The sequence below is a fragment of the Lissotriton helveticus genome, chromosome 8 (genome assembly GCF_964261635.1).
Source record: "Lissotriton helveticus chromosome 8, aLisHel1.1, whole genome shotgun sequence".
Lineage (NCBI taxonomy): Eukaryota > Metazoa > Chordata > Amphibia > Caudata > Salamandridae > Lissotriton > Lissotriton helveticus.
The window spans coordinates 1,697,671,105-1,697,815,283 of NC_136069.1; the positions used below are offsets into that span (position 1 = coordinate 1,697,671,105).

Genomic DNA, 144,179 nt, shown 5'->3' on the forward strand with positions numbered 1-144,179 from the left:
GTGTGAGTGGCGTTGCGCGTGTGAGTGGCGTTGCGCGTGTCAGTGGCGTTGCGCGTGTGAGTGGCATTGTGTGTGTGACTGGCGTTGCGTGTGTGACTGGCGTTGCGTGTGTGAGTGGCGTTGCGTGTGTGAGTGGCGTTGCGTGTGTGAGTGGCGTTGCGCGTGTGAGTGGCGTTGCGTGTGTGAGTGGCGTTGCGCGTGTGAGTGGCGTTGCGCGTGTGAGTGGCGTTGTGCGTGTGAGTGGCGTTGCGCGTGTGAGTCGCGTTGTGTGTGTGATTCGCGTTGGGTGTGTGAGAGGCGTTACGTGCGTGAGTGGCGTTGCGTGCGTGAGTGGCGTTGCGTGCGTGAGTGGCGTTGCGTGTGTGAGTGGCGTTGCGCGTGTGAGTGGCGTTGCGTGTGTGAGTGGCATTGCGTGTGTGAGTGGCGTTGCGCGTGTGAGTGGCGTTCGCGTGTGAGTGGCGTTGCGCGTGTGAGTGGCGTTGCGCGTGTGAGTGGCGTTGTGCGTGTGAGTGGCGTTGCGCGTGTGAGTGGCGTTGCGAGTGTGAGTGGCGTTGCACGTGTGATTGGCGTTGCGCGTGTGAGTGGCGTTGCGCGTGTGAGTGGCATTGCGCGTGTGAGTGGCATTGCGTGTGTGAGTGGCGTTGCGTGTGTGAGTGGCGTTGCGTGGGTGAGTGGCGTTGCGTGGGTGAGTGGCGTTGCGTGTGTGAGTGGCGTTGCGTGAGTGAGTGGCGTTGCGTGGGTGAGTGGCGTTGCGTGGGTGAGTGGCGTTGCGTGGGTGAGTGGTGTTGCATGGGTGAGTGGTGTTGCATGTGTGAGTGGCGTTGCGTGGATGAGTGGCGTTGCGTGGATGAGTGGCGTTGCGTGGAGGAGTGGGGTTGCGTGGGTGAGTGGTGTTGCGTGGGTGAGTGGTGTTGCGTGGGTGAGTGGTGTTGCGTGGGTGAGTGGCGTTGCGTGGATGAGTGGCGTTGCGTGGATGAGTGGGGTTGCTTAGATGAGTGGTGTTGCGTGGATGAGTGGGGTTGCGTGGATGAGTGGGGTTGCGTGTGTGAGTGGTGTTGCTTGGGTGAGTGGCGTTGCGTGGGTGAGTGTGGTGTTGCGTGGATGATAGTGGGCTTGCGTGGGTGTGAGTGGCGTTGCGTGTCTGTAAGTGTTGCTGTGTGGGTGAAAGTGGCAGAGCCTTTGATGTGGCCTGGCGCAGGAGAAATGCTGCTGCTGCTAATTAAATACAAGAGCGGCCGGGAAGCGGCCAGGAAACACAAGTACGGCCGGCCACATAATTAGGGGAGGAGAAGCTGCACAGCACACGCTGGGAGAAGCCCTTTGATGTGCTGTGCGGCCGCGATGCGCGCTCTGTGCTGGGGGAGGGCCATTAGCCTGAACTCGCGGCAAGATCAAACGAAGGGTGGGAGGGACATTGAGGAACAGGAACAGATGGCCATGAAAGTGTATGGGCCAAAAGCGCGTGCCTGCACGTGCACTCGAAGAAAACGCCACGAAAAAAAGCGGTGGTTTGACAATCAGTTTGAGCACTTGAATTCTCGGCCATTTCCCATTCCTTCGGAATGGTAAAGGACGAGACCTAAAAAGTGGCTACGCCCATTATGGAGAAGTCCGGGCACTCGTTCAGCATCTGCAGCCTGTAGAATTCTAAAATCTGATCTATCGCCCTTGATAGTAATAGGGGTTGCAAAGTACCTTGTTTGGGCTTGGATTCTAAGCTTGAGGTTGATTAACTCGCATCAAGGTCCCAGTTAAATAATCTACAAGGTCCAAGTTAGATTGTGATATCCTGTAATAACTGTTTTTTATTATGTATAACTTTTTAAATCTGCAAATGAAGTTGTGTATAAATGATTTAATTCTGTCTTAGTCCATGTTTTTAATTTCATTCTAAATTATTTTTTAACAAGTATGCTTGCACTTTGGAAATTGAGACATAATGTTGGATGTGTAGCATGTCTTTTAAGATGAACAATTAAATAAAGACTTCTTTTGACTTGACTTGACTTGACTTAACACTATTCTCTCCAGAAGTAGACACCTGTGCCTCGGAAGGAATGATCAATCCTTTATCGAAGTTGTGGTCCAGCTACAGGTGGGCCACTCGACCCCCAAGCTGTCCAGGCTACGAATCACTACATACTGCCAGTTTATGCTGCCTGTAGTGGCCAGGGCGCACTTGTGTACTGGAGATCTCTGGCACTGCAGAGGGGGCTTCACCAGTAGGAGGCACCCGCAGCGCTGCCCGTGGTCAAGGTAAGTGATGGTGCCTTAATTTTTAGGAAGAGGATGTGTGCATGAGCAGTGACTTATTTCTGATACTTTTGAGCGAAGGAGATAGCATTTGCCGTGGGTACTTAGGCAGGAGGGTTTTACGTTTGTGTAGGAGTTTTGTGTGGTGTTACATACAGGGGGCAGATTTACCATGAAAGTGACTCAGTGCATTCCGCAAGCCATTTGGCTGCACCACACTGTGTCACTTTCAAAGCACAGGGATGCAACATATATACAACAATATGTTGCATAGCTCTGCTTCCCTCTGCGCTGGCGCACAAACTGCAGCCATGCGCAGGAGTAGGCACCCTTTGCACCATGGTGCAAGGATGCTTGCGTCGTGGGGAGATTTGTTTTGTGCAGGAAGGGACACCTTCCTGCACAAAAACAACCACTACAGACATTTTCCTCTTTCAATGCGTGTGTGTAGTTGTCCCTGTATAGCTCGGACGCCGGCTGGAGTGGGACACCTAGTGCCGAAGTGCGGTACTGCACGCTGGTATCCTGTGGGAGCCTTTTACCTCACTTCTCTTGTGCAAAGCATCACAGAATCTATACTGTTTCTTAATGCAGCCCGACCACTGACCTCAAGATAAAATCACAGACAAAATATTGTATCACTCACAGGTACTTTAAAAAATGAGGGCCTCATTTATGAAAAGTGATGCATCGCTACGAGAAAACAAATATTTTGACATCTATTCTATCACCACACGAAAAACCTCTGACATAAAAAACAAGCATTTGCAATGCAATAGACCTCACATTCGCAAGTGTTTGAAATATTGGCGTTGAAAATGACAGTGGGGCAGATTTACAAGCACCTTGCGCCACTTTTGCGTCACTTTTCGTATGATAAAAATGACGCAAAAGTGGCGCAAGAGACTTGTAAATAAGCCCCTTTGTAATCCTTGCTTACGAGAAGCAAGGCTGGCAGTAAAAGAGGCGCAGTTACTGCCAGCCTTGCTTCTCATAAGCAACGACTATAAGTAAAAAGGAGCATATTTAAAAGGGAAGTGGCGGAGTGAGTAAATGTAAATGTAAATGTATAGGCATTTATATAGCGCACTACTTACCCGTAGGGTCCCAAGGCGCTTCGACCGCTGCGAAACCCTTCCTGGCTTCCCTGAGAGATGGTCCCTTAATGGGTATCTCCAGGGTGAGACCAGGCATCCCCGGCGGTCTGGTGGGGCCGTTAGTGAAGATGAGGCAAGCTAATGCCCAGAGTTGCCGAGTGTGATCGCTGATCAGAGTGGGCACCGAGGCGAGAGAATTATCGAGTCCGCTGACCCTGGTCCAGAAACCTGCCGCGCCGGGAATCGAACCCTGGTCCCGGGCCGTCCTCTGCTCTCGGGTCTGCCGCCTCTAACCAGTGAGCCACACTACTTCAATGAGGCGTTAGCCTTCCTGACTTAACGCCTCACTCCGCCACTGCAGATACGCAGGGCTGCAACATATTTACACCAATATGGAGCAGCCCTGCATTTCCCACCACACTATTGCTACACTTAGTAGCCTAGCGCCAACACAGGCACCCTTGCACCATAGTGCATAGCTGCCAAGGTTTCAGATTGCTATTTGTGACATTTTCAGAATTTCAGTGTAGTTATGAGTAACATTTCAACGAGTATGAGTGACACTTTCTCTAATGCGAAATCAAGCAATGAAGATGAGGTAAACATACAAATATTAGAACTTACGCCCATTTGAGCAACGGAGAACTCTAAGAACATCTTAAAACTGCTGCAAAGCACCAGAAATGGAAGAGCTTGACATTGGAGTTTTAAGTGGAGTGAAAAAAAGTGGGGTCTCTAAAAGGGGCATGCATAACCTATGTGATTAAGCATATGGCTTAAACACAAACTACATTTCTCCACTAGCAGTACTTTTCTGGAAGAATTACTTCTAAAACAATTTTATTGCCAGCTGATATCGCACTCCACACCTGGGGCAGAAATATGCATGGTGCAATCACAACAGAAAGCTCCGTCTTCAAGCAATGCCTACAAATTCCTGCAGTGCTACGTTGATAGAAAGATTCCCTCTTAACTACTTTGGCCGGAAACTCTTCCCACTAAAATGAAAGAATGAATGAACATGTCAAGTTCACAGGGCTTTAACCCCTTGGACGCTCATGACAAGCGGTGCTCATGACGAGCTGAGCTCGTCATGACCGTTAGAACGCTCACACACGGGGCTAATTCCCCTGCTGTGCGAGCGTTCTACAGGAACGGGTGTGGTCATGACGAGCTGAGCTCGTCATGAGTACACGACCACCTTTGCTCATGATGACCTGAGCTCGTCATGAGCACGGGGGCGCTGTGCGTGCCCCCCCTCCCCCCAGCACAGCGGGGGAATGAGCCCCGCATGCAAGGGGTTAAAGACACTCCTATTCACCATTGAACTCAGCTGGGACATGTACGGATGCCATCAACTGGAAACGATGGTTGTTAGATTTGGGGGTCTCTAGATGGCACAGGTAGGAACTTGTGACAAGTAGGGACCCTCTCCTCTAGTCAGGAAAAGGGGGCTTACACACCCAAAAGAACCCCTGCTCTCCCTCTAGGCTGCGTGGCGTGAGCAGTCAAGGCTTATTTCGGAGGCGTTGTAAGTTAAGCAGTTGTGACCCCATACAGTAACCCAGTGACAACACTACAAATGGACACCACAAAGGTTTTATATAAAAAATACTTATAGAGTTACCACAAGACAAAATACACACTATGATTACTTTAAGATGGTAGATTTAAGCTTAGTTCAGTTCAGTTCTTAGATGCAACACTCTGAGTCATTGTACCTTAAGTTGCACTGCCCTTCCACGACAAGCAATGTTGCAGCGATGGGAAATGCGGCGAAGTTCAGGTGCAAAGAAATAAAGACGTGAAGATCTTCCAGATGCGGCATGCTTCTCGGGGATGCGAGAAGCTTTCGGTTCGATGCGTGGACTGCAGTGGCGACACCCTTACGATGCGACGGCAATAGCTCCAGCGGCGACGCTCTTCTCCACGATGCGTGAAGCTTCCGCCCGATGGGACAACTACAGCGGCGATATCCAAGATGCGATGGCAGCAGCTCCGACGGTGGCGTGCTTCTCGGGGATGCGAGATGCTCTTGGTCGATGTGGTGCAGTGCAGCAGTTCCAGCGGCGACACCCTCCTTTCTCCGGAGTTGCGACAGCGACACGCTCTGACCTCATTGCGAGATTCTTCTACTGATGCGGTGCAGTGCGACAGCTCCAGCGGCGACACCCTCCTTCTTCGGAGTTGCGACGGTAGCAGCAGCGATGGCGACACGCTTCCTCTTCGTTGCGGCACGCTTCTCTCCGATGCTGTGGAGTGCGACAGTTCCATCGGCGACACCCTCCATTCTCCGGAGTTGCGACGGCAGGCACAGCGACAACAACATGCTTCTTCTTGTTGAGTCGTGCTTCCAGCTCCTTGCAACACGCAGTTCCTCAGAAGGCCCAAAATAGCAGCAGGCACTTCCACAAGAACTCTGGGGAGCTGGGGGGGGGGTGACGTTTGTTGTCCCTGAGACTTCAGCAGGATGCAAGCTCTTTTCCAAGCCCTTGGAGATCCTTTACAAGTTGAAAGCAAAAATACTCAAAACTTTTGTTCCTTTCTCCTTACTTTGGCAGTAAGGCAGCCACTGCAGGCCAATCCCCCAAGCAGCACTTCAGCTTGGGAATAGTCTCTCCTCAGTTTCTTCAGGTTCCTCTCCTTAGTCAAGGTTTCTTCTTGTTGTTCAGAGTGATCTAATTTCATGGGAGCAGGGTCCCAATATTTATACCCAGAAATCCTTTGTTCTTGGAGGGAGAGGGGCCTTTGCCAAGTCAAAACCAGTTCATAGGCACTTTGTTTTCCAGACTTCTCCTCTCCTTTCACAGTGCAAGGCAGCAACATCAGATGCCCCACTGGAGGTGGAGCCAGCATTTCGGAAGGCAAGTACAGTCCTGGAGTACTCTGTTGACAGTCTTCCTTCTCTCCTTTCAGTGTGCAGGGCAGATACATCAGCCGCTCCCCAGGAGGTGGAGCCAGCATTGTGGAAGGCAGGCACAGCCCTATTCAGAGTTCAGGTGCACTCCTCCCTCCCATCAATATGCAGAACTCTCTATTCACCATTGGGTGACTCAGCCTGTCTCCTGGAATTCCCCAGCCCTGTCACTCACAGAAACCAGACATAGGAATACACAACCTAGCAGAGGCAGGTTTGAATGGTTAGACAAGCAAATACCTACTTTCTAAAAGTGGTATTTGCAAACACAGAATATTAAAATACACTTTACTAAAAGATGTATTTTATTATTCTGAGTCCAGGCATACTAAACTCGAATTTCTACCATGTTCTCTGAGTCTGTTAGGTTTATAACATGTAACAATTCTAACAGCCCAGTCTGGCCTATGGAGGACAGGTAGCCTTGCAATAGTGAAAAGCGAAAATGGCTGTAATTCACTATTAGGATATGCCACACACATCAGGGCTTGTCCTAACTTATACTTACAATGCACCCTGCCATTGGGCCTACCATAGCGGTGACTAATATGAAGAAAAGGGAAGGTTTAGGGACTGGCAAGTGGGTGCACTTGTCCAGTCAACATGACAGTACCAGACTGAACGCAGGCTTTGCAATGGCAGACCTTAGACACACTTTACAAGGCCGCTTCTGTGGGAGGCACAACCAGTGCTGCAGGCCCACCAGCGGCATTTGGATTTACACGCCCTGGCACACTCAGTGCATTAGACTAGGGTCTGACAAGTAAACCAAATAGCCAAACATGGAATCACCAATCAATACATTCATTTACAGTAGGGAGCACTGTGGCACTGGGTAGCAGTGGCACAGTGCCCAAAGCATGTAACATCAGCAAAAATAAATGAGGCAACAGCAAAAATAGAAGGGAGACCTATGCCAATGGTGCCATGTCTAACAATAGTGCTCTAGCAAATCTCCTTGACATAGCAGAACAATATACTTCCAAGACCGAAAACTGTGGGGGGGTAATAAAATGGGGAAAACAGACTTTGTTTTAGGTATTTGTAAAAGGCAATTGGGCTCAGTCTATTAAAATACTAGCCAAACAAATGTTACCAATCACTAGAGTCAAGTACCATTTATTTCATTTCCTCGAGGTGTTTAAAATATGTGCTAATATAGAGGTGCTGAATTGAAACAATAAAACTGTGGGGTATTTTCTCAAGAATGGGTGTTAATAATCACTAGTTTTACTTAGTTTTACTTATCGCAACTTTGCATATCGCACTTTATCTCGGGAAAATAACGCTTTGTTAACGTACAATTCACAACACTGCGGGACCATGCGATAGTCCCATGATAAAGCGTAAAATGTCTGCGTAAAAGTCACCAGGAAGGCGATAAAAAAACAATGACATCATTTTTATTTGGGAAGTGGAGGTCACCATTTTGGAAGAGTTTCTGGAATGGTTGAATCTCGGTAACTCCAACCTTAAGTTCACAGCAGTATATGATAACCATGCTGTCCATTCTTTGGACATAACTATTAAAGATGTTGAGGGAACATTGGAAGTAGAACTTTTTACTAAGTCTACTGATAAGAATACTCTCTTACATTATAAGAGTTATCACCCCCGATCACAACGTGAAAATACACCGTTTGGGCAGTTCCTCCGGTTGAAAAGGAACTGCACAAATATTGAGGATTATTACAAACATGGGGAGTGCCTAAATAGCAAGTTGAGGGATAGGGGTTACACCAAACAAATTATCAAACATGCTTTTAAACATGAATGTTTCTACAACCGTGAGAGTATGCAGAACCCTGACCCCAATGCCAGGAAACAAAGGAAAGAAACTGAATAAAAACGTGTTTGTGAGTCAATTTTAGAATATCAGTAATAGACTGAAGAACGTCATCAATTCCAATTGGACTATTCTGAATGAGGGCAATGAGATAAAAATTCCAAAACCAATCTTTGCCTTCAAACGTAATGACAATTTACGTAAAAATCTAGCGCATACCTATCGAGAAGTGGGCCAGCAAGACCAAAGTACCTCAACAGGAGACAGGGCAATGGGAAACCACAAATGTGGAAATTGTGTCAATATGTGAAAACTGCCTGTAACCAAGACACTGATCTATAATGATTTCATCATGACAGTTAGGAGCCTCAACAATTGTAGGAGTTGCAATTTAATATATTTGCTACTATGTCCCTGCGGTCTCGCATATGTGGGGGAGACAGGAAGGGATCTTAGGCTGAGACCACTGGAACATAGGTCAGCTCTGATGACCAGGAAGGTTAATGCCCCCCTGGTTGATCATTATGTGAGGATGAACCACAAACACATGGGGGCAGATTTATGAGGCACTTGCGCCACGTTTACGCCGCTGTTGCGTCACGCAAGGCGGCGTAAACGTGGCGCATCCCTACGAACGATTTACAACGTGACGCATCTAGGCAGATGCGTCACGTTGTAAAGCCCTGCGCCGCTTGTGGGCGTTCCGGCGCAGGGTGGGCGTTCCGGGGCAGGTGCGCCTCGCAAAAGTGGCTGAGTGAAATCTATAAGATTTCACTCAGTCACTTTCAGGCCAATGCTGCGTCAAAAGCCTGCGCCTGCTTGAAGCAGGCGTAGGTCTTGACGCAGCATTGTGGAGATGGGGCACCCCCGAGCCTTGCTGGAGCTGCGTCGCGCTTGCGACACAACTCCAGCAATGCGTCACCTTTACGGCACAGATGCGTCACGCATCTGTGCCGTTTTTGCCCCATGGTGCGCCGCATCATAAATGCGGCGCACCATGGGTGGCGGAGCTGTGGCGCACTGTGGCGCATGTTAACTGGCGCATCCCTGGGGATGCGCCAGTTAACATAAATCTGCCCCATGGAATTTACTTGGTTCATCATTGAAAAAATCATGGGGCATATTACCAACAACTAGCGATACTTTTTGTCTCTAACTTGTTTAGAGACAAAAATTATCGCCGCACATCGGCGATTTTTATCGCAGATAAACCTTGCTGTTAGCAAGGTTTATCGCAAATGCGATAAAAAACGGCCGCAATGCATGAATATCGCTGAAAAGTCAGCGATATTCATGCATTATCGAGCAAATGCTCTTAGCCATGTTATCCACCTCCCATTGGATAACATGGTGAAGAACTGCTCAGGGCAGGTGTTAGCTTTTGGAGATATTCGCGCTTAGCGCGAATATCTCCAAAAGTTGGTAATAGGAGATAGCGATGTCGCTAACATCTTGGCAAGCCCACTTTGCATGTCATTAGTGATAAATATCACTGACATGCAAAGCGGGGCCCAAGATGGTCGCTATCTCCTATTAGCTGTCACTAACTGGTGTTAGCGACAGCTTGGTAATAGGGAGATAATTTTATCTCCGCTTTCTTGGCTTTTAAAGCCAAAAAAGCGGAGATAAACCCCCTTGATAATATGCCCCCATGTGCCCAAGAAGAGGGGGCAATGTGGAAACGAAGAGAAAGAACAGAGAGCAGTGGTATATTTCAACCATGGATACCGTCACCAAGTGGTTAAATACTAAAGAAGACTGGATAAGAATTGTACTATAATAGGCTCTATATGATTTATATCTTAGTTAGAGTATGGGAATTATCCTTTTTAGACTTTACTTCACGTGATAGATGTAGGTGCTGAAAAAAACTGTGACAAGAGATAGTGGCCTGATTCCCATCAGGGGGCGTTAGTGCTAAGTATTGAACTTCACATTTATTTTGTAAACAAAGTCACCTGTAAGACAGGACGTCGTAGATAGTGGGGCACTTTCCTTTTTTTTTTTTTAAATAACCCCTGGATATTAATCCCCTTTTCTTCTTGCGTTAGACACGGTGTTGTGCATATATTGTATTATTGGGGGCGGACAATGTTGTAGATGCCCTCGCAGTACCGTTGTGAGCAGCAATAGGTGGCTTTTATACAAACTTTTGTAATAAGGCTCTCTTATAAAGGGTTAGAGATGGTTTCAATAAAGGTTTTTGTAGAGCCATAGGTGTCGCGTAAATTTAACAGTAATGCGGGCTGAGAATACTGCAGATGCCCCGCAGTACTGCTTTGAGCTACCATACGCGGCCTTTATACAAACTATGGTACCGCGGCTCTCGTATAAGTGGTTGAATGTGCTTTCGATAAAGTTTTGGGAGAGTTACAGGCACACTTGACTGGGCACGTTGACGTTCCCGACGCAGCTCAGACACGCAATAAAACAGGGACACCTGTGGCGGGCGATCAATTAATTGCTTGCACCGTGCTTACAAGACGCGAGGGAGACAAGAGCGGGGGAAGCCGGTCGTCGGATTCAAAATGTGAGCGTAATCAGATGTGTATTAAGGGGGATGACCGGGGATTATCAGGGTCGTATTCCAGGAGAGAGAGGCTAAGAAATATAACGGAGCCTCATACAACCATTGTGATGTCTAAATGGAGTTCAGTGACTACCGCCATGGACTCTGGCAAAGCCGTGAGAAGCGGGAGACCGAAAGTCGGTTTTACACTAGGCCGGATAGAAACACTGTGAAAGTGGGGGTGCTACAGCGCGGCTCCAAAAATTATTTCTAATCATCACTCACCATTTCCCTGAAACCTTTAAACACTCAAAACATGCACCAGTGGGGCCCATAAGACTGCGCGTTTACCCTGTTCACTTACACTCGGCTTCAAGGCTTCTGGTGAATCGCAATGGAGAAATGCTGTAACATTTGGTGGAGCGTCTAAAACCTATTTAAAATTTACACTAAGGGGCAGATTTATGAAGGCCTTGCGCCGCCGGTGCGTCATTTTTAACGTGGGAAAAAGTGACGCACCAGCGTCGCAAGGCCTTCATAAATCTGCCCCTAAAAGTTCAAAAACAGTTTACCATGGTTTCATATTAAACATTTATATTCAGACACACCTGGATCTGCTAGAACGAAAATTAATTTAAAAAAAGGGGTGGTGATGGACAGAGTATCTGAGTTAATCAGAACACTCCTACCCAGTCAACAGATCAGGGTTTGATCCATCACCGGTTTTTAGCTCACTGCACAATCCCAGTTCAGAACCTGGCTATATGCAAATTAGTTTGTGCCTGGCCCAGTGCATCATGGGAACAGGGCAGACCAAACCACCAAGCCAATTCTTCACTGGAAAGGAAACAAGCATCCGGGGACCAGTTTATGGCATTACAGCCGTCTTCGGCCCGGTTTGCTTGAATCCTGATGGTGCAGTGAGCAAGGGACTCATGTCTGAGCATACCCTTCCACCCTTATGGTGGCCAAAATAATTTCAAAAAGGGGGTGGTGATGGACAGAGTATCTGAGTTAATCAGAACACTCCTACCCAGTCAACAGATCAGGGCTTGATCCATCACCGTTTTTTAGCTCACTGCACCATCCCAGTTCAGAACCTGGCTATATGCAAATTAGTCTGTCCCTGGCCCAGTGCATCATGGGAACAGGGCAGACGAAACAAACGAAAATAAGGCGCAGGAAGAAACAAAGACCAGCTTTTAATTCTTCATTTATCTAATTTGTATTCAAAGCAAACTTTTAGTATGTCCGACATTATGCATTTATTTATTCTTTATTCAATAACTCTTAAACTTTATTTCAAAAACATGATCATTTTATTAAGAGCTCAGAAAAATCGCTTTATTATAGAATTCAGTAAAGTTTAGCAAAGAACAGATAGTTCCAAATTCAATCTCTCCTAACATATCACCCTCATCTTATCCTAACAGTCCTGCAAAGCAAACAAATAAGAAAAAACATAAGAGTTCTTACATCCATGAATCGGTCAGCAAACGGGCAGCATCTCCGATAGAAATGGCCCCAACCTTACAAGTCCAGGGGTTTTTATACCTTATTTCTCAACTTAATCTATCTAGAAAAGTAACTAACATCACCATCTTGTGTTCTGATTGGACAAATTCGGGTGGATGTGCACTTCCTCACCATTACAGCATTTGTTATTCACATGATTCAGCTAATATTATAAAAGTCTATTGTTTAGGCAGTCCGTGGCCTAGGCACATTGCATTTCAGCAACATTGCCCTTCTTTCCCATGGCTCGGATATTCAATCATTCATGCTTGGCTCCCATCCTAGGTTCCGGGTGAGGCAACCTTGAACTTCTCCCTCAAGCACAGTCAGCTCACTTGCGCTGGCAGAAATCTTTCACACACCTGCGCAGACCAATACCCACTCGCAGTAGCTCAGAGCGGCCATTTTCTCACTAGGCCTCACAGGCCACATTCGGAACTATCATAGAAACAAACAAAAATCCATGTTAATTATAGTAATGAAACCCATTCTGTTTACCTCCTCCATGCTAATGTTTCCCATTAGTCGTTACCTAGCAATATGCCACACAAATGCGTTTTATACTTACATAATCGACCCTCTCTTTTCACAAAACATGTACAAAAGCACATTTAAATAGCATTTTGTTTATATTGAGGCTATGCATTAATTCACAACACAACAGCAATACATATTAGCTAGCATTATTGCGACATATAAGCAGAATTAGTATTCCCCGTGAGTAATTTAAAAATAAAAAATTAAAATAATGTGTGCATCTTACTCTATGGTTGATTATTTTAAAAAAACATGCAATTAGTAAACATTATTGTTATGGGACCATGACTTCATGAGGGGTGCACAAAATGTTATGTTTGCCACCTCGCTCCATCAGGGGCACGATGTAGATGAGCTCACGACGGTATGACCACTGAGGCCGAGCTCATTGGATCTTGCTTAATTTAGTATAAGTGAGCTGCAATGCACTGTTATTTGGTTAAGCGTAGTCCACGTAGAATTATTTTCCTTCCCACTCGAGACTAGACCGAGAGTGAATGGCGGTCTCGGGGGAAGGTTTTTGGACTATGTGGCATCTGAGGTATAATCTATACGGCTTAAATACATAGGCATCAGATAGCCTTCGAGAGTAACTACTCCCCTTTCTTTCTTCCTTTTCCCGTATATATGGCACTACGGATGCAGCCACGACTAAACAATACCCCGTGATCCAAGAAAAAAACCCATATATAAGCGCATGGTGATATTAACACGGTGAGGAATCTTAAAGTAGTTGTGAACTTTTAAAAGACCAACTACTTTATTAGACTGGAGATTTGAGCATGGAAATAATACTGAACCCTTTTCAATAGGTGGTTTTAATTAGAAGAAACTTGATAAGAAGTCTTACGCCCAATGGGGAACAGAACAAAATGAATTGCAGTGTCATGATGATAAAATGTTCTCCAGGTTAAAAATATTTCCTGGTAATGGCCCTCATGTGGGGGCTTATTTATGAGCCCTTTTGTCACTTTTGCGCCGCCGGTGCATCACTTTTTGTGACGCACCTGCGGCGTAAAAAATGAGCCTTGTTGCACCATATTTACAAAGTGATGCATTTAGGTAGATGTGTCACTTTGTAAACAGCTGCGCTACATTACACCTGCGTCAGGTATAATGTATGCAGAGTGGGCGTTTCCATGTAAGTAAGCATCGTAGAAGTGACGCAGTGAAATCTACGAGATTTCAGTGCGCCACTTCTGGGGTGAAAATGCGCCAATATCTTTCGACTGCCTCACTGCAGGCGTAAGAATGACGCAGGTCCTTTCACATGGGGCTTGCCCCACGTGAAAGGACACATTGCTGGAGTTGCGTCACTTTTGTGACACACTCCAGCAATGCGTCACTTCTGCACCTACAGATACGTCAGGAATACTAGACCACCTCCCAGACAGGCTGAAAGGGCCTGCGTCAGTCTTACGCCTGCTGTGAGGCAGGTGCAAGATTTTGACGCAACGGCGTCCTAAAATTGACACAGTGAAATCTCATAGATTACACTGCGTCACTTCTACGACCCTTCCTTGCGTAATATGCCCCCCTTGCATACATTATACCTGGCGCAGGTATAATGTGGCGCAGGGGTTTACAAAGTGACGCATCTACCTAGATGCGTCACTTTGTAAATATGGCACAACAAGGCGCATTTTTTACGCCACTGGTGCGTCACAAAAAGTGATGCACCGGCGGCGTAAAAGTGAAGCACAGCCTCATGAATGAGGGCCTTAGCGTTTTTCATCCTAATGTCTCACAGTGCCGTGAAGCCCCATTGTGCCCTGCCGCGTTGTTTTATTTAATTATTACCCATTGACATGCTCTAGTTTCAGGCCTGGGGACAGGTGTGAAATCAGCAGGGATAATAGCTGCTATGATGTGCAAACGAACCGCACAGTCATCCTGAACACTTTCACTCACACTAAAGAGTCTGCCGGCTTCAATCACAAGGTACCTAGGAATAGCAAAAAGTGATATGACAGAAACGCTTTGCAAAGGATTTCCTTTTCCCAAAAAAGTTTGTGAAAATGTGTTTATAATTAGCATATAGATTTACTATGGCCTATGTGATTAAGCGTATTCATTAAACACAAACTACATTTCTCCACTAGCAGCACTTTGCTGGAAGAATTACTTCTAAAACAATTTTATTGCCAGCTTATATCACACTCTACACCTGGGGCAGAAATATGCATGGTGCAATCACAACAGAAAGCCCCATCTTCAAGCAATGCTTACAAATTCCTGCAGTGTCACGGTGGTAAAAAGATTCCCTCTTAACTACTATGGCCTGAAACTCTTCCCACACAATAAAAGAATGAATGAACATGTCAAGTTCACAGGGCTTTAAAGACACTCCTATTCACCATTGAACTCAGCTGGGACACGTACGGATGCCACCAACTGGAAACGATAGTGCTCTAGCAAATCCCCTTTACATAGAAGAACAATTTACAGCCAAGACTGAAAACCGCGGGGAGGGTAATAAATGGGGGAAATCAGACTTTTTGTTACTTATTTGTAAATGTCAATAGGGCTCAGTCTAATAGAATACCAGCCAACCAAAAGTTACTAATCACTGGAGTCAAGTGGCATTTATCTCTCTTGCTCGAGGTGTTTAAAATATGTGCTAATGTAGAGGTGCCGAATTGAAACAATAAAACTGTGGGGTATAGTCTCAAGAACGTGTGTTAATAATCACAATTTTTACTTATCGCAACTTTGCATATCGCGGGGAAATAATGCTGTGTTGACTTACAATTCACAATACGGCAGGGCCATGCGATAGGCCCACGATAACGCGTAAAATGTCTTGCTGGAGTCCTGACTCGGAGGCAAGAACAACAGTCTAGTCTGAGTGGCTCCAGCGATGTCTCCCGGTAGTTGGGACACATGCGGAGGTTGATGGAGAACATAGAGCGGACGCAGGCGGAAAGAGCGTCAGCCACGGCCGCACACCAGCGAGAAGTAACTGGGTTCCACAATGACATGAAGACCCTCCTCATGGCATTGCTAGAACAAGTCCTGGCGCTGATGACTGCTGCTGCTACCACCACATCCACATCTCTGCCCCCTGAGGCGTCACTGCCACTGAGTGCTGGAGACAGAACACCAACGCCCACACGTGAGGCACCTGAAACAGCAGAGGATGAAGGTGCGGAATAATATGACCTCCTGGTAAGAAAAAACAAGTAGCAATTGTAGGAAGGTGGAATCTGACTGCATGGTTACCCCCACTTTCTGCCTGGTGTTTTGCTGGTTTTCGACTTAGTTTGACTGGAATCCTGCTAATCAGGACCCCAATCTATCTGCTTTCTCCCTAAATTGATTGCATGTACCTTAGGTACACCACAGATTGGATTCTGGGGTACTCTTATAAGTCCCTAGTATATGGTATACCATGTACCTAGGGCATAGGTACCTCTCGGGGGCTGCAGCATGGATTATGCCACCACTGGGAGACCATTCAAAATGACACAACAGGTCTGCTACAGAAGCCTGTGTACGGTGGTGTATGCACCCCTTACTTAGATAAAGGTTACCTATATCTATCCGTATCACTGCACATGTGCAAACCTATCAATCACCCCTATGGCAGGCCTTGACAATCCTGAAGGCAGGGTACTGGGTTACATGTGAGATGGTGCCCATGCATGAGCAGAGCCCCTCTGCAGCTTTCAGAATCTTTTTCCTGGGGTTGTTTGTGATGCCGCCAACCATATACTTTTAAGTGCATTATAACTTGGGCTCCCGGTTTAATGGTATTTATTTTTTTAACATTTCCGTCTGTATTTATCCATATTTATTTTTTGTTCATTTTTCCTGTATTTATCCATATTTATTTTGTCGGGAGCAAAAAAAAAGACGCTGTAGCCAGTATTTATTCACATTTATTTAAAAAGGCAATGCGCGCTTGGTAGTTTTAGGTTCAGATAGATTCATGCAGATGGGTAAATGGGTTACTGCTTTTAACAAAGAGATCCTTTTGTTACTTGCTGTTAATAAATTGCAAACCTTCTGATATAAGACAGTGAGCTATGAAGGGCCTTGTCAGCCTCGCTGTCTTATGTAAAGCATCCTATGCATTGATTTACACATGATTTATTGTATTGTATTGTAATTGCATTTATATAGCGCTTACTACCCTTGACGAGGCATTGCAGCGCTTTTTTATCCAGTAGCACGCTACTCCGGAAATAACTGAAAAAATCAGGGATTGCGAATAGCATGACTTTCCGTGGCGGTCACATATTAGTCAGGAAAATAATATTATTTGAGTAGAGGTGAAAGAATTATGTTTTAGACTGGATAAAATCATTCTTTGCCATCGGTACGCATGCATATTGTCTTGTCACTGACCTAGCAGTGCTAAAATAAATGCCTCCTCAGACTGAAAATGCTGTGGTACTCTGCAGTAAATACAGTGCTGTGCAGAGCTCCCTGTGAAAGTCACGCTACACACCGGAGTGAGCCGAGGGAGAGATATGATGCTAGGAGAACCTGACCCGAAGCACCATGTGAAATCATATTGTATTCCAGCCATAGTCCCAGCAAGCCAGACAGGCATATTCAGAAGCCTGAATAAGAATCCCTGAGAGCATTTCATCTTTTTCGTGAAACAGAAACCATTCACCCTTGTGGCAGACCACCTTTCTCTGCTTTTAATCTGCAGAAATCCTAAAATGAAACTTCCCCTCACAATAGAAAGGCGTGCCTCTGTCTATAGGACTAGAAATACTTCACAGGTTCCACTTGGCAAATGACTACACCGCACTCTCAGTGGCTGAAATTTGCTGAAAAATACCCGAGCTATGTGGTCAAGCCGGTCAAACCATTAAGGGGGTTTATCTCCGCTTTTGTGGCTTTAAAAGCCAAGAAAGCAGAGATAAAATTATCTCCCTATTACCTAGCTGTCGCTAACACCAGTTAGCGACAGCTAGTAGGAGATAGCGACCATCTTGGGCCCCGCTTTGCATGTCAGTGATATTTATCACTAATGACATGCAAAGTGGGCGTGCCAAGATGTTAGCGACTGGAAACAGTCGCTAACATCGCTATCTCCTATTACCAACTTTTGGAGATATTCGCACTAAGCGCGAATATCTCCAAAAGCTAACACCTGCCCTGAGCAGTTCTTAGCCATGTTATTCAATGGGAGGTGGATAACATGGCTAAGTGCATTAGCTCGGTAATGCATGAATATCGCTGACTTTTCAGCGATATTCATGCATTGCGGACGTTTTTTATCGCATTTGCGATAAACCTTGGTAATACCAAGGTTTATTTGCGATAAAAATCGCCGCAGCTTTGCGGTAAATTTTTATCTCTAACCAAGCAATAGCGATAATTATCGCTATTGCTTGGTAATATGCCCCTCTGTCTCTAACCAAGCAATAGCGATAATTATCGCTATTGCATGGCAATATGCGACAAAGCTACCAGGAGCCCTGATAATCGTCTACTTAAAACTCAACGGGGCATATTACCAAGCAATAGCGATAATTATCGGTATTGCTTGGTTAGAGACAAAAAGTTACCGCAGAGCTGCTGCGATTTTTATCGCAGATAAACCTTGGTATTACCAAGGTTTATCGCAAATGCGATAAAAATCGGCCGCAATGCATGAATATCGCTGAAAAGTCACCGATATTCATGCATTACCGAGCTAATGCTCTTAGCCATGTTATCCACCTCTCATTGGATAACATGGCTAAGAACTGCTCAGGGGCAGGTGTTAGCTTTTGGAGATATTCGCACTTAGCGCGAATATCTCCAAAAGTTGGTAATAGGAGATAGCGATGTTAGCGACTGTTTCCAGTCGCTAACATCTTGGCACGCCCACTTTGCATGTCATTAGTGATAAATATCACTGACATGCAAAGCGGGGCCCAAGATGGTCGCTATCTCCTACTAGCTGTCGCTAACTGGTGTTAGCGACAGCTAGGTAATAGGGAGATATTTTTATCTCCGCTTTCTTGGCTTTTAAAGCCAAAAAAGCGGAGATAAACCCCCTTGATAATATGCCCCCCTGGTCTTTAAAATGGAAAAATAAAGAAGGGGATGATGCTGAGTGGAGCGACAGCAGTGACTCAGAAGAATGTGCTCATTCGGATATCCAGGGACCTGTTAAATCTATGGCAGACATGGATAAGACCTTCATTCAAGTAAAAAAGAAAAAGATTGAAAAGAAAATAGACTCATAAGATCTGACAATGTATATAGAGGCAGATTTACAAGCCCCTTGCGCCTCTTTTACGCCGCCGTTGCGTGACTTTTGTGACGCAGCGGCGGTGCAAATCCAGCGCCATGCTGCAGGGTATTTACAACGTGAGGCATCTGGAAGATGCATCACGTTGTAAAGCCCTGCACCACATGTGGGCGTTCAGTCGCATGGAGGGGGGGAGAGGGGGGGGGGGAACCGTTCCGGCCCGGGAACGCCTCCAAGTGGCTCAGTCACTCATTCAGTCACTTTTACGCCCATGCTGCGTAAAAACCCTGCACCTGCTTGAAGCAGGCATAAGGATTGACGCAGCATGTTAGGGATGGGGCACCCCCCAGCCTTGCTGGATCCACGCCGCACTTGTAAATGTGGCGCATCAGTGGTGGCGCACGGGTGGGCAGATGCATCAGAACTCTTTTGGCGCATCCCTGCTGATTAACAGAGATGCGCTAGAAGTTGTAAATTTGTCCCTAACTCTGCAGGCACCAGGCACACCTCTACAGATGGGATTAGTAAAAGTATTTTTGACTTCTATAGGGACTTGTAAGCTAGGAACTCCTGTGATGAGGCTACAGCCAACTTTTTCCTCCAACATTTACAGCCTTCCCTTTCTGATGAAGATAAAGCAGACATGGAAAGTGATATTCTCTTGGATGACATTGAGAGGACTATGTGTAGTCTGCCGAAGGGGAGAGCACCAGGAGCTGATGCTCTCCCTGTTGAGTTTTATGCAACTTTTTGGGATATTATTGGCCCAGACCTTCTGCATGTATATTTGGACTCTTTGGAACTCATTTATGAGGCCGTTCGTCACTTTTACGCTGCTGGTACGTCACTTTTTGTGACGCAGCAGTGGCGTAAAAAATGTGCCTTGTTGCGCCATATTTATAAAGTGGCGCATCTAGGTAGATGCGTCACTTTGTAAAGCCCTGCGCCACATTGTAATGTAAACCACCCATGCGACCAATAATCTCTACGATAGTCTCAAGCACTGAGACACTGTCAAAATATGTGGATACATTTTTATGTCCCTTGACACAGAAATATGAGTCTTTCATCCGTGATACGGGTGATATGATTACTAAGACGGAGGGCATTGCGTTCAACTCAGCTACAGATACTCTAGTAACGCTTGACATTGAGGCGCTGTGCACCAACATTCCTCAGTGTTGAGCGTTACATGCAGTAGCTTCCTTTCTGCAAAGGTACCCTAACAACAGGCCTGACGTGTTCATATTGCAATGTTTGGAGATTGTTATCCTCAATAACTTCTTCGACTATGATGGATCCCTTTTTAAATAGATAAAAGGTACGAGTATGGGGGCTTCTTGCGCCCCCAGTGTAGCGAATACATACATGGGCGAATGGGGACTGAAGAACGTGTACAATGCAGCCGCCCCTTTTTTTGAGAATGTTTTTTTATGGCGTAGATTTATTGATGATATATTTTTTTTATGGCGAGGTGATGTGACACATTTGGAAGACTTCATTATGTCGTTAAATTCAAGTGATCCGAATCTGTGATTCACTTCAAATTACAACACTGAGAAAGTTGAATTTCTTGATATTGAAATGAATGGAAAGAGTGTTTTTTTGGAAGTAAGTTTATTTAGAAAGCCAACAGCCAAAAATACTGTCTTACAATTTGGAAACTTCCACCCGCATTGCCAGAAAGACTCTGGGGCATATTATGAAGGGTGGCGATAGGGAATTATCGCTGCTTTAGCGGCCGTTTTCGGCCGCTAAGCGGCGATAATTCTATCGCCCTTTTAGCAAGCTGTCGCTAACAGCAGTTAGCGACAGCTTTTAGGTGATAGCGAGCGTTTTGGGGCCCGCTTTGCATGTCAGCGATATTGATCGCTAATGACATGCAAAGTGGGCGTTCCCAAACTGTTAGCGACTGAAAACAGTCGCTAACATCGCTATCGCCTATTACCAAGGCAGGCGTAGCGATGGAAATGTTCGCGCTAAGCACGAATATCTCCAAATACTAACACCTGCCCAGACCAGTTCTTAGCCATGTTATCCAATGGGAGGTGGATAACATGGCTAAGAGCATTTCATCGCTAATGCATGAATATTGCTGTATTCTCAGCGATATTCATGTATTTCACCGCTATCGCCTGGAAATTTATCGCTTTGGAGATAAACGTTGCTAATAGCACGTTATCTCAGCAATAAATTCCGGCGATGCTTAGCGATATAAAAATTGTCTCTAACCCTACTTAGAGATAAATATCGCTATTTGTTGATAATATGCCCATCAATTCCCTTTGGAGAATTCCTTAGGATACGCCGTAATTGTACAACACTGCCTTGATAACAACCCCAATGAATCGGACCTGAAATAGTGCATACTAGAAAAAGTACAGCACAAAATGGGGCAACTAATGGAAAGCACACGTAAAAAACAAGAGAGTTTTGAGATTTTCCATCTAGACAGTGTCCGTAAAGGACTCAATGAAAATATAGCATGGTATGTTACCAAGAATATATGATAAATCTATGATCCATGTTTTTCCTCGCTAACTGCTTGCCCTTGGTGAAACCCTACCCTCTTGATGAGTGTGATGCAGCAATCGTTGGTGATGTAACAAATAGATTTCAATCGAGTCTAGTCAATACAACATACCTTTACAACTATCTATGGGATTAAAACAGTAGTATGGCCCATCAATTTGAGTATTGCCACCAGGTCAGCCATTATTGTATTATCCAAGCACTAGTAACACCATGATCCAATAATTATGCTAAGAAAATATTTTTCTCCATGTAGAAGATATAGATCCCCTCGGCCACTTCAAGATGGCACTCGTTTTTCTGAGAAAGTGGTTCTTCCACTATTTTCATGGCCTGTGGCTCGATGTTTTACAATACATCTACATTGGTATATATAACCTAGAATATACACAGTTACTCCATTAAATTTCACTACCCCGAATATCAGTCTTTTAAGAAGTAGATATTCAGTTTTTTTCCGTATGATTATCGACAACTTCCCTTTTTGGCCTTAATAAGCAAATAGTTTCAGTGCGAAATACATTGGCAACTAGAGTCTTCTGTTTATGCAAACATCTCTTATACATGATCTAAGTTTGAAAAATCTTACATGTACTGTCAAAATTATCGTAACCCGTTACAAGATGGCGCCCGGACTTCTGATAGGAAATCCGTTCTGTTTACATCAAGCCACTTCCGGGTCAGACCACTTGCGAGGCAGCAATTTCGCGCCATCAGTGGGATTTAAATTGGCCCGCCGGCAAGCAACACATATTACGGCGGTCCTTGTACAGGAACGAGCGGGGCGCGTTAGATGTGAGACTCTGACAAGAACGAAGAGGTAAGTGTGACCTTGCGGGGGGTATAGCATGCGTTGTGGTAGCCGCAATATGCATCGCTGAGTCTGTGAGGTATGACCCACACACATTGGAGATCAGGGCATTTCATTGGCTAATAGATGAGGAGAATAGTTGTAACGAGCTCCCTAAATAACGTAGAACTACAATACTTGTTTGTCACCGGCTAGTGCAGTTTGAGTAATTCGTGGAACTATCGTAGAGCTCTGTCCTATTTATAGCACGCATCGGAAAACACCTGTTTTATTTTATTTATTTTATTTTAAGAGTTTTATATAGCGCTGGGTAGACCCAGAGGTATCAGAGTGCTTTACACGAGGTTCCACAAAATTACAAGATTACATCAGTTCCAATTTACATCAATTGCTAGACAAACAATTACAAGAGCATAGAAAACTAGTTAAGTGAAGGGTAGAGGGAAAGGGGGTAAGGGTAAAGGGGTGGGAGGGAGATACGGCAGAAAGACAAAGGAAAGTCTGCCCAAAGTCTGGCTGGGTAGGTGACGGTCGAGGTGGAAGTCCCAAAACCCATCTCCTCAATGGCTGTCAGGTAGCTCCATCGGGCTTTGGCCAAATAGCTAGGTCTCAATAGGAAACATTCAAAGAACATGGAGGGCAAAGTAAATGGAGCGTAGAGGGGAGGGGACGGGGAAGGTGAGAAAGGGAGGATAGGGGAAGAGACGAAATGAAGTCTGTCTAAAGGCCGACTGGGTAGGTGACGACCAAGGAGGGAGTCCACGGCCCATCTCCCCTATAGCTAAACCAAGTAGCTCCATCGGACATCAGACAAAATAGTTCAGTCTCAATACATTGAGAGAGGAGAGAAGGAGGGACATAAATAGAGGGAGGATGCGGGACGAGATGACAGGAGAGACGAAAGGAAGTCTGGCTAAAGACCGACTGGGTAGGTGACGTCCAAGTATTTATTTATTTATTTATTGCAATTTATAGAGCGCACAAATACCCGAAGGTGTCTCGGCGCTATGGACTGCTGCAAAAATGTTTAAGGTGACAGCTTACTGGTCAAAGAGCCATGTCTTCAACTTCGTTCTGAATGCAAGCAATGACTGACAAGATCTAATATTCAGAGGGACAGTGTTCCAGAGTTTAGCCGTAGTAACCAGGACTCTACTATCACCCCAAGAAGCGGTCTTGGTGCGAGGGACCGTTAATTGGAGTGTGTTGCAGAGCGTAATGACCTGGAAGGTGTATAAGGCTTTAAATTCTTAATCAAAAACTCAGGTCCACTGTTACTCAAAGTTTTAAAAGCAGTACATAGAATTTTGAATTTAATCCTGTTTTGCACTGATAGGCAGTGGAGCTTTTTAACAACCTGGGAGATGGGTTTGAATTTAGGCGTTCCTGATAGGATTCTTTCGGCGGCATTCTGGACTGTTTGCAGCTTTTGCACAACTTGCTTTTGTGCATTTGCAAACAATCTATTGCAGTAATCAACAGAGGACATTACCAATGTACTAACTAAGGTTTTACCTGCGTCTTGTGGGAGAAATGGGAGCAGTTTTTTGATCATGCGCAATTTGTAGAAAGATGTAGATACTACTGAATTGGCATGGGCGAGGAAATTCAATTTGTTGTCAAAAATGACACCCAAATTCCTAACCTTAGTTACTGGATTGGGCGGGGGGCCCATTGCTGAGGGCCACCAATTATGTGACCAACTGGGGTTAAGTTTGCCAAAAATCATAACCTCGGTCTTATCCGAATTTAACTTAAGGCAGTTACCACTCATCCAGTTGCTGATGGAAATCATACATTTTTGAAAGTTAGCTGCAACTTGTTCCCCGTTGTTATGTAAATGTAGGTGTACTTATATAGCGCAACCTGTCACCCAAAGGGCATCCTGGCGCTTGCTTAGGGAACCCGTCCTGGTATTCCCCTGTGAGAAGCCCCGGCAGGGTGTCCACAGGGTGAAAGCCAGGCATCCCGCCGCGAGGGGCCGTAGTGGAGATTAAGCAAGCTATTGCCCAGAGTTGCAGAGTGAGACCCCGTGAGTCGAGTAGGCACCGGAGTGAGAATTGTCGAGACCGTGGAATTTGTGAGCCCGAGACCCGCTGAGGCGGGGAATCGAACCCTGGTCCACGGTCGATCTCAGCTTCCGGGTCTGCCGCCTCTAACCACTGAGCCACACTTCTCCATGTATGTATTGCCAGCACCAGTTGTGTGTTGTCCGCATAGGATGTAAGGCCCATCCCAAATGCCTTGATGACCCTGGCTAGGTCTGACACATAGATATTAAAAAGGGTCGGACTCAGGGATGAGCCTTGGGGGACTCCACAAGGTAAAGCCAATTGGGCTGAGTGAAAGCTGCCCATATTGACTGACTGAGTGCGGCCAGAGAGAAAAGAGTGCAGTAAATCTTTGGCTTTATGTTGGATTCCCATACTCCCGACACGGTCGATCAGAATGGTATGATCGACCGTGTCGAAGGCAGCAGAGAGGTCTAGCAGTACTAGTACTGCCGTTCCTCCACCATCCAGAATGACTCTTATGTCCTCAGAGGCCTTAATTAAGGCTGTTTCTGTACCATGGCCTTTACGGAATCCGAACTGGGTACCGTCTAAAAATTGATGATCCTCCAGATATTTTGAAAGTTGAATGTTTATAACCTTTTCTACTATTTTAGCTGGAAGAGGTAGGCTAGCGCTAGGCCTATAATTCTTAGTCTCCGTAGGGTCCAAATTACTTTTATTCAAAAGAGGTTTTAAAATAGTTTTTTTCCAGCTAGTAGGATACATTCCAGAAACAAACATTGTGTTAAAAACATTTGTTAGAACCTCTGCTACCTGTTCTGCCACTGGGAACAGTGCTTTAGCTGGGCATGGGTCGTTTGCTGATCCTGCTTTTATAGATGATAATATTTTAAGTATTTCTTCTGAATTAGTGTCCTCGAATTGCATCAGACAATGATCTGGATTATCATTTCAAGTGCACGGTTCAGATATCTTTGCTTGGGATTCCAATTCTAAATAGATGTCATTGACTTTGTTGAAGAAAAAGTCAGCTGGAGAATTGCATAGTGTCTGGGTAGGAGTTATTACGTTTTTTGGGGTTTGGCCTGATAAGTTTGTGACTACCTGATAGAGTTTTTTATTAGAATTATTTGCCTGATTAATTTGAGAAGTAAAATATTCACTTTTGGCCTGGACAATGAGGCGCTTATATTCTGCCAATTCTTCCTTGTAGGTCGCTTTGGCTTCATTAGAATATCGAACACGCCATCGCCTTTCAAGGTTTCTGCAGGGCTGAAGGAGAGGAATGATTTTTTGATAGGGCTTTAACCGGTGTTAAAAGACTAAAAGCCTCCTGCAACCAATTGGTATAATTCATTGTAGCTGTGTTTGGGTCTACAAGGGTGGTAGCCTGTAGCTGAGACCTGAGACACTGATTATCTATTTTAGACCATGCAATAACTGTTTCAGGTTTATTAGACTGTGTTGTTAGCTGAGGTCCATTCTTTAGGATGATATTAAAGAGAATTGCATGATGATCAGTCCATACTTGGGGAAGTATTTTTTGCACTGTGAGGTTCTCCTGATTAGTGAAGATACCATCAAGTGTGTGACCCGCAGTGTGTGTGGCTGTGCGAACTATTTGTGTCAGGCCTACTGCTTCTAAGGCAGCTAATAGGGTCGTAGTATCCCTATCATGTATATTTTCTAAATGAAAATTAAAATCGCCTAGTATAGAAAAAGTATCTTCAGCTACCATCGATTCTAGGATATTACCTATCCCTGAGGGAAATTTGGCTCTTGGTCCAGGAGGACGGTACAGCAAAATCCCCTTAAAAGTGTGAGAAGGTGCAAGCAGGATAGAAAAATAAACTGCTTCGTGTGTCAGTGATGAGATCGGGTCTATTTTCGTTGTTAAATGATCTTTGTGGATTATAACCAGTCCTCCACCTTTTTTATGTATTCTGTCACAACTTAATGCGGAGTAGACCTCTGGCGTGGCGGCTACTAAATCTGGGCCTGATGCCGAGTACGTCCATGATTCTGTAATAAAAAGAACATCCACCTTATTATTGGAAATCCGCTCTGCTACTTCCATCCTTTACAACGCAACTTTTACCACGCAAACCATTACAACGCACTGCGCTGGGGGGCGCTCTAGGATAGGGAATAGATTTAATTTACTATCCAACACCTTCCCTACTATCCATGTGGACTGGAGTTGGAATAGTAAATTAAACTATTCACTATCCAGCACCCCTTAACACTATGCGTTGTAAAGGCATGCGTTGTATAACTTGCGATGGAAAAGCATGCGTGGTAAAAGCATGCGTTGTAATGTCATACATCCTGTGTTTGCCCAAAGATCGGGCATTTATTAAAACCATGGTGATTACTATGTTTTTTCTTTCTTAGGGGAAGAACCCTCCGTGATAACTGAAATGGGCCTCGGTGAGCAATGTGAGCAGGGCCTGAAAAAAGATTCATGACCTATTTCCTGATTGAGTGTGGAACAGGCGCTTGCATGGAATGCTCTCAGCTTTGTGATTTCTAGTATCCCCGGCCGGTCTCCCCATAGCTAAACCAGGTAGCTCCATCGGGCACCAGACAAAATAGCTAGATCTCAAATGACGAGGGAAAAGTCACAGGAAAACAGGGTGGGTACTAGGGCCAGGAACAGGAGGGCAGAGGTCAGAAACAGGAAAGTGGAGAGGAGCAGAGCGGGGAGGGGTAGGGGGTAGGTAGTTCGGTAAAAGTTACATGGTTACAAACAGTTACTGGAGCATGCTGATGCATATTCAAACAAGACAAGCAATGTTGCAATGTTACTAGTGCATAAATGATAATATGTGGAAATTAGGTTTCAGTGTATATTTGTAATTTGCACATCACCAAGTAAAGTGTTGGGATTTGTTTTGATCCTATTGAAATCTTTGTTTCCATCACACTTCAGAATTACAAGAAAAAGCTCCATTTGTGTTAGAAACAATGACACCCTACAGCCTTTCCTTTCTCACCATTTAGACAGTCTTTCTTTTCAAATTCAGAGAAAGAAAAGTAAACATCAATTTCCATGAGTTTTTGGAGTATAACGGAGTTCAGAGTCTTAGACAGTTGCAGTGAACACACCCAGCAGTGTCCTGCTCCGTCGGATGACTTTTCGCGCTTTTAATCGTGATGGGGACTCCTCCCTCCTGGGAGGCAGATGGCTTGTAAGGGTGGGAGTTTCACACCTTTTGCACACAGCACACTGGGCCTCAGTCACTGACCCTGCTCCGTACTGAGTGTGGGATGGCGGCTCACTTTCATTCATCAACACTTTAGCTCATTAAACAGTTTTTCCTCTCAGCATTGTCCGCCATGTTTGAACTGCTTTGCCGCTAAACGCTCCTCAGCAGTTGAAAGGCCTGATCCGCACAAGTCCGGCCCTCCTGTGTTTTCCACTGCGCCATCTTTGAGGTATTAGGGGCCTCATTTATGAGAAATGACGCATCGCTGCGTGAAAGCAGCGATGCGTCACTTCTCAGTGCGCACTCCTTGCGACATTCCTGATACGTTATATTTGATGTATGACGCATCATGTCGCAAGGAGTTACACATACGTCAGTATTTCTGACGTATCTGTAAGCGCAAAAGCGACGCATTGCTGGAGTGTGTCACAAAAGTGACGCAACTCCAGCAATGCGTCCTTTCACATGGGGCACGCCCCATGTGAAAGGGCCTGCCTCAGTCTTACGCCTGCTGTAAGGCAGGCGCAAGATTTTGACGCAACAGCATCCTAAAAGTGACACAGTGAAATCTCATAGATTTCATGGCGTCACTTCTACGACCCTTCCTTGCGTCAATACGCCCCCGTTGCATACATTACACCTGGCGTAGGTATAATGTGGCGCAGGGATTTACAAAGTGACGCATCTACCTAGATGCGTCACTTTGTAAATCTGGCGCAACAAGGCGCATTTTTTACGCCACTGGTGCGTCACAAAAAGTGACGCACCGGCGGTGTAAAAATGACGTACAGCCTCATAAATATGGCCCTAGCAGCGCAGGGCGATAAGGGGATTGGAAGGCCCGGCTTCAGCCCCCTCTGCTCTGTGTTCCTCTGACACCACATAGTTCCAGTTGCTCAACTGGAAATGTCGAGCTGGGGCGCTTTAAAGGGAGATTATAACACTTGTGCTGCCATAGATGCTCTCACTTTCGCCCTCCCCTATGTATAGCATGCATCGGCAAACAACTGTGTAACCGCTTTCAAATGAAAGCATCCCCTGGAAGCTGTTGTCAGGCTGCCTTCCTTAAGCACTAACCGCCTGATTCATGAAGGTAAATTGCGCCCGCAATCGCTGCGAAAATGCAATTGCGGGCGCAATATCCGTAATCGGGATTCAACAAGAAAATAGCGACTTCGCAAACCCATAATTGCGAATTCGCAATTAAATTCGCGGAATCCCGGTAGGAGAGCATTAGCGAATCGGAAAATGCGACAATCCACGAATTCTGCGAAATAAATTGCGAATTCGCAATACTATCGCAATCGGCATTCATGAAAAATCGCTAATTGCGAAAAACCCAAAAATCGCAGTTTGCGCGGCGCAAATTAAGGACAACTCAAAGCAGGTGGTAACCATAAAAGCCATCAAAAATTTCCATTTAAAAAACCGTTGGCCAATCAGTAAGAGGTGCAGGCCTGACCAATCACACATAAGGACAATCAGCAGCAGCATTAGGAGTTCCACAATGCCAGGAATGTACATGGTGGTGAGGCGTCGAAGGCTACAGCGAGCAGCACGGAGGAGACGCAGGATCCAGGACAGGATTTTCCACCAGTGGGTCACCTTGCTGGGCCAAACCAGAGAGCAGATATATGCAAAATACAGGCTGAATGGGGAAATGATAATGCAGCTAATACAGGACCTTGACCCCCTGATGCAGCACCCAACAAGGCGTACCAATGCGGTGCCTACACATGTGCAGGTATTGTGTAGCCTGCACCTCCTGGCCTCCGGGAGCTTCCAGGGGATAGTAGCGGCTGCTGGGGGGATATCCCAGCCCACCATGTCATGCTGCCTCCAGACTTTTGTTGCCGCCATGCTCACCCAGCTACACCGTCACATCACATTTCCCACCAGCCAACAGGATTTGGACTTGACCAAGCTACAATTCTACAATGTAGCCCATTTTCCACATGTACTCGGATGCATAGACTGTACCCACATCGCCATCTGCCCACCAGCTGCCACGGAGTATATGTTCCGCAATCGCAAGTCCTACCACTCCCTCAACATACAGATGGTCTGCAATGCTAAGACATACATCACTGACATTGTGGCCCAGTACCCAGGGAGTAGCCATGACTCCTTCATATTCCGGCACAGCGGCCTCCACACACGACTGGTCAGGGGAGACTTCGGGGAAAGACACCTACTTGGTAAGTACACTTTGTCGACAATGTCACATTGCAATTAGGTAGCAGCGCAGCACAGGCAATCACCCTCTGCTCCTCTCATTCAGGTGACAGTGGCTACGCCCTCCGTGAATACCTCCTCACCCCATACCTCAACCCTGCTACACCCCAGCAACGGCGCTACAATATTGCACACATACGGACAAGGAATTGCATAGAAAGGACATTTGGCCTGCTAAAGAGCAGGTTCCGCATACTGCACAAGACAGGTGGGGCCATTTATTACAGTACTGCAGTGTGCTGCCGCATTGTGGCTGTCTGCGCAATACTACATAACATTGCAACCAAGCGCCGGATACCTGTCGACATCTCTGGCAGTGAATCTGAAGGGGACAACCGGCCACCTGCACATGCGCGCCATGCACGCGGGGAGAACCCAGCTGAAGGCCACAGACGTCGCAACCACATCACAGTGAACAGTTTCTAGTGCACCCTCTTCCCTCACCCCACAAATCACTAATGCATGCAAAATGTAATAATGACACAACGCTAATGTGTGCTGCAAAATAAATATATTTGTTTCAATCACAAAAATGGTACCAGTTCAACTATCTTCTACTAACAGTATTACTGCATACTGCTGTGTCAAAGGACAGGGCAGGCTTATAGTCAGCCTGTGCCTGTAATTGTCAAATGTAGTCAATTGCGCCTCCTGCGCGTTCCACCCAAGCGCCTCTGAGGCTCATCCTCTTCCGGGGCACCTGTACCTGCCGTGGGCCTGGTGCTGCGCCTGAGTGGCGGGACTTGTGAGGCAGAGTGGCTGCTGATGCTGGATGCCCCCTCACTGACATCATCACCCCCAACAGTGGCAGGTAGAGCAGGAGGGTGTAGTGCTGTAACCGCCGTGGTCAGGTGCTCCAGGACCCTGGTCATATCCTCACAGCACTGGATGAGTTGGTGCTGCTGTGCTAGGGACCGCCACGACAACTGTGAAGTTGCATTGGCTGCAACATAATTGGACCTGCTGTAGGCGGCCAGCCGGCTCATGAGCTGATGGTGGCGCCCGCGTGCTGCACTGCGCTGAGTAGTCATCGCTGCAGTGTTGGCCTCCATGGCTGCAGTCATGCGGGCCATTCCCTCCCCTACACCTGCCATGGCTGCAGTCATGTTGTCCATGCGGTCCCCCACACCTGCCATGGCCGCCGTCATGCGGTCCATGCGGTCACCCACTCTGGCCACATTGCGCCCAATCGTGTGGAGCTAGAGCTGAATGGCACCTTGCTGCCGTGCCTGGCGCTGATGGATACGCAACATGCGTCTTTCGACGCTCATACGCGCCAGCCCCTGTCCATTGCCCCTCCTGCTGATTGCTGCAGTGGTGTGCTGGCGAGACCTGCCACGCCTGCTCTGCTGGCCTGACACTGTGGCTGGCCGCTGTGTTGCCGCTGTCGCGGGCCCGGATGTTGTAGTACCTGCTGCTGGTGGTGTCACAGCAGGCGTTGCTGGTGCGGCAGGGACTGGAGGCACACTAGTCGCGGGCCTGGCTGCGGCTGTAGGTGGTGCGCCAGACGCAGGGGGCACAATAGTCGCGGGCCTGGCTGTGGCTGTAGGTGGTGCGCCAGACGCAGGGGGCACACTAGTCGCGGGCCTGGCTGCGGCTGTAGGTGGTGCGCCAGACGCAGGGGGCACAATAGTCGCGGGCCTGGCTGTGGCTGTAGGTGGTGCGCCAGACGCAGGGGGCACACTGCTGGTGGACCTGGCTGCTAGTGTTGTTGCAGCGGCAGGGGCTGGTGCCTGTGTTTGTGGTGGCACCTCCTCCTCCTGGGCCTCCTCATCAATTAGCAGCCTTTCGCAGTCGCTGCTTTCAGCGCCACCTGTGAGGGTAAGTGGACGATCATTAGTTGCATGTATCTGTCAGACGTGCAGTTGCTACATGCATGCTGGGTGACATTCCCTGAATGGCTGTGGCTTTGCGTACTTTGGAACCTGTCTGGCTGCATTGTGGTACTACTACATTGTGGCCACACTACATCTCCCACAATGCTTCAGGGCATTTCCTGATGTGCAACAATGGCATGACTATGGGACATTATGGGAGCCTATTTGGTCATGGACATTCATAGGGGACAGGGTCGCAGTCGCATGCCACTTACCTTGGGTGTCTTGGGTGGGGCGGGATGAGTCCAGACGTGTGAAGCCAATGCACGCCTCCCTCTCAAGGGTGTCTTCCACCTGGTCCTCCAAGGCTGTGTTAGGAGGGACTGTAGGTCCGCCACCTCCAGTGCCCGATGCCTCTCCAAGGCGCTCCGCCACCTTCTCTTTGGCACGACCTCGGATGTCGTACCATCTTTTTTTAAGTTCGTCTAGTGACCTATCGGCCACACCCATGGAGTTGACGGTGGAGGCTATTTCCTGCCAGATCCTCCTTTTTTCCAGCTCCGGGACCCTCCTGGAGTCTTTGCCAAACAGTTTGGCGTGGTTGGCCACCACCCCTTCAATCAAATGTTCGAGCTCCTGCTCTGAAAATTTGAGCTTCCTCTTCCGCCCTGTGGTGTTGCTGGGGCCAGGAACAGGTTCCTCTGACATGGCAGCAATGTTGTTGCAGAGTACAAATCACCAGTAGAATAGCAGCAGCTCTCCCACTTGCTCCCTCGAGGTCTGCCTCACTGTGGTGAATGGGGGTGGGAACTGGCTGCTTCCTGGTTGTGATGTCATCACTGTGCTCGAAATGCGACTTCCCGTTTTCCCGATCTCGCGATTTTGCGATCTCGCAATTAGCGATATCGCTAATAGCGATATCGCTATTTGCGAGATCGCAATCCCGACGCGGGTAGCCGGAAATAGCGATTTTTCTGCGATTATCGTTATTCGCTAACGGAATTTGCGCCCGCGTGCGAATCGCATTTTTTTATCGCTAATCTTCATGAATTCAGATTTGCGAGTTCTCAATAGCGAATCGCAATTTTTCGCTATTTGAGAATCGCAAATCCCATTTTTCATGAATCAGGCTGTAAGAGGCACGGTTTATAAATGATTACCAACAGGCCGATAGTGTAGCTCACTAAATAATTACTCACTCTTTAATCTTCCACCCTAGGTCGTCTTGTAAACTATTTGCATTGGAATAAAGAACAAAAGATAAATACATAACGGAAGAAATTGGAAAATTAGGGGCATATTACCAAGGGCATTATCGCCGCATTAGTGGGACTTTTTCCCGCTAATGCAGCGATAATTTTATCGCCCTATTACTAAGCTGTCGCTAACACCAGTTAGCGACAGCTGGCAGGCGATAGCGGGCATTTAGGGGCCCACTTTGCATGTCAGCGATAATTATCGCTAATGACATGCAAAGTGGGCGTGCCAAGATGTTAGCGACTGAAAACAGTCGCTAACATCTCTAACTCCTATTAACAACTTTTGGAAATATTCGCGCTAAGCGCGAATATCTCCAAAAGCTAACGCCTGCTAAAAGCAGTTCTTAGCCATGTTATCCAATGGAAGGTGGATAACATGGCTAAGAGCATTGTCACGATAATGCATGAATAGCGCTGATTTTTCAGCGATATTCATGCATTTCGCAGGATTTTTACCGCTTTTGAGATAAACCTTGATAATATCAAGGTATCTCAGCGGTAAAAATCCTCGGTGCTCAGCGATATTTTTTTACCGCTAACCAAGCAATAGCGATAATTATCGGTATTGCTTGGTAATATGCCCCTTAGATCTGCAGGGGCCAGTCCCCAGACTGAAATAAGGTCAGTTCAGATATACTTTTAGTTAACTAAGGGTTTAAGGCTAGTGGTTACCTCATGATAGAGAGACTTTGGGGCATATTACCAAGCAATAGCGATAATTATCGCTATTGCTTGGTTAGAGACAAAAATTTACAGCTGAGCTGCGGCGATTTTTACCGCAAATAAACATTGGTATTACCAAGGTTTATCGCAAATGCGATAAAAATCGCCGCAAAGCATGAATATCGCTGAAAAGTCAGCGATATTCATGCATTACCGAGCTAATGCTCTAAGCCATGTTATCCACCTCCCATTGGATAACATGGCTAAGAACTGCTATGGGGCAGGTGTTAGCTTTTGGAGATATTCGCGCTTAGCGCGAATATCTCCAAAAGTTGGTAATAGGAGATAGCCATGTTAGCAACTGTTTTCAGTCGCTAACATCTTGGCACGCCCACTTTGCATGTCATTAGTGATAAATATCACTGACATGCAAAGTGGGGCCCAAGATGGTCGCTATCTCCTACTAGCTGTCACTAAGTGGTGTTAGCGACAGCTAGGTAATAGGGAGATAATTTTATCTCCGCTTTCTTGGCTTTTAAAGCCAAAAAAGCGGAGATAAACCCCCTTGATAATATGCCCCTTTATACCCTTGCATTTAACTTTAGAAAACCTCATAAAAAACAATACTTATGAAAATTCGAGCGAAGGAAGAAGATAACGCTGGTCACTAAAGACCGCAAATCTAACTCGCCCTTTGGTAAGATAATCTATTCAATACCTGGCCCATTTTTATAAACATCATAACAGGATATTGCAATGCCAATTCACCATTATTATCTTTCTAGGATTATTAATTTAAACTACGTGGTAGAGCAGCGCATGCCATCCTATCTGTGCATATCTACAATACATAGAGGGTGAGAATGCTTTTTCTTCCCTAGTTCCCTCCTCTCCTTGTTGGGTGGTTTTTAAAATTAAATCGGTTTTGACCCTATGTTATCTTACAGCTTCTAAAATTGTAGATGCAAGTACTTTTCATTGGGCACTTCGTGTAGCTAATTAAGTGAGCTGGATAATTTACCAGCCCTAGGTCGTGGACCAAGCTCGAGCTTCCACACCTCCAAGGTTAGAAGGAGATGTCGGTGCATTTTATACTTCACAGTAATCAATAAATTTTGTATAAATAAACTCTGTTAGATTGATTCATTTGTCCTTTGGAGTATAGGATTTGCCACAGGTACATTATATTGTATTTGTAATTTCAGATACCCTGTGTCCACACTATAAGGAGGCAAACTTTTCTCTGTCGGTCCTGAGGAAGGTGGTACAAGCCCACCGAAACGCGCGTCGAACTGGCGTGGAAATTCACCAATACTATCTGTGTCACCTCAGTTACAGAAAAAAGAGATTGTTCTGGTTGTAAAGAGAAGTGTGTGTATATGTATGTATGAGTAATGTGTGAGTGTTGACAGGTGTGTGTCAGCCAGGGTGTTCTCTTCCTATTTAAAAAAAAAAACTGTGGAGGCAGATTTATGTCGGACTTGCGCCACGTTTATGCCACCGTTGCGTGACGCAACGGCTCGGAAACGTGGTGCATCCCTGCGACCTATTTACAACGTGACGGATCTGGGCAGATGCGTCACGTTGTAAAGCCCTGCGCCACATGGAACCTGCGTCAGGTTTCATGTGGGCGTTCTGTCGCAGGGTGGGCGTTCCCTCGTAGGAAAGCCCCGTAAAACTGACGCAGTGAAATCTACAAGATTTCACTGAGTCAGTTTTACGACGCTGCTGCGTCAAATCCTTACGCCTGCTTGAAGCAGGCGTAAGGAGTGACGCACCATGTTATGTATGGGTGGCCTCTGTACATTGCAGGAGTTGCGTCACACTTGCGATGCTACTCCAGCAATGCGCCGCCCGTACACCACAAGATGCGTCACGCATCTGCCCTTCCTTGCACCATGGTGCGCCGCATTGTAAATGCGGCGCATCTGTGGTGCCGCAAGGAGGGAATTGCGTGACGCATCAGTTCTGGCGCATCCCTGCTGATTTGCAGAGATGCGCCAGTACTCATAAATCTGCCCCTATATATTGAACCTGAGAAGCATATAAATGATGAGTTGAATTTTAATGTTTATATGACTAAAAAGTATTATGGATTAAGGGATGAAAATACACGGGAAAGAAAAAAAGAAAAAAAGTTTTTTGATATACATATACATTTTTTTTATAAAATTCTGAAAATAATCAAAAAACAAATGTGTACCTGTGTTGATCTGAAGGTTCTTGGTCAAAGTATATGAACTATGTCACATGATAAAGAATAGTGAGGCCACGAGGGAACTTTATGGTGCCACATTATACCTGCGCCAGGTATAATGTATGCAAGGGGGGGCGTATTGACGCAAGAAAGGGTCGTAGAAGTGACGCAGTGAAATCGATGAGATTTTACTGCGCCACTTCTAGGACACAAATGCTTCAATTTCTTACGCCTGCCTCACAGTAGGCGTAAGACTGACGCAGGCCCTTTCACATGGGGCTTGCCCCATGTGAAAGGATACATTGCTGGAGTTGCGTTAGTTTTGTGACACACTCCAGGAATACGTCACTTTTGCGCCTACAGATACGTCAGAAATACTGACGTATCTGTAACTCCTTGCGCAATGATGCATCATACTGTAAATATGACGCATCATTGGTGTCGCAAGGAGGGCACACTAAAAAGTGACGCATCGCTGGTTTCACGCAGCGATGCGTCACTTTTCATAAATGAGGCCTGTTAGAAATAGTATCTCTGGCTGGCCGAGGCTCGCGCCAAGGTCAGTCAGGGACCACCACTCTAAGTCAGGGCAAGGGAGTTACACGCCAAGATAACCCCTGCTCACCCTCTAGGTAACGTGGCACGAGCAGCAAGGCTAAACTTGGAGGCTTAAGTGTTTGCGCGCGCACCCTGCAACAACACCCAAGGCCCACCACAAAGGAAACTCCACACAAGGTTATATGTAAAAATAGCCTTTGTATTATACCAAAACACAGTAGATAAAAACACACACTTTACAATGTGCCAACAGGCACGGGCAGAATTTACAGGGGATTATATGAACATGGAACAGGGCCATATGGACCACTGTCAGGAATTAGCACTTTTAGAACTAGAATATAAAATCACTGTATCACAAATTAGCAAATGTAACACACAACCAGTAATCACTGGTAACAGGTAAGTACCACCTACGCAACCCTAACCACCTTAGGAAAATATCAAGCAGGGAACCAGGACCTCACTAGCAACACCTGTACTAGCAAGAACAACCACCTAAGTATCACCATACATTTAGGGGTATAAGGAAGAACACAAAACACATGATGCATAAACAACACATTCAGAGGTGCAAGGAACAAGGCACATGACGCATAATCAACACATTCAGAGGTGCAGCACAGGAGAACACATGATGCATAAACAACACATTCAGAGGTGTAAGGAACAAGGCACATGACGCATAGTCAACACATTCAGAGGTGCAGCAAAGGAGAACACATGATGCCTAAAAACATTCAGCGGTGTAAGAACAATTGCGCAAAAATCATATTAGTCACCACCTGTGACTGTCCCCAGGCCAACTGGCCTCGTAGTGGCTAGGACGCCCTGTGTCCCAAAGTCAGGGGGGCCTAAATGTAGCAGCTGCCCACTAAGTGCTGGGCAACTGGAAATCTCCTCTGGGCTCCTAAAATGAACAATAGCGCAAAAACGATGTGGGAGCCTTGCAGGCTCCAAAGCAACCAGCTGGGCCCCCAGGAGCCCCTCGTGGGTTTAGACAAACGACTGGGCCCTCAGGAGAGCCTCACAGGCTCCAAGTGAAAAAATGCCCCCTGAGCCTCTTGTGGGCTCTTAACAACGGAAATGCCCCTGGGAGCCTCGGGGCTCCAAGCTACAACTGTGGGGCAAGGTGGGAGTGACCCGCTGCCTTCCGGGGCCGCTCTACCACTCCCAATGCCCCCAAATATGTGGGAGTCCCTCTCGGGGGACTCGAAGTAGAATCGGGCCACAGAGCCTCTACAGCTCGAAATCAACAAACCGGCTCCGGGACGTAGGAGCGGCCCGCTGACATCCGGGGCCGCTCTGAGAAGGGCAAGGGGCAACACTCGGGTGCCGGAGGGACCCCCACTGGGGCCCCTTCACTTAGATTGGCCCATCGCTAGGGCCGGCCCGCCACTGCGGCCCCGCGGTGCACCATGGCCTCCCCCCCTGCTCTAGCCATCCTAGCTTACCGGTTCTCGGCGGGGGAATGCTTCTTTCTGGGGTGGTGGTAGCGCTCTGCGGGGCTCTCTCTCCTCATGGGACCCCCGCCTTCACAATGCGCCCGCTCTTCTCCCGGTCCCCCATCTCGGGACCGGGACTGGGTGTGGAGCCTCCGTGGCTCCTGGGCAGTAGTCCCTTCTTCCGGCCGAGCAAACAATTACAGCGCGGCAGCAGGCGGGACTTCCTTCGCAAACAGGAAGTCCCGCCCATCGTCAGGCACCCAGGTGCCTGACTTCCTTTTTGCGGTGCGAGGGCCGCGGCGGCGATACCTGGGAGCCATAAAAATGGCACCAGGTCCCTGGCAGGGTGGGCACCTGACAGGGTACTTAATGATTGGCAAATTAACAGGGCAAATGCCGGGTGGGCACCGGCTGAGACAATTAAAGCGCTCCCAAGCGCTATAGACCATAAAGAGCCCCTAGGCGCTAGGACACAAATAAAGTGCTCACAGGCGCTGAAGGGGTGAAAGTAAAGTATTCCCAGCGCTAGAGCACAAATTACAGCGTTCAGGGGCACTCAGTTCAGCATGAAGCCTCCAAGGGTAAAGAAAGTACGCCAAAGTCTCTACAAGGTCCAAGAGTAGAAGCTAGGCAGCAGGTTCCTAGCAACAAAGTCCATCAGGCATCCAGGGGCTGGGCAGGGCCCAGGGAGGCAAGCCTTCCCCTGGGCCCAAGCAGCAGCACGCCCCTGGCAGGATTCAAGTTGGCAAACAAGAACATTTGACAAGAGGTCACAGCCTCTTTTTATACAGAGAAATCCTTTGTCTAAAGATGCAGGGTGGGGGCAAAACCAGGCACAGCTGGTTTGTGAGTACTCTTGATGTGCTCAGCCCCTCACTCTATTTATTGGCAGGGCTACCGTCATCAGTCGCACCACAGGGGGCGGAGCCAGCATTGTGTGGGGAAAGCCCAGCCCTATTCAGGACCCAGGTGCACTCCTCCCCAGCCATCAGCATGCTAATCTCAACACTCACCACCGGGGCAGACCCATCCAGACTCCTGGAGCCAGGCTCACCAGCCAGCTCCAGCCAATCACGTGCCAGCACACTCACTGCACATGCACACCAATGTCTAGAAGTGGCACTTCCACACTAGACACAATAACGCCGCATACATCATTGCGCAGCATTTAATCACACGAGTCAGCACATACCAAACTCGAGCTTGCACTCCCCACGCAAAAGGAACTACCAGGGACACATACATTCCTCATGCATTCCTATGGGGAGGCAGGCCAATCTCACACACGCATTCAGGGAGCGCATGCGCTTTACACTGCGCCACAGTGTCAAAGTGCGCAAAGACCAGAAATCACTATAATTATTTAATAATACCAGGCAAAAAGTTCAGGGGTGAACCTGCCAGAAGGGCCAAGTCCAACAAGGCCCTTTCAGTTTTGGCTCCCTCCACAGCTCACTTTGTGGTGGAAGTATTAAACTCCTTTATAAAAAGAAAGGAAACAGACATGATTTGGAAAATTGGCGACCAATTAGCCTATTAAATGCTCACTTTAAGATATTGTCCAAAACAATATTTTTCAAACTCAGACCAGTGATTTCGACTGTTATTACTTCTGATCAAACCTGTGGTGTTCCTGGCAGTAAAATCCAGGATAACTTATGCTTGATTAGAGATTTGCTATCAGATCTACATAAAAATAGCTCAGATCTACATAAAAATCTCTTCCCTTGCGGAGATCTTCACCTTGAACTAGGCCCTGAAGCTGACCGTCAGATGACTATCCTCAAACCAACTTAAACTCAATGCTAAGAAAACCGAGTTCCTTTTAATCTCCCCGCCCAAGAACAACCCTGAGATCCAGACATGGATTAAAGCCATCACTGCCTTAAACTGCTCTCCAACCATTGTGGATTCGGGCCAAATCTCTGGGAATTACCTTAGACCACAACTTGAACATGCGAGACCATGTCAACGCAATGGCAAAATCTGCCAGATTCCACTTGAGCTACCTATGGAAATTAAAACCCTTTCTGGACGCTCCTGACCTAAAACTTGCAGCCCAATCATTAGTTATTTCTCGACTGGAATATGGTTGCTCCACCCTCTCCGGCTTACCTAGGATCTCGCTAGCTCCCTTCAAATCCTGCCTCAATGCAGCCGCCAGACTACTTACAGGCTCAAGAAAATTCGATCACATCACTCCTCACTTGAAAGCTCTGAACTGACTTCCGTTCGAGGCTAGGATCCACCTAAAACTGGCATGCATCACGCACAAGGCCTTACACTCAAATTCCCCTGCATATCTTGCACAGAAGCTTGTGATATCTGGAGAAAGCAGAAACTCACGATCGGCTAACACCCTCTTCCTCCGGCCTGCACGCTTTAGGAAAACAAAAACCTACAATCGAGCCTTCGCCGGATCTGCACCACGAATCTGGAACTCCCTCCCTCTGGACATCAGAACAATCGCCTCCTTTGAACGCTTCAAAAAAGAGCCTAAATCCTTCCTCATGGGCAAATTCCTTGGCTAAACCTGCTCCTCAGCTACCTAAGAGACTATTGCCTCATCCTGCAACCCTGCACAGTACTCTTATGATTTCCTGCCCATTGTATGACTCGTGTCCCTGTAAATTCCCTGATGTATAGCTTCTCTTATCCCAAATGCGCAGTATTTGTTGTAATCTCCTGCCCACCCAATGACTCCGCAATTTCTGTAAGCTCTATGATGTACAGGTTCCTGTGATTTTACTGCGCTCTATACTACCCTTTGAATATGTAAAGCGCTCTGATACCCTCACGGGTCAAGTTCGCGCTCTATAAAACCTTAAAATAAATAAATAAATAAATATATTATGTGAAGTACCGTGGTCTATCGCTCTGTTTATTAAGTTTGGACCAAGAGAAAGCTTTTGACAAATTGAACCACTATTTTCTCTTTAAAGTTTTAAAGAAAATGAACTTTGGGCACGTTGAAGCATTTAGGATATGATATTATTATTTGTACTACCCAATCTATATCTATAAAAGGAGTGGCCATATTAAAAGACAACAGGTTTCATTGTAGCGTGATCAAGACTCAATCAGATCAATGGGGGCCCTGGGCGTTGGCACAGTTTGAATTCAGGGGCAAAAAGTTTGTAGCTTGTGCAGTGTATGGCCCTAATGTGGCCGATCCTGCTATATTCGAACACCTTAATTCAGAATGATTAAACTGGGAGGTGAAAAATTGATTATGGGAGACTTTAACTGTGTAATAGATTACGGCATAGACTCTCCTGGGAAATGTAGTAATATTAGAATGCAGAAGACCCGGGCTGGAATACTTCAGCTGGCAAGGCTTCAGACGGTGAAGGATGTATGGAGGCATTTGTACGCAACTATACCGGGTTACACATTTTATTCAGCTCCCCATAAGTCGTACTCTAGGATAGATATGGCCTGGGTATCGGACAGCTTATTTTAACATCAGATATGCAAATATGTCCCCGGGTCACTTCAGACCATAACCCCATTATCCTATTGTTTCAGGTTGAAGTATAGAAAAGGGAAGGTAGGCTATTTTCTTTTCCTAGGTATTTGCTGTGGGACAGCGAATATCTTGTTAAAATGGCCGAACATCTTGAGGAATTCTTTAGAGAGAATACAGGGACAGCATCCCCATTAATTGTTCGGGAATAATTTGAAAGCCTACGTTCGCGGTGTTACGCAAAAATACATATTACTACAGAATATAAAACGCAAGGGGGAAATGGAGATAAGGGTGAATGCTTTGCGTACTATTGAGAAAACAGCATGTCGAGGCAGTAAAAAATGCTCAGAGGAATCAAGATAGTTTGCTCCTGTTGTTAATAGACGCAAGAACTTTGGTGAAGAGGTTTCTCAGAGACAAAATTGCGTCTAGTTATAATAAATATCGATTAAAACAATATGAGTATGGGGAACATATAGGGCAGATGCTCGCCTATCAGACAGCGGAGGCGAAGGCTAAAACAATGATAAGTGCAATAAAGGGCATGGAGGGATTTTACATACAAGGGGGCAGATTTACAAGCCCCTTGCGCCTCTTTTATGCCGCCGTTGCGTCACTTCTGTGATGCAGCGGCAGCGCAAAGCCAGTGCCATGCTGCGGGGTATTTACAACGTGACGCATCTGGGAGATGCCCATGTTGACACCAGAACATGGGAATATTGGAATTCTCAAGGGCATATTATCAAGCCCATTATTGCCGCTTTAGCGGCAGTTTTCTGCCGCTAAAGCGGCAATAATTAGAATGCTTTTTGTTGATAATATGCCCCCAAGTAGTGTAGGTAGGTGCACACACCACACCTCCCTAGTCATGTCTTCAAAGTAGGGACCCAGTGGGTCTGTTCCAGATATCAGTCAAGTAAAGACATCTAAGTATGACACATTCCCTTTCCAAGAGTTAAGGGGTCTGTGTTCCATGAGAAAATTGAAGCCAGGACAGAATCCCAATACCCAACGCCTTATAGAGGTGTTGTTGCTTGATGACTTCTTAAAAGCATTAGAACCCACAAGGATAGAGACTGGTAATGGGGTGGATACATCTGAGGAAGAGAACCCTGGTGGTTTGCCCCACCAGGACTCTGACAATGATGAAGACCAGGAGGTAGATGAAGATCTAGACCTGGAGAATCCAGTCTTGCCTGGAGATGAAGAAGGCCAAAGTGCCCCCTCTTTGTCCCCCCAGGTAGGGTTGGTGGTGGACCAAGAAGAGAGAGGTCTCCTTCACTGGAGTCCAATCATTCATGTACAACGGTAGGATCTTCTGCCTTTTCTCACAAGAGGGGGACCTCTATTGAGAAGAGGGAGCACAAAGCTAGGATGAAAGAAGCCCAGCTTAGAATAAGGAGACAAGAAGTAGCCTTTGAAAGGGAGACCCTAGCTCTTGAAAGAGAGGGAAAAAGATGGGACTAGAGTCCCATGGTGGCAGCAATATCCCTAGTGGTAGGGATAGGTCCTATGACCATAGAAACCTAAGCAAGATAGACTCTCCCCTTCAGACTGGGGATGACATCCGCAACTGGATTACTGCACCGGAGAGGGCCTGCAAAGTACAGAAGCTACCCCAGGGGCAGTGGGCAACAATCTTGTGGCTCTCCTTTGCAGACAAAGGTATAGACAAGCTCCTCACTGTAAGAGAATAGGATGCTGACAATTAAAAGTCCTGAAGAATGCGCTGATAGATGGGTTTGGCTTAACCACTGAACAGTATAAGTTGCAGTTCAGAGACACCCAGAAGTCACAGACTCAGGACTGGGTTGACGTTGTTGATTGTGCTACTAAGGCTCTGGAGGGCTGGTTACTGGGCATTAAAGTGTTTGACTATCAGGATTGTATAATCTAATCATGAGAGAACAGATTCTTAATGACTGTCAGAATCAGCTGTTGCATCAGCACTTGGTTGACTCTGATCTGACAAATGGGTCAGAACCAGGGTGAAGCAGAAGGTACAGAACCAAGGTGGTGACCAAAAGAAGCAAGATCAAAAGGGTGGGGAGAAAGGTATAGACAGCGGGCCTCATTTATGAGTTATTGCCGTAGGGAAGCGCAGCAGGCCTTCCTGCTGCACTTCCACCGTATCTATAAGATACGGCGCATTCCTGTCCTTTTCCCCTGCGCCGGCGCACAATGGGCTGCCTGCGCCAACGCATGCACCTTTGCACAATGGTGCAAGGGTGCCTGCGCTGCGGGGATCATTATTTTTGTACAGGAAGGAAAACCTTCCAGCCTGTAGTGCAGCTTATCTTGATGATATTGCTGTCTTTAGCTCCACCTGTGAAGATCACCTGATCTACCCGAAAAATGTTTTGGAGGCTCTGCAGAAGGCAGGCCTAACCATCAAGGCTACTAAGTCCCAGATAGGGCAGTGTACCCGGGCCACCTTGTAGGTGTAGGCCAGGTTCAACCATTGCAGAGCAACATCCAGACCATAATGGACTGGGTTGCTCCAACCACCCAGACTCAGGTCAGAGCTTTCTTGCCCTGACTGGGTATGGTTCCATAGTGACTACCCTGAATGACCTAACTTTTAAAAGAATGCCTAAAAAAGTTCAGTGGACAGTCAGCTGTCAAAAGGCATTTGATGACCTGAAGCAGGCCATGTGCACTGCACCAATTCTGCAAAGTCCTAACTAATCCAAAGAATTCATTGTCCAAACAGATGCATCTGAGTTGGGGGTAGGGGCTGTTCCATCACAAGTGAATGAAGAAGGTCAGGACTAGCCAGTAGCTATTATTAGCAGAAGGGTGACCCCTAGAGAGAAACGTTGGTCAGCTATTGAGAGGGAGGCCTTTGCTGTGGTTTGGGCTCTAAAGAAGCTGAGGCCATACTTGTTTGGCACTCACTTCATAGTTCAGACACACCATAAGTCCCTCTTATGGCTAAAACAGATGAAGGGTGAGAACCCCACACTTTTGAGGTGGTCCATTTCCCTACAGGGGATGGACTATACAGTGGAACATCGACCTGGGAGTAACCATGACAATGCAGATGGACTCTCCAGATATGTCCCCTTAGAACATGAAGACTCAACTGGTCAAGGTTAGTTTAATGTCTCTGCGTTTGTGTAGGAGAGTAGGATCTGCTTCCTATGGATACCCCCACTTTTTGCTATGTTTCACTGGTTTATCGAATTTAGTCTGGCTGTGGCCCAGCAAATCAGGACCACAGCCTAGCTGTTCTCTCTCTAATTTCATTTAGGTACATACTAGATTGGTTACTGGGCTTACCTTGTAAGTCCCTGTATACACTACCTTTGGTACCCGAGGCATAGGTACCCCAGAGGCCTACCAGGGGCTGAAGCATGTATTATGCCACCCCTGGGAAGCCTTCCAAAATGGCACCACCGGTCTGCACTTGCTGCCTGGGTAAGGTGGCGTAAGCACCCCTTACTAAGATATAGTATACCTATATCTACCTATATATATATATAAACACATAGTAACCTATAATTCACTCCTATGGCAGGCCTTAACAATCCTGAAGGCAGAGTGCTTGGTTTTGTGTGAGAGGGTGCCCTAGCATGAGCTGAGTCCCTTTGCAGCTTTCGGAAATACCTCCTTATAGCTGTTCTATGATATAGCTATACCATATACTCTTAAATGAATTATAATCCTCGCGGTTAATGCTAACTTTGGTTTGGCTTTATCAAAACATGTCGTGTTTGGAATACTACCCCCGCCAGTTCTGGCAGCAGGGCTAGCATTTCACCCTTCTAGAGGGAGAAGGCATGTACACACTGGTGTACCCAGTAAATGTTTTAAAGAGCCTCAGCATCACAAAATGGATGCTGCTGCCACAGACACGAGTCTGACCTCCTGCTGCTGGACAAAACTCCGGCAGGGGAGGCCTGGACAATAGGTTCCCTGTCCAGGGAGGTGCTAGCACCTCTCCAGACAAGCTTTAGTGTATTGGGGCAGGGTGGGTTGCATTCAGTGAACGCTTTTCAGACAAGGTGCTCCATGCATTTCCCAGTTCAAACTGGTTGCTGGGGCCCTCTTCCCCAGCTCTGGCGTGAAACTGGACAAAGGGGACCCCTGGCCCTCCCATAGGTGAGGCCATAGAGTTAGTCCATCCCCTAAACTTTGTATAAGTATAGGAACCCAGTCACTAGGACTTTAGATTACCCTGGACAAAACTCTGCAACATATATCTTGGACCTTCGACATTCCATTTCGACTGGAAGACGGAAGAAATCTCCCTTGAAGTCAAGGAGAGAACTCCCTGTTCAAACAGGCACCAAAGAAGCATCTTGCTGGTCTGCTTTTTTGAGGCTCCCACCGGATCCCATAGAATCTGCGACACAGGACACAGACTTCCAGACATCTCCAAGGCTGACACGAGTCCCCAGCAAAGCTGAGACCTGTAGCTGACTCGAGAGATGTGGGACTGGAATTCCTGGACATTTTGCAACTGCACCTACCTTCCGAAGTTTCCCGAAGTTGTGCATTGGGCTATTTGTTGCCCCTGCCCCGGGCACCTTTTGCACTGAAGCTGAGAGGCCTAAACTCCACGAGTGTTCCATGGGCTAGTTTTCTTTACCGCAGCTCGAGGCTCCTTCGCGATCTCTAGTCTGTTGGTCCCCACAAAGGACAATCCTTTGTCTAAAGGGCTTTCCTGGTTGCTCCAGATGTGCCCTGACTCCCCTCCAAAGGGTGAGTCCCTCAGACCTTACTGGTCTGCACCGAAGCCAATCATGTCATCTTGCATGGGTTGCTGTTGCCAAGGCTTGTTGGGTCCAATTCGGATACAGATGCTGCAGCACTCGAAATCCATTGTGGTACAGCTTGAATAAAGCTCCTGATTGTCGTTGATGCCTCCTGGACCTCGTGGCTGAAGAGTCAAGCTTCACCTACTTCACCTTAAAGCACCCGACATCCGCTGGAATCTTCCTGTTGCCATTCTGGTCACTGGATAGTGACCCAGACTCTGTCACCTCTGCTCTCAGGTTCTTCAGATCTCTGATCCACCCTTGGATTTACCTGGACACTTTTCCTCTGGTCGATTGCAGCACTTCTTCGCAGCTCTCCATTGGAATCGACGACGAAACCCGACACCAAAAGACACCTATGCACCCGGCTTCCCTGGGTGAGGTAACACGAGTACTCCGGTGCTCCCGTGGGTCTTGACTCTCGAAGTGTCTAAATCTAAAGAGGTTCCATCGTCGTTCACTCCTAAGAGTCCTTAATCTTTAAAATTATAACATAATTTCCTCATTGAAGTCTATGGTGATCCGCGGCTGTGTTTAGACACTACAAGCGTCCCCGTGGGTCTCCTGCATCCCTACCGTAGGTGGTTCCTGGTTGTCCCAGCGGTTCTACAGGTCCTAGGCCTCACTTCTATCCCTCACGTGGTTCTTACACCACTATTTTAGTATATGGTTTGTGAAGCCCCAGGGCATAACGTATACTGTGCTAATTTACTGTGTGCTAATTAAGTTCTTGTATTATACTTCTGCCTCTAGCCTCATAAAGAGACTAGGGGGGTGTGGTTTAGAATAAATACATATATTTTATATATATACCTTGTGTGGTGTACTTTCATTTGATCACTCAAGAGATCATAGACTGGTAAAACAAGCAGCTTTGCATTCCTTCAAGACGGAGCCTGAAGGCTGCTCTCCACAGCTACCACTAGGATAGCTTTCTATAAAGGTTGTCTAAACCTACCATCAAAAAGGGTCGTTTGGACTGGTGCAAGGTGCCCACTAGAATAGTGGACATCATATGCCAGGCCAATTTCTCACATGGACCCCTTCCTAGATGTGCCTCCGCAGATGTTCCGCGGACATTCCCTAGTGTTGGATTCTTCAATCAGCTCACAGCCTGCTCGGGCAGCATCTCAGCATAGCATCTGCATCTCGTGTGTCTAACTAACTAAAACTTACCTCTGTTATACCAATATTGTGTATGGTCCACCCCCAAATGTTTCAATTCTATGTACACCCTTATTTTTGATTGGGCCAGACAGTGGGGAGAGGACATCACACCATACTAAGTGTAATCATTTTCTTTACTTCTTTGTCTAATATCCCCGCCCCTAACGTTTTCTTTCCCATGCTTTATTCCCACCCGCATTTCATATGTGGATCAATATTTTCTGCAAAATTTGTTGCATCTAGATCCTTTCGCAGGTTCAAGAGTTGAATTTCTCATGCTGCTGAAGTACATGGCCTTGGCATTTGTCCAATGGTGCCATCAGCGTCCACTGCAAGGTCCCAGTGCGCATGCGCACTTGTCAGGTGGGGTAAGGATCACAGTCACCCTCCAAGGGCCAAATACGAACTATTAATAAAGTCAAAGAAGAACATGTTAGAATACGAAAATAAATGGATTCACTGTATACCACTTACTTCTACTCTAACCCCATTTACTTAGTACATCTTTTGCATAAATAGCTTTAGTAAAACTTGCAATAGTTAGTTGCATTATAGCATGCGAATTAACATGTGAGTTTCGAGCGGCCATATTGTAAGCTATTGCGCCACTGCAAAGATTTCCCTCCAAGCCACAGAAAACGTCATGCTACGTAGATGCAGTAGACGCATGCGCAGTAGAGTTCCTGTGTTTTTGGTGGCAATATTAATGACACTCGAGTTACTGGTTAGCAATGCACATAGAAAAGCATCCCTTGGATACAAATAAGTAACATGTGGTGCAATATTAGTATTTACGAACAGGTTGGTTACATTATTATATGTTAATCAAGAGGATTGCATACGAGCAAGTCTCTTTTATACAAAACCTTGCTCCATCAGTATGCCTGCGCTGGCCGGCTACATAGCTATCCAACAGGGTTCACACAAACCCCTACCAGTCCGGACCGCCAGGACGGGGCATCATCGCAGGCTGCACACCTGCTAAGCACTTAAGGTGCCCCTACCTCAGTGCACCGAAAGTCACCGTCCCATAGCGGTGTGCCTGTGCGAGCCGCATTGTGTCCGGTGCCATCAAATCTTTGACCCGCAAGTCATGGACCCTCTATGATTGGGTATTGTGCTGCGGACCCCATCATGTAAGCTTTGGCCCTGGGCAATGGTAGGTGTTAGTGCCCTAGGCCCACATGCACGACTAATACTCGCAGGGACACACCCAGATAGAGAGTGGAAATGGCACCGAGCACGTGCGCCGGGGCCTTTTTATTGGCAGGGTCACGTGTCCTGTGATTCCTGTGCTGGATGGGTGTGGTGTGGGTGTAAACTAGCCGTGAGGGAGTGGCTGTGGCATGCTGACAACTAGACCTGTAATCAGCAGATCACTACAAGGAAGTCGTGGGACATGTAGAGTTGTCGTCCCCTCTGTGAGCATAAGCAGAGTGGGCTGGCCTGGCGACTGCCAGTCCAGCTTACGGGTGTGAACAATGACCCTAAGGGTTCTGGATGTGGTTCGGTCCTGAGCTGTATGAGGAAGTAACTGATGTGGGTATACCTATTGTGGTGCTGCCGCCACCGGACCACAATTGTCAATGTGTCATCCTGTGACCGAAGTCCCAAAACATGAGCAACATGGACGTAAAGGGGAATCACTGACCCTACATACATCCGTACTTCCACACGTGAAAGATCGTAGACATGACACATCTGTGACAATATGCATGAATAATGCACATTCATTTGAGTGTTGTAGCCCGACCGACCAGTACAGGGCCATGAAACCCCACTTTACATGGTCGGGCCGTGGAGGGCCAGCCAGAGTCCTTCAAGGAATGACCAGTCCAACGGATGGGGAAGAGCTCAGTCCACAGTCTGAATGCTGTGTCATTGGTGACTAATTGGAATATGGAAGTCCATGTCGAGGTCAAGGGTGAGTGTCGCTGAGCATATCGGGGGACAGTGGAGAGTGATGATGCTGAGGGCAGAACCAGGCAGCAACAGTCCAAATGGTGCAGATTATTGCTACTTGTTTTTTCTTACCAGGAGGTCATATTAATCTGCATCTTTGTCCTCTGTTGTTTCAGGTGCCTCACATGTGGGCGGTGGTGTTCTTTTTCCAGCACTCTTTGGCAGTGACATCTCAGGGGGCGGAGATGTGGATGTGGTGGTAGCAGCAGCAGTCATCAGCGCCAGGACTTGTTGAAGCAATATCATGAGGAGGGTCTTCATGTCATTGTGGAACCCAGCTACCTCTCGCTGGTGTGCGGCTGTGGATGACGGTCTTTCCGCCTGCATCCTTTCTATGTTCTGCATCAACCTCCACATGTGTCCCACCTCCCTGGCGACATCGCTGGTGCTCCTTGGACTAAACAGTTGTTCTTGTCTCCGAGTCAGGACTCCAGCAATGTCAGCCATGATTTATTGGATGGCTTGGAGATGACTTTGGGTATCCGTTAGGGACTGTGAGAGGTCCCAGATGGGACTCAGAAACCCACGTATGGTATCTAGTTTGTCTGCCATGTGGTCAAACCCCACCTGCACCTGTTCAGCTGGCGGCCCTGGCGCACCAATACACGGCGTTGGAAGGCCATGTGGTCTTTGTGGGAGTCCTGGGAGGCAGTCGTTGTGGTGGCTTCTGGCTGCTGTGTAGTCTGTGCTGGGGGTTGGTTCTCCTAGAGGCAGCTGGGCTGCCGTGCACCTGGAGGTGTGCAGCGGAGGCTGTCCACTAGCTGTAGGATGGCGTCGTGGTCGTAGGTCTGGTGGTCCTCTTCGACATCAGAGAAGAGAGGGTCGGACAGCTCTGCAGGAGGCGTTGTATTTCCCTCTGTAATGTGAAGTGGAGATGCCTTTTAACATTGTGTTTACATGTATGTTGATACATTGTACATGTTAACATTCAGACGGCATGACAGTGTACATTGTGACTGTTTGGGAGGAGCTGCCTATTTAATGAGGGACTGTGGACATTCCGAAACCATCAGGGACGTGGGTTTGTACTTGTACATCATCATCTCACATTTCCCTGCAATGTCAAATGTGATTGGCCAGTTTCTACACACAAGCGGCATCTGTTGTGTCCTGTGCTCTGTTGTGTGCGTGTTGTGGTTTGTACCACATTGTAGTAAAAGTTGATGTGCTCTGCCTGTTATGTGTTTGCAGCATTTTGTGTGAAAAAATAAACCACTGCCATAGAGACACATGCAGATGCACATACCCAATACAGAACCACACCCAGGGGCACACACATATCAGTCACACACCCATGTTGACTCTTCGTACGATGGCATATTCCACTTCCTTTACAAATTGAGTGGGTGACGGCAAAGTTACATGTCCAGGTTCTAGCCCGCTGCCTGCAGTGACATGTCGGGGCCGCTATACACATCACAATGTGATATCATAGGGCCCAGGCCCCCTATGCATACAAAAAGAACACAGGGACACATGCATTTATCATGTTGGACTGGCACTGGCTACGGGCACGTGCGCCTGGCCCCTTTATTGGCAGGGCCACATGTACAGTGATGCCTGAAATGGATGTGTGTGGGGTGAGTATAAGCCAGCCCGCACGGAGTGGTTGGTGCAGGCAACAACTTGTACAGTGGACACCAATGTAATGGAAACAGTAAACACCAGCATAACAGAGTCAACTGCAGAGAAACATGGAGGGAGCCAGAGGAAGGATAGAGGTCACCCAATATTCAGTCAGGTGGTTCCGTGAGTTACAATGCACTGAGGTAGGGACACTAGAGATGTGCTCGCTCATTGAAGAAATTGCTAGGATTGTGTCCCTTCGGGTTACTCCTCATGCAGATGCAGTGTGGTGTGCATCAACTTCCTCCTCAGCGTCCAAGTCTCCCACACTGCCTGAGGTGACAGTTGCATCCGCAGTCCACAGAGCAAGACCCAGTAATAGATGCAGGTTTGTCGCTTGACTATCACCTCCTATCTGCATTCTTGCCTTGGGGTTTGTAGTGTGGGCTTCCTCATCATAGTCCCAGCTCTTCCATACTGCAACCTCTCCACAATGCAAAACTTAATCAGAAACGGACAACTGCTTGCGGTGCACTGAGTCACTGGCACCTGGAGTGCTGAGCATTGTATCAGGCCGATGATGGCATCCACGACAGGTCTTAGCAACTCCGTAGGTCTGTCAAGACCACCGTTTTGAATCTGGCAGATGGCGGTTGGAGGTGGTCCTTGCGCTGTTGGCATGTGCCTCCTGAGGTGATGCGATGTCCGGGCCTTTCAGGACTCGATGCTATGTGTGGGCCCTGGAGGCCCACAGTTGAGGCCGGAGGCTGCGGACAGTGCAGGGCCACAGACACATTGCATTATTGACCCGAAGACCATCGCTTCAGAGGCCATTCAATATCTCTAAAGAAGGGGTCCCAGACCAGCAGAGTTAGTGGCCCCGGATGCACTGCGGCCGGCACAGGCACCCAGCCACGGGATGGTGACTTGCGGTGCAGTCAGATGGGCCATGCGACCTGAGCGGGTCCCCATCAATGTCCGAGGTGTATGTTGCGGAGCACAGTGGAAGACGTCCTCCAGGGCATGATGCGGAAGGTCTGATGTTATCTGGAAGAAGCAAATGGTGGAGTAGAAAGCATAAGTCTCGTTTTTAACAACAATTCGATATCAGCTACATGTGGATGAAAACTAGCCCCTAGTCCATAGACTCAAATGCCACCAATGTACGACCAGAGAGTGACCATGAATGTAGGGGAACAGACTTAGTGGCACAGGTGCTGAGAGGGGATGCAGTCTGCGATGATGCCGGTACACTGATATGAACTCCACCATTGCCAAATCAAGACAGTATGACCTACTAGACCACAGTGTAGGCCGGAGGCAGTGGTCATCAGTGGCCCACAGCCATGTGTCGTTGGCTTGTGAGGCACAGAGTTAGTAAAAAAAAGGGCAGTTGTCGGTAGTGTTCGATCACCTCCGTAACGATGATTCTGTTCCCTCTGGACTGCAACGCGTCATCCTCTTACACCTCTCTGTGCGTTCGATGAAATGTATTCTGCCGTTTGAATTACCGATGTTCAGTTCCAAATCTGTAACTCACCCATGCCAAGGGCAGTAGTCCGCATATGCCCACAGACACGTGTGGTTGTGATGAGAGCGCAGACTTGTTGGCACCACATCGAAGGGAGTAAAGTGAATTGTTCTCTGCCTTAAATGATGTTCACTGCCATGGTGTAATCAAGACTCAGTTCCAAATGTGTGACCTACCTGACCGTGGTGTAGGTCTGAGGCAGCGGTCAGCACCGCCCATTCACCGAGTGTCGCTGGCATAGGTTGGATGGCCCCACCGGCCTGCGTAGTTCAGGTTCAGTGGCACCACGTGTTCGGTCACCTCTGTGTATGTGACCCGGCTTTCGTCCGGACTGAGCCGCATCTTCCTCTTACTCCTCTCCGTGCGACCACTGATGTGGACTCTGCAATTCGTGATTTGCAACAAGGTGCTGGATGTGGGACCTACTGGTCAGCAGGGTAGTCCTGGTCCCTCATTCACGTGTCGCCGGCTGACGTTGAACAGGGTTAGTGGCACCACATGTATTCAGCTGATGTTGAACAGGGTTAGTGGCACCACGTGTAGCCGGCTGACGTTGAACAGGGTTAGTGGCACCATGTGTTGCCAGCTGACGTTGAACAGGGTTAGTGGCACCACGTCTTGCAAGATGCCCATATGGAACTATGCCTCACTGATCGGGGGGTCTGGTGCAGTAGCCGCTGTCCCGGATTTGGGGTCACTGCCATTCATGACTCAGGATATAGTTTCACATATGGGTCCTAATGGTCCGAGGAGTAGGCCAAAGGCAGCAGTACAGTACGTCAATGAGAAAGGACTAAAGCGGGCCTGTGTCGCGTAGGCCGTGATGGTCTAAGGAGGCTGCCAAAGTCGTGGGACTCGGGCTTGGAGCTTGCACCAGCACATGGTGGGCCTTCCTTGACACACACCAGTGTCGGCAGGTGATCAGTGTGGCCTGGCTGCACAGGGGCGGGCCTGACGGGTTCATGGTCCAGCTTGCCATGGTCCGGCAGGCGCACAGCATCACAGGCAACTCCGCTCACGAGGACAGCCTTGGCGCCAGCCCTCCCACTTCAGTGACGCTTAGGGGGGAGTGTAACAGGCAACATTTTGCAAGGTCCACCACTGGCTGGGGTCACATGGTTGCGTCCACTGTCCACTGCACTCCATACACCAGAGGTGTATGTCACCATGGATATGGGCGTTTTCTCCATACTAATGTCTGTCCAGCACATCTCTACCACTCTTGGCATTGTGTACTTTTCCAACCATGGTTCTACTGCATTATTTAGACATGCTTGGTTGCCACCTCTCCCCAAATGTGGCTATTATGTGGCTGAGGTGCCATACCGTTGATGGCTCAGGTTCAGGGCTTGCCCAGGTTACCATTGTAAGTTGTTCTGTCGTGTCTGGTGGGTGGACATGTTGTTGTTGTTGTGCATGATGGTTTTGATTTTGTGACGGGTGCATTGCCAGAGTTGTGATTTGCATTTTGTGGAGTTGGGGTGTGGTGGTGTTCATTTAGAACTTGCCAAGGGGCTGTGTATTTCCATGGTTTGCATCCTAGGAACTCTGGTTGATGATGGACTGCTGGAGGATGAAGAGATCATGCACACTGTCTTTGAACTGTATTTGAAGGCAACATTGTTCGGTGTTCTGTTGCTTCCTGCACATTGATATGTGATGTTTGCTTCCTGTTGCAGTGATTGTGTGCTGTGTCACCAGGGGGTACAGGTAGTGCATGTGTGCTGTGGTTTGCCCCCAACACGTGCATGCATCCTGCTAGGGCGTATGGTCCTTGCTTGGTCTCCAGCAGATCCTGCGCATTGTGTTAAACGTATAGGGACTGGGGTACCAGGGTGATGGTGATGTCCAGGACAGGTGTGGGGAATTTCGATGTGGCTGGCTGTGAGACTCCTCTGACTAAAGCAGGTGTTGTTTGGGGGTTACCAGGGGCCAACAGGTGCAGCTTTGTGTGTGGTGGGATGTTGGTTGTCCACTTTATTGGTGCCGTAGGCCTGTTAGTCGATGATGGTCAGGATGCGTAGGATGGTTGTCCCTTTCAGCCTATAGTGGACGGTGATGTTGTGTCTATGGTGGTCCGGGGGTGGGAGTGTCCCTGGTATGGGTTGGGGTCCTGGGGTGGTGGCGGTGGGTGTTGTGGCCCTCTTTGGTGTCCGGGCCGCATGATGAGTGTTTCCATGGCATGTGTTGCCTTTCCGATGTGGCCCTGGGCTGTGCTCCCTTTTGTGTGCAGGCTGCCGTGCGACTTTACACCAGGTCAAAGAAATCGCAGTATACCACCAACCTGAAGTTGGTGGTATTTTGCGATTCCTTAAGCCAAAAGTCGCACAACTTGGGTGCTTCCTACATTGCATTTAATGAATCGCAATTTGCGATTCCTTAAATGCAAAAGCAAAATAAGGAATCGCAAATTTAGCGATTCCTTATTTTGCATGTTGGTGTTTGTGTGCTACATAGGTCACTGCCCTAATTGCGATCACAAATGCTGAAATTCTGCGAATTTCAGCATTTGCAAGTGCAATCAGGCTTCCTACATTTGGCCCATTGTCATTTACAATTCCAATATTTCAAACACTTGGCGAATGTAAGGCCTATTGCATTGCAAATGCTTGTTTTTTTGTCAGTGGTTTTTAGGTCTCGGCCTTCGAAACGCGCATGCGTTGCAAAGGATAAATACCTTTTCCGAGCGCTAAGGCTTTTCAGCCAAGCACGTGCACGCGTTCCATTGCCTTCAATGGCAACGCGTGCATGTCAGGAGATTTACTCGCGGGAGCGCGCAACACCATCTGGCAGCAATTAGCGCTCCCGCAAGTGAATCGCGCCCGCCCCCTCCACTCCCCCCCACCGTGCGAGGTGCTCGTGTTTGTTGCTTGTTTTTTTTAACTTTAAGCGCAAGGAGGCGCGCGTGCGGCCAATGCTTATTTATTGGGCGCCTGGCAACATCCGCGTGCCCCCTCGCTCGCAGCTTGGCTTTTCTCACGTGCCTTCCTATTCACCGAGTCCCGAACCAGTTGCCCGTAGCGAGCTGCTGGGTACTGAGTGGAGATTGGCCTGGAGCCGAGAGCGAGTGGTCCCAAGTTTGGAAAACAATATCTTCGCATTTCTGTTTTTGGAGAGCATAGCTGTGGTGAAAAGTTAGCACTCTAGGGGGCATATTACCAACAACTAGCGATAATTATCGCTACGTTGGTTTAGCGGCGATATTTTTGTCGCCGAGCTGCGGCGATTTTTATCGCTTAGGAACCTTGCTATTATCAAGGTTTATCTCCTAAGCGATAAAAATCGGCCGAAATGCATGAATATAGCTGAAAAGTCAGCGATATTCATGCACTACCGAGCTAATGCTCTTAGCCATGTTATCCACCTACCATTGGATAACATGGCTAAGAACTGCTCAGGGGCAGGTGTTAGCTTTTGGAGATATTCGCGCTTAGCGCAAATATCTCCAAAAGTTGGTAATAGGAGATAGCGATGTTAGCGACTGTTTCCAGTCGCTAACATCTTGGCACGCCCACTTTGCATGTCATTAGTGATAAATATCACTGACATGCAAAGCGGGGCCCAAGATGGTCGCTATCTCCTACTAGCTGTCTCTAACTGATGTTAGCGACAGCTAGGTAATAGGGAGATAATTTTATTTCCGCTTTCTTGGCTTTTAAAGCCAAAAAAGCGGAGATAAACCCCCTTGATAATATGCCCCTAGGTTTTTTCCTTCTCTGCTGTTCGCAGATTTTTTCTAAGCAGAACTCGCCCTCTGGGGGCACTTCTGCCCGGATTTTTGGCAGAACTTTGGTGTGTTTTTGAGCCCCCTCCTTCCCAGCACATTGCTTACTTTTGCCCAGGATAATCAGCTTTGAACTTTGGGAAAGTGCCCACTGCTCTGGTCGCATCGCTGGCATGTGATGTGGTAAGCACTTCTATTCATGGTGCCAGGTTTACATGTGTGCCTCTCGCCTAGCACTAGACTGTAAGGGAACATGCAAACGCGTTCGGCGCATTGCCTCGCCATCAAAGAGGTCTAATTTTAGAATAATCCTCTTTTTAGTTCACCATTTGTTGTGCTTGAGTTCGGACTGGGGAGTACAAGAGCCCTCTGTAGAGGCAGAGCTGCGGGGTTCGTTTAGGGCAATTATATGGGTCGCCTTTGGGAAGCCGGCGCCGTTCCACGCCCGGTGAGGTATTAATACCGAGGCAGCAGATCCAGTGCGTGGGCATATGCATACATTAATTTAAGAAGTCCATTATCATTCACAGACCCTGACTCGCCCGTGCTTCCATGTATGATCTGTTATTCCTTGCATGCGTTTTATTTTGCACTCCCATCTCCACCCTCAAGGCAAAACTTGGGGGACCATCTCTGTAAAATCATGCTTTACGTTGAGTCCCTGCTGTGTTTGTGTACCAAGGGCAAGGAGCGTGTCCATGTTTCGCTGCGCAGTGTACACCTCTGTACTCGGGACTCCCCTCCAGAGGGTCCAGATAGAGGTGCGTGCAGACATCCTTATGTGCTGCGCCAGACTGTCCCTTCCGGCCAGGGCAGAGTTTGTAAAATAATAAGGGGCTCATTTATGGGCCGTTGCGTAACTTTTGCAACGCTGGTGCATCACTTTTTGTGACGCACCAGCGGTGTAAATAATGTGCCATGATGCACCATATTTACAAAGTGACACATCTAGGTAGATGTGTCACTTTGTAAACCCTTGTGCCACATTATACCTGCGCCAGTTATAATGTATGCGGGGGGCGTTCCGGTGCAAGAAAGGGTCGTAGAAATGACGCAGTGAAATCAGTGAGATTTCACTGCGCCACTTCTAGGACGCAAATGCGTCAATATCTTACGCCTGCCTCATGGCAGGCATAAAACTGACGCAAGCGCATTTAACATGGGACTTGCCAATGTGTAAATGACCCATTGCTGGAGTTGCGTCACTTTTGTGACACACTACAGCAATGTGTAATTCTTGTACCTACAGATGCGTTAGAAATACTGACTTATCTGTAACTTCTTACGACGTGATGCGTCATACTGTAAATGTGACGCAACCAGCATGTCGCAAGGAGGCTGCAATGAAACATGACGCGCCGCTGTTTTCACGCAGCAATGCGTCAGTTCTCATAAATGAGCCCCTAAGCGTCGGGCTTTAAAGTTCCCAAAAACTAGCCGCTAGCGCTAGAGTGCTGGTCTTGTAAACACCGAAGCTGTCGCCTCCTGTCAATCAATCAATCATTCAAAACATTTATAGAGCGCGCTACTCACCCGTGAGGGTCTCAAGGCGCTGAAGGGAGGGGAGGGTGCTGCTACTGCTCGAATAGCCAGGTCTTGAGGTGCCTCCTGAAGGTGAGATGGTCCTGGATCAGTCGTAGGTGTTTTGGGAGGGAGTTCCATGTCTTGGCGGCCAGGTAGGAGAACGATCTTCCTCCGGTTGTGGTTCTGCTGATCCGTGGGACGATGGCGAGTGCAAAGCTGGCTGAGCGGAGCCGGCAGGTGGGAGTGTAGAACGTGAGGCGGTTGTTGAAGTATTCGGGGCCCATGTCGTGGAGAGCTTTGTGTGCGTGGGTGAGGATCCTGAATGTGATCCTCTTGTTGACGGGGAGCCAGTGCAGGTCTCTCAGGTGGGCAGATATGTGGCTATGGCGAGGGATGTCGAGGATGAGTCGTGCGGAGGCGTTCTGTATGCGTTATAGTCGTTTCTGGAGTTTGGCGGTGGTTCCTGCGTATAGGGCGTTTCCGTAGTCCAGTCGGCTAGTGACGAGGGCCTGGGTGACCGTCTTTCTGGTTTCGGTGGGGATCCACCGGAATATCTTTCGGAGCATGCGCAGGGTGTTGAAGCATGATGACGAGACGGCGTTAACTTGCTTGGTCATCATGAGGGTGGAGTCCAGGATGAATCCCAGGTTGCGTGCGTGGTCCGAGGGGGTTGGTGCGGAGCCCAGTGCTGAGGACCACCAGGAGTCGTCCCAGGCGGAGGGGGATTGTCCGAGGATGAGGACCTCCGTCTTGTCTGAGTTCAGATTCAGGCGGCTGAGCTTCATCCATTCTGCGAGGTCTTTCATTCCTTCCTGTAAGTTGGTTTTGGCGGTGGCTGGGTCTTTGGTGAGGGAGAGTATCAGCTGTGTGTCATCGGCATAGGAGATGATGTTGATGTTGTGTTTGCGTGCGATGGCGGAGAGGGGGCACATGTAGATATTGAAGAGCGTTGGGCTGAGCGAGGATCCTTGGGGTACGCCGCAGATGATTTTGGTGGCTTCTGAGCGGAAGGGAGGGAGGCGGACTCTCTGGGTTCTGTCAGAGAGGAACAACGTGATCCAGTCAAGGGCCTTTCCTTGGATCCCAGTGTTGAAGAGGCGTGTTATTAGGGTGTGATGGCATACGGTGTTGAAGGCTGCCGAAAGGTCCAGTAGAATGAGGGCGGTTGTTTCTCCGTTGTCCTTCAGGGTCCTGATGTCGTCGGTGGCTGCGATGAGGGCAGTCTCGGTGCTGTGGTTGGCTCGAAAACCGGACTGGGAAGGGTCGAGCGAGTTGTTTGTCTCGAGAAAAGCAGTCAACTGTTTATTGACGGTCTTCTCGATGACCTTGGCCGGAAGGGGAAGAAGAGAGATGGGGCGGAAGTTCTTTAGGTCTTTGGGGTCTGCTGTGGGTTTCTTCAGAAGGGCATTAATTTCTGCGTGCTTCCAGCTCTCGGGGAAGGTGGCTGACGAGAACGAGATGTTTATGATGTTCCGGAGATGGGGTGCGATGATGGTGTTGTCTTTGTTGAAGATATGATGGGGGCATGGATCCGAGGGGGAGCCGGAGTGGATGGAGTTCATGACGTTGGTGGTTTCTTCAGTGCAGATGGGGGTCCAGGCGCTGAGGGTGGTGGTGGGGGTCGTTGGTTTGGGGACTGGAGGCGGAGTCTGAGGTCCGAAGCTGTCGTGTATATCTGCGATCTTTCGGTGGAGGAACGTGGTGAGGGAGCTGCAGAGTTCTTGCGATGGTGTTGCTAGCGCTGGGGTTGGAGAGTTCTTTGATGGTGTTGAAGAGTTTTCGCCTCATGCCTCCACTGTCCACCACAAGGCACTGCTGCAGCCTTTAGTTCTCTCACCTAAAATCTTTCATCCCTTCTATCTCCTGTTGTCACTGTTTCCCATAGTGCCCGTCCTCTCCTATTTTGCATTTCTCTCCCTTAATCTTGGTCAAAGTGTGAAATAAAAAATATGTCCTGGCGCCCAAAAAGGAATGCCAGTGGACCCCACCTGCAAACACCGGCTTAAATTAAGCGCTCCTTCCGCTTTTTGTGTGGATGTAGCTGCACAGACATGGGTTTATAGCTCAGTTAGGCTCCTGTTCCAGTGTAGAGAGTGATATGGCAGGGAGAAAGACGCTGTGGACAGTCTGTGGGCCCTTATCTACAAAAGATGATGTCTGTGGGGCCGGGAAAGGGGGTTACTAGTCTAAAAGCGGGGCTCGATTAATTGTAAAATGGGTTAGACGAGGTTCATTGTACGGCCAGGCCCGTGTTCAAGGTGAATAACCTGGATCCGAGGCCTGAGTGTGCTAACAAAGGCAGCGAAGTATTGGCGCTATGTATAGGCATATATATTTGCCAAGTCGCTTTTTTGTGTTTTTTTTTAAGCAATGTGCATGTTTCTACTGTCAATAAAACAGTTTTAGTTGCTATAAAATAATGTACAGACACTGGCGTATGTCAGTGGTTTTTCTTGTGGTGATAGATAAGATGTCAAACTATTTGTAGAGACTTTGTCAACATTCTCATTTTTAGGTTGAGCCTATGCAGCACATGCAGCGCATGAGCTGTCTCAGCGAGACCTGAAGTAATGTGAATGTTGGCTGAAACTTTCTCTAATTTGTTCTTCTGCTTGTGATTGGTTTACTTGGGCCACTGCTGTTGTTTCTGTGCTTTCTGTTGGCTGTTGATGGTAGAGTTACTTCCGTGTAGTCCCGAAGCAGCGGAGCCTAAGTACAGTTTCCATCCGCTCTGCTTGCACTTCTTTAACTGAAGTGCAATGTAACTGGAGACTCTCTTGCTGCAGTCAGAAATCACTGTAGCTCCCCTCTGCTCACTGACTATTCCTGGAATTTTGCAATCGACTGTTGACTGATTCTTGTATGGCCTGCATGAATGGGTTGCTTCCTAGCCGGCGTGTTTTGTTCATGAACGGCATCTACACTTTTAAGAAAGATGCGTAGCGCCATGAAGTCCGAAAGGCACAGGGACTGTTTAAACCCGGTCGAGAGTCCTAGTCTGAATTTGTATTGTGACTGCACTAATTGCCATCCATGCCGGGGGTGGGGGCGGGCAGGGGTGTTGTCAATCAGCCTGGAGAGTTTGCATGACTGGCTCTTCCTGTTTGCCCGGGTGCCCGTGCCAAGGGCAGTGAGAGTGTGGGAGGCCTTTACCAGGCTTGCAGCGGGCACCTTCAGCACTACAGCCGCCCCTGGCGCTAAGGCAGATAGCTGGGATAGGGAATCAGGGTGCATATTTCCTGGGGTAATATAGCAATAGGTAATGTCATGCCACATATTGCAGGGACTCCTGTTCTCCCCGTGGGTTCAAGGGTGTTTATTTATCTTATTTCCTCAGAGAGCGCCGAGCCGATCTATTCGAGGCTCCGGCACTCGCGCTTCTATCATCTTCTATCATCACGCGACGTGCGTCAGCTAGACCGCTGACATTACATCTACACTCTTGTTATTCAGAGCAGGCAGAGAAAATAAGGTGGAGACATGCAGAGCTTACTTTCCAAGAAGGGGCGGTGCCAAGTAGGTTTTAGGAGGGTGCTGCACACTTCCTCCACCACTGCACACTGCACTGCCACATTTGGCATGGACCCCTGTCTTCAGCGATAGTCCCCGAGCCACCTGCAAGCAGTGACGCTGGTAAAGCGATGTAATATTCCATTACATGTATGATGTGCCCACCAGGCGGTACCGTCCCTTACGGCTTACGCTCTCCAAAAAGTCTCTAATAAAATGGTAGTAAAATTAGATTTTTCAGCCTAATTTCCGTAAAAATTGGGTACAGAGCTGTTGTATCTATTACACATAGTAAAAATAAACGGATAACCAGTTTCACATCGCAAATAAATTAACAGCATAAATCTAGCATCTTTTCTTGACTTCTTTCAGTCCCTTCCATTTGAAATTTATGAATCGACGTGGAAAGTTCGTGAGGGGAGGAATTTAAATCACAATCGCATGTCACAGTAAGCAGTGCTACACACATCCTGCTTGCTCTTACCAAAATTCGCCTGTTTAATTACATGGACTTACAGGGTTAAAGAGAATGGGGCCTAATTTATGAGGCTATGCGTCACTTTTACGCCGCTGGTGCGTCACTTTTTGTGAGGCACCAGTGGCGTAAAAAATGTGCCTTGTTGCGCCATATTTACAAAGTGACGCATCTAGGTAGATGCGTCACTTTGTAAACCCCTGCACCACATTATACCTGCGCCAGGTATAATGTATGCAAGGGGGGTGTATTGACGCAGGAAAGGGTCGTAGAAGTGACACAGTGAAATCTATGAGATTTCACTGCGTCACTTTTAGGACATAGTTGCGTCAAAATCTTGCGCCTGCCTCACAGCAGCTGTAAGTCTGACGCAGGCCCTTTCACATGGGGCTTGCCATACTGAAAATATGACGCATCACTGGTGTCGCAAGGAGGGCGCAGTGAAAAGTGGTGCATCGCTGTTTTCACGCAGCGATGCGTCACTTTTCATACATGAGGCCCCACGTGCTTTGCCTATTCTTAGCCCATTCTGTACTCATTTTCACGTTAACTTTATCAGGGGGGCCTCATGTTCAGGAGAAGTGTGGCTCACTGGTTAGAGGAGGCAGACCTGGAAGCAGAGGTCAGCCTGGGACCAGGGTTCAATTCCCGGCTCGGCGGGGTCTTGAGTCCTAAAATGTCCATGGACTCGACAATTCTCACTCCGGTGCCTACTCGATTCACGGGTTCACACTCTGCGACTCTGGGCAATAGCTTGCTTAATCTCCACAACGGCCCCTCGCAGCGGGATGCCTGGCTTTCACCTTGCAGATACCCTGCTGGGGTTATCTCACAGGGGAATACCAGGAAGGGTTCCCTAAGCAAGCGCTTAGAAACCGCTTGGTGATTTGCGCTATATAAATTCCTGTACATTTACATGTCTGTTGATCCCCCATATTTGTGGAGCATTGTCGCCCACTCTGACAGAGAGTAGATAAAGGTTATACCAGTCTAAATGGCCCAGCCAGCGATGGTAATGCTAAAGAAAGTTATTCAAATACAGATGATAATAAATAACCATGACAACACAAACCATTATTAAGAGTCATGTGCTTGGTACCACACCAAGCAATCCATCCAGCAATAGGGCTTGTGCCTGCTGTATGAATCATCCTGTTAATATCAGTGTTAAGGACAATTCTTGCTTTTCCAATATTTATAGACATTTTATTGTGAAGTACAAAGGACGCATTCAGGGTAAATAAGCCTCCCAGCACCAATACAGTGTTTTTTTTGTGTTTTTTTTTAAGACCTTTATTACTTTACTAGCAGCCCGTCCCAACGTTGTCCGGGTATGAATTGCTGCCGGCCAGTAGTATATTGTTTTGTAGGATTTCGTTTAGATAGCATTTCTAATCTGTGACAGGCCTGTGAAACGCTCCGATTCACAGTGCACTGCTGATGCACTTAAGAGTGCGCGTTCAGTAGTGTGTGAACTCGAGTTTCCCTACTTTATTTTTCATTGCAATATTATATAGCGCGAACTCGACAACATGGTATGAGCACAATTTACATTACAGAAGAACACATTCATTTGTGGTAGGCACGGGGAGACGAAGCGATTTGCCTGGAATCACAGGATGTTGAGCTGATGCCGAGATTCGAACGTAGCTCCCCAGCTCTAAAGTTCGCAATTCTAGAACTTGTTGCGGGAGGCGTGTCTAAAAGCGTATGTCGGTCCGGGCCATCAATGAGAGAGACCTGTGCATTTTTCAAATGGGTGGTGAACAAATATGAGTATGTTGCTGGAGATGTGGGCCGCCGTGCCACCAATGTACTTACCGGGGGAGGGTAAACACCCATTATACCGCAACTTTCTTTCCGCATACCATGACTCCGCATACTTTCCTTCCAAAAGTACCGTGACTCCGCAATGCCATTATAACGCATGGCATTACATTTTATATGCTTTTACCACGCATACATTTACAACGAAATTCGTTGTAAATGCATGAATGGTAAAAGCATGTTTTTTAAAAATGTTTGGATAAGGCAAGTATAGGTATTGGGGTATATGTTTTGGGGTACTGAGGTATATGTTTTGGGGTGTTTGGGTATTTTAATGGTTCAGATATAGTTTTGGGTTATGGGGTACAGGGTATTTTTAGGGTTCAGGGCTAGGTTTGGGTTTTTGGGGTATAGGGGTATTTTTAGGGTTCAGGGGTAGGTTTGGGTTTTGGGGTACAGGGATACAGGGGTATTTTAAGGGTTCAGGGCTAGGTTTGGGTTTTGGGGTACAGGGGTATTTTTAGGGTTCAGGGCTAGGTTTGGGTTTTGGGATACAGGGGTATTTTAAGGTTCTGGGCTAGGTTTGGGTTTTGGGGTACAGGGGTATTTTTAGGGTTATGGGGTAGGTTTGGGTTTTGGGGTACAGGGGTATTTTAAGGGTTATGGGCTAGGTTTGGGTTTTGGGGTACAGGGGTATTGTAGGGTTCAGAGGTAGGTTTGGGTTTTGGGGTACAGGGGTATTTTTAGAGTTCAGGGGTATGTTTGGGTTTTGAGGTAAAGGGGTATTTATAGGGTTCAGGGCTAGGTTTTGCTTTTGGAGTACAGGGGTATTTTTAGGGTTTAGGGATAGGTTTGGGTTTTGGGGTACAGGGGTATTTAAAGTAGGGGTGGGCGGAATTGGCGCGAACTTGGTACAATAAATCGGCAATATTTCGTTCCGTCAGATTTCAATTCTTAAAACAGAAACCTCATATATTCAAGGTAAAATAACAAGTATTTCTACATGCTAAAATGCATATAGTCATTTCACAAAAGTGAAATTAGCTTCCAGCAAGCAGTGAGAGAGGTGATGATTTTGAGATCAAGCCCCTGCAAACCATTATGGGACGAGATTAGCAGTGGGAAGTGAATATTATAGTATCCAAATAATTCTACAAAGAGCTGCAGTTCACCTCGTTCTCCCCAGTTGTCCCCAAGAGGCAAATGCAATAGCATTTAAAATATTATACATCAAGCTGCAGTTCACCTCATGGTCCCTAGATGTCCCTGATGAGGCAAATGCAATAGCATTTAAAATATTACACATCAAGCTGCAGTTCACCTCATGTCCCTAGATGTCCCTGATGATGATGCAAATGCAATAGCATTTAAAATATTATATATCAAGCTGCAGTTCACCTCGCCGTCCCTAGATGTCCCTGATGAGGAAAATGCAATCGCATTTAAAATATTATACATCACGCTGCAGTTCACCTCGTCGTCCCAAGATGTCCCTGATGAGTAAAATTCCAAAACATTGAAACCCTTTCATGAATGCTAAAAATTATGCTAAGCTTATCCCATAATGCTTTGCATTACCTTTTAGTTGTATTTTTGCCCATAACTGTGCTTGGGGTGGTTCTAAGAGAATGGGACCACCAATGAACTACTATTTAAAGGGAGCAGGAATGTATAGAACCTGGGAAGAAAAAACAACCATCGTGACGGAATGCCCCCAGCGATTGTCACGCCCCCAGCACACACCCACAGCACAATGCAGACACGCCCACAAGGGACTACTTTGCTGACACAGTTCTTTTACATTTTAAATGTATATGGTGGGCGTCTGCATAGCCTCTGTCCTTCTGCTGCAACTGCCCTTTCCAACGCTGTATTGGGTGTTGTGATTGGTGCTGTGGTTCCCGAGTTTACCTGGCCAAAAGGTGCAAGTTCTCTCTTTATAATAGTAGTATAGATTACGCCATTCTGCAAGAACACAGTTTCTGGCCTACAACCCCATTGGGCCGGCCGCAAATATCAGTAATACATGTTAATCCAATCTTAATTACACAGCCCATCAGCCGACATCCATAGGACCGGCGGCGTAGCACTGGAAAAATGATATATTTGGAACTTGCAGTACCAATTCAGGATATCCTTTCAGTCTTTTATTTTACATCTGTCATAGATAAACGTGTCAACAAATAACTCCCCCCCATATACCCTTGGGATCCTAGTCAGATAGCAACCATGAGCGAAGAAGACAGAGTATGGAAGACGATTGGGAAACACCTGGGGGCAGATTTATGATAACTGGCGCATCCCCAGGGATGCGCCAGTTATTTTGCGCCACTGCTCTGCCACCCATGGTGCACCGCATTTACAATGCGGCGCACCATGGGGCAAAAACGGCACAGATGCGTGACGCATCTGTGCCGTAAAGGTGGCGCATTGCTGGAGTTGTGTCGCACGCGCGACGCAGCTCCAGCAAGGCTCGGGGGTGCCCTCTCTGTCCAATGCTTCGTCAAGCCTTACGCCTGCTTCAAGCAGGCACATGGTTTTGACACAGCATTGGCCTGAAAGTGACTGAGTGAAATCTTATAGCTTTCACTCAGCCACTTTTGCGAGGCGCACCTGCCTTGGAACGCCCACCCTGCGCCGGAACGCCCACAAGTGGCGCAGGGCTTTACAACGTGACGCATCTGCCTAGATGCTTCACGTTGTAAATGGGTCGTAGGGATGCGCCACGTTTACGCCGCAGTTGCGTGACGCAAACGTGGCGCATTACCAACATAAATCTGCCCCCTTGTGTTTAAGTTCAATTGTGGCCATGGTGATACTCTCAGTATGTATATACCTGAAACATCCATCAGAGACAAAGGAGATCAGCTCTGGTGCAGGAGTATGGCAGTGAGCAATAATAGTAGATGGGTTGCTGTGCATCAGGAGGAACAAGTGATGCGCCTCATGATCTATCCTTGTATGGGCTTAAACAGAAGTATGCCCATAGCATGGCAGTGGATAGCCCACAAGACAATATCCTCAAGGGTTGAGCAGCAGGGCATGTCAGAGAGAAAGAGCAAGATCAATCATCTTCAGTGAGTTTAGACAACATATAGGTAGTATAAGGGCCCCATATATCTCTTGGGCGCGAGACAAATGGGAGTTCTTCATAATAACATGTCAGCTGATCGCGGCAATACACCATTTCTTGTAGCCAGGTTTTAACATCAGGTGCTCGCCTCCCTCCTCAGCAAGCTGCCACTCTCCTCTTGGCTATTTGTAGTGCTAATGTCACCAAGCGTCTCATTCCTAACGGTACGCCAGATGCTATGCCAAGCAAACATATGCGCGGTCCACACCAATCAACACTTGCGTCATTTCAGTCAACGTCCGTCCAAAACGCAAACACTCGGGAGCACACCCAAGCTAAGTGCATAAAGTCGGCCCCATCCATCCCAAAGCGTAAACAGGCAGTCGAATTACGGAGCCCATAATTAGAAAGTTGGACCGGAGTGTATTACCATTGCTGTAAAAACTTGTAGTGTATGAGTCTGAAGTTACCGTTAGCTGCAAAATTGCCAGTCATAGTACCGCATTCAGACCATTCCTCATCCGTCAGCGGCTCCAGCAAACAAGCATCCCATCTAGCTCTTGCAACCACATTCATACCTCCCTCGTCTTCTTGTGACGCCCGGTATAGTCGCGAAATCATCTTTTCACGGGTGGTCGCAGTATACATCAACTGTAAAGCACTCAGCGCAGGCGGTTCCATCGGAAATGACGGATAGAGATCGCGCACCGCAGCACGTAGTCTGACGTAAGTGAATGTAGCCATAGTTCCGTTATTCGTATAATCCAGTAAACTCTGTAATGCAAGAAATTGGCCTGCAGGAAAGACATCTCCCATGGACTGTATCCCAGCACCTTGCAACAGTTGAAGCGCCCCGACTTCACTCGATACTGAGATGTGTGCATGATGCAATAAGGGCATGGCCGGAGCATACAGTGGTAATCGGTCTGAACGCTTCCCTAGGTCCCGCCAGGCTGTCGCAGTGCACTGCAGCGTATCTACCTCACCTTTCTCGTATACTGAATGCGGATTCACTACCATCGCCTTTAAAGGCAGCGGATATATCGCTCCAGCTTCAATTGCTACATGAGGGGTATACGGCGATGCCGAGATCTAGTACGAGGCAAAATGTGCCTGAGCACACAGATAATACAATCTCATATCCGGCACAGCGAACCCACCCAGCTCATAGGGCTTGGTCAGGGTGTCCCACTTCACACGTGGTTTCTTCCCCCCAGGTCAAGGTGATTAACAAGGATTGAAGCGTTGTGAAAAAATTAGACGTCAGGGCAAGGGGAATGTTTACAAAATAATACAAAAATTTAGGGAGCACCACCATTTTGATCAGGGCTACCCGATCCGCAAACGAAAGGGGTAAACGTATCCAGCGTGCCACCTGATCCTCTAATTTCGGAATCGCTACTCCATAATTCGCTCGGATTATTTCTTGGGAGTCTCTGTGTACCCATATCCCCAGATACCGAACAGGCTCCGTGGCCAATTCCAAGGGGAACTCTAGTGGAAAGGGTAGGGTAATGTCTGTCAAAGGCAACAATACAGACTTATCCCAATTAATTGACAGACCAGAAAAGCGTTCAAATCTGATATACTCCCTAATCACCCCTTCAAGATATTTATCGGGCTCTCGGATATACAACACCATATCATTGGCATACATGGAAACCGCCAATGATCAGAGATGAAAACGTAAAGCTGAGGCCGCGTGTCTCTGCCTTAAGATACAGGCTAGGGGTTCCAAAACAATGGCAAATAATAATGGCGAGAGTGGGCATCCCTTCCTCGTACCTATCTGTATAGCGAAGGGCGCTGACACTCGACCGTTCACTCGCACAGGCGCAATCGGATTGCTATAGAGTAAGGTGATCCATGATGTGAAGACATAAGGCACCCCCATGCGGTGCAACACCGCCAACATATATCTCCAAGCTACAGAATCAAACGCTTTGGCGGCGTCTAGGAGGACCGCCACCACAGCAAGATCAGGCTTAAGTAGATGAAGAACTGCAAACAACGCTCTCAGGTTATGCGTCGTTGAGCGCAGGGGTACAAAGCCAGACTGGTCCGGCAGTATCATAACGGGTAATATCAAGCGCAGGCGTGTAGCCACACTTTGGCGAGTATTTTCACGTCCGTATTCATCAGGGACAATGGGCGGTAGGACTCACACCGGTCCTGCCGTTTACCGGGTTTCGGGAGAGCCACCAGAAGAGCCTCTCTCATCGTCACTGGAAGTTGTCCCTGTTCTAGAGCCTCCTCCAGAACTGTCGCCAAGTGAGGCAAAAGTAAGTCCACATACTCTTTATAGAATTCTGACGGAAGCCCGTCGGTGCCTGCTGCTTTACCATTTGGCAACGCTGCAATCGCATCCCTGAGTTCCCCCTCTGTAATGTGGTGCATCAAAAAATCTTGTTGCCCCTTCGACAGCCAGACCAACGCTATATCTTCCAAGTATTGAGCAATCTCCTGCCGTTTCCTTATGTTCGTACATGTGCGTGTAATATTGCGCAAAACAATCTAGTATACCGTCCGCGTCCATCACAGTTCTGTCTCCGTCCCTAATTTCTTGTACCCCACAGTGTTTGGCCCATGGTGCCTTAAGTCTATCTGCCAGTCCACGCCCCGGGCGACCAACCTCCCCATAGTACCGTGCCCTAGTGGCGCTTGGATACATATTTAACCTCCTGTTCCGCCAGTTCATTATACTCCGTAACTTTTGAACGTATGTCAGCCAACAGATTTTCGGCCGGCTGCTGCTCACATTGCCGTTCCAGGCTCAGCAGCTCACGTTCCAGTCTATCCATGGAGTCCCTGAGTGACTAGAGCACCCCGGCTTGCAAACCAATACATGCCCCACGCACTGTCACCTTGAAGGCCTCCCAAACAATACATGCTTCATCCACCGATCCAACATTCCTGTCAAAATAGTCCTCAATTATCTCACGCAAACGCTCACGCAGCACCTGATCAGACAGAGCCCCAGGCGGCAGTCACCACGAAAATGGTGCAGGCGCATGCAACGGCATCCAGACTTCCATCAATACAGGAGCATGATCCGACAGCGTGCGAGGCAAATGCTCCGTCTTCCGCACCCAACCACTCACATCTTTTGTCACCAGCCAATAATCCAAACGTGACCAGGTATCATGTGCAGACATGTAGCAGGTACCCTCTCTCGCACCCGGATGTCCAAGACGCCACACATCCACTAGGCCCAGCTCACCTATGCCATCCCTCACCGCCCCACTCGCTTTTTTTGCTGTGGTTTGTCGATCCTCTTTTCTATCTAAGTCACAGTCCAACGTCACATTCAAATCTCCCCCACAGATAAGTGCAGATGGAGGTAGGGCATACACCTTGTTCCATAAAGTGACATAAAACTCAGGGTCCTCAATATTTGGCCCATATACATTGATCATTGTTATTAGTGTGCCACACAATTTACCATGCAAAATAATATAGCGACCCTCTGTATCTATTTCCTCGTGTAGACTCACAAACGGATTGTTCTTTTTTATCAGGATCATAACACCCCTGGCGTATGAGGAACACGAAGTTGCTAATCTCGTCCCCGCCCACTGTCTAGCTACCATCTCTGCTGCCTGTCTGCTAAGGTGCGTCTCTTGTAGGAAGACTACCTGCACATCATGCCTATTCAGGTACGCTATAACCTGCCTGGTCTTTTGTGGTCTGTTTAGTCCCCGCACATTCCAAGTTAGCCATGAAACCTTGCCTCCCTTATCCATAGGGGCCATTAGTGTGTAGATCCTGCCATATAGTCAGTGAATTCCCTCTCAACCAACGAACAATAAACATGTCACTCGTCTTCCAGCTCCAAAAGTTAAATACATCTCGAGAGTGTCCAGAGGATCCCTTGTGAATCCCAAAGTATGCATCCAACAAACCTGGATCCCGCAGTCCACCCACCCCGATCCCCCACCCACTTCAGCGCCCCCAACCTGCCAAAGCCAACCCCTACCCGCTCCAGTCATAAATTCAAAACATTCCTGAAAAGTCTTGTCTTCACCCTTCATCCCCCCACCCATTTCAGCTTCCCCAACCTGCCAAAGCCTTCCCCAACTCCCCAGACCCCCCTCCCCCATCCCAACCGCAAGTGAATTGTGGGGTACTCCCATACGTGGGGGCGTAGAGGCGTGAAGCTCCCGTATACAGAAATACGGGAGGTGACCAAGCTACAAAAGTGAGCATCCAACGTCACCTATCAAGCATTTGCAACCCGCCAGTATATTCGAAAACATCACATAAGGAGGGTTAGAGACCAATCCCACAACTGTTCAATATCATCACAATATCAGAATCATAACTCTGTTTTGTGGGACCAGATGTCAGTCCCATAACAACACATTATCATCACAATAGCGGAGTCACAAATACTGTTCATCAATAAACCTTCCATCCCAGCAATGCATAAGCTTTGCAACAGTCGAGTGAAAGTAAGGCGAGCCGGGTCATGACAAAACGGCATTTCAACTTGTTAAGGCTCCAGGGATCCTCAGTACAGTTATAACTCTGCAGGGCATGTGTAGAACTACGATCAGCTGTCTACATTCAGGTCATCGTCAACTTCCTGCGCCATAGCTGAATCGCGCTTACGCTTCTTCTGTGTTTTGGCAAACTCCATGGCGGCTTTCGGCGAGGTGAATATTTTATTATCCAACGGTGCACCTATTCGCAACCGGGCAGGATATAACATGGCGTATGGTATGTCCTCTTTGCGGAGAAGTTGTTTCACACCTTTAAATTCTTTCCGCGCCGCCTGCACAGCCACAGTAAAGTCTGGAAAAAATTCCAATTTGTTGCCCTGATAGTCAATGGTGCCCTTTTCCCGTGCCAGGCATAGTAGTACATCTCTTTCTCTGTAGTTTAAGATGTGGGCAATTATGGGACGCGGTGGCGCACCCGGCACTGGTCTTTTCGCTAGGGAGCGGTGCACATGTTCCACAATAAACATTCTGGATAGCTGGTCCGACCTGAAGATGTCTACAAACAAACGTTCCATAAAGTCTTCCATCTTACCCACATTCGTGGATTCCGGCAGCCCCGTGACGCGGATGTTGTTGCGCCGGGACCGCCCTTCTAACTCCTCATTTTTAGCCTGAATGACCGCCAGCACCCGCTCCATTTTGAAGACTTTGTCAGTGATTGTTGTAAGGCCGTCTTCCGTAGCTGACACCCTTTGCTCCACTTCACCCATTCTCTCATTCTGTCTTTCAAATTGTGTGGACATGTGGTCTAGCCTGTGATTTACCGCCTCCATGGTGCCTTCTATTGATTGCAAAGTTTTTTGCATGGCCATGAGCGTGGCCTCCAAGTTCGGTGCTCCCCCTGGTGCTCCTAGTGAATCAGTATCAGAAGTGGCCTGTGAGGATGACATTGCAGTTTTGCGCGTGTCAAAGCTTAGCTTAGGTTGATTAAGCTCAGTCCTGCCCATGTCGCCGACCACCTATGCAGACAAGAAGCAACTTTACAAAAGCACTGGCAAATGGGCGGTTGGTGAGATATTTATGCCGGTCAAACAGGCCCCCAGCGACACAATTAGCAACCAAGCACTTCAAAATATAACGTGGGCACTATCAAATCAGCATCCAGCTTCAGTAGTTGGGCATAGCAGGTCCACTTAACATCCAGACGTTCACACTATCCACACAATATCTAGATGAGGCAGGCCTCCGCACCTAATGCAAGCCCCGGTGTTGCGCAATCCCCGGCGCAGCAAATCCCAGCAGACAGTGTCTCACGTTCCGGCCTGCACGTTTCGAAAGCCCTGAGCGTCCCAGCAAGTGGGCCTATCTCCACTCGAGGCTCCCCGGCAGCTCGCAGTTCGCCTCCGCTTAAACCAGCCGTTTCAGCCCTTACCCCGCCCCCGCCGATTGCAGCTCGCACGGCCGGCCCAGGTCAGCCACACACCACCTCCGCAGCCACGGCCTCCCCTAGCCTCCAGCCCCACTCACCGCAACCGGCCCGGGCAGAGCTGCAGGCCTTCCGCAGCCGGCCAGCTCAATCTCAAAATCAGGTGCCGCAGGTCGTAGCCGGCACCTCTTCCGTCCACGCTCCGGCAGCCCCAGCAGTCGTTTCTCCTCCTCAGGCCAACGGGCTCCGACCGCCGCGCCAGTCACCAGGCGAGCTCCGGCAGCCTCGGGCCTACTCCAGCCGCCACGCCACGGAGCCCGCAGCAGAAGAGAATGGGCACCGCGACACGTCGTTGAAGGACGCCGCAGCCAGGGAACTACACAGATAGGCGCCGCAGGTCAGCAGGGTTAGATTACTGCCGATTTAGTGGGTAGATGACGCTGGATATCGCGGATAATTAACGGATGTTGGCTCAGTCTGGCAGAGCCTGACATAAGTGCGGCCATCTTCGCGTGCGCCCTCTAGCGCCCCCCACCAATACAGTGTTTAGCTGTGAAATACAAGATTTACATTTTTAATCCATCTCGGTCATGCCCAGTGCTGTGATGCCGGTGTACAGTGTCCAGACCTCCGATTTACTCTAAAGTGTATCTTCTTGAGTACACAGCGCTCTCAGAACATAGTGCAGACCTCAGGCTTCCCTAAATGGCATCTTTACACTCCTCCTGGACACATGTCCACAAAGGACTCTGGCAGCTGTGTGCAGGCCCATGGCCTCAACAGAGTTCGGTCCACTCACACCTCAGATCCAAGTGAGGGCAGGTCTCAGTCTCACATGACATGCACCCTGCATGCACCCTGCTCCAGCTGCTATCTTGGGTTAGGGCCTTGGGTGGTGAGTAGGGCAGAGTGCTAAGATTTCGCAAACCCATGCATGAGAAGTTCTTTCAGGTTTATTCTTTGCATTCTGGGGCTTGTAGTCCTGGTTTTATAATAAGCTCAACAGAACTTTCAATACCAGAATTGAAAGGAAAATCTTGGACAGCATGAGGTACTCCCGCCTGTCATTTTTGATAATTTATTTTAAATGGGGGTGGGATCTGGTAATGTTGAGACAACCTAAACTAGGGTCAAATGGTACTATGTACAATGGCGATTCAGCAGGTCCCAGTATGATCCCCCTCAGATATCAGGGTTTCTAATCTTAGATTCGAATCTGATACCAATTATTAAGGTTTATGATGAAGCTGTTCAGGATGCAGTTTTAACGTTGTCCAAAGTAACCCCAAGTGACAGCCAAACCAAAGCTGTAGAAAATTAAAAGATCCGCCCAAGGAAAAACAATGCCACATAACGAAGTGGGACTTTAAAGACTGGTAGCCGCAAGGCCAAGGCACAGAGCACATCCTGTTATTTGCTCTATATTGTAGCCATCTTACTTAGTTGTCCTATCTCAGCTCAAATTTAAGAGAGAACAGAAGCTCACGTGGATGGAACCTCCCATTTACGGAAGTGCATCCAGTGCTGCTGCAGTGCAAACCGACCCTTGGTCTAATCCAAGTTCCCAGCCTTGTGTGTGCTGCAGTGACCGACCGATATATGGAGTGTGCTGGGGTGGCTGTGCTGGTCAAGGCTCTAGACTGCTGGACAGAATGCATGACCAGGCCGCCTCACCTCAGAGCCAAGGACCACTACCAGGGTAACCAGGGCTGGGCAGACCTATAGGGCAATCATGCAGGACATGTAGGGCTGCCCTGACAGCTCAGTGTGTGGCCGGTTTTTTGGAGTGCCTGATTCAAAGTCTGCTGGACCGGGTTCTACTGTTGATTTCCCTGATAATATCAGCAGCACAAATGCACACAGTCTCCCGTACCTTGCAAAACACCTATACAATGTGCCTTCACAGGTCAAAAACTGCTCTACTTGTAAACGTGGGCGACGTTTTTAGCGATCTGAATCACTAATCGGGTCCATTTTTAGGTTGAGCATTCGAGACCTCTTGCATATACTTTAGTATATACTTATATGTGTATGTACTTTGTGGGCTCCAGAGATCAGCACTAGGACTTGTCTGCTTCCGCTTAGGGACTTTCTGTTTTCTGTTCAACTGCCTCTATTTAACTGTCTTGATAGAAAATGACCAGCAGAGGTCAGTAACATACTGGAATTGCTTTCTGCTGAGGGACTGAGGGCCATATTATCAAGAAAGAGAGATACATTATCGCCACTTTTATCGGCAGGAAACTGCCGCTAAAGCGGCGATAATGGGCTTGAAAATATGCCCTTGTGAATTCCCATAGAAGCCCAGGTTAACACCAGAACCTGGGCTTCTATGGGAATTTACAAGGGCATATTATCAAGCCCATTATCTCCGCTTTAGCGGCAGTTTCCTGCCGATAAAAGCGGCAATAATGTATCGCCCTTTCTTGATATTATGGCCCTTTCTCTTTTAAATTTTTCCGGCAACTGCCTCTATTTAACTTTTTAGATAGAAAACGACCAGGAGAGGTCAGTAAAATACCAGAATCACCTTAGCATTCTCTAGATTGCAGTCCCTAGAAATTGTCTTCCACGAGCACCCGCACACAATAATATTTTTTTCAAATCTTGTATTTTCAGTGATATGACCACCGAAGGCCCTGCTTTTATATTAAAAGTTGAGCTTTGGACTATACCATTTCCAGCTGAAAAGCAATATTTCTCTCCATGTGTTCCCATACCTGGCATGTCACGCAGTTTGGTGCTTACTTTACGCCTACGTTACACCTACGTTACGTTTATTCTTGTGCCTGAGTGTCTAGCATATATTGCAGTATTATACCTCTAATTGTACTTTGTTTTCTCTTGTAACCTGCACACTTGTCACTTTTTCCTCCTGTATTGCACTTTTTGCTTCCTCATGTATTTTGTTTGCTCACAATTGTCACTTTTACCTCATGTAACTTAACGTCTGCTTTTGTAATCTGTTCACGTGTAATGTGCTTCTTGTAGTAACGTGAGACACGTTCTAGTGTCTGTGTTCTTTTCTGTGACTTCACACCTAACACCCACCCACCACCAGGCGTCACAGGTCAGATGACCCTGGGCAATAAAAGGGGCCGAGCGCACGTGCTCTGGGCCCATTACCCATCCCCAGCCACTGTGTCAGCGTCTGCTTACTCTATCTGCATAATGAGGGCTAGCGCCCCTCACCAATCACCACAATGCCGACGAGGCGGTAAGTGTGCCCATGTGAGCCACTACCAAAAAATAATAATAATTTACTTAAAAAGGGTGTGAGAGCTGCCCGTGTCGGGGGCACCCCCAGAAGCCAGCACGGAACTGCCATCTAGTGGCCAATCGCGGGATCACGCGCAGCACACAAAGAACACCATCAGCAAAATAGAATGAAAGCTGCTGTAATCCCCTACGAAAGGACGACTGCAGGGAAGCTGCCCTGATAGCAAGGAGGTACATCAGGTGGACAAATGAGGAAAAATGCAACCCGAGGTGGCAGCAAGGAATGCACCTAAGGCACCTTGTGAGGGGTGCACAAGGAAGCGTCAGAAGCACAAGACAGCCCCAGGAGTGCACGAAGAAGAGCGCACGGACTAGTGTGCACGAGTAGTGCCCAGAAACAGTGCGTGGCTGCCGTGACCCCAGAAAGGGGTTGACTGAGAAAGAGACACCCTACTGGAAAGTGTTTGCCTCCAAAGACAAAGGGCAACAGCACAGGAACGCGCAAAGCGCAGGACTGGCGCACCGACGCCACACAGTGAGAGAGATGGCAAGCCGCTGACAAGTGAGTGCGCAGGACGCGCAAGGAGTGAAGAAAGTCCTAACACCAGGAGAAGGACGACGGAGCAGTAGCACAGACCACTGGACGCACTAAGCCAAATGGAGACCTACCAACGAAGGCGGAGCAGCACCTGATGGCCACAGGTTGTCGTTACACCGCAGAAATTAAAGGAGCAACACCACACGAAGGTACAGTGGTTCCAAGACTCCCCACCAGGCAAGTGCGACACAGTGAGGAAGCACGACGACCGCCGACACTGTTCCAGGGTCCCAGAAGGAACGCAAGCATACCCCGTGAAGTAACGGGAGCGACCTGAACACGAAGCAAGAAGGAGAGGTGACTTAACCCTCCACACCCAATGAAGCACAGGAAGAGCGTGGACAAAAGCGCGCCAACGCTAAAGCACCGGAACGGAGCGAAGAGCGACCGCACAGAAGATAGCAAAGCGTGAGGATCCACGCCGAAGGTAAAGCCAACCAACCAGATGGTCGCACAGAGAATCCGGATGGTCACACACGTGACACACCCAAGAAGCTGGCCCGCCAGGTGGCCGCACCAAAAGCCCACCCACCGGGGGTCGCGAAAGGAGGGGACCAAAGCAAGGGTCAACGAACAACAACACAGCAAGTATCCCGCAAGAGGACAGAAGATAGCCTGCCAGCATCGGCATAGTGGACCGGCCAGAGGTCCAAGAAGTTCGAACACCGTGACACAGTCCACGCACATGGACTACCGAACTTTGACAACCACAATGCAACATCCAGAACAAGAGGGAAGATCGCGCAATTACTGGTCCAGTCACAGACTAGAAGAAGACAGTGTCCGTGAACCGGGACAAGACCAGAGGGAAGCAGGCGGAGTGCACGCCGCCTGGAGAAGCCTGGTTAGGAAGGTGAAGACAGCAAGAGGACCAGACCACATTGCGAAAAGGACGATGGAGAAGGAGTGGCACGATGCCACAAAAGGAAAAGGAGAAGGAGAAGATGTCTGTGTCGCACGTCTGCCACCACCGAAGAGAAGAAAAGGAGAAGAGGTCTGAGTGGCACGTCTGCCACCACCGAAGAGAAGGAAAGGAGAAGAGGTCTGAGAAGCACGACGACAGGAAGATAAGAGAATGGAGTAGAGCCAAGAGGAGTGTGGACCAAGACACTACGACACACAAGAAGGGGAAACACCGAGGAGAACGTGAGAGGTGCACGACAGTCCACATGCACGACCGGGATAAGTAACATCACTGGAAGCGAGCATTCACCTGCGAACCCGACAGTCATCCAGGAAGGACGGAAGTGAGCAGGCCGGTCTGTTGGCAACAACCACCTCTGGGATGGAACGGACACAAGGGCCGCGGAAATCCAGGGGCAGAGGCCTCAGGGACACCGGTGGCAGCGGATCCCCAACGAGAGACGGACTGTTGACGTTCGCGCTGAAGATCCTGGAAGACCGAAGGTCGCACACAATGGTACCAGTACCAACAACACCCTTTCAGGTGGAGCTTCGGACACGGAGAGAGGGCCCGTAGCGACGTCCTTCAACACTTTGGAGCGACAAGGCGGCATGTCCTCCGGTCCAGTGGGAGCCTGGCAAAGGGCCTCCGGGTCGTCCAGTTAGAGGGGACACCCACGAGAGAGGGGTATCCGTGAGAGGGATAACCTGCAGCTGAAGATCCCGTCAGGAACAGACACCAGTTTGAACCGAGCACTTTGACCAGGACAGTCCAGCGGAAAGCAACACACTTGGGATCGGCTATTTGTATTTCTACGCGTTCACAGGATGTGCAACAGAGCGAGAGAGACTGTACAGCCCACCTACAATCTGCAAGGCTGCCAAGGCAAGTTGAGACACCATTGCCAGGATTCGGCACGACCAGTCCTGGAGAAGACTATGTGGGAGTCGTCGTGATTAAGTCATGGGTTTTGTGTGAACTATATTCTTTCCCACAAGTTGAACTCTAGCGAGTTTAATTTTCTTAACTAAGGTTGGGAGGGATGAAGTAACGTGAGACACGTTCTAGTGTCTGTGTTCTTTTCTGTGACTTCACACCTAACACCCACCCACCACCAGGCATCACAGGTCAGATGACCCTGGGCAATAAAAGGGGCCGAGCGCATGTGCTCTGGGCCCATTAACCATCCCCAGCCACTGTGTCAGCGTCTGCTTACTCAAGCCGCATAATAAGGGCCTAGCGCCCCTCACCAATCACCACACTCCTCATGTATCAGTTCTTTTCCTTTTGTGAAGCGCTCTGACGCCTTCGGGCAAGGTCCGCGCTATATAAAAACGCATAAATAAATAAATAAATAAGGCTTATGTGCTGCATAGCTAAATATATATCAGGTCCCAAAGGCGAGACCAATTGCATTGCAAATGCTTGTTTAAAGTACCTGTGAGTGGTGAATATTTTGTCTGTGTTTTTATCTTGAGGTCAGAGGTCTGGCTGCATACCGAAACAGTATAGACTCTGTGTTGCTTGGCATTAGAGTAGTGAGGTCAAAGCTCCACAGGATACCAGGGTGCAGTACCGCACGTCATCACTAGGTGTCCGACTCCAGCCGGCGTCCGAGCCATATAGGGACAACTAGAGACGCCTGACGGGTGAACACTGTGACATCATCACGCCTGCTTTGTTTATCCCCGAGCGACGCTGAGAGGTCTGAAAGGATATCCGGCTGCCCATAATGCAATGCAAGGATGACAAACCCTTTGTGTCTAAAAAAATACATTACACTTTTTATTAATTAGAACTTAATGTCTCCATACTCTGTGCAGTACGATAATCATCCTTATGCATCTATCCTCTTTCACTTCGTAGAGTCGCTCTAAGATTCACAAGAGTCTAATCAGCAGATATGCTTTCTACAGCGCATATTAGTATTTTGGTATGCTGCTCAATATCCTGGGTGCAACAACATCAGAACAGGAACAAACCAAGGAAAGTACACAGGTAGTAGAGGAAACTCAAATGACAGAAATAGTGGAAAGTGAAAAGAAAGTTAAAGGGATGTCAGACATAGACTCACAAGTGGAAGACAGGGAAATAGATTCAGAATGTACTCTTATCCCTACAGATATATATAACATTATCAAAGAAGCCAAGGACAGGGCACAGGAAAAAGGGAAAGAGAAGAACAGACCTCCTCAGAAGAGGAAACAAAAACCACCGAGGGCCAAATGCAGATGGTTAAAAAAAGAAATAAAATCAAAATTAAAAAACAAACGGCGGACCCAAGTGGTCCGGCCGCAACAGAACAGAAAGAAACTAGGAAGAAAACTCTACCAAAAGAGAACTGCTCAGGGTCCAGGTATAGTGTACTAGGGGTCCTCTCAGACTCAGAAGACCTAGGATATAGCTTATTCTCACAAGAGGTAGGAGTAACCCCCAGAAAGACCTTTTTCTACAGTCCCCATACTTAGGGGGAGCAGAAGAAATTGGCGGGCAAGAGACGCAAAATAGTGAAAGCAATCAGCAAATATGTGACAGCATCTGGTCGCCATTGAGCTTTAAAAATGTTCAGGTTTAACATGTATTGTATACCGTGCAAAGTAATCACCATTGCAAATATAATGTTTAACATCATATCATGGAATGCCCGAGGAATGGGCTCACAAGTGAAAAGAGCGTCAGTGTTTGAGCTCTGCAAAGTACAAAAAGGGGACATTATATGTTTACAGGAATGCGCAATTCCCCACTCAAAGGACTACAGTCGCATATCCAAAAATTGAGAAGAAGACCCCTCCAAATGGTCTGGGGGTGGAAACAAGAATGCTGGAATAGGCATTCTCATAAAAACAAAGAAATGTCAATCCTTGATACTAAAATTATACAGCCAGGCAGGGCTATGATGGTAACCATACAATACAGAAACACCACCTTTAAGGTCTGTAATATTTATGCACCAACCGACAAGAATGAAAGAATGTCCCTGTTTGAAATGCTCCCACTTTTTATTGCAGGTGCAACCCCAATGGTGTTAACAGGGGATTTCAACTGCATCATAAACCCCACAGACAGATGTGGCAAGAAAAATTGTTACGAAATTGATAAGTCTGCAAAATGTCTCAAAAACATGTGTAAAGATTTGCAACTGTCAGATACAGGGGCAAAATCAGGGTCAAAACGAAGGTTCACCTGGGAAGCAGAAAGTGGCAAAGTCTAATCAAGAATTGATTTCATTTTCACCTCCAAAAATATAAAAGCAAGGAATTATCAGCCTGATTCATTAAGGTGAATAGCGCTCGCAAAGGGCCAGATTCTGAGAATCTGGCCCTTTGCGAGAGAGATTTTTGCATTTGGGATTCATCATCCCAAATGCAAAAATCGGTAATAGCGTTTTCGCAAATTTGCGATGGATTACATTTAAGGAATCTCTATTTGAGATTCCTTAAATGCAATTCATCATCCATTTACAAATTGCGAAATCGCAATTTCGGGCCGCTATTTACCGCGAGGTCAAACCTCGTGGTAAATAGCGAAAACTCAGAAAAATGCTTTTAAAAGCATTTTTCTGAGTTGCATGTTGCACACACACATGTCCTTTGGACATGTGTGTGCGCAACCCCTGTTCATATTAGCATTTAAGGGGTGCTACAGGGTGTCCTTTGGACACCCCTGGCACCCTTTCAATTGCTATCTTATTTGCGATTAGCTAATTGCTAATCGCAAATAAGGAATACTCCCCATTCATTCCTATGGGCCTTTTGGCCCATAGGAATGAATGGGGAATTATTCCTTATTTGCGATTAGCAATTTGCTAATCGCAAATAAGGAATTAGTAGGAATCACATTTTTTTTGCATATTCCTACATGAATCCCGTTTTGCGAGCCTGTAATAGCGATTCCTTATGAATCGCTATTAGAGACTCGCAAAACGGGTCTTTCATGAATCAGGCCGTATGAAACAAACGAGAGTGGTATGTCAGACCACAAAATCTTGAAAGCAACCGTTGAAATCTCAAACATGTGTCAAATGGAGAGGGGTGTGTGGAAAATGAACATCTTGTTATACGCGATACGATACGAGAGGCGGTGGCATAGCGGTAATTTATAAAAAGCAATTCACTTGCTCATTTATTAAAGAAATTCTTCCTGACTGCGAATGCGCCCGATTTAAAATTACAACTAGCCCGCACTTCACAATGTCTGGCCTGTATATCTACCGCCCGCCTGGCCCTGCTTCTAGGTTTATTGATGCCCTCCTCGAGATGACAACCGCTCTTGTGACCAAATCTGCTAACTTTACCATCTTGGGCGACCTCAACCTCCATTTTGACCTATCTAATGACCCCACTATTAAAAATCTCCTTACCGATCTCTCTGCCCTACAACTTAATTCCCTTATCCAGGTTTCTACCCCTCTAGCCGGACATACTCTGGACCCGGTCTTTACCAACATTCAAGAGGCCACTACAGAGATGCCCATACCAATGGGATGGACGGACCACTACCTCATTAAACTGACCATCCCAGTCTCTGGACGACCACACAAAATCGAATCTACCCGCCGCCTTAAAAGACCATGGCACAAACTATCCACCACTGTCTTCCACGATACCCTAGGGGAATTCCATCGGGAAGCCAACCAAGACATTAACACGACCTATAACGCCTTTAATGACTGGATCACGGGTGGACTTGACACTCTCATTCCAGCTAAACTGACTAAAGAACGTGTCACACCCTCCAACCCCTGGTACAATGACACTCTCAAAACCATGCGCAAGGAATGCAAAAGAGCAGAGCGTCTCTGGAGAAAAGACTTTGACTGTAAGGACAAAACCAACTATACATTGAAACTTAAATCGTATCAAAAAGCTATCCGCACGGCTCGTGCAGCTTTCTATGCTGACAAAATCAACTCGAGTCCAAACCCTGCAAAAATAATCTTTAAACTAGTCCAAGAACTTCAGAGAACCAGGTCACCCTCCCCCAATATTGCATCCGCTGAACATTGTGAGCAACTTGCTACATACTTCGTAGAGAAAGTTCAGAATATCTACAAAACCTTCTCTCAGCACCCCCTCCACCATATCAAACCCACCAATCTCACCTCCAACTTCACCCCTCTTACTCAAATCCCTGACATTTCTCCTGACGACCTTATCAAACTGTGCAGAAAGGTGAGCCCTACCCATTTCATGGACTCGCTTGACTTCTTCCTGCCTCCCATGATTGACATACTCAACCTCTCCTTCACGTCCGCTACTGTTCCGGCAGCCTGGAAACAGGCATGGGTGTCATCCATTATCAAAAAACCCTCCCTGGATCCATCTAAACCGGAAAACTTCCGACCCATTTCTTTGCTCCCTTGGCTGTCTAAAATTGCAGAGGCCCACGTTAACGGCGTCCTCTCCAAACATGTGGACCTGAATGGCATCCTGGACCCATCCCAAAATGGGTTCAGGCCAGGCCACAGTACGGAGTCTGCCCTTCTGGCCACCTCCGAATATCTCCGGACGATCTTAGATTCCGGTCAGAGTGCTGCGCTGATTCTTCTCGATCTCAGCGCAGCCTTTGACACGGTATCCCATGACATCCTTCTTAAGCGTCTCGAGATGACCGGAGTTTCTGGCCTCGCTCTGACTTGGTTCCGTTCCTTCCTTAAGGACAGATCCTTCCGGGTGTCAGCCCCCCCTTTTCTTTCCAAACCCCACCCCATAGCACAGGGAGTCCCTCAGGGCTCAGCGTTGAGCCCTTCCCTTTTCAACCTCTGCGTGCAGCCTCTTGCGGCGGTGGCCAAAGAGTGGGGGCTGACGCTGGTGTCATACGCCGACGACACCCAGTTGGTCATCACCCTCACGGATAGCCCCTCCATCGCGGCCTCCAGGTTCAGAAATGGCCTGGCAGCAGTGGCCCAATGGATGACGGATAACTATCTACAACTGAACGCGGGGAAAACGGAAGCGCTACTCCTTGGCAAAAACACCAGCCTTTGGAATGAGCACTGGTGGCCGTCATCCCTCGGTTCCATCCCCCTACCTAAGTCTCTTGTAAAAAATGTAGGAGTCTGGATGATGCCTCACTCAGCTTCCAAACTCACACCAAGAAGGTGGCCGCCACCTGTATAGGTCTACTGAGAAGTCTTAGCTCTATACTTGGCTTTTTCGACCCGAAGGTCCGCCAGCTGATCGTCCAAGCGACTATCCTTTCTCGTCTGGACTACGCGAATGTCCTCCTCCTAGGCGCAAACAAAGCAGAAATTGCTAGACTCCAACGCGTGCAAAATGCGGCGGCAAGAGCTTTGGTCGGCCTTCCCCGCAGATGCTCAGCCAGAGCTACCATCCGCAAACTTCACTGGCTGCCCGTTGACTCCAGAATTCAATTTAAAGCCCTCATCACGATTTTCAAAATCTTCAAACTGGGAAGTCCCACTCTACTACAAAATCTCCTCAGTCCCTACGTTCCTGGTCGTGACCTACGCTCCTCTAACCAGTTTCTCTTGAGCGTTCCCCGCGCAAAGCTTTGTCGCACCGAAGGCTGCTCCTTCAGGGTCTTAGGACCTAAGCTTTGGAATGCTCTGCCCCTCAACATCCATTCCCTAGATAGCCTTCCTACTTTCCGAAAAGCCATCAAGACCCTCCTGTTTCCCTCTGGTTAGATCTTCACTCTCCCTCTTTCCTCCTACCTGGTAGGTTCTGTGACTCTTCTCAGCGCCGGGACGCCTCTTTGCTGGGGCAGCTGTCGCGCTTTACCAAACCTAGAATAGAATAGAATAGAATAGGAAAATATATGTAAAAATTACAGTGATATGTACAACAACTTAAAAACTAGAAAGGAAAGTTTCCCATCCTTAGCAGAATGGTGGGAAGAGGTAAAAAAACAAACAAAACTTTTTTTCAGAAAACAGAGCATGATCAAAAGCAACGAAAAGTTTCAAAAATGTGATGAAATACAACAAAGAATGATCACGCTAGAAAACCTGGAAAGGGGTGGAATGGAAGTAGGGGAGGAAAGAGAAAAAACTAAAACAGAACTGAAAGAATGGCTGAAACAACGAGGGAAAGAACACATTTTTAACTCCAGGGTCAAGATCTTTGAGGAAGATGAAAAGTGCTCAAGGTTCTTTTTCAAAAAGGCACAGCAAGTGCAAAAGGTAATGAATGAACTGAAAGACACAAACGGACAAACACAAAAGGGCACAGAGAAAGTAGGGAAAATAACAACAGCCTTTTTTTCCCAATTGTACAAAAAAGAGCCATCAGATATAAGTGCATGTGAAGATTTTCTAGGGTCTTTGCAGAGCTCTTAGGGGTATATTATCAAGGGGTTTTATCTCCGCTTTTTTGGCTTTAAAAGCCAAGAAAGCGGAGATAAAATTATCTCCCTATTACCAAGCTGTCGCTAACACCAGTTAGCGACAGCTAATAGGAGATAGCGACCATCATGGGCCCCACTTTGCATGTCAGTGATATTTATCACTAATGATATGCAAAGTGGGCGTGCCAAGATGTTAGCGACTGGAAACAGTCGCTAACATCGCTATCTCCTATTACCAACTTTTGGAGATATTTGCGCTAAGGGCGAATATCTCCAAAAGCTAACACCTGCCCTGAGCAGTTCTTAGCCATGTTATCCAATGGGAGGTGGATAACATGGCTAAGAGCATTTGCTCGATAATGCCTGAATATCGCTGACTTTTCAGCGATATTCATGCATTGCGGGCGTTTTTTATCGCATTTGCGATAAACCTTGCTAATAGCAAGGTTTATCTGCGATAAAAATCGCCGATGTGCGGCGATAATTTTTGTCTCTAAACAAGTTAGAGACAAAAATTATCGCTAGTTGTTGATAATATACCCCTTTATCCCAAGAGGAACAACGGGGCATATTATCAAGGGATTTATCTCCGCTTTTTTGGCTTTAAAAGCCAAGAAAGCGGAGATAAAATTATCTCCCTATCAGCAACTGGGTGCTAACACGCAAATTTGCATGTTAGCACCCTTTTTCTCTACGCTTCCCCTTGCATCTCTAATCAGATGCAAAGGGGGCGTTCCAGAGAAAAATGATAGGAGAAATGTTGTTAAGCGACATTTCTCCTATTATCAAGGATTTCGCTAACCCTATTAGCGATAAAAAAAAGCAGCGCTAACCGCGGTTAGCACTACTTTTTTTACACCTGGTATTTTCCTGACTTAGCCATGATAGCCTATGGAAGGTGGATATCATGGCTAAGTTTGTGAGCCCCTATCATCAAGCTAACGCCAAACTTCGAGAGATTATCATTGGTTTTCCAGCGATAATCTCTCATTTGGCAGTTAGCGCGAAGATTTTTATCACTTCTGAGATAAACCTTGCTAATAGCAAGTTATCTCTGCGATAATTTCCGGCGATGGTTAGCGTTAAAAAATGTGTTGCTAAGCATCGTTAGCGATAAATATCGCTAATCGTTGGTAATATGCCCCAACATTTTCTAACCACCCCCATTTCAGGAGAAGAACTCTTCCAAATCATTCAGGAAGCCCCAAAAGGATCAGCCCCTGGGCAAGACGGCCTTCCATGAGAGTTTTACAAAGCTTTCTGGGGGCTTATTGCAAATGATTTTTGGAGTCTGTTGAAAGAATGCTTGGAAAAAAATGTTTTACCCCCCTCCTTTCCACAGGGCATCATCAAACTGCTGGAGAAAAAGGGGGACAAGCTGGACATCAACAATTGGAGGCCAATCACCCTCTTGAATGTGGACAGTAAGATCCTAAGTAAAGTCCTGGCAGGAAGATGCAGAAAGGTGCTGGCCTCCATCGTGCACCCAGACCAAACATGTGCGGTCCCAGGAAGGAAAATCTGGGACAGCTTGACCATCATTAGAGACACCTTGTGGTTAGCGAAAGACAGGGGGAATCCACTAGCTATCTTGGCCCTTGATTTCCAGAAAGCCTTTGACTCCCTAAGACATGAATACCTTTTCAAAGTGCTCAGGAAAATGGGTTTCCCAGAAGGTTTCATCAAAACTATTGGCTTAATATACACTGGAGGTGAAAGCCAAGTCCTTATAAATGGTACACTATCTGAGGGGTTCCACATTGAATCAGGGGTCAGACAGGGATGACCCTCATCACCGGCACTCTTTGTATGTGCAATTGAACCTCTCCTATGTGCCATCAGGAAGGACAAGTGCATAACTGGCCCTCTGGTACCGGGCAGCCAAGGCAAACAGGTCAAATGTGTAGCATACATGGGCGATGTCACCATTGCTTGCACTGACACTAGATCCATAAAAAGAACTTTCCTTATAACCCAACTCTTTTTCCTAGCAGCTGGGCTACAAGTGAATGTGGAGAAAACACACTGCATGACGGTGGGACAATGGGACAAACTGTCTCAGCTCCCAGTGAAACCTTCCAAAGACCCAATAAAAATACTGGGGATTCTTTTTTCACAGGACATGAAGGGAGAAATAAACTGGGAGAAGATCCAGACAAAGCTCAAGCAGAAAATGGCGCTCTGGACGACAAGAAAACTTTCCCTGGAAGGGAAAGTCCTGGTGCTGAAAGCAATATGTCTACCAATCCTGATGTTAATTGCCATGATTTTCCCTCCATCATACAGGTGGACAAAAGTGACACAAAGACTTTTTGCAAACTTCTTTTGGGGGTCAAAAATTGAAAAACTAAAAAGAGACACAGTTTTCAAACTACCCACAAAAGGAGGGAAAGACCAGCCAAACCTCCATGATTTCCTGATGTCACATTTTGTTAAAAACGTACTGGGGAATGCAAAGAAAGACTCGCATGTGGAAGCTTCATCTTATCAAGAGTGAGCATATGTAAACTGGACAATACAAAGCCTTTTTTACTAGAACCACCCCCTGCGTACAAAGGCATCAAACCTTTCTTCAAGAAGCTGGAAGAGAGACAAATTCAAGCGAAGGACATCACACCCCAGATGGCCTTAAGCAAAGAACTGAAAGAAACTGACTCAGTGACAATGGTAAACAACTTATCAGAGAAGCAATCAGGGAAGGTTTGGGAGATGGTGAACCACAAAGACTTGACAAACTCCCAGAAAGACTTGGCATGGATGATGGTATCCAAATGCCTACCAGTGAAGCAATTCCAACATGCAAGGAAACTGCCAAAAACAGCAAGATGCCCAACACCAGGCTGTGCAGCAGATGAATCCCTGATTCACTTCATTTGGAACTGCGGCGGAGCACAAAGCATGTGGAAGGCAATGGGACAGCTCATTAAATAATTAACAGGACAGGCAACCCTGTCCTATGAACTGGTTCTATATGGTTTGGGCATGAATTGCAATGCAAATAAAAAAAGGACGCTATGGAGAATAATAAACTGCGTGAAAGAGGCGATTTGGGAAAACCGGAACCTTTCCTTGTACAAACACCAAGCAATCACAGAAAAAGAATGCCAAAAACTTGTTTTCACTAAAATGTTCTCTTACATGTGCATAGACACCCATAGATTTGGACAAGAGTGGGCAAAGGAAACCTGGAGAATCAGGAGTTGGTCTGGATGGGTAAAATGAGAAATCTTGATGGAAAACCACCAAAGATAGCCTACGTGCGCTTCTTTGAGAATGGTTAAATGTACAGCACCCAAATATAAGGGACTGCTTAAAATGTAAACCTGACAAATAATTTTAAATAAAGTATATTTTTACAACAAAAAAAATGTGATCTAAATTAGTTAATGACGAGAACTTCGTATTAAAATTCTAAAATTTTGTTCTCTGACATCCCATGGAGATTTTTCGAATATTTTGCCAAGGATTAAATATAAGAAGGAAAGGAAACACCTTCAATGTCTTGAAAAGGGTAGTAAGTTCTCTAGAAAAACATATCTCAAGATATCTCAAAACACTGTTTTTAACAAACTGTGTACAGTTTAAAAAGAATAAGGCAGTTTCGCAATATGAGTCGAAAGACTTCTCAATGTCTTCTTTATTTATCACAGGTTTCAGTCAGTTGTTTCCTCTCCACTCAAATTTTTGGCCCCTTCTAGAGAAGTGTTGATGGAGCAAGGTCTCGTAAGAAAGAGATCTGCTCAGAAGCAATACGCTCGTTTAACGCACTAACAAGTCATTAACGAAGTTTTGTGAAAACTAATACGCACCACATGAACACGCGGGTTAGTGAAGCTTGCCTATGTGTGTACTAATACGGATGACAATGAAGACAAACTAATACCGCTTTAAATGGGAAATTGTGCGCATGCGTCAACTGCATCCATGTAGTATGACGAATTAACACTTGGAGGGAAATCCTGGCGCATGAGCAGAAGACACAGGGGTATATTCACAAGAACGGGTGCTAAACACCATAAAAATGCTAACACACCTTTACACATCGCAGCCGATCGCGGGAAAATAACCCTGTGTTAAAGTGGAATTCGCAACAAGGCGGTAGCATGCAATAGTCTGCCGAAACCGCAGTCAATGTCCGTGATAGAACCAGCTCGACGGCGATAAAAATACTGGGGCAGATCTACAAGCCCCTTGCTCCACTTTACGTCACTTTTAACATGGGAAAAGTGACGCAAAAGTGGCGCAAGGGGCTTGTAAATAAACCCCACAAACCTCAACACAAAAAAACATGAGCCCTGAATGACATCGCTGGAGTCATGACGTGGAGAGAAGAGCACCTGTCCGCTCAGTCTGGTTCCAGCGAATCCAGCCGTGAGCTGGCACACATGTGGAGGCTCATGGAAGACATGGTGCAGATGGAGGCGGAAAGGATGGCAGCCACTGCTGCACATCAGCGAAATGTAGCTGGGTTCCACCATGCCCTGCAGACCCTAATCATCCACTGGATATGCAATAAACATCTAGGGCCTCATTTATGAGGCCTTGCGTCACTTTTACGCCGCTGGTACATCACTTTTTGTGATGCACCAGTGGTGTAAAAAATGCGCCTTGTTGCGCCATATTTACAAAGTGACGCATGTAGTTAGATGTGTCACTTTGTAAACCCCTGCGCCACATTATACCTGCACAAGGCATAATGTATGCAAGAGGGGCGTATTGACGCAAGAAAGGGTCGTAGAAGTGAGATTTCACTGCGTCACTTCTAGGACGCCGTTGCGTCAAAATCTTGCGCCTGCCTCACAGCAGGCGTAAGACTGATGCAGGCCCTTTCACATGGGGCTTACCCCATGTGAAAGGACGCATTGCTGGAGTTGCGTCACTTTTGTGACACACTCCAGCAAAGCTTCACTTTTGCGCTTACAGATACGTCAGAAATACTGACGTATCTGTAACTCCTTGCTACATGATGTGTCATACTGTAAATATGACGCATCATAATTGTCGCAAGGAGGGCGCAATGAAAAGTGACACATCGCTATTTTCGCGCAGCGATTAATCACTTTTCATAAATGAGGGCCCAAGTAACACACTGCTGTGTCATGTCTTTCATCATTCCTGCATGAATGTGGGGATGAAAGTAGGGACAGTGATTTTCCTTACGTTAATGATGCTCATCTGGTGGGATGCCAGTCACTGTGTGCTACATTGCCTATTGTGTCCCGGGTGCCATGGACAATGCAACAGGGACACATGCATTAGTCACTTCTTGTACGGACATGAACTGAAACATGCCCAGAATCCCAGAGTCATTGTTGAAAGCCCTGTGCTGGTCCGGCTTACGGCAGGCCAGACCACTCCGTTAATGCTCTGAGGGGGGCCCACATAGCTACCTGTTGCAAGCATACTCGTTGGTGATGTGCAGGTCACTGGTCTAGTTGTCAGCATGTCAGGGCCACTCCCTGAGGGCAGGTCTGCACACACACCACACCCATCCAGCACAGGTGTCACAGGCCATGTGATCCCTCAATGTTAAGGGACTGACAACGTCGCATTCCCCTCTGCCGGTGGTGACTGAATGACGGACGCTCCATGGGGCTCAATCATAAAGGGCCCATGATGTGCTGCGCATAGGGTTGGTGGCACCTGAGGCCTTGCGGCCGCCACAAGCCTACTGCCATGTGGCGCTGACTGGCGTAGCACAGGGTTAGTGACACCTGAGGCCTTGCGGCCGACACAGGCCTACCACCATGTGGCGCTGACTGGCGTAGCACAGGGTTAGTGACACCTGAGGCCTTGCGGCCGACACAGGCCTACCACCATGTGGCGCTGACTGGCGTTGCTCAGGGTTGGTGGCACACTTAATTGCTGAGCGGGTGTGCAGCCTGCGATGATGATGTGTGCACTGATGTGTTCTCCGCCATTGATGACTAAGGACTCAGCGTCATGTGTGGGACCTGCTGGGCTGTGGGGCTGGCAAGCATGATGTGGACAATGCCATGGTGGCATGTCCTGGGCCTGGAGCTGGCACAGGCATGCGGTGTGCCAACTGATGAACAAACTGGTGTGCGCAGGGGTGGCAATGTCTCTCTCTCTCCCTTCATTTATTTCTCTCTAACTTTCTCGTCCTTCCCTCTCTCTCTCTCTCTCACTCTCTCTCCCTTCCTTTCCTTCCCTCTCTTTCCATCTCGGGCTCACTTTCCTTCTCTGTTTCTCTGTGTTTCCCTCCTTTAATGTGAGCATGACACACGTCTTGATTTTGTGCTTTCTTTTCCAGGCTGTGTTGTCGAGATTGTCCCTGGCGTACCCGACAGGAGTCTTCCGCATTGGTGGATTGTGTTGTGTTTCAATAAAGTTTTTGGTTGTTACTTCAGAGCTGTGTGACTGTTTCTCGTTTTTCTGCCCACACATGTGTGTATTTATTTTGTCACTGTGCGTCATCGTGCATTTGTTGTGGCTCTTGTGTCATGCACGGTATTTGTATGTCCGAGGGGGAGGGCCAGGGGAGCCTGGGGTGGTTGCGGGGGTGTGTTGGCCCTCACGGGTATTCGCGTTGCATGATCATTGTCTGCATGGCATCTGCGGGTCTTCAGGTGTGGCTCTTGGCTGGGCTCCCTTTCATGCTGTAGTCGTCCTGCTTAACAGCAGCAGTAGGCAGGTGTTAATTCCCTGCTGTTACTGCTGCCTATCGCCTGTTTATGGTTCGCTTCGCAGATCTGACAGTTCGTTGTGAATGTGATGTTGTGGTTTTTTCATGTGTTTTTGCACGGTAACGCCCACTCTGCATCTCATTAGGGTTAGTTGATGGTGTCCACCATGAAGATACATTTTGGGGCAGTTATTGCGGGTATTCAGGCTATGTCTGCAGTTTGCACCAGCTTGTGAATGGGGTGTAAAATCTATCTCCACTTTTGATGCGTTACAGTGGGGATAATTCGGAGTTGAGTCCTTGTGAATATCCCCCATAAATGGAAACCTGAAGATTCCCGTGCATGGCACCTGCTTAACTGAAACAAAAACAAGCTATATTACTAACGCTAATGGGGGAAAGTATTAATAAGTAAAGGGGAATAGAGTAGAGGGGTTGGTATACAGTGCAACCACTTTATTTGTGAAATTAATATTTGTCTTTCTGACTTTATCACCAGTGCGCATTTGGTCCTCTCACGCATAACTGAATTAAGCTGAGTAATACAAAGTCTGCTCAAGTCCACTTAAAGTTAACCCGGGGGGGGGAGGAGCCAAGCAGGCATCCGAAATGGCCGCATAGTCGCTCGGCTCAGCGAGCCCTTTCGCCCCACACGTCTATCCTGCCGAATATCCTGACCCACGGAGGCATACTTTGATTAAGGAAAGAAAACGAGCACCTACCATTTGCTTCCGGAGCTCCTACGTGCCGCCGATCCTGGGAATTACCCCCCACTGCTTTGCGGCCCACGCGATGGTGAGACTGGGGCGTTGATTAGGCGGGGCCTCCGGCCGCAGCTGCAGCACCAACGGCCGTTGATGGCGGCGGGGAGCCTTGCCGGTGGGGGCCGATGATATGAAGGACCGCTGCCAGCGGTGAAAACCCGAGCCGCTTGACGGGGACCCTTGAGGGGCAGTGTGGTGGCGCGGGATCGGAGGGGGCGCTTGACTCCTGCCCCCTCCCCAAATTTTGTTGGCCGGGCATAGCCAGGGATTGCCCCCGACATAGGCGGGCGACTCCCGGGGCCCGGCGGGTCTTTAGCCTTTTGGTGGCTCTCCTTTCTGGACCCTGCCCCACAGTTCGTTTGCCCTGGGGACGCTTCCCACGGTGCCCTCACAGTAAGGCCTGGTCCCTGAATATGGTGAAGAGGGACGGTGCCGATTGGATTAAGATGGCGGCTGGTGCCCTTCTTCTCGGCTCACGTCCAGGTCGGGCGGCTGTTGCAAGGATGGGACCGGGATGCTCGCAACGTACGACGGAGTTCACACCCCGGGACGTGTTGGCTGCCTTAACAGTTTTGCACGAGACCATTGATTGTCATGCCCGAGACCTGGGTGCAAGGATGGATGCCATTGCTGTTTCGCCATCTATGGAGGCCACGGTCCTATTCCAGGGGTCGGCCGATGAACTTGCTGCTGTCTCCATGGAGGAGGTTTCGGATCCTCGGGGGCACCTTGGGCCGCTTGGAGACCGGGCTCATGTGCCCGTGCGGACCGTCTTGATTGCTTGTATGGCTGTATCCTTGGGACACATGTCCGGCTGGCGGCTGGGGGTGGAGCGCTGTTTTCCTCCTTGGACTGGCCTGGGTGTGTCGCGGCGGTGGCCGGACTGTTTGACTCTCCTCTCCTGGATGATGTTATTATTTGCCAGCTTTGGGAAGTTCATGGGACCGGCGTTGTTGTTGCCTGATCTTTACTATCTATATTTGGATGGATTTGGATTACTATGCTCTTTTATGGCTTCGCCCCATCCGGGCCCATCCATTCTGTTTGGACCCTCAAGACTGTGATTCACATTGATTAATGAGAGGACTTCGGGCGGTATTACTGCCAGACAGGGTCAGGGATGAGGTGGCCTATAACCTATTTGCTTTATTACTGACAGACGGTACAGTGGGTATCTTCGATCGATATTTCATTGTTTTTGTGCTCGGGACTTGTTATTCTTCCTTATGGTATTGTTTCCTTTTTGGGATTTTCGTAGTGTAGGGGTGAAGGGCGGGGCCGGGCGGCGCGATGAGGGCCCTCCTCCGCTTATTTTTTCTTCCCTTTCCCTATCTTTCTATATTTCGGGTTCTATTAGGGTGACAGGCACGCGGCTGGGGGGTAGGCCATGGCCTTCTGCGGGTGTGCAGGGTGGGGGGTTGCGGGATGGGTGTTGGATTAGTATTTGTTTCTATGGCCCTTTAGTCTTTCTTCTCTTTTAGTGTCGTTGTTGCCCATGTCCCTTGCGGTGTGTTTGGAATTGAAGGGTGGGGTTTCGACTTGTTACACGATGGGGTTGTGCTTCCACTTCTTCTGTTATGTATATTTTATCCCCTGTTGCCACCCCCCCGTATTGCTACTGTTCCAAATATCCTGATTCGCACACTATCGCGGGACTGGGTGTGACTGTGCGGCACTTCTTCTTAGTTCTTTATTTGAAAATGAACCTTTTACATCCTGACTCAAGCTGTTGTGTCCGCTTCCAAATTCTGTACTGTTATTGTATTATCCTGTGCTCCGAACTGTTGCCACTATGCGCATTGCTTGCAATGTTTTGACTTTTCTAGCGGCCGGCCGTGATGGTTGTAGGCCCATCCCTGTAATCACATGTGCTACAAATAAAGGTTCACAAAAAAAAAAAAAAAAAAGTTCACCCGGAACGGTGAATGAGATATTGAACGGGAGCCAAGGACACGAATGGATGGTGAAGAGTTCAACGATGGGGACTCGTATTCAAAATGTTATTAAAGTGTTTCAAGGTGAAATGTGAAAGCTTATGAGAACTAAATTTATGAATACAAATTAAGGGGATGGGTTTGTGAACAATAGTTGAACTGAATTTAATGACATGGTGTGATGGAGCTTCCACCCCTTGCCTGACCAATCGTATTTCATATTTTACGATATTGAAACTTTAGTGGGTGGAACATGAAGAACGAAAGGTATAATTAAGATAGCTTTAGTTAGTTAGACACAGATGCTGTGAGTCGTCGATGCTGAATTGCTGCGAGAGAAGTATGCTGGATGCTGATGCTGGGGGAGATGCTGTTGAGGAGCCGAATGCAGAACCTGTTATTCATATTGTAAATATCTCATTTAATTCATTGCGCTATTTTTAAAAGTGGGTTTGACCCTATTCCTACAAGCTTTCTTCTGCTATTTGCATTTATGCTCCCTTGGCATTTTAAATAAGCGAGCCCCTTAACAACCCTCCTAACTACAAGTGCTCTTCTCGAGCCTATTTTATATATTGCTCGCTTGTTTGTGGTTAGCTGGTAGATTGCGCATTGTGAAGGAGGAGGGGGCTGCTAAGAGCGAGTGGGAGAGAGAGGAGAGCTGTCAGCCGCCGCGCTGCCATTGGGTAAAGGGCCGACGCGTCATACACGGAGCCGCGCTCTGATTGGGCGAAGCTCCGTGTGTTGTGCGAGGTCTGAAACTCTGTGCAAGTCAAGAAGGAGAGCCGCGCTCTCATTAGGCGAGGCTCCGGCGAGGCCTCTGTGTATTATTCTTATGCTTTTGTACTTCCTCGGCCTGTGTGTACTTGACCTGCTCGCCTTGCTCGACGAAGGGGGCGCGCTGTGATTAGTTGAGGTCCCGGCGCGTCATACAAAGGTCGCGCACCCATTGGCCATTGACACGCAGCGTCATACAAGGGCCGCGACCTTATTGGTTGAGGAGGCGAGGCGAGGTTTCCCATTGTATTGCAGGTCCCGAGTGTCACGGAGGAGCTGGGTGTGACGTGTGCAGTCACATGAGAGGAGCCGCGACCTGATTGGTCAAAGCTTCGTGTAGATAGGCTTTCTTTTCTCCTTTGCAAGGGAGTGTTGGTGAGCGTAGTGGAATCGCGCTAGAAGAGTTAAAATTTCGATTAGGGGAGAGCTGGCTTGGTTAGGTTTATTTTTTTTATTCCTCAAAAAGAGGCTTGCTGTGTCCTGATTGGTTAGAGACACTGCAGTGTCATAGATAGGTCGCGACCGGATTGGTCGAGACTTGGTGAGCATTCTTATCATTCTGGTTGGTTGAGCATTGTGTAGCCACACGCTGATTGGCTGAAACACTTGTGCTGATGCACATTGTTTACTTTTTGTTGAAAATTTAGTTTTTCTACGTTACTAATGCCCAAAGCTTCTTTTTTTATTAATTATTTTAGATATTTGCTAATAATTAGTGAATAAATATAGCAGATATATTAGGATAATAGCCTCAAAGGTAATTAAAGTAAGGACATTAATTATTAAATTAGTACAATACTAGGTAAAATAATTGCTTAGAGTTGCAAATAAAGTTATAGTATTTACAGCACTGTATATTAGGAAAGTCATTAAAGTCCTTGATAAAACAACATTGTGTTACAAACATGAGTTATTGGGTTGATTATAAGAAAAAGCCTACATGGTTTCAAAAAGTAAAAAATTATTTTAAACCTGACAAGAAAATTGAGACACGTGGTGGTAAATTACTTCATAAGTACAAAACACCTGCAGCCTATATGGAAGGCGAATATGGTTATCATACTGTAATTTGGTTTGATAATTGGATGCATTATACCAAAAATGATGGTGTACTAGCCTGGCCAGAAGATGGGTCATTTAATATGAAAGTTTTACAAAATCTAAGAAAAAAAATGATGGATCTTGTGCCAAAGCCAAGACCTACACAATTTGAAGCTTTAGTTGAATGGGAGGTTGAGATGATGGAACTTGAACGAGAAAGCAAGTGTTCAGCATCTAAATATTCAAAATATGTTGTAAATAGGGAAACACATGAGGAAAAAGTGAGAAACTGGAGAAAGGCAGACATGTATGATGGTCTGTATCCAGTAAGAATAATGATTACTGAAGATTTAGAACAAAAGACAGCTGGAAGAAGAATTGATGAGGAATTAGATGATGCAGTTTTAGAAGATATTTATGCTACTGAACCTAAACCGCCACCTTATCAAGCAGGTTTTCAATCTACCCGGAGAGTTTCTACAGAAACTTCTCCAAGTGCACCTCCTAGAGAAGTTGAGGAAGGTTCTCCCAGATTTTTAAAATTACCTGAAAGGGTAGGCTCAGTAAATAATTGTAGTACACCTAAAAGAAGCAGAGTTGCTCATCAAGAAAATAATTCTGTGAGAAATCAGGAAAGATTACCAGCTGATCAAGAAATTTCTAGTTACAATAAAGCAAAGCAAGATTTAATTGAACAATTGACAAAAGGTATGGAAGCAGTTACAGTACCAGTAACTATTGGTCCTGTGGTACCAGTTTTTGATCATGGAGATAATAGACAAACAGCCTTAACAGTTCCATTAAATGCAGAAATTCAAAAGGTTGCTGAAAAATTTTATTCAGAACTTTCAGAGATTCAAAGAGAAAAATCTATGATGCCAAATTTAACCTTACATGGAAGTTTGTCAAGTTCGCAAACACCAACTGTGGCAGATTCAGGTTTGTCAGAGAAAAGCTTAAACAGAACAGAATTATTTCAAAATGGAATGTCACCTGAAGCTCCTGATTATAAAAAGCTTGATGTAGCTAAATTAAAAGCTGATTTGGAGGAATTAATCATTGGCACAATTGGTACTGATAATTTGAAGTTGTATCAGGATGATGAACTGTTGTTTATTTGCAAAAGTATTCAGTGGAAAACTAAAAACAGGTATGAACAACTGGAAGAAATGGCTGCTGAGTTAGAAATTGATTTGAGCAAACAAAAACATTTACAGAAACATTACAGGGTGGATTTCTCTGAGAGAGACATTGACAATTTAAATGCTGCTGGAAAAATAACACATATAAGGGAATTAATAAGTTTTCTCAGAAAATTAGGTGAATTAGGTAAATGGAGAATAAAATGGTCAAAGAAAGAACAGGATAAAGGACTAAGAAATGATGTAGTTCCTGAATTTCCAATGAGAGAAATAGCTGGAGGTGGGTATGTACATGTTCCTTGGTCTAGACAGGATATTCTCCTGTTTACTAATGATTTTCCACGTTTGAGGGAAAAGCCAGTTGAGTGGTATCGACAGGTAGACAGATTTATAAAAGTATCAAAAGTTCTGTGGATTGATCTGGATGGATTCTTTGACATTGTTGTCCCATCAGATCTCTGGACAGAATGCAAGATTTCTATAGATTGGCCTAAAGAAGAACCTCCCCGAGACCCAGTTACAGGTGCCCCAGCAAAAGATGTCATGGACATTTATAATAAAGTAATTTACTGGTTGAAAGGGAAAATTCCTCCAAAAGAAGTGGACTGGGTTAAAATAGACAGAACAAATCAAGAACCAAAAGAATCAGTTCATTCATTTTATGAAAGGTTACTGTTAGTTTTTAAACAGTACAGTGGCTATGAAAAATTAAGTGAAAAAGACATGAGCCACTTTATATACAGGTTTGTATATGGCCTGAGACCTGAAATTGGTGACATGATTAGAAATGGAATTGTTTGTTGGCAATCATTATCAGTTGATGACATCCTGAGAAAAGCAAAATATTGCAGTGATGAGATAGATGCAAGGCAAAAGAGTCTCAAGGAGAAGGCAATGTGGGCACAAGTGAAGGTAGCTGAGCAACAACAACAACAACAGTTAGGCTCTATGCAACAGGGAAAGTTCAAAGGTAATTTTAATAACAGTAAGCCAAAATTTTATGTAAATATTGATGAGCTAAAACAAAAGCTCCCATGTTTTAATTGCGGCAAAATTGGACACTGGAAGCGCGAGTGTAAAAACCCGCCCAGAAATTTTAAAAATAATTCATTAAATCCACAGGTGCAGTGTGAGTTAAATCCGCAGCAACAGCAACAGCTACAACAGCAGTTAAATGAATTCAGTCAACAGCGACAGCTACAGCGACAGGGAGTAAACCAGCAGAGCCAGATACAGCAAAGCCAGTTTCAGCAACAGAATCAGGTACAGCAGAATCAAATTCAACAGAGTCAGTTACGTCAAGCACCATTCCCTGGTAGTGCTAACACACAGAGATTTTCTCCTGAAACAGGTTTCTGTGGAAATAATTCGGTTAAAAATGTGTCAAAAGTTAACATGACAAGTGCTTCTCAATTTTGGTTAAAAGACAAAGAGGTGAGTGATTCATCAGAGGATTACTCATGACGGTGCCTGAGAGAGGAGGAAGAGTGTGTGCTTGGACCCACTCTTGAGGTAGATCAGTCTGGTCCATTTGTTAATGGTAAAGTAAATGATAAAGATATCACTTTCCTTGTGGACACAGGTGCTACCCGTTCTACTGTTAGATCAGTAGAAATAGAAAACCTTCCTCTCTCGGGTGAAACCATTCAAGTTGTAGGTGTAGCTAATCAGCAAATTAAAACTAGCTTGACTGATCCAGTAAAGGTGGAGATAGGCAATTACAAAGATAAACATAGATTTCTAGTTTGTGACAGCAGTCCTGTGAATCTGTTGGGTCGTGATATATTATGCAAAATGAATTGCAGAATATATTGCTCACCGGAAGGTATTGAAATGCAAACAGCAGAAGAAGATGGGCTTTATAAATGGACTATGCTAATGGTTGAAGAAGAAAAAACACCAATACTTCCTGTATTTGATAAAAATGATTTGCCAGAAGAGCTCAAAGAGCCAGTTAATCCAGCAATTTGGGACCTAACAGGAAATGATATGGGTCTTATGAAAAATATTGATCCAGTAAAGATCACTGTTAAACAGGGAATTGATTTTCCAAATGTTCCTCAATACAAAATGAAGGCAGAGACAATTGAGGGTGTCATTCCTGTGATTGAAAAATTCATAAGTCAAGGTGTGTTAAAAGAAATTGAGAGCAGCCCATGTAATTCACCAATTATGGGTATTAAAAAACAAATGGAACATACAGAATTGTTCAGGATTTGAGAAAAATTAACCAGATAGTTGTCCCATGCTGTCCCATTGTTCCAAACCCTGCAGTAATTCTTTACCAGATTCCACATGATGCAGAATGGTACACGGTCATAGACCTGTGTAATGCCTTCTTTACTGTTCCCTTACACCCAGAAAGCCAGCAAATTTTTGCTTTCAGGTTCCAAAATAGAATCCTAGCATGGTGTCGTATCCCTCAAGGGTATACTGAGAGTCCATCTATCTTTAATCAATTGTTAAAGAAATCCCTGGAAGATCTAGTGTTGCCAGGTAATTCCACATTGGTGCAGTACATTGACGATTTGCTTGTGGCAGCCAAAACACGAGAAAATTGTGTTACTGATACCATTACCTTGTTAAATCGTTTGGCAGATGAGGGACATAAAGTGTCACCTGCAAAATTGCAATTTTGTAAACAAGAAGTGAAATATCTTGGTCACAGAATTGCAAAGGGAACCAGAAAAGTGACAGATGAGAGAATCAAAATGATTCGAGCAATACAACCACCGACAACACAAAGACAGGTGAGAATGTTTCTAGGAATGGTTGGTTACTGTCGACAATGGATTAGTGGATTTTCAGTCATTGCAAAACCACTTCAGAGATTAACAAAGGCAGATATAAAAGATCCAATCAAACTGTCAAAAATTGAGCTGGAAGCCTTTGAGCAGTTAAAAAAGAGCTTATGTGAAGCTCCTGCTCTGGGAATGCCAGACTATGAGAAGGAATTTGAACTCTACTGTAGTGAAAGAGAAGGTTGTTCATTATCAGTGCTAATTCAGAGGCATGGAAACTTGAGAAAACCAATTGCATATTTTTCAGCAGTTCTGGATCCTGTTGCAAAAGCTTTGCCAGGTTGCTTAAAAGCAGTGGCCGCAACAAGTGTAAGTCTTGAGCAAAGTGAGGGTATCATTATGGGATTTCCTGTAAAGGTATATGTTCCTCATTCAGTTGAGATTCTCCTTACCAGGAGTAGAACTCAACATTTAACAAGTAGCAGACTGACAAAATATGAAAAAACAATTTTGGGTTCAGACAATGTGTCAATTGTAAGGTGTGTGAACTTGAACCCTTCCACATTATTACCTGATGGAGCTATTACTGAGGTAAGTAATGAGGATGACATTGATCATGAATGCCTAGATGTTGTAGATTACTGCACAAAACCAAGACAGGACATAAAAGATGTTCCATTACCTGAATCAGACATAATATATTTTGTTGATGGATCTTGTTTGAGAAATGATGAAGGGATTCTGAGAGCAGCATACTCAGCGTGCACAGTCTCAGATGTTATTGAAGGTTCACCTTTGGATGGAATTCGTTCCGCTCAAATTGCAGAATTAATTGGTTTAATTCGAGCCTGTGAAAAAGCAGTTGGTAAAAGAGTAACCATAGTGACTGATAGTCAATATGGTTATGGTGTCGTTCATGATTATGGACAACTGTGGTCCAATAGAGGTTACTTAACCTCTGCAGGAACTCCAATCAGAAATGCGAAATTGATTAAAAGATTGATTGATGGCATTCAGTTACCAGAACAAATTGCTGTAGTGAAATGCTCAGCTCATAAAAAGGGTGATGATTACATTACCAAAGGAAATGCTTTCGCAGATGAAATGGCAAAATATTGTGCCAGAAACAATTACGCAATCAATCGGGAAAAAGACGAAAGTCACACAATGAATTCTCTCATGCTAATTTCTGTAGTTGAGACATGGCAGGAAGTAAAAGACTTACAAGATGAGGCAAGTGAGGAAGAGAAAAACACATGGTTAAAAGGTGATTGCAGACCAAGAGAGGAAGATGGAATTTGGGTACACAAAGATGGAAGAGTTGTAATGCCAGACAGCATGATTGCTGATATGGCACGATTATGTCATGGTCCAGGACATATGGGTAAAGAATCCATGATTAGATTATTTAGAGAAACATGGTTCAATGTAAAATTTAGAACAATTGCAGAGTCACTTTGCCAGAGATGTTTGACCTGCCAACAGATGAATCCCAACAGAAAAATTAGTGACAAGGATTGAAATTGTTAGAAATTAGTTGAGGATTTATTTCCTGGCATAAGGCTGAAGAAAATCTGTTAGGTAAATTTTTATTTCCTGGCAAAAGGCTGAAGAAATTTTTGTTAGGTGACTTTAGGTCGAAGAAAAACTGTTTAGTTGGAAAAACACATGTTAGTGACACAAGGTTGAAGAAAAACTGTTTAGGGCTTTATTTAAAAAAAAAAAAAAAAATTTAAAAGGGGGATATAGTTTGTAGTCTACTCACATTTGACATTTTACAATTTTTGTTAATTTTTTTTTTAGAATGCCTAGATCAGATACCTCTAGGTATTCAATCTTTAAGAGGTGTTGTAAAATGACCACAATTTGTGTGATATTATCTATACTACTATTATAAAGAGAGAACTTGCACCTTTTGGCCAGGTAAACTCGGGAACCACAGCACCAATCACAACACCCAATACAGCGTTGGAAAGGGCAGTTGCAGCAGAAGGACATAGGCTATGCAGACACCCACCATATACATTTAAAATGTAAAAGAACCGTGCCAGCAAAGTAGTCCCTTGTGGGCGTGTCTGCATTGTGCTGTGGGTGTGTGCTGGGGGCGTGACAATCGCTGGGGGCATTCCGTCACGATTGTTGTTTTTCCTTCCCAGGTTCTATACATTCCTGCTACCTTTAAATAGTAATTCATTGGTGGTCCCATTCTCTTAGAACCACCCCAAGCACAGTTATGGGCAAAAATACAACTAAAAGGCCCTGCAAAGCATTATGGGATAAGCTTAGCATAATTTTAATGTTTTTGAATTTTACTCATCAGGGACATCTTGGGACGACGAGGTGAACTGCAGCTTGATGTATAATATTTTAAATGCGATTGCATTTGCCTCATCAGGGACATCTAGGGACGGCGAGGTGAACTGCAGCTTGATATATAATATTTTAAATGCTGTTGCATTTGCATCATCAGGGACATCTAGGGACATGAGGTGAACTGCAGCTTGATGTGTAATATTTTAAATGCTATTGCATTTGCCTCATCAGGGACATCTAGGGACCGTGAGGTGAACTGCAGCTTGATGTATAATATTTTAAATGCTATTGCATTTGCCTCTTGGGGAAAACTGGGGAGAACGAGGTGAACTGCAGCTCTTGGTAGAATTATTTGGATACTATAATATTCCCTCCCCACTGCTAATCTCATCCCATAATGGTTTGCAGGGGCTTGATCTCAAAATCATCACCTCTCTCACTGCTTGCTGGAAGCTAATTTCACTTTTGTGAAATGACTACATGCATTTTAGCATGTAGAAATACTTGTTATTTTACCTTGAATATATGAGGTTTCTGTTTTAAGAATTGAAATCTGACGGAACGAAATATTGCGGATTTATTGTACCAAGTTCGCGCCAATTCCGCCCACCCCTACTTTAAATACCCCTGCACCCCATAATCATAACCCACCCTTACTCTATAAAATACCCCAAACCTATCCCTAAACCCTAAAAATACCCCTGTACCCCAAAACCAAAACCTAGCCCTGAACCCTATAAATACCCCTGTACCTCAAAACCCAAACATACCCCTGAACTCTAAAAATACCCCTGTACCCCAAAACCCAAACCTACCCCTGAACCCTAAAATACCCCTGTACCCCAAAACCCAAACCTAGCCCATAACCCTTAAAATACCCCTGTACCCCAAAACCCAAACCTACCCCATAACCCTAAAAATACCCCTGTACCCCAAAACCCAAACCTAGCCCAGAACCTTAAAATACCCCTGTATCCCAAAACCCAAAGCTAGCCCTGGACCCTAAAAATACCCCTGTACCCCAAAACCCAAACCTAGCCCTGAACCCTTAAAATACCCCTGTACCCCAAAACCCAAACCTACCCCTGAACCCTAAAAATACCCCTATACCCCAAAACCCAAACCTATCCCTGAACCCTAAAAATACCCCTGTACCCCATAACCCAAAACTATATCTGAACCATTAAAATACCCAAACACCCCAAAACATATACCTCAGTACCCCAAAACATATACCCCTATACCCATACTTGCCTTATCCAAACATTTTTAAAAAACATGCTTTTACCATTCATGCATTTACAACGAATTTCGTTGTAAATGTATGCGTGGTAAAAGCATATAAAATGTAATGCCATGCGTTATAATGGCCTTGCGGAGTCATGGTACTTTCGTAATGAAAGTATGCAGAGTGATGGTATGCGGAAACAAATTTGCGGAATAATGGGTGTTTACCCTCCCCCGTAAGTACATTTGTGGCACGGCGGCCCACATCTCCAGCAACATACTCATATTTTTTCACCACCAATTGGAAAAATGCACAGGTCTCTCTCATTGATGCCCAGCACCGACATACACTTTTAGACACACCTCCCACCACAAGTTCTAGAATTGCGAACTTTAGAGATGGGGAGCTACGTTAGAATCTCGGCATCAGCTCAACATCCTGTGATTCCAGGCAAATCGCTTTGTCTCCCTGTGCCTACCACAAATCAATGTGTTCTTCTGTAATGTAAATTGTGCTCATGCCATGTTGTCGAGTTCGCGCTATATAATATTGCAAGGAAAATAAAGTAGGGAAACTCGAGTTTACACACTACTGAACGCGCACTCTTAAGTGCATCAGCAGTGCACTGTGAATCGGAGCGTTTCACAGGCCTGTCACAGATAAGAAATGCTATCAAAATGAAATCCTACGAAACAATATATTACTGGCCGGCAGCAATTCATACCCGGACAACGTCGGGACGGGCTGCTAGTTAATAATACTTTGGTTAATTTTAGCTGTAGTCTATCCTTTTGATGTTAATAAGCAAAAATCTAAGACTAATATAACCAGTAAGGTTGAGCCTAATCATGAGAAGCATGCTGACAAGTCTAGAGTTATTGAGCATAATCCAGAGATTCATCGAGATAGATCTGTTGGTGATTTCTCAAGCAATTCATTTTCAAGGCTTTTATCTGAATATGTTAAAGTAATGAACGTTAAGGATTGCTATGTATGTGAAAAATTGCCTGCTTCTGTTTCTGAGGGGGTGACTTATGATATGTTACCTCTCACTTATGGCATTACCTGTAGTGTGATTGCTAGCCTGTTTTATCAAACTGGTCGTCTGGAATATTATTATTCCGACTTTGATGAGATTTTTGCAAATCTCAAAGTTGTAAATAGCTTGAACAAAGTTAAGCCTGCAAAGCAGATGAGGGAATTCTTTTTAGTTACTAATGAGCTTAACTACGAATACGCTTACAAAAATAATTTAACATGCAAATTAAGAGCTGAAGAAAAGACTTTCCTGAACATGGTTGAGGAAAGAAGGGCTGTTTACAAAATAAATGAGATGTTAAAGCATGCCAAGTCAAAGTATTGGCAATTGGAGGATGCTAAATTAAATGGCGTTAACACAAATGCAGCGATTCATATAGACGAACCAGTTAGTGGTAAATTTTGCATTAGAAGAGATAACACCCTTTATGATAATTTTTTTGTGGGTGCTAGTCAATGTGAAGATACTTATCGTATCATAGGGGGATGGGGATTTAAAGGTGGTAAGGATCCAATTTTCCCTGGAATTTATTTTATTTGTGGTAATAAAGCATATTTTAGCCTTCCGGGCCACTGGTACGGGACTTGTTATCTTGGCCTGGTCTTTCCAAAAATATTTAATGTTGACAGAAATAAAAAGGGTACCTTTGAATTTGGTGAACACTTGAATCTGAATAGGTACAAAAGAGAAAGTTTTACAGAAATCCTGGGAGACATTTTTGGTGCTGTTATTCCTATGGTGGGGATTACAATGAATTCAATTAAAATTAGAAAAGTTTCCACAATTGTAGATAGGTTGTCAACTGATACTGCAAGTGGTTTTCAGCTGGTTAGCACAGAACTTGTTGCTACCAGAAGTATGGTTATGCAGAATCGTCTTGCTTTAGACATTCTGCTTGCAAAAGAGGGTGGAGTATGTGGGGTCTTGCATGTCCAACATTGCTGTACTTATATACCTGACAAAAGTCGGGATATAGAGTTACTTGTTAAAAATATAACACGTGTCCATGAAGAAATAGAACCTGTGGAGGAAGAGACATTTACCGAAAAAATTGGGAAGAGAATGGAGGCTATTAAAGATTGGTTTTCTGAACTTGGCAGATCAATCATAGGCAAAGTGCTCTATCCAGTAATTGTCATTATTATAGTGATAATGCTGTTAAAAATTAGTTGTTTGATCCACAAGAGGAGGAAGCATCAGAATGAAAAGAGAAGGATTTATAAACTCAGGAAGGAACAAGAAAAGGAATAAGAAATGCAAAGGGTCCAGTTTGATAGAGATAATCAGACAGCTGAAACAGGGGTTTAGGGAAACTAATATCGAGAGAATTCAGTGTGTGTTGTCTTCAAAATGGGTAAAAATGTCTAAAAAATTTTGGGTGATTGTTTGGTGATTTTAAAATCACCAGATGAGGGAGTTGATGAAGCGGGCTTAAGAAAATATTTTATTCTGACTCGTGGATTTAATCTCCCATAACATTAACTAATCAATTAATGAATTTTTGCATGATTTGTTTAATTAACACAACCTAGATTAAGTTTGCACCACACATATACACGCGGGAAACTAATTACATGTGCTCTTGTTGCATTTGCAAGTCTGTTTTGTAACACATGATTAATATTGTCTTGTTTGTTATGTCTGTCCTATTGTCTTTGTCACTACTAATATGCGGCTGATTATTCATGGCATGTGCTTTTTATATGTGCTTATATGTTTGTCCTATGTTGTGATTGTCTGTCTGTGTATCATTTAATTATCTTTTTACTCTTTCAGAAACATAAAGCTGGATTACATGAAGAATGGTATATTTTATGTGCTGCTTTAAATGTTTGCTTTTGCTAAATGTCTTTTTATTAGTGGGATAATTAATAATTAGCAAGGGATTGGGGGGTACAGAAGGGTTTGCTTTACCTGAATTAATCACTCTTTTTGTGTTTGTTTAAATATTAGCTCAAGAGTGAGATGAGGCCTAGTCTTTGCTTTTGGAGAAAAGTTGGTCGGCCTGAACTGAGCAGAAGCTGGAGCCAAGTGTACACGTTTGGAAACTTTCCATGCGGAGTTTATTGAACCTATTTCTTGTGGCTCTGACTTTTGAAAAAACTTGAAGTTCTAACAATGGAGCTTGTTTTCATGGACTGCTCTGAATGTTCTTTTACAAGGCCGAGGAAGTGACAGGGATGATTCTGCCGAGCTCTGGTGGAAGTCAGAGATGTAACTTTTTAAATTGTTTCAAAAGACGCTCGGAAGTTGATGTCACTCTATGACAATGGACAATGGCATCGTGACGCTTATTCCCTGGACGTGGTAGTTTTGGTGGGGTGACAGCCATCAACCAATCACAGTGCTGAACTTTCTTAAAAAATAACATTTAGTTAAATTTGAGGGCAAAAATGATATAAAAATTGGCTCTCTTGAAGGGTTTGGGGCTGTCTTTTCCAGAGGGGCGAAGCGCTGTCGGATTGCCTTGGGATTGATTGTAAGCATTCAACTGTTTATTATTTGTTTCTCATTCAGGTTAGAAAACTAACTTAGAGAATATGTTTATGTTTTCTTAAGTTCATTATTTTGATCAATTCTAATTTGACAGCAGACATTGTGCCAATGTTTATGCAACTTGAATTAATAAAACTAAATGCTTGATTTTAATAAAGAGAGTTAATAAAGATTTTTCAATTATGAATTATTAATTTTAGGTGTCCCTACCTCTCAAACGGGCTGCTGAACGGACACTTTACCCTACTCGCTGCTTCACCTGGTAACTTGCATCCACGCTGAACGGGCTGCTACACGGACGCTTCCATCCATCTGCTGCCTCACCTTGGAGCCTGACCCCACGCCTCGCGGCCCCCGCTCCGCGGGTGCCGCTCGAGTGCTGCTGCCTTCCTGCGCCTCTGCCTGTGGGGAGCTTCGGGACCGGCGGACCAGGGACCAAAGCCGCTTTCCACCAGGGCTGCGGGACTGCGAGGACCAGCGGGCAGTGCGCTAATCTGCCACAGCTGGTCCTCTTCCAGCCGACTCCTCCCTGGTCCTTGAAATTGAGGCCGGACTTCGACTGAGTGTGTCCCTACCTCTCAAACGGGCTGCTGAACGGACACTTTACCCTACTCGCTGCTTCACCTGGTAACTTGCACCCACGCTGAACGGGCTGCTGCACGGACGCTTCCATCCATCTGCTGCCTCACCTTGGAGCCTGACCCCACGCCTCGCGGGCCCCGCTCCGCGGGTGCCGCTCGAGTGCTGCTGCCTTCCTGCGCCTCTGCCTGTGGGGAGCTTCGGGACCGGCGGACCAGGGACCAAAGCCGCTTTCCACCAGGGCTGCGGACTGTGAGGACCAGCGGGCAGTGCGCTAATCTGCCACAGCTGGTCCTCTTCCCGCCGACTCCTCCCTGGTCCTTGAAATTAAGGCCGGACTTCGACTGAGTGTGTCCCTACCTCTCAAACGGGCTGCTGAACGGACACTTTACCCTACTCGCTGCTTCACCTGGTAACTTGCACCCACGCTGAACGGGCTGCTGCACGGACGCTTCCATCCATCTGCTGCCTCACCTTGGAGCCTGACCCCACGCCTCGCGGCCCCCGCTCCACGGGTGCCGCTTGAGTGCTGCTGCCTTCCTGCGCCTCTGCCTGTGGGGAGCTTCAGGACCGGCGGACCAGGGACCAAAGCCGCTTTCCACCAGGGCTGCGGGACTGCGAGGACCAGCGGGCAGTGCGCTAATCTGCCACAGCTGGTCCTCTTCCCGCCGACTCCTCCCTGGTCCTTGAAATTGAGGCCGGACTTCGACTGAGTGTGTCCCTACCTCTCAAACGGGCTGCTGAATGGACACTTTACCCTACTCGCTGCTTCACCTGGTAACTTGCACCCACGCTGAACGGGCTGCTGCACGGACGCTTCCATCCATCTGCTGCCTCACCTTGGAGCCTGACCCCACGCCTCGCGGCCCCCGCTCTGCGGGGGCCGCTCGAGTGCTGCTGCCTTCCTGCGCCTCTGCCTGTGGGGAGCTTCGGGACCGGCGGACCAGGGACCAAAGCCGCTTTCCACCAGGGCTGCGGGACTGCGAGGACCAGCGGGCAGTGCGCTAATCTGCCACAGCTGGTCCTCTTCCAGCCGACTCCTCCCTGGTCCTTGAAATTGAGGCCGGACTTCGACTGAGTGTGTCCCTACCTCTCAAACGGGCTGCTGAACGGACACTTTACCCTACTCGCTGCTTCACCTGGTAACTTGCACCCACGCTGAACGGGCTGCTGCACGGACGCTTCCATCCATCTGCTGCCTCACCTTGGAGCCTGACCCCACGCCTCGCGGCCCCCGCTCCGCGGGGGCCGCTCGAGTGCTGCTGCCTTCCTGCGCCTCTGCCTGTGGGGAGCTTCGGGACCGGCGGACCAGGGACCAAAGCCGCTTTCCACCAGGGCTGCGGGACTGCGAGGACCAGCGGGCAGTGCGCTAATCTGCCACAGCTGGTCCTCTTCCAGCCGACTCCTCCCTGGTCCTTGAAATTGAGGCCGGACTTCGACTGAGTGTGTCCCTACCTCTCAAACGGGCTGCTAAACGGACACTTTACCCTACTCGCTGCTTCACCTGGTAACTTGCACCCACGCTGGACGGGCTGCTGCACGGACGCTTCCATCCATCTGCTGCCTCACCTTGGAGCCTGACCCCACACCTCGCGGCCCCCGCTCCGCGGGAGCCGCTCGAGTGATTGCTGCCTTCCTGCGCCTCTGCCTGTGGGGTGCTTCGGGACCGGCGGACCAGGGACCAAAGCCGCTTTCCACCAGGGCTGCGGGACTGCGAGGACCAGCGGGCAGTGCGCTAATCTGCCACAGCTGGTCCTCTTCCCGCCGACTCCTCCCTGGCCCTCGTAATTAGGGGTGTGGCCACACCAACAGGAACCATATAGTTGGATAATCATTTCCGGCCCGCGGGACGCGCGCGGACGCGCACGGGCGAAGACCGGGCAAAGAGCAGGCCGTTTGAGGCCGTTAGAGTCCGGCAGAGACCGGACCGGGCCTCCCCTCTGACGACCTGCCCCAGCCAAGACCATTTTTCCTTTCAAGTCTGTGGCCCTGTGTGTTCTATTTTCCATGGCTACCAGAGTATCCAGGAGCAAGGCTGTCCAACAGTGTTCTAGCACTTTGGAAAAAATTTTCCCTAAGGCCAGTGCCGTGGCCAACAAAGGTCAAATAGTGCTAGACACCCACCCTGAGGTGGGTACAGAAAATTTGTTAGTGGACTCCTCGGACTCCTCAATTGATGTTCGCACTCCACTACCTCTTGACGCCACCCATCTGTCACTCATGGATAGTATTGACCAGACTATTGAGTCAGTCCTACAACAACTTAGGACCCCGTCAAATCTCCAGAGGGATAGAGAGTCATTACCCCGCTCTGGGGTTGTAGAGCCCTCTTCCAATGTGGACTGTGCGGAAACAACTGAGTCGCAGGATGTGGGCCAGGTTGTAGTTCTAACAGAACCCGCAAGCAGTAGAGGGGACTATCCACCGAAAAGAAAAAGGTCAAGGAAGTTAAGAGGGGCAAAAAGGGCCAAAGTGGATACAACCAAGCAAAACCTGGATGCCAGTACGGACATTTCGGCCTCTCCTGAGGTCACTTCCCCGGGAACTAGGTCAGATCACTCCGGCCTTCCACCAGCTACAGCTGTACCAGTGTGCTCAGGGCCATTTATTTTTGGTGGGACCCATCCTAACACCGCAGACTTGCTTATCAGCTCACTTACGGACATCCTCAAGAACTTATTGAATCCCTTGTCTGCAAAACTGGACTCCATAGAAGCTAGACTCATGGCTTTAGAAATTACTCACAAAAGAAATAGTCCTGGTCCGGGGGTGGGTCCAAATACACAGACGGTCCCTCGGGAATCAGTGGGGAATAGACCTCCTAATGCTGTAACAAGCACCCAGGCCCCAAATGTGGCACTAGTCCAGTCAGGGGTACAACTCAGCAATACTGGTAGTCCTGCCCCCCAAATGCCCTCTTCGTTATCCCAAACGTCCAGGCCCCCTGTTCCCGCTCCAAGAAGATCCAAGCAACCCACACCCCCCCAACAAACGGGTGAGGGGAGCTCTGCGAACGGACACATTGGCCGCCGCATTAGCCCTAACGCTAGGTGCAGGGCGGTCAATCTGCCCCCCGAGGCAGTGGCATATACGGCGATTATGGTGGGAGTCCTTGAGCTCACTGGTGATACTAGAGAGCCGCAGGACTCGCTTCGTAACAAGGTAATTAGTTGGCTTAACATCAATAGGCCCCTCCCTCCGAACCTAAAAGGAGATGTTTTGATGGTCAGAAGGATTCCATGGATTGGAGTTACCCCTAAGAATAGGGCGGGGGACTGCATCATAGTCAGCTTCAAAAGCCCACTGGTTGCCCCATATATCTGCAACTGGCTGGTAAGGCCTGACAAGTCTAACATCGAACTAGTGTCCCTCTCACACTTCTATCCAAATGTTTGTAATCCAGCTGTGGGGAGGGAACAGAGTTGGACTAGAGTGGGCTTTGCAGTAGATGGTTCACGATACAGGCCCAAGCATAATGTACTTCCCGCTCATGGTAATTTCATCCACCAGAATAGATTCTCTTGCCTTGACCAAGTAGATTGACCACAAACGGGAGATATACAACAGTCTCCAGAAAAATCTGCCTATGGGGTCCCAGCCAGGGGGGAAGTTACATCTGTTCCCGTAACTGACAAAAGGGTCCAGGTCCTTGCTAATGAGGGAATGACCCCCTTTGGAAGTATCCCGGGTCAAGTAGAGGTGTCATCAAACACACCGATCGCCCCCAACACGCAATCAGTGGAGGTGGCTGTATCGCCCACCACTCCGCCCATTACAACTGGCCTGCGTGATTCTGACCCTCCTATAGTTACTATACCGTCCCTCTCCTGTGGGCCAGGCTCGCAACCACTAGGTCCAGGGCTGAGAATTCTCTCCTGGAATGTGGCAGGCATCACAAGCAAGGCAGGTACACCGGACTGGGATTTCCTGGTAAATGGTAGCGACATCCTCCTTTTTCAGGAGACATGGGCAAGGGAACCACAGACTAGAAGGGGGTTTGATATTTTTGAAATTCCAGCAAAGTGGAACGGGAGGGGGAGGCCCTCGGGAGGTCTAGCAATCTGGGTTACGAGTCACATTGGGTGTCAGGCGGAAAAGATGGTCACACTTTCACAGGACATCCAGTGTGTGCTGCTTAGATGGCCTGGTAGAATAACATGGGCCATTGTTAATGTGTATTCGCGACCAGTTGCCGCGGCCAATTAATCCCCCACCCTAGATGAATTGTCCTCCTTCCTAGGTCAATTGCCAGGTGACCTCAAAATAGTGATGGGAGGGGACTTCAACTGCCACTTCGAACCCTTAGAAGGTCTAAAGGAGGGTGCTCTCACCGCTGAGGATGACTACTGGGGAGTCCCACCTTCGTCCTCACCTCATCCCAAAGCTTGGTCCCCGCTGGCAGTACAACTTACGTCCCTCACCCTGAACTTTGCACTGAGGGCGTGCAATGGGCGCACCCCATCCGACACTCCCTCATTGTGCACATTTAATAGAAAGGACCACGAGTCAAGGCTGGACTATATATTAATAGACATCACTATGTGGCCTAAAGTTCACGACTTCAGGGTGCTCCCGAGGACAGATAGTGACCACAATTCTCTTTTATTGGAGATCCAGCATCCAGTCCCCGCAGCAGGGTTGCCAACTACTGCCTGCGGTGATGATCAGGGGGACATGCTCCTCACCACAAATAGGCGCCGGGTTAAATGGGGGAAGCTGATTGACAAAGAAGATGCTATAAACAAGTTATATGGCTTAGCACTCCCCAGGTTCAAGGAGGTGGATGCTCTCATAAATCAACCGAGACCCCTTGATTATAATGAGAGATTAGCTAGCATTCATGTTAATGTTATGTTATGTTAATTAAAATGTATTAAGCGCGCATACGCCCAAAGGCTTCTTGGCGCTGGAAAGAGATAAAAAACATAACAAGGGTAAATCAACGAAAGTCTCTATTTCAAATATGCCTGTGTGAATAAATGCGTTTTGAATGCCTTTCTAAAGGCAAGAAACTCCTTGCACTGCCTGAGAACTGGCGGCAGAGAATTCCACAGGGTTGCTGCTAAGAAATGAAAGCTACTACCTCCCTGTCGTTTCTTCTTAAAGCGAGGTACCTCAAGTAGGTCTTTGTGGGCTGACCTCAAGCTACGTGAAGGAATGTATCTGCCAATCAGCTGTTTAATAAAGGAAGAGCCCTTCCCTTGCAGAGCCTTAAAAATAATACAGCCAGCTTTAAATTCAGCTCTTTGAGCCACAGGAAGCCAATGCAAAGTCTCTAAGCCAGATTTGATCGAGACCCATTTGGGGACGTTACAAATCAGTCTCGCGGCTTGGTTCTGCAGATACTGCAGTCTTCTAAGTTGGCCTATAGGTAGGCCTAAATAGAGACTGTTGGAAAAATCAATATGGGAAAGGATTAGGGCCATGACCACCTGGATTAGGGCAGAGTGGGTGAGGAGGTGTGCGATTTTCCTGATTTTTCTCAATTGGAAAAAACCAGAAGACACCACCGTACCGATCTGAGATTTTAAAGAGAGATCCTCACTAATAGTAACCCCCAAGCTCTTTACTGTTTGTGATTTCTTTGGGGGAAGGCCCATGTCCATGGGCCAGAAATTGGGGCTCCAGCCAATTTCACTCTTACCGGGCAAAATCAGCTCGGTTTTCCCCGGATTTAATTTTAGATGGTTTAGAGACATCCAATTCTGGATCAGATGTCATGGTTGATTGAAAATCCTCCACAGCATTTGGGGAATTAAGTGTAAAAACTAACTGCAGGTCGTCTGCATAGTTATATACAGTGACTTTGTGTTTGCTCAGAGCAAAAAGAAGGGGCCGCATATACAAATTAAATAATAAAGGGGAAAGGGAAGAGCCTTGAGGGACCCCACAGAAGGAGTTGAGTTTAGGAGCTGAAAAAGATCCTAGACAGACAGACTGGGTGCGTTCAAATAAGAACGATTTCAACCAAGCCAAAGCAGAGTCTCTAAGGCCTGCCTGTTCGACACGGTTGACCAGAATGGAATAGTCAACCGTGTCGAATGCAGCAGACAGGTCGAGGAGCACAAGGGCTTGGTGAAGGTTATTATCAGCATTGGACCTCAAGATGTTCTGGACAGCCAATATGACTGCCTCGGTAGAATGGCCAGGCCGAAATCCTGCTTGGTTGGGTTGCAAATAGCCCGATTCCTCCACAAAATTTGAGAGGCAGTTGGTAACATGGGCCTCCAACATTTTGGACAGAAAGGGCAGCAGGGATATAGGCCGGTAATTCGTGAGGTCCAATGGATCCACACCAGGTTTCTTCGTGAGGGGTATCAATAAGGCCTGCTTAAAACTACTAGGAACCGTCCCTGAGATGAGCGAGTTGTTAAGCAGGGACATCATACTGTTGGGAATGGCACGACCAATTTCCTTCATAATTTGAGGGGGACAGACATCCATAGGGGAGCCAGATTTGACTCTGGCTAATAGCTCTGAAAAGACTTTCAAGTCGATAAGGGGAAAAGAATGTAAAGTTAGGAAATTAAAAGGAATGTCATCCACAGGGGCACACGTTGGGAGTGTGGAGATGTGCTGTTTGATCAATAAAATCTTTTCATTAAAGAAATCATTCAGGGAGTTGCATAGTGCTTGTGTAGGAACAACCGGAGGAGAAGTTCTTTCATCATTACAGAGGTCGTTCACTATCCTGAAGATTTCCTTTGACTTATTGGTGGAATTTAAAATTTTGGATGAAAAATAGGCAGTTTTTTGGTTTAGTAGTACTTTTTGGTATGCCTTTCTTGCTAGGCAATAAGTAGCCCTAGCTAGGGGGCAATACTGAGAGCGCCAAGCCCTTTCCAGTTGCCTCACTTCCAGTTTTAATTTTTTTAGCTGAGGAGTGAACCATTTATGTGCATCTTTACTCCTAGCGCTGCAAAGGCGGGTAGATGGAGCATAAATGTTAATCGCAGAGGAAAGCCATTCTTTAAACCGAGAATCAGCCTCCTCCACGTTAGTACTCTCTAGGGGAAGGGAAGCATTTAAAAAAATTAAAAACATGGGCATATCCATGGAGGTCCATTTCCTAATGGTCCTGCAGGTTTGTAGCTTAAATTGAATATTCTTATCTAGTTGGAAAGAAAAGCTTATACAGTGGTGATCAGACCAGCTGCAAGGTTTTATATCTATTGAGGAAATAGATAAATTCAACGACCAAATTTGGTCGAGACTGTGACCTTTCTGATGAGTCTCAGTATCAATAAATTGTATCAAATTGAGATCATCAAGAAGTTCCTTTGTCTCAGCAGCTTGTGGGTCTGACGCTGTATTATCAAACCAGAAGTTTAAGTCGCCAACCAAAAGGAGTTTGGAATGGTTGGTGACCAAAGGAGCCAATGACTCAGCTAGGGTAGAAGGGAATGTGGCCATATATTGCGGTGGACGGTACAATAGCACCAGTACAAGTGTTCCATTGGGGGTATCCAATTTAGCAACTAAATTTTCTGTGTTGGGCAGAAGCAGAGATGACAGTTGTCTAAGTTGGTGTTTTTTGTTAACAATGATAGCTACTCCTCCCCCAGCTTTCCCTCCTGGACGAATGGCAGACAGAATGTAGTAGTCCGCTGGTAACGCTGCTAAGATGTCCGGCAGTGAGTCCGGGGTAAGCCAGGTTTCGGATAGTAGCAACATGTCAAGATGTGAATCCGTTAATAACAGGAAAATATCCGTTTGATGTTTAATCATGGAACGAGTATTTAAGTATTTACACTTAAATGTACAAGTAGTGCTGGGTGTGGTAGTGAGCATCGCATACTCAGGAACAGAGTCGGCTATAGACGTGACAGTGTTGCTTATGCCTAAATGGGCAGTTCGTTTGGCCGTGTTGTGGGGAATGGGAGGACACATCAATGTTGTTGGACGTAACGCTAGTAAATCAGCGGATGTGTATATGTAGGAGCAGGCGGAATCCCCAGCCCCTAGTCCCGGACGCTCGCGGACGAGCGCAGACGAGCTTGACTCTAGCGCGACTCCGGCGCGCCTATGTCGCGCCCGCTGCGCTCGTCCGCTGCGCTCCCTCCAGCACATTGCGTTTTATGTGAAGGAGCCTTGAGCAGCTGGACCGCTGCCTCAGGTCCCTGTGCTCTCGGACTCCTCCCAATATGGCGCCCGCTCTCACCACCAGACCAGCACCAGTCGCCGCGGTAAATGAGCCGCCCTCCACTCAATCGGCATGGGAGCCGCGGTGGACCGGAGCAGAGGAGCTACTGTGTAAGGTAGGGAAAGGCTGCGCTGTTAATCAGCTGCGCTGCGTGCTTTAAGCGGAACAGTAAAAACTACTACAGCCTATGAGAGATTTCACTTTTAAAATAACCGTTTTACATCACAGTTAAAAAATGAAGCTTTAAAAATAATGCAAACAAACACAGAAGCAAAATTAAGCGTGAGAGTCTCAAAGTATGCCCTTGTGCGCTTCTCTTTCTAATGGCGCCGGGATGCTGCCACCAACCCGGAATCCACGAAGGGGAAATGAATCCCTGACGTTTTATGGGAAGGAGCCTTGAGCAGCTGGACCGCTGCCTCAGGTCCCTGTGCTCTCGGACTCCTCCCAATATGGCGCCCGCTCTCACCACCAGACCAGCACCAGTCGCCGCGGTAAATGAGCCGCCCTCCACTCAATCGGCATGGGAGCCGCGGTGGACCGGAGCAGAGGAGCTACTGTGTAAGGTAGGGAAAGGCTGCGCTGTTAATCAGCTGCGCTGCGTGCTTTAAGCGGAACAGTAAAAACTACTACAGCCTATGAGAGATTTCACTTTTAAAATAACCGTTTTACATCACAGTTAAAAAATGAAGCTTTAAAAATAATGCAAACAAACACAGAAGCAAAATTAAGCGTGAGAGTCTCAAAGTATGCCCTTGTGCGCTTCTCTTTCTAATGGCGCCGGGATGCTGCCACCAACCCGGAATCCAGGAACTAGTGAGGGACCTTGCAGAGGTCTTCCATCCGGTGGTACAATCACGAAGGAAAAAGACTCGTACCCCCACTTGGTACACCTCTTCCTGTAGGAAAATCAAATCTGAGCTAATCTCCGCCATTAACGAGGGCGGTGATAAGGCGAAGGTAGTAGTCCTCAGGAGGGAGTACAAACTAGCAATGGCCAATGCAAGGGTAGAGTGGGATTGGAACCACTGGCATGATCTGTCTGAAGCCCTAAAAACTAAAGACTCTAGGAAATTTTGGGCCCTGGTAAACAACGGGACGGGGGAACTCAAATCCGCAGTAGAACCTAACATCGCCCCCTCTGTTTGGGAGGCTCATTTCGGAGCACTTTATCAAGAAACCACTCTATGGCCCGAAGGGACGGCGGTGGAGTCCCCCTGTACCCCGGATATGGCCCTGGAATTCTCCCTAGGTGAGGTGGTGATTGCACTGGAGCGCCTAGCGCTGGGAAAGGCACCGGGGTTGGATAAGCTACCCGGGGATCTTTTTAGACACCATCCTGACATCTGGGGTCCGTACCTTCTTATCCTTTTTAACGCTATATTAGGAGGTATGGCGGTCCCCTGTTCTTGGCTAGGGGCTGAAATTTTGCCGATATATAAGAAAGGGTCTCCTCTGCTCCCGGCCAATTACAGGCCGATTAGCCTTATAGATGTCCCCCAAAAGCTCTTTGCGCGCCTCATTCTGAACCATCTGCTAGACTGGGTAGAGGATAATGATATCATGAGTCCCCTGCAGGCTGGCTTTAGAAAAAACACGTCGACCATGGACCAGATCTTCCGCCTCGTCCTCCTCTACTGGAAGACAGTGAGGCTAGAAGGGGGAAGACTGTACATGGTCTTCGTGGATCTGAGGTCAGCCTTTGACCTAGTCCCACGCAGGAAACTTTGGGAGGTGTTGGAAAAGCTAGGAGTACCCCCCCCAGGTACTTAACATCATAATCAGGCTACACGAGAACAACTATGCGCAGGTCAGGTGTGGGAGGGATGGCAATCTTTCGTCCAGGTTCCCTGTTCGTCGAGGGGTGAGGCAGGGTTGTGTCCTGGCACCGACCCTGTTTTGTCTCTTCATCAATAATGTCATTTCATATCTGGAAAACGTTAAGGACAACGACGCCCCATATTTGGCAGGCAGGAGGGTTCCGGCAATCATGTTTGCAGATGATACCCTCCTGCTTTCCAAATCCCCTATGGGGATCCAGAGGATCCTGGATGGATTTGGTCTCTTCTGTCGTCAACACGGTCTGGAGGTGAACACAGAGAAGACCAAGTTCATGATTTTTAATCCACCAAACAAAACCAGGCCCAATCCCACCCTGGGTACTGTCAGCCTTGAGAGGGTGTCTACTTTGATATATCTGGGGGTAACACTGCAGGAAAATTTATCTTGGGACCGTCAGATAGCAAGATCAAGGGTCAAACTGTCCCAGCTGTCGGGCGCAATCCTGAAGGTGGCCAACATTTCCACCTTCAAGCCCATAAGCCCGGCCCTTGAAACTTATAGGACTCAGCCCAAGGCAGCGGCTATGTATGGCAGTGAGCTTTGGGGGTACAAAGCAGGAAAAGACCTACCAATAGTGGAAAACAGTTTTCTAAGGCGCCTACTAGTTCTTCCACGAGCCACGCCACTCCTGCCATTAAGAATGGACATGGGTCTTCCCCCTATTGCAGAGGAGCTTGTGTCAAAGCCAGTGAAGTTTTGGCACAGGCTTTGGTCCACAAATGAACTTCATCACTATAGGGAGGATCTTACCCATGTCATGAGCCTGAACTGCAATAGCAAAATCCCCTGGCTTGCCTTTGTAAAAAATGAACTGCTCACCGTGAACCTTTTTGAGCTATGGGAGGATCCTGCGCGAAGTTGCCAAAGGATCTCACGCAAAGCCTTGACCCAAATCTATAAAGACAGGTCCCTTGCACATATGATGGATGCTCAAAACAGCGGCACCCTTACTGCGCGATTCCTGGAATCCAAAAATTCTTATGTTTTTGAACCTTTTATGGATTTTATTTTCCCTATCCTGGCGAGGAAATTGTTTGTTCAATGGAGGCTAGGCACACTCCCCACTAAAACATTTACCTACAAGTGGACCAATGGGGGTGACAAAATATGTCCTTGTTGTAACATCCATGAGGAAGATGACCTCCACATCTTGTTTGTGTGCCCCGCCTATCAAAGGCCCAGAAAATATTGGATAGCGCCACTCTGTAGAAACCTGGGGTTTAGAAAGTATACACAGGCATTTAGAATCATGAAAACCAGCACCTTGGGTCACATTGTGTTCGCTGTATCCAAATTGTTAATGGCTGATCAGAAAGAAAAAAGCCCCCTGAACCATTCTACTGTTATTATAATTCCTTTCCTCGCTGGATGAGAGAGAATTTTATACAGTGTATTTTAAAATGTATTTTAATGTATGTAATGTTGTACTGCATCTTTTATGGTCTATATGGCCGAAATAAAGAATTTTTGGATTGGATTGGATATAAAAATTGGCTCTCTTGAAGGGTTTGGGGCTGTCTTTTCCAGAGGGGCGAAGCGCTGTCGGATTGCCTTGGGATTGATTGTAAGCATTCAACTGTTTATTATTTGTTTCTCTTTCAGGTTAGAAAACTAACTTAGAGAATATGTTTATGTTTTCTTAGGTTCATTATTTTGATCAATTCTAATTTGACAGCAGACATTGTGCCAATGTTTATGCAACTTGAATTAATAAAACTAAATGCTTGATTTTAATAAAGAGAGTTAATAAAGATTTTTCAATTATGAATTTTAAAAATAAACTTTTCAAAATGACAAGCTGGTCTTGTTTATTGTAGATAGTTTATTTGTTTAAAGTCAAACAACATATTGATCTATTCACCTCATGATTCAGTTACTCTATGGTTTTTATGGGCCTGGTATTGATTGGTAAGTGTGATAGTGGATTGTGACATCATTTATAAAGAATTTTAGTTTCTGCGCTGCATCAAAGGAAATGGGTCCCAGAGGTCCAGGACATAAAAGGTGGCCACAGCAGCTCCCAGCAAAGGAAATTCCTCCAGGTATCCACGGGCTAGGCAGGGCCTAGGGAGGCAAGCCTTCCCCTGGGCCCCAGCAGCAGCACACCCCTGGCTGTTTCAAGTTGGCAAACAAGAACATTGAACATGAGGTCAAAGCCTCCTTTTATACAAAAAACCCTTTGTCTCTAGGGTGTAGGGTGTGGGCAAAACCAGACACAGCTGGTTTGGGAGCACTCTGATGGGCTCAGCCCCTCTCACTATTCACTGGCCAGGCTAGTGTCATTAGACGCACCACAGGGGGCGAAGCCAGCATTGTGTGGGAAAGCCCAGCCCTATTCAGGTCTCAGTTGCACTCCTCCCCAGCCATCAACATGCAGATCTCCCATTCACCACCGGGGCAGACCCATCCTGACTCCAGGAGCCTGGCACACCAGCCAGCCCCAGCCAATCACAAGCCAGCACATTCACTGCACAGACAGGCCAAATTCTAGAAGTGGCACTTCCACACTAGACACTGTTAGAAGGGGCGACCTCAGGGGTGACAGGACTCGTCCCGGACCACCCTGTGACCCACCTCTCCTAGGGATACAGCCGAGCACTGGCAGAAGACCCTTCTGCGGAAGGGTCTCGTATCTAGGATCGTACGCGCTGAGCTAGCATCAATTCGACAAAGAGACACCACATTGTAGGTTCGGAAGAACGTGTTCTTTATCTAGCAAAATATCAGGATCTTTATGATCCGCAAGGCTCATAATTACAAATAGAGCAAGGGCTCATAGAGTCTCGGCAAGGGTAGAGGTAGCGGGACAGTCTCAAGATTCGGGGTCAATGCAGGTGCGTATCCGGCGCACAGCTCTCAATCCTCGAGCCTGGGGATACAGTGTGATCTTGGGTCCAGCCGGACCAGGACAGTAGATGAGCCGCGACCTCGTCAGCTGGGCTCAGATAGATCAGGCAGAAGTCCATCTCTGCCAAGTGGGAGCCGCGACGTCGTCAGCAGGGCTCAGGTGTTATCAAAGTTGCAAGGGAGCCGCGACCAGGTCAGCAGGGCTCAGATGGTTCAGGCAGAAGTCCGTCTCTGCCAGGTGGGAGCCGCAACGATGTCAGCAGGGCTCATGTAGTTCCAGGAGTCGAATCTCCCGATAGTCCCAGAGTGCCCCCCTGTTATAGGTCTGCTCCTCTTTGATGTCTGGAGTTCTCGCAGGCAGGGGTGTTAACACCTGGGGCCGCTTGTCGGGGTTTCCTGCCACACGGCCCTTTGATCCTTTCAAGTTGGGCCTGGAGGGATCCCAGACACACAGCAAGCATGGAGCCAGCTCTCAGGGAGGCCGGAGGGGCGATCGAAACCCATCTCTCAAGGGGAGGCTGGAGGTGTGATAGGAACTGCTCCTCCCTCTCTCGCTCACTGGGAGTTCTCTACCCCCCAGCCGGGTATGGCGCGTCTAGGCCCGAGGTCGCGCTGGGGCCGGGGCGGCCATCTTAGGTGCAGGGGAATGGTCACCGGAGGCCTTCGGGGCTGATAGGATTTGGATTGGTCCAGGACCGGGATGATGGGGGGTGAGGCCGGAGAAGTCTCTTGTTGTCTGTGGGGTCATGGAGGGAGTGGGCCAGGATAAGTAGGGGTCTGGTGGGTTGCATGGGTCGGGGTTGGGTCACTACGGGTCAGGAGGGCCACGCCACGAGGCTGGGTCTAACAGGCACAATAACACCGCACACATCATCGCGCAGCATTTAATCACCCGAGTCCGCACATACCAAACTCGCACCTGCACTCCCCACACATCAGGAGTTAACATGGACACACACACTCCCCATGCATTCCTATGGGAGGGCAGGCCAATCTCACACACGCACTCAGAGAGCGCACGCCCTTTACACTGTGCCACAGTGCTAAAGTGCGCAAAGACCAGAAATCACTATAATTATGTAACACTAACAGGCAAAAAGTTAAGGGGTGAACCTGCCAGAAGGGCCAATTCCAACAGGCACTAAATAGTAGTGGCACAGTGCCCAGCGAATCTAAAACCATCAAACCATATCAAAAACAGAGGAGACAACAGCGAAAAATGGATGGGAAGCTAACACCAATGGTACCAGGTCTAACAGTCATAAGCGGACTTCTATGCCTCATACAAGGTAGCAAGTAGTCCCTTGTGAGGATCTGCACCCTGTGTAAAATACCTGCAAATGGTCAGCATTTGTTTAAATGGAAGAATGGGAGGATAGCGCTGTGTGATGTCCTCCTTTATCCAAGTGCACAAATCCTCTTCACCAAACTAATACCATCTGGCTGTTAAGTGCACAACCCTGCTTTATCAAACAAACAACGCAGATAGCAAATGCAAACTGCATATTTCTGTACAGAAACAACACACTCCTCACAGGAACACCATCCTTCTTCAGATAACAATGACATAGGACACCACTTTTAAAGTACTGGACCTTTAATTCATTGTTTTAAGATATTTGTGTCCACTTTGTTCAATAGAAACAAAGACTACAACCATGGATGTCAATTCACCAAAATGCCTGGGATAGTGAAAGTGACATTGCACGCCATTTGACCTTTACTTTGAGTCTCGTGCATATAAACACACTCTCACCCAGAAGCATGCATACAACAGCATTTTTTACTTATTTTAGCTTCCAGATAGGGGCATATTCCAGCTAAATGTACTCCATTTTTATTACACTGATAGTGAATATTATTATTCACTATTTGTATAATAAATAAATTGACAGAATTCAGGCAAGTGGAGATCCAACCAGCATCCATTAGGAAGAGCTGCCTCTGTGTTCCAGGCACTGATTTTGCCAACTCTGAGGCCAGGGTGCGGAAAGGCAGTACTAGGGGCGGCAAGGGGAAAGGGTGACCCCTAAATGAAGCCCAGAACTACAACTCTTAAAATGCAGAGAGTCGAAAAAATGGAATTTTCCTCACCCAAAAAAACATGGAAACCTAACATAAAATATATGTTACTAGCAGCCCGTCCCGACGTTGTCTGGGTATGAATTGCTGCCGGCCAGTAGTATATTGTTTTGTAGGATTTCGTTTAGATAGCATTTCTAATCTGTGACAGGCCTGTGAAACGCTCCGATTCACAGTGCCTGCTGATGCACTTAAGAGTGCGCGTTCAGTAGTGTGTGAACTCGAGTTTCCCTACTTTATTTTTCCTTGCAATATTATATAGCGCGAACTCGACAACATGGCATGAGCACAATTTACATTACAGAAGAACACATTCATTTGTGGTAGGCACGGGGAGACAAAGCGATTTGCCTGGAATCACAGGATGTTGAGCTGATGCCGAGATTCGAACGTAGCTCCCCAGCTCTAAAGTTCGCAATTCTAGAACTTGTGGCGGGAGGTGTGTCTAAAAGCGTATGTCGGTCCTGGCCATCAATGAGAGAGACCTGTGCATTTTTCAAATGGGTGGTGAAAAAATATGAGTATTGGAGATGTGGGCCGCCGTGCCACCAATGTACTTACCGGGGGAGGGTAAACACCCATTATACCTCAACTTTCTTTCCACATACCATGACTCCGCATACTTTCATTCCAAAAGTACCATGACTCCGCAATGCCATTATAACGCATGGCATTACATTTTATATGCTTTTACCACGCATACATTTACAACGAAATTCGTTGTAAATGTATGAATGGTAAAAGCATGTCTTTTAAAAATGTTTGGATAAGGCAAGAATGGGTATAGGGGTATATGTTGTGGGGTACTGTGGTATATGTTTTGGGGTGTTTGGGTATTTTAATGGTTCAGATATAGTTTTGGGTTATGGGGTACAGGGGTATTTTTAGGGTTCAGGGCTAGATTTGGGTTTTGGGGTATAGGGGTATTTTTAGGGTTCAGGGGTAGGTTTGGGTTTTGGGGTACAGGGGTATTTTAAGGGTTCAGGGCTAGGTTTGGGTTTTGGGGTACAGGGGTATTTTTAGGGTTCAGGGCTAGGTTTGGGTTTTGGGATACAGGGGTATTTTAAGGTTCTGGGCTAGGTTTGGGTTTTGGGGTACAGGGGTATTTTTAGGGTTCAGGGGTAGGTTTGGGTTTTGGGGTACAGGGGTATTTTTAGATTTCAGGGGTATGTTTGGGTTTTGAGGTACAGGGGTATTTATAGGGTTCAGGGCTAGGTTTTGGTTTTGGGGTACAGGGGTATTTTTAGGGTTTAGGGATAGGTTTGGGTTTTGGGGTACAGGGTATACTTATAGGGTTAAGATGGGTTAGTGTTTAAGGGTGTTGGGGTATTTTATAGAGCAAGGGTGGGTTATGACTATGGGGTGCAGGGGTATTTAAAGTAGGGGTGGGCGGAATTGGCGCGAACTTGGTACAATAAATCCGCAATATTTCGTTCCGTCAGATTTCAATTCTTAAAACAGAAACCCGATATATTCAAGGTAAAATAACAAGTATTTCTACATGCTAAAATGCATATAGTCATTTCACAAAAGTGAAATTAGCTTCCAGCAAGCAGTGAGAGAGGTGATGATTTTGAGATCAAGCCCCTGCAAACCACTATGGGACGAGATTAGCAGTGGGAAGTGAATATTATAGTATCCATATAATTCTACAAAGAGCTGCAGTTCACCTCGTTCTCCCCAGTTGTCCCCAAGAGGCAAATGCAATAGCATTTAAAATATTATACATCAAGCTGCAGTTCACCTCATGGTCCCTAGATGTCCCTGATGAGGCAAATGCAATAGCATTTAAAATATTACACATCAAGCTGCAGTTCAGCTCATGTCCCTAGATGTCCCTGATGATGCAAATGCAATAGCATTTAAAATATTATATATCAAGCTACAGTTCACCTCGCCGTCCCTAAATGTCCCTGATGAGTAAAATTCAAAAACATTGAAACCCTTTCATGAATGCTAAAAATGATGCTAAGCTTATCCCATAATGCTTTGCAGGGCCTTTTAGTTGTATTTTTGCCCATAACTGTGCTTGGGGTGGTTCTAAGAGAATGGGACCACCAATGAATTACTATTTAAAGGGAGCAGGAATGTATAGAACCTGGGAAGAAAAAACAACAATCGTGACGGAATGCCCTCAGCGATTGTCACGCCCCCAGCACACACATTCACAGCACAATGCAGACACGCCCACAAGGGACTACTTTGCTGGCACGGTTCTTTTACATTTTAAATGTATATGGTGGGTGTCTGCATAGCCTATGTCCTTCTGCTGCAACTGCCCTTTCCAACGCTGTATTGGGTGTTGTGATTGGTGCTGTGGTTCCCGAGTTTACCTGGCCAAAAGGTGCAAGTTCTCTCTTTATAATAGTAGTATAGATAGATGCACCTCTTATGATCCAAAATAAATATTGCATACATCAGAAATGAGTACCATAACAGATATTCACAATTAAGATGGAAGAAAGTTACAAAATTATAAATAACTCAGGGGCTTCATTACAAGCCTCTTCCGACGCCGTGCATCAATTTTAATACAGGAAAAAGTGGCGTACCAGTGGAGCAAGGGACTTGTAAATAAGGCCCTCAGTTTATGCTCAATCCAAAATCTGGAAGTGAAGTGCATGAGTATGTTGGGTTTCACAATCTCCTGATGAAAGAACACATGTTGAGTAATTGCACTAATGTGCAGGACATCTAACTTGAGTTTCTATAGGAATTCTATACCGCATATTAGCAAGCCCATTATCGCCGTTTTGTCGGCAGTTTCCTGCAGATAAAACATCTATAATTTTAATGAGGCTCCTTGCTAATATGCCTCAAGATTCTTACTTCATTCATGCTTTTTTCTCCAGCTGCACTTTGTAGTGACTTAAGATCATGTGCACGGGACCAGTGTGGTCCTCAGTGGACTCCTTGCAATGTTACGTCATACGATGCGTTGTGTCTGGGTGTGGTTAATAAAGTTTGTAACGCAATGCGTTCAGGTAACAGTTGCATGCTGAAGAATAAAGACGTGCATTACAGAACTCCGGTTCATTGCGTGGTCATTTACAGGCTCCAGAGCTAGGAAGGAGGCAGCAACTGTCGGTGACTAGGGGATACATGCCCCAAAGTAACACGATTGCTCTCCTTGAGGGTTTGGCGTGGTCCAGCAAACTGCTTGTGCATGCCACGTGCACCCTGAGGAACAATCAACGGTTGCCATATGTGGAGATAAAAGCACTGCTCCAGCTTCCACAAGGCCCTTGAAGAAGATGAAGGCTGTTCAGAGGAGCACAGCCAGAAAGCCTGCCAGAAGCCTGCTGGAGAAGCCAAAAGAGGAGATACTGTGCCACAGCGTAACACAGAGCCATCATTCATACAACGCAGAAACGCTAAATACAGCAATAACCAGGTGCAAAGAAAAGCTAAAGTCAGCGACAACCAGGTGCAAGAAAGCTCTAAAGGCGGCGATCACAAGGTACCAGAAACCACAAAGGCAGCGACAAACAGGTACAGAGTGCCCAGGTGCAGTTACCCGTGCGATAAATGTAGTGACAATGGACTCAGTATTGGGCCTTTTTTTGGAGGCTGGTGCGTCCAAACTAGCCAATGGCATCCAACTCACCGTAAGCCAGTTGGAATAGTGAAATGTGTTAATGTCTTCTGAAAGGAAGTGATGTGATCATTGATATCATTTGAGATGTCATCAGTGATGTCACTGAGCATGTCATGAATGATGTAATATGTGACATCATCCGCAGTGGATTGCGGGTGCGCGAAATATAGTTAGTACAACTAACTATATAGGAGCAATTTCAATGGTTTTGTATGAGTGAAATGTCCAGCTAACTCTAACACCCCTAAAACATTTAGTTTTTTTTGTGAATTTCAAAGCTTTTTTTAAAAGCTAATTCCTAACTATATAAGGCCTGAAACCTATGGTTTTTTCAGTGAATTTGCAAGGTTTTTTAAATGCTAATTCCTAAGGCCTGAAACCTATGTTTTTTTCAGTGAATTTGCAAGGTTTTTTAAATGCTAATTCCTAACTATATAATGCCTGAAACCTATGTTTTTTTCAGTGAATTTGCAAGGTTTTTTAAATGCTAATTCCTAACTATATAAGCCCTGAAACCTATGGTTTTTTCATTGAATTTCAACGTTTTTTAAATGACAATTTTTAAATGTATTAATTTGTTTTTTTTTTATACTGATTTACTACATTTTTGCAGGAGGTGTTCAGAGGGCATGCCCCCTTTTTACAACACTCTGCAGCGCAACCCCTGGCGCGTTTGCATAGGAGGAACTAATTCCCCTGGCATACTGGGGGTCCCTGGGGGGCAACTAGCCCACCAGGAGCCTCCAGTATAAGCCAGGGGGCTGCATTTTAGAGAGGTGTAATGAGGCCACACCCTTTTTTACACCTCTCTGCCCCTTGGTTCAGCCCCCCACTCCCCAGGGGGAGGGGGACAGTGGCTGGACCGGGGGTCTCAGTGGAGGCCTCCCCCGGGAAGCAGAGCCCGGGCACCAATAAGGATTGGCTGGAGATAAGGAAGGAGAAAGAGCGGGCCCACCAGAGAATGGGCTGGGCCAGCTCAGCTGTAAATCTAGGGTTAGGAATGTGGCAGGGGTAGGGGTACTTAAAGGTGGGCACCGGGCGCAAGGCCCTCTTTCTCCGGGGAATTGTGTCAGGAGAAGAGGTGCAGCGTCGACAAAGTGCCAGGTGAGGTGGGGGGAGGGGTGGGCTTGGGTGGGTGCTGCAGTATGGTGGGTATAGGGAGAATGGGTGGGCGAGGGGCACGGGGCAGCATGGGGGGTGGGTGGCTGGGGCTGAGAGTGCGGAAGAGTGGGGAGAAAGGAGAAGGGGTAGAGGGTGCAAGGCAAGGAAAGGTGAAGAGTGGGTGGGAGAGCGATTATTGATAGCGGAAGGTAGAGGACAGTTATTGGTCACTGCCCGCAAATGAGCTGATCATTGACGGCGCAGGGGGGCGGGTTATGGGTTTGCTAACTTTACTGGCTCGGGTCGGTGGGGTGTCAGGCCTGGGCGACTGCGGGGATTGGTTTCTGGGCGGGTAAGTGGAAGGCTCTAGGCGCTTGGCATACGGTGCTGTCTGAGGGGTTCTGGCCGCGGGCCGCGCACGGGCAAAGGGCATCGCGCATAGAAAGGGTCGGAGCGGTGTCCGGCGGGACAGTGGCGCGCGTGGGGGCAAGGGCGCCATGGTGCTCAGGCGACAATAACGACAGCAGAAAGGGTGAGGCCGAGCACATGTGGGCAGGTGTGAAGTTTGGGATAGGTGAGCCCACGGGACCTGTGCACAGGGGGGGGCGCTCGGGTAAGGGTGCCTGCATGTAAATGGTTGGGAGGGGAAGGGGAGGTTCGTGGATGCGTAGTTGGGGTTGGGGGCAGGGGGGTGGCTTGGCCGGACGGTGGGCAGGGGTGTCCTGTGTGTGGGGGGGGGGGGCCGAGGGCTTGTGGGCAGAACTGCCGACACGGGGTGATGGCACGGGGGGCTGCGCAGACAGTGGCCTCAACAATAAGGAGAATTGAATAAATAACAGCGCGGAGGGTTCGTTGTCAGGGGGCCAGGAATAGGGGGGTGCTCTGCCACGGGCCAGGAGGGCACGGGTGCGCCCGGGGTGGGGGGCGCAAGGACAAGAAGGGGGGGGGGGATGCAGGCCAGGTGGGGGAGCTGTGGAGGCCGGTGGGCATACGAGACACGGGGGATGTCAGGTTGGCTGGAGGTGGAATGAGAAGTACTCATTCGGCGGTGGGTGACAGCTCTCGAAGCAGGGGGGGCTCTGTTTTGGAAGGGAAGTCTCGGGAGGAGACAAAAGTGATGGGCGCAGGGCGGGCGGCGGGGCCAAAGGAAGGAATGCTGGGGGGCAGGCTGGAAAGACGGGGAGGGGGACGACAGTCAGGGGTGGGGAGAAGGCTCTACGAGTGGACGGTGAGTGCAGCCTCAAGGGATGAGATGGGGATGCAAGCGCTGCTGGCAGAGGCTGAGCTGCGGCGACGCGGACAGGTAGCGTCGTGCGAGTGAGGGCGATGTAGCCCCTTGAGTATGAGAGAGCGCAAACTGATATAAATATATGAGTACATCACATTTACCTATAGAGAGCATAATTCATGAAGAGAAATGCCATGAGTGCTAATAGTATTTGAAATTATATTCTAAATGTATAGCTAATATAGAGATTTAAGTAGAAGTGGAATTAATACAGAAATGTGTGACATTATATGATTTTATTAGACGTGATTATTTTGAATCTATGTCGTATAGCTGTTAACATATAAGATGGTCTGTGGTAAAACGCAGAACGTGGTAGGCCTCAGGGCCAGAGCTGGAGCTAAAAGGGAAGGTGTTTCTTTTCACGACACAGATTGTTTAACGTTTTTGGTCATTGCATTAATGGGCCATGATTTAGAGTAATGTTTTCTAAATAATAGAATAAGAGTTTTAACATGCTTTAATTAAATGAAGAAATTGAATGCTATAATCATAATGTGAAATATTGTAGGCCTGAAATGTTTTAGCATTGATTTATACGTACATGTCTGGGCTGAGAAATGTTGCAAGCCTTTTTAGAAGTCTATGAGAGTTGGGTTCTTGGCGGCAGATATCTGTCTGCAACAGGAAAGGGGGGATCCAATTATAAGTGAATGAATAGAGGTCTGTTCAGTAGACGGCCCAGACATGGAGGAGGGTTCTGGAATGTTTAAGGGGTATCAGCGGGCCGGAGAAGAGACTGAGAAGCAAGGTCAACTCTAACGTCTGAGGCCCAATACAAAGCATCATGGAAAAAGCCTGAAGTTGCACCACGTGAGAGGCGTTTCGCAAGGGGCGTCTCAAATGTTGTTGACTGTTTTGTATTAGGGACAGCACCCCTGGGTGGAGTTAGAGCAGAGACCTGAGGACCCTTTAGAGAGCGGATGGGTAGGCAGTGAGGGGTCATGATTGGAGAACTTTAGGTTTTCACCAAGAGACTTAGAGTGGGTGACTTCCCTTGGGGGTCATTCATTGCTGACACCTTTGTTAGGTTGGGATTTGGTTAAGTAGGGATACCATCTAGAACAGGGTAGGGACGCCTAACCTGTGTTTGTTTTCCTCCAACCTAAATGAAGGAGAGATATGCGTCTATGCTGATAGCTTTGCTATTTTTAGAACTTGTGTTAGTGATTTCTGTTGCTCGTCTGAGGGCTTTTCGAGAGCACATGTATGTAATTGGACCTGTGTATCTCGTGAATCTCATTCTGAGATGCTTGTATTTGCAGCTCATTATATCTTTACAATAAACTTTTGAAACCTAGAAGTTGTCCGTGATCTTTGAGAGTAGAGTCCTTTCTTGGGTGAACTAATTTGCAGATAGGTGTACTGTTTCCTTCCAAGACAGGCAATAAAGGTTCAGTCGACCAGATCGAGGTTTGGATCAATAGATATAAGGTATCGATCAAAATCTCGCCCTTTCAGTTGGTAGCTATAGAGGATGGTTGCCTTCTTGAGGACGGTGACCTAGGCCAGGTTAGCTTACCCCAAGGCCCCTAGAAATCGATGATCGGAAGAACAGCCCGCAGATGAAGATCCGGATGACGTGAGACAGAAAAAGCAGCAGTATCGGTCGAGAGTGAGTATAAAGGGTTATGCGTGTTAGATTGCGGTGTTTTTGTATTGTATCTATGTTGTAATGTCTGGCGGAGTTGAATGTTTGTAGAGTGACTGTGGAACAGGTTGTGAGCGCGCGCAACCGGTGGAAATCTTAAGTTCAAGGAGAGCTTAAGTGGTTCGGGTGTATCGGACACCCAGAGTAATTGTCAACTAGTGTGAAGGGGGTCATGAGGTACCATTGATCACCCGAGAGACCGAGATAGGGGGAACGTAAGAGTGAGTGCGTGAGTAACGGACGCTGGTCGGAAGTTACTGTGTGTGTAAGTAACCTATCAGAGAGACGATAGACATCTCGTCAGTTGTGTTGACAATTACAGATAGACTGTGGACGTACAGTCGAGAGAAGTGACCGCTTGGTCGGAAGTAGTCATTTTTCAGTGTATGAATGGGACGCATGCATAACCGGGAGACGAGTTGAGAAAGGAGGGGTGCTGCTGCGAAGCGGAGAAAAGAGACGTCAGGTGGTGTCGCGCAGTGATTGGCTGACCGGAGAAAGACCGCGCTGTGATAGGCCAGCTAGCGAACACGTCATACAGGGTCGCGACGTGATTGGCTGACAGGAGAAAGACCGCGCTGTGATAGGCCAAGCTAGCAAAGCCGCGACAGGATTGGTGGATTGTCATCAGGAAGTAAACAGAGTAGCGAGGCTGGATTTTGTGCGCATAATCATGAAGTGTTTTAAATGGTTGAAAGCGCTGTTTAAGAAAGAGAGGCGAGGATCGTACGAAGGGGAAGAAGCCCCGCCGGAGGGTACGCCAGCTCGTTATATGGCAGTAAATGTTGGGTTGCATACGATCCTTTGGATATCAGAGTGGAGTAAGATTACTGAAGGAAACGAGGAACTGACGTTCCCGAAGTACGGGACGTTCAGATTAGAGGTGTTACATCGATTGAAATCAGTCATGACCTCAAAGAGACCCTTGCCTAGACCAACCCAGTTTGAAGCCCTTGAAGCATGGCTTAGGGCAGCGCATGAAAGGAATATGAACAGACGACAAGAAAGGGTGAAACGCTCGGTAAGGGCAGTACAGGATGCCAGGTGGGATGCGGATGCTAAAAGATGGAGAGTGCATAATTTGGAAATAAATAAACTGTACCCAGTGTTAGAGGCGCCAGTAAATAAAAGCCCCCTAGAAGAAGATGATGAGAGCGAAACAGAGGACAGCCTGATAAACAGATTACTGACAGACAGGCCACCCCCGTATAATAGAGCAGGGGGAGAGGTCGAGAATACTGAAAGAGAAAAGGGGGGCAATGCAGGAGAGCATAGACCGCTTCCCAGTTCAGAGTGGGATCCTGAGCCAAAGAAAGAGTTGTTCCAGCCTAGTCAGGTGCAGCAGGTGGTCGGTAGGTTTGTGGTACAAAGAGCGCCGGAAACGGAAAGCGCCACATCCTACCCATTGCCAGATGCACTACAGGTACCTGTTACCATAGGTCCTATAATATCGATATATGACCAAGAGAGAGCAAAAGGGGAAGAACGGAAACGGAAAGACAGAGAAAGAGCAGAGCAGGCAAGGAGGAACGATACCACTAATTCCCCAAGTCAGATGCCGATACCCAGAGAGTGGAGTACCCCGATGCACACAGCAGGGGACCCAGGGGGAGATCCTGGGGGCCCCAGATGGCCAATGGATCTGAGGGGATCTGGACGAAAGTCCTTTCAAGAGCTAAATGAGTACATGAAGCAGTGGGATGAGGCAGTGAAGGCTCAAAAGTGCATCAATGCTGCAGAAGCAGAAAGGGAAAGTCAGGACAGCAGAGCACGGACTCACTGCGGGGCTGGGGAGAGTAGCCCGGAGTGGGACTGTAGAGGGAGTAGGGGAGTCACCCATTGGGCCCGGAGGGGAGGTAGAACAGACCTGGAGAACGGGGGCCCCGGGAGTGGAGGGGTGGCGTGCCCGATACTCAGTGAAGAGGAGAGGAGAGCGCAAGAGTACAGAAACAGCTTTAAGTGTCCACACTGTGTACCTGGCACCAGAGAAAAGAATGGGAGTTGTGAGAGGTCGCACCATAGTCCCTGTGATGACAGAAATGAGCGCAGCCCAGGGAATATGGGGAACCAGGAAGGATCGTATCGGATACTGAGCGATACGAGGCAAAGGGAGTGTAGCGACCAGAGGGAAAATAACAGAGAGATGTGCGGTGAGAGGAGAGAGGAAGAAGAGAGTGGGCAGAGAGAGAGTAGGGATAACAGGCCCGTGTTCCATCACCTTCCAAGATCGGATGGCCGAGCATGGGACCTGGAGAGATGGGAGCGAGGGAGACCACCCATTAACTCTCCCGAGCCCAAACGCAGAGCTCGAAGTTGGGATGGGAGGGAGACCAGTGAGCCTCCTTCAAAAGACATATTGCGAGCTGAGATAAAAGCCAAGAGACTTGATGTCGCCAGCTTAAGGTCAGATCTGGATGACATGGTAGATGGTACCCTGCCTTTAGAGAGAATGGAAATGTATGAACAGGATGAAATACTGTATATGGCAAAGGACATCACACGAAAGGCGAGAGCAGTCCATGAGAAGTTAGTCGAACTAGCAGGCAAATATATGGTGGACTTGTCAAGAACCAAAGCATTACAGGGTAACCACAGGCTACATTACTCAGATCGAGAGCTAGATGAGAGGAGAACGATTGGGCTGAAAACACACATAAGGGAACTGATTACTGGAATAAGGACATGGAGGGCACTAGATAAATGGGAAGAGAGGTGGTCCAAGAAAGGGACCGGCAGAAGAAGCATGATTGGTATAACACCAGGACAGCAGGGAATAGAAGCTTACCCTTTGCGTGAAGTTGCCAATGGGAGCTATGTACATGTCCCTTGGAGTAGGGGAGATTTAGCTGCTTTTACCACATCTTTCCCCAAGTTACGAGAGAGCCCCGTGGAGTGGTACAAGCAAGTCGAGAGGTTTGTAAAGATCTCAAAAGTCCTATGGATAGATCTGAACACGCTGTTTGACATTGTAGTACCAGGAGATCTGTGGACAGCATGCAAGGTTAGCGCTGAGTGGCCCACAACGGAGCCAGAGAGAGATGCTAGGACTAATGGGCCGTCCGAGATCGTGATGGCAAAATTCGAGAGAGTGATGACTTGGCTGAAAGAAAAAGTGCCAATGCAAGACATAGATTGGGTCAGAATAGACAGAACGAGACAGGAACCCAAAGAGACAGTCCATGAATATTACGAGAGATTGCTGAAGGCGTTTAAACAGTATAGCGGTTTGGATGTAATGGATCCAAAGGATATAGGGCAATTCGTGTCCAAGTTCGTCCTGGGACTGAGACCGGATATTAGTTTGATGATTCAGCAACACTCGATTTGTTGGCAAAGTAGACCCCTAGATGAAATACTGAGATATGCCAGGTACTGCTGTGATGAGGTAGACTCCAAGGCTAAGAAACTAAAAGAGAAGCTGATGGTGGTACAATTGCAGGCAGCAGGAAAGGGGGGACCGCAACAACAGCAGCAAGGGACAGGTACAGGGGGTAAGAAGCAGTACAGTCAGAACAAGGGTAATGAGGAGAGTACTACCTTTAGACCCAGAGTAGACATAGCTACCTTGAAGAAAACGACTAGGTGCCACCAGTGCAACGAGTTGGGGCATTGGAAACGCGAGTGCCCTTACAATGTAGAGATCGGAGAGCAAGAGATAGAGGAGGAAGAGGTCCAGAGCGCACCTATGAGAGGGGCGACGCCATACCAAGGAAAGGTGCTCAAAGGGGGGGGGGCTCCTCCCCGAGCCCAGTTCCCGCAACCTCCTCGAGTAGGGAGTATGGGTAAGACCTATAGACAAATGCCCCTGTTTGTGGAAGGTGAAGAATGCTATTATGTGGACCCATTAACCGGACAGAGAGTGGAAAGAGAAGACTGCACCCTCGGGGCAGCCTTAGAGGTAGATCAGAGGGGACCCTATGTGGAAGCAGAAGTAGCAGGGTGCCCTACGACATTTCTGGTGGACACAGGAGCCACTAGATCCACGATCAGATCAGCTGCAGTTCCAGACCTGCCCATGTCTGGAGAGACCATACAGGTGGTAGGGGTCGCAAACAGGAGAATAACCAGCCAATTGACAGAACCGGTACAGGTGAAAATAGGGAAGTACAGCGATGAGCACCAATTTGTGGTTTGCGATTCAAGCCCTGTGTGTCTGCTAGGAAGAGACCTGTTGTGCAAATTGAATTGTACTATATACTGTACACCCCAGGGAGTGGAGGTATTGACTAATGATGATGATGCAGATTTCAAAGTTGCAAACTCAAGAATATGTGTGGAGCTGTACCCTACTTTGACAGTAGACGAGCTTCCCTGGGATTTGAGAGAGACAGTGGCATCAGAGGTATGGGATTTCACTGGGGAAGAGATTGGATTGGTCAAAGGGGTGGACCCAGTGAAAATTGTAGTGAAACCGCATGCTGAGTTCCCAAGAACACCCCAGTATAAACTGACTCCAGAAACGATTGCAGGCATAAAACCCGTGATCGAGTCCATGATTAAACAGGGAATACTGAAAGAAATCGTGGGTAGTCCATGTAACTCCCCGATTATGGGTCTGCAGAAACCAAATGGGAAATTCCGGATAGTACAGGACCTTCGAAAGATTAATAACATAGTCGTTTCATGTTGTCCAGTGGTACCGAATCCATCAGTGATACTGTTTCAGATTCCATTCCAAGCTGAGTGGTTCACTGTGATCGATCTTTGTCAGGCTTTCTTTTCGATCCCTTTGGACGAAGATAGCCATTTTCTTTTCGCATTTAAGCTGGAAAATCGCGTCCTAACATGGTGTCGTATCCCTCAGGGGTATACAGAGAGTCCATCGATCTTTAACCAGCTTCTGAAGAAAAATCTTGAAAGTCTAGTGCTGCCCCAGAAGTCAGTTCTGGTCCAGTACATAGACGACCTCCTTGTGGCGTCAGACACAGAAGAAGCTTGCAGGGAAGACTCCATTGCTTTGTTAAATCACCTAGCTGCCAATGGGCACAAGGTGTCCCCGGGAAAATTGCAGTACTGCCTGACAGAAGTACAGTACTTGGGACACAGAATTGAGAAAGGCAAACGAAAGGTGTCACCAGACAGGATAGAGGCGATCATGAAAATGAACGCGCCTCAGACACAGAGAGAGGTCAGGATGTTCCTAGGGATGGTGGGTTATTGCCGACAGTGGATCGTGAACTTTTCACTGAAAGCAAAGCCCTTGCAAAAACTGACGCACAAAGAGGTGAGTGATCCGGTACCATGGGACAAAGACTGTTTGATGGCATTCTTACAGCTGAGAGAGGACCTGTGTCGTGCTCCGGCATTGGGAATGCCTGATTACAATAAACAATTCTTTCTTTACTGTTGTGAGAGAGAAGGTTGTGCGTTGTCTGTGTTGGTCCAAATCCATGGGAATGCCCGTAGACCAGTTGCTTATTTCTCGGCTACTTTAGACCCAGTAGCCGCAGCGTTGCCCGGATGTCTCAAATCCGTTGCTGCAACGGGTGTCAGCATTGAGAGATGTGAAAATATCGTCATGGGGCACCCGTTAGAGGTGTGCGTGCCACATTCTGTTGAACTGTTGATGACCAGGACCAAAACACAGCATCTGACCAACAGCAGGCTCACGCGCTATGAGCAAGTTATTCTTGCTGCAGAGAACGTGACCCTCAAGAGATGCTCTGTTTTGAACCCTGCTACCTTAATGCCACTTCCAAATGATATTGATGATGATGATGAATATACAGACCATGACTGTCTCGATGTGACAGAACTATGCACCAAACCCAGACCCGACATCGTAGATGAGCCACTGACCGACCCAGACGAAGTTTTCTTTGTCGATGGCTCATGTGTAAGAGACGAAGTTGGGCAGTTGAGAGCAGCTTATGCTGTTTGTACAATTGAAGGAGTTGTGGAAGCTGGGTGCCTGGAAGGAGTACACTCCGCTCAGGTAGCCGAGATTATTGCCCTAACACGTGCTTGCTTAGCAGGCAATCAAATTCGAGTCACCATCTACACCGACAGCCAATACGGGTTTGGGGTAGTTCATGATTACGGGCAGTTATGGTCTCAAAGAGGGTTCATGACTTCTTCAGGCTCTCCCATTCGCAATGGAGAGTTTGTGCGCCTGTTGTTAGAAGCATTGCAATGTCCAGCAAGTATCGCAGTTGTAAAGTGCATCGCACATACCAAAAATGAGGACTTTGTTTCGAAAGGCAATAGATATGCTGATGAAGTTGCGCGGTATTGCGCAGAACAAGGTTACTCTTTCACAGAGGTGGATGTGGGTGGAATAAATGTAAGAACTGAATTAACCATGATACTGGAAACTGTTGATACTTGGGATGAATTGTCAACCATGCAAGAAAATGCTCCTGATTCAGAAAAGGAAACATGGGTAAAGGCAGGATGTGTAATGGGTGAGACTCATTTTTGGGTCTCAGCAGACGGCAGAGCAGTGTTGCCCAATGAGATGGTGAGTCCAATGGCTAGACTCATACATGGTCCAGTACACTTAGGGAGAGATGCTATGCTGAGAGTGTTTAGACAGACTTGGTACAATCCTAAGTTTAGAATAGCAGCAGAAGCAGTGTGCCAGCGTTGTGTGACCTGCCAGCAGCTGAATGTAGGGAAAAGAACACCAGTTGCACTAAGTCACATAGGAAGGTCTGGAGGTCCATTCAACAGAATGCAGATAGATTTCATTGAAATGCCAAGATGCAACCGCCTCCGCTATGTCCTGGTGGTTGTTTGTGTGTTCTCCAGATGGGTTGAGGCATACCCTACACGTAGGTGCGACACCCTCACAGTGGCTAAGTTACTGCTTAGAGAACTTATCCCTCGGTTCGGGGTGCCGGCCTTTTTGGAATCAGATAGGGGAACACATTTTAACAGCGAGCTTGTGAAGATGATTTGTGTTGCACTGAATATAGACCAGAAGCTCCATTGCAGTTACCGACCAGAAGCCTCAGGAATTGTGGAACAAATTAATGGCACGATCAAGTCCAGAATAGCGAAAGTTTGCTCCTCAACGACCCTGAATTGGCCTGACGCCCTGCCATTAGTACTCATGAGCCTTCGTAGTACCCCAGACAGAAGAACAGGGTTGTCACCACATGAGGTGTTAATGGGGAGAGCAATGAGACTGCCATCTATTCCAGCTACTGCACTGTTAAATATCACAGATGATATGATCCTGGACTATTGTAAGGGGCTGTCTGACGCCATGCGTTCTGTGTCCCTTCAGGTGCAGGCTGCAGAGGTTCCAGCGTGCCAGGGCCCTTGCCATGACCTGTATCCTGGGGACTGGGTCCTGGTGAAGAAACATGTGAGAAGAAGCTGCTTGGATATTCGTTGGCGTGGGCCCTACCAGGTCATCCTGATCACAAGTACAGCTGTAAAGGTGGGAGGCCTGCCCAACTGGATACACGCGTCGCATACGAAAAGGGTTCCAGCACCTCTGGAAACAGCTCCTCTCTCGGATGGACGTCCAGCTGAGGACCAAGAAGCCATAGAGGGGGCTAGCCAAGCTGTAGAGGTGCCAGTGGAAGCAGGGAACGAGTCTGACCAAGCTGAGGACGGTCAGTACAACAGCGAAACAGAAGACGCTACAGAAGGAGAAGACAGCTGGGAGTACGAGTCCGACCCGGACAGGTCTGAAAGAGAGCGAGAACAGACCAGAAGGAGAAGGAGTAGAAGGGCACGTGGAGAAGCAAATTGGCCGCAAAGAAGAAGTTCTAGCCTGAGGTCAACTCCAGAAGCAACCCTTCCTCCGATATCAGAAGACTCAGACCCAGAAGAAGGTGCTCAGGGCGCTGAAGCACCAGACCGAAGAAGGTCAAGAAGAGTGCGTGTGCCTAACAGAAGATACTCCACACCTGAGTGGACATATCTGGCGACAAATGTCTGTGAAACCGGAGACAGGGAGGATCCGAGCGGTGGTGGTGTCCAGTTCTGAGCCCATTATCACCGTGGAAATACAACTGTTGGTACCCGGTGTCGAACAAGAAGGGTCACTAACATTCGTGCTCCCCAGACCTCCCCGCCTCAGCAAGTTAAAACACATGTTTCTTACAGAATTGAAATTCCCCGACTTTGGTACCACGATAACAGCACATGAAGAGCATACTCTTCGCATGGAAATATTGAACTATGCTATTGAAGCTGCAACCACAAATCTAATAGTCGATTGTTAAAGGACTTTGTAAATAAAGCAAGCAGAAGAAAAGAAGATTACCTAGCGCCCAGGAAGCAGAGAATTTTAGGGAACCCCTTGAGTGGATGGAGAAGGGCTAGGGTTGTCTTTTTGAACTGTGAAAGGACTTTTGCGAAAAAGGCTGTCAGCCTCCAGCTGTGTGGATTCTAAAGACACAAAAGGATTGAAAGAGACTGTAAAGGAACGAGAGGAAAAGAACTTTTTTTGCAAAGAGAAAGGGAAAAGCTAGATTGTCTGACGAAATGGAGGCCGGCACCCCGAACCGCAGAGCTAAATGTATAATAGGTACACTAATAGTAGGAGTGATAATATTAATAGCTTTAGTGGTAACAATTTCTTATGTAAAGGGACATGAGGAAGAGGTAAAGGTAACTGATGCGAATTCTGGAGTAACACTTACACCCACTGTTGCAGGTGAGAAAAGGGAAAACACTCAAGAGAAAGCGTTATTGGCTGCAGAAGCCCGCAGGTTACATGTAGACGAGTCCCAAGGAGACTTTAGGTCAAATGCTTATGCTAAACTTTTGTATGAATACGTGGATGCCATGGAGGTTAAGGATTGCTACGTCTGCATGCAGTTGCCTGCGTCTGTAGATGAAGGAATTCGATATCATCACCTCCCTCTGACATATGGCATTACATGTAGCTTATTGCTTAGTATATTTTATGAGAGAGATAGTTTTGAATACTATTTCTCCAATTATGATTCTGTGTTGCCAGAAGTCCCGAATTATAAGCAGATGAATAAATGGGATTACTGGAAGAGTGAAGACAGATTGGCCAAGTTCTTCATTCCTTGGATTACCTTAGATACTTCACATGCCCGTAGAAATAATCTGACATGCAAGGTGTCAGAAGTCGAGAAAAAGTTCATAGGGCAGGTGGATGATCGTTACAGGAGACAAAAGATTTTGAAGAAATCAGGACAAGGGAAAATAGATTGGACCGAGGAAGAGAAGTCACATAAGAGAAAGGGTAGTAGTGGTCCAATAGCTTTAGATAAAGCGCAGAAAGGAAAGTTATGTCTTCACCGAGCCAAAACGTATTATGAAAATGTATACGTGGGTGAAGTTGACTGTGAACATGCTTTTAATTTAGAGTACTACACTAAGGATTTCCTGAAGGGAATGCAAGTGATTCCAAATGTGTATTTTGTATGTGGAAGAAATGCTTACGTGAGACTACCTGACAACTGGTATGGATCATGTTACTTGGCAATTGTCTTCCCCAAAATATATCATGCACAAGACTTATTGATCATTGAGGGCCAGACATCATCGAGGGGAAGGAGGGATGTAGGTGATGCAGAAATGGTTGGAGATGTCTTTGGAGCTATGTTCCCTCTTTTGGGAATAATCCTTAATGATGTTAAAATTAGACGACTGGCAACAGTTGTCGACAGGTTGTCTGCCAGCACTGCTCAGTCCTTAATGCTGGTAGAAGGAGAGATGCAATCGATAAGGGCTATGGTTCTTCAAAATCGGCTTGCATTAGATGTCTTATTAGCAAAAGAGGGCGGAGTCTGTAAGGCTTTGAAGGTTCAGGAATGTTGCACTTACATTCCAGACCTTTCAAAACCCCTTGAGAAAGTTATTAAGAACATAACTAATATACACAAAGAGATCGAAGACTTGAGTAGAGAAAATGTCTGGGAAAAGGTGGGCCACGGAATGAGTACAGTTGGAGGGTGGTTTTCCACCTTGGGCAAAAGCTTTATTTGGTATATCCTAAAGCCTATCATCATAATATTGATCTGTGGGATAATATTGTGGGGATTGGTGAGGGTATTCAAATGGTACAGAGCAAGAAGGTCAGAAAGGGCCCAAAGAGAACAGTTGCAGAGATTGGCTGCCATACAAGATAATCAGTACAGGAGCCTGAGAGCTCTGGAAGCGCAGAGAATGCCAGCAATAACTGCAGTTTAAATGTTAGTGATGACCCCGAGAGGTCATCAAAGGGGGGAACTGAGAGAGCGCAAACTGATATAAATATATGAGTACATCACATTTACCTATAGAGAGCATAATTCATGAAGAGAAATGCCATGAGTGCTAATAGTATTTGAAATTATATTCTAAATGTATAGCTAATATAGAGATTTAAGTAGAAGTGGAATTAATACAGAAATGTGTGACATTATATGATTTTATTAGACGTGATTATTTTGAATCTATGTCGTATAGCTGTTAACATATAAGATGGTCTGTGGTAAAACGCAGAACGTGGTAGGCCTCAGGGCCAGAGCTGGAGCTAAAAGGGAAGGTGTTTCTTTTCACGACACAGATTGTTTAACGTTTTTGGTCATTGCATTAATGGGCCATGATTTAGAGTAATGTTTTCTAAATAATAGAATAAGAGTTTTAACATGCTTTAATTAAATGAAGAAATTGAATGCTATAATCATAATGTGAAATATTGTAGGCCTGAAATGTTTTAGCATTGATTTATACGTACATGTCTGGGCTGAGAAATGTTGCAAGCCTTTTTAGAAGTCTATGAGAGTTGGGTTCTTGGCGGCAGATATCTGTCTGCAACAGGAAAGGGGGGATCCAATTATAAGTGAATGAATAGAGGTCTGTTCAGTAGACGGCCCAGACATGGAGGAGGGTTCTGGAATGTTTAAGGGGTATCAGCGGGCCGGAGAAGAGACTGAGAAGCAAGGTCAACTCTAACGTCTGAGGCCCAATACAAAGCATCATGGAAAAAGCCTGAAGTTGCACCACGTGAGAGGCGTTTCGCAAGGGGCGTCTCAAATGTTGTTGACTGTTTTGTATTAGGGACAGCACCCCTGGGTGGAGTTAGAGCAGAGACCTGAGGACCCTTTAGAGAGCGGATGGGTAGGCAGTGAGGGGTCATGATTGGAGAACTTTAGGTTTTCACCAAGAGACTTAGAGTGGGTGACTTCCCTTGGGGGTCATTCATTGCTGACACCTTTGTTAGGTTGGGATTTGGTTAAGTAGGGATACCATCTAGAACAGGGTAGGGACGCCTAACCTGTGTTTGTTTTCCTCCAACCTAAATGAAGGAGAGATATGCGTCTATGCTGATAGCTTTGCTATTTTTAGAACTTGTGTTAGTGATTTCTGTTGCTCGTCTGAGGGCTTTTCGAGAGCACATGTATGTAATTGGACCTGTGTATCTCGTGAATCTCATTCTGAGATGCTTGTATTTGCAGCTCATTATATCTTTACAATAAACTTTTGAAACCTAGAAGTTGTCCGTGATCTTTGAGAGTAGAGTCCTTTCTTGGGTGAACTAATTTGCAGATAGGTGTACTGTTTCCTTCCAAGACAGGCAATAAAGGTTCAGTCGACCAGATCGAGGTTTGGATCAATAGATATAAGGTATCGATCAAAATCTCGCCCTTTCAAGTATAATAGCGGTGAGGCAGATACGGAAGGCGCGGGGTGATTATGGGACCAACAAGAACGTGCAGTCTAGGATAGCGCCAAAGGGCGCCAACGAGGTAGCCACGGAGGAGGCATAAGGGGGGTCGGATTGCAGGGTAAAGGGTGGAGGCATGGGGTTGGTGGGAGGGGGCGACCAGGTGGGGAATGCAAGGAATGGGGTTATGGGCGAGGGTTAGGGAGGCACAGTTGGTGCCATTCAGTGAATAGTCCGCAGATGCAAAAGGAGCAGAAGTAGGAGGGGAGTTAGACCGGTGTAGCGACAGCATATCGTTGGATGGCACTCGTAGTGAATAAGCACTAACGGTATACGGCCATATTTAGGCACGGATTGTGTCGACATGGAACTGGGTGGCCCTTAAGGGGGAGGGCAGGCGCGGTCCCAGTGAAATTCACGGGGGTTTGGGCTGGGGGAAGGGGGTGGCAGGGCGCAGAAAAGGGAACAAAGGGGCGGGAGGCGGTCAGAGCGCCGAAAGATAGGGGGCGTAGGGGGGCACCGACGCAGGCAGACAGGGAAGACACAGCGTAGGGGGTTAGTGACAGGAAAGGGGGAGTGATCAAAGGAAAGGAATTTGTAAGATGAGGAGGACAGGGAGGGCCGATGGTACTAAGGGCTGGCGAATTGGGGGGAGGGGGGCGGAGCCTGCCCGGCTGGCATGGCAGGGAGCGGTAGATAAGGAAGGCGGGGGCGGCGAAAGATGCAGGGAGCGTGGAGAAGTGCAGGCAAGGAGTTTGCCCCCCCCCATCCCCCTGGTAGTCAATTAAGAAGGCATGGGTCAGCGCAACGAGGATACGTATGGCTACAGAACAAGTGGCCGGGTGGTTAGGAGGTTCAGGTGGGAATGGTTGGGGACAGACCCCGGCCCCTCAATAAGAGTGAAGATCCCACTCCTGGCACCGGCGGGGCGAGCGCGTTAAGCGTGGGTTAAACTCAAGAGCAGGTTTGCCAGGAAGAGTGGGCGGGGGCAGTTAGAAGAATGTAACTTGCACACTCCACTTTGCACTGGTAACACACGGTTTGCTACCCCTCACATGTTAATCACACGTTCTACCTTTGATACCTGCACAAGTGCCACCGTTGCCTACCTAACGCTTGTTTTGTGGATGAGTGTCTAGCTCTTATTGCAGTATTATACCTCAAAATGATACTTTCTTTCTCTTGTAACCGCACACCTGGCACTTTTCCTCTTGTGCACTTTTATTACCTCATGTATCTTGGTTGCGCACAGTTTAACTACCTCATGTATTTTGTTTGCTCACAATTGTCACCATTACCTTAGGTAACGTAACGTATGCGTTTGTAATTTTTGATGTGTAATGTTTCTCATTATGTTTCATTTCCGTTCCTATTGTGAAGCGCTCTGACACCTGCGGGTAGAATGCGCGCTATATAAAATGCAAAAAAAAAAAAAAGGCACGAGCAATGTGCCCAGGGGGCGGGGGGGGGGGGCACAGATCGGCAGTGACAGTGAGCACGAGAGTGGGTAGAGAGAGGGGAGGCAAGCAGGGCACACCGCTAGCGGCCACAACGCTGCATTGCGCTACTAGGGTCCCGTGCCACACGCAAGTGAGGATTGGGGCACAGGGTGGTAAGAAGGGACTTGAGCAGGCGGGGATTGTAGGCCGCGGCTCCGGGCATCCACGGAGTCAAGAATGTATAATGGGTGCAAGATGGAAGCATGGTGGCAATGGGGGGCCTCGGAGGCCTAGACGGGGGACGGGTCCAGGCAGAATATATAGCTTTGTTGCAGATTATACCTCTGTTGTACTTTATTCTCGTATAACGTGCGCACTGGTCATTTTTTCCTCATCGGACCTTTGCTACGTCGTGGCTCTGGTTTGCTCGCGGTTGTCGCTTTTGCCTCGTGTAACTTAGCGTCTGCGGTTGCAGTTTGTTGGTTCGTGTGTAGGGTTCTCCCGATGTAACAGCTCGATCCCTTGTTATGGGGCGCTCGGGTAGAGTTCGCGCTGTATGGAAGCGCATACATAAATCATTAATAGACATAGGATGAGGCCCAAGCAGGGCTCATGAAAGGAGGTCGCGCAAGATGGATCAGGGCTACTAAGGTGTCTAGCGCAATTAAATAGCGGCAGAGGGGAGGAGGGAGATGAAAGGAAGGGTAGATGCGAAGTGATGGATGGGGGCGGACGCGGCAATAGGAGCGTGAGAAGGGGGGGCCGGATTGGTGCAGTGAGGGAGGGTCACGGTGGTCTGGTCCTGGGGGACGGGGGTGGGAGTGGCAAGCATTGGGGCAAAACGGGAGGTACGGAGCAATTAAAAAAAAAAAAATATCTAAGGGGGAGAAGGCGCCGAAAAGATGGTACATATCACGGTAAGGTGGGCGTGCGGGAGTGCATACTGGCGCAAGAGCTGCCGTTGCAAGGATGCACATTGTTCAGGATAGATTCATCCGGGCTAAATGAAAACATGTAGAAGATGCTGGAGGTGACTGTGTTTCCGGCCCGGTGTGGTTGGCGCAGGTTGCAACAATTTCGGAATACAGTAAAGAGCCTTAGTTGAAATAAGGAAATTTGCGTGTAGCAGGCGGGACTGGTTATAGAACGGAAGTAACGGCGTGATTTCACCACATAGCAGGGACAATACGGATGCTTCCAAAGATACACCGAAATGATGAAACACTTTCCCGGCAGCTGGTCTGTCATCACGATTACTCGGTAATTCTCGTCAGGTTAATGGCAGCCGAGGAGGGGCTGTATGTTTAAGTGATAAACAAAGTGGAGCCTCTGGCCTCTTGAAAGGGGGGAAAGAACAGAGTATCGTTAATGCGCAGATGGTCTTCAAAGACCGGTTGGGTACTGGGGGGTGGCGGCGTGTGTGCGCATGAAAAAATTTCAGCCAGGGCTGCTGGCCCACACACGGCAGGGGGGGAGAATTACATTGGGTCCGGTTGGGGGACCGCTAAGCTCTGTAGGGCAGAGGTTGTTTCTGGGGATGCCTAGCTCCCTTGCGGCTACGCGCGTCTTCCTTTAGATCGCAGTCCCTCTCCCTGTCTTGCTCCAGCGGCCGCGCCTCGTAAAGGGCAGACGGCCAACTGGGTTGCTGCTGCAGGCATACACCGGTGGGCTCCACCCCCTGCTCTCCCTCACAACAAAGATTTGAAAGGACGATTCCATGGGGAGAGCAGCAAGCAGAATTTAACTCAAGGATAAGGGTAGAAGAATGGGCCGGAAGGCTCGCACACGACGAGGTTGGCCAACATTGGAAAGGGACATGCTTGCTGATGTAATTTGATTACAGGGTAATTTTACAGAGCTACCATGGCCTCCCTTTTGAATTATGAGTAGCTCATTCTGTGGCACTAGTCTGGTTTGATAGC

General features: G+C 47.2%; 1 protein-coding gene and 1 long non-coding RNA gene across 2 annotated transcripts in view; both read left to right on the forward strand.

Moving 5' to 3' along the window:
* The first annotated feature begins 22,043 nt into the window (after window positions 1–22,043).
* On the forward strand, window positions 22,044–106,142 carry LOC144772144 (uncharacterized). The gene is made up of 3 exons (XR_013599670.1): window positions 22,044–22,165; window positions 97,409–97,549; window positions 105,561–106,142. It is a non-coding gene; the product is annotated as an uncharacterized LOC144772144 (long non-coding RNA).
* Window positions 106,143–143,763: 37,621 nt separating this feature from the next.
* The window catches only part of LOC144773633 (uncharacterized), a 5,266-nt gene continuing 4,850 nt past the window's right edge, over window positions 143,764–144,179 (forward strand). Inside the window, exon 1 of the mRNA XM_078658781.1 lies at window positions 143,764–144,179. This exon is cut by the window's right edge and continues 616 nt beyond it. The gene's annotated coding sequence lies outside the window, so the exon portion shown is untranslated.